At 41.7% G+C, this 128107-nt stretch overlaps 1 protein-coding gene across 5 annotated transcripts; it reads right to left on the bottom strand.

Annotated features, from left to right (window-relative positions):
* Window positions 1-32715: 32715 nt before the first annotated feature.
* ZDHHC9 (zinc finger DHHC-type palmitoyltransferase 9) lies at window positions 32716-103109 on the bottom strand. Of its 5 annotated transcripts, XM_063431871.1 has the most exons (11): window positions 79012-79720; window positions 78668-78706; window positions 77099-77390; window positions 70616-70776; window positions 55453-55611; window positions 43620-43757; window positions 43469-43515; window positions 41728-41832; window positions 40240-40343; window positions 37496-37583; window positions 32716-35877 (listed from the first exon to the last, which is right to left on the bottom strand). In XM_063431871.1, the coding sequence occupies exons 3-11, from the start codon at window positions 77263-77265 to the stop codon at window positions 35740-35742; spliced, it is 1107 nt and encodes a 368-aa protein (XP_063287941.1). In that variant the 5' UTR covers window positions 77266-77390; window positions 78668-78706; window positions 79012-79720; the 3' UTR covers window positions 32716-35739. The 5 variants fall into 5 exon arrangements, with proteins under 5 accessions (XP_063287941.1, XP_063287940.1, XP_063287943.1 ...); XM_063431870.1 differs by lacking the exons at window positions 78668-78706; window positions 79012-79720 and adding an exon at window positions 102877-103109; XM_063431873.1 differs by lacking the exons at window positions 78668-78706; window positions 79012-79720 and adding an exon at window positions 88937-88960.
* Between the last annotated feature and the right edge of the window lie 24998 nt (window positions 103110-128107).

Here is a 128107-nt window from a genome sequence, read left to right as displayed (position 1 = left end):
CCACTAGAAGTGTCACTAGGCAGTAATACATTGCTGAGTCTGCAGGGACATGCTGTAGACACCAGGACTACTACATTAAGCTGTAGTGGTTCTGGTGACTATAGAATCCCTTTAAGGCTAGCATTGCTGAACTGAAAGAATAGCTCACCGGAATTTTTCCAGTTTGGCTATTTTCACCTTAAATTAGAATTTTGCTTTGAATTCTCATTTTAATAAAAAAGTATTACTATTTTTGACAAAATGAGGACTTAGTTTCCATACATAAGTGGAGTGTGTACGTAAATATGAATTAATTATGTAACATTAGCTTAGAAATATGTTATAATCCCTTCAACCTTTAATTCCAATATTCAATCTATAAAACATTTATCTTTTAAAACAAGTTCTATATCCATTTTTTTTCTGCTGTCATTGACAGAGTTATTTAGTAAAGTGGGAACTGTGGTAAATTCAAAGTGAATTTTAAATTTAAAGTAAAATTAGACGAAATGGAAACATAGCTGACTTGGAGATTTTTTTTTTTCCATTTCAACTGTTTTAGTGTTACATTTTTAATTTCATTGTAATACATTCCTGACATTTCTCACATTAAGGAATAACCCTGATAGTATTATTGTGAAATAAAATATTTGCATCTTGTTGTGGGGTAAAATGTGATAATCTTTGGGGTAAAAGAGCATGCTTGTACCGAAAAGAAGTAGAGCCACATTGTAAGATGAACAAAGATCAACAAAATGGTGGCTGAACTGGATCGGTTGTTGGTTGAGCCAGATCACAGATTTCGCAGAGCAGTCTCAGCATCTAGTTAAACATCAGCCAATTCCTTAAATAAGAATTATTAAACTGGTACTTTAGCTTCTGGAGGTGGCATGAGAAAGACATTAATATATTTGCTTTAATACTTGGTTTGCCTTTTTTTACAACAGTGTATCTTTAACTGAAGATATGAGATTAGCCATAATAGTATGTAGCCTTTAACTGTTTTTCATTTCAGACGTTCTCAGAAGCTTATATAAATATATCTATTTTTATATATAGTCATTTTGAAGCTGTTTCATGAAACAAATAAAATACGAATAAAAAAAATAGACGAAGTCTCGTTGTATTTTTTTAGTTTACACTAACAAACATTTCCATTTAAAAATCTCCCAACTCCGCTATATTGCCAGCTCATTTACTTTGGCCTTTGGAAAGCATTGATCTGGTTTACTCAACCTCAGGTTGGACTGAATGTACCACAGTCATGGTATTGTTAATACGCTGGCTCACATTGCCTCTTGGTCACTATGTTTAGGGTTATTCACTGTTCGAATTTAGAGGGAATTAAAAATTTAGTTATGAAATAATCAAATTGAAAGCACAGTTTGACCTTGAATTTTAAATTTGCTTTGAATTCACTCTGAATCCTCACTCTAGAGAATAACCCTGATAATGACCTTATTTGGGCTGCAAGGCCGCCATAAGGGCATGACAACCATGATGGTTGTCATGGGCCTAGTGGTCCTGGGGGGCCCGGACTGCTTTTCGATATATATATATAAATACAAAAAGAGAAGTCCTGCGCTAAAGCAGCAAGGACTACAACACACATCAGCCCCAATATGTAGTAAAAACCAAAGAAAAGAAAATGTTACTTGCGCTTTTTCCTTAATCCCTATGTATATTTAGACAAATGGAGGTCATTTAGTTGCTCCAATGGCCATTGGAGGGATGCCCGCCTGCCAACGTCAAGGCAGACCCCCCTAAGCGGGTCCTAACACTGACCCTTCAGCCTGCTTCCTTGAGCTTCTGGCAAAGATATCTCTAATGAGACAGAAAGGGGTATTTTTTATATACACCCCTTTACTTATTAACCCTTAATAGGGAACACATGGGATGGGTAGCAGCATTGTAACCAGGCTGTGTGATACAAAGTAAATACAAATACAAAAAGAGAAGTCCTGCGCTAAAGCAGCAAGGACTACAACACACATCAGCCCCAATATGTAGTAAAAACCAAAGAAAAGAAAATGTTACTTGCGCTTTTTCCTTAATCCCTATGTATATTTAGACAAATGGAGGTCATTTAGTTGCTCCAATGGCCATTGGAGGGATGCCCGCCTGCCAACGTCAAGGCAGACCCCCCTAAGCGGGTCCTAACACTGACCCTTCAGCCTGCTTCCTTGAGCTTCTGGCAAAGATATCTCTAATGAGACAGAAAGGGGTATTTTTTATATACACCCCTTTACTTATTAACCCTTAATAGGGAACACATGGGATGGGTAGCAGCATTGTAACCAGGCTGTGTGATACAAAGTAAATACAAATACAAAAAGAGAAGTCCTGCGCTAAAGCAGCAAGGACTACAACACACATCAGCCCCAATATGTAGTAAAAACCAAAGAAAAGAAAATGTTACTTGCGCTTTTTCCTTAATCCCTATGTATATTTAGACAAATGGAGGTCATTTAGTTGCTCCAATGGCCATTGGAGGGATGCCCGCCTGCCAACGTCAAGGCAGACCCCCCTAAGCGGGTCCTAACACTGACCCTTCAGCCTGCTTCCTTGAGCTTCTGGCAAAGATATCTCTAATGAGACAGAAAGGGGTATTTTTTATATACACCCCTTTACTTATTAACCCTTAATAGGGAACACATGGGATGGGTAGCAGCATTGTAACCAGGCTGTGTGATACAAAGTAAATACAAATACAAAAAGAGAAGTCCTGCGCTAAAGCAGCAAGGACTACAACACACATCAGCCCCAATATGTAGTAAAAACCAAAGAAAAGAAAATGTTACTTGCGCTTTTTCCTTAATCCCTATGTATATTTAGACAAATGGAGGTCATTTAGTTGCTCCAATGGCCATTGGAGGGATGCCCGCCTGCCAACGTCAAGGCAGACCCCCCTAAGCGGGTCCTAACACTGACCCTTCAGCCTGCTTCCTTGAGCTTCTGGCAAAGATATCTCTAATGAGACAGAAAGGGGTATTTTTTATATACACCCCTTTACTTATTAACCCTTAATAGGGAACACATGGGATGGGTAGCAGCATTGTAACCAGGCTGTGTGATACAAAGTAAATACAAATACAAAAAGAGAAGTCCTGCGCTAAAGCAGCAAGGACTACAACACACATCAGCCCCAATATGTAGTAAAAACCAAAGAAAAGAAAATGTTACTTGTGCTTTTTCCTTAATCCCTATGTATATTTAGACAAATGGAGGTCATTTAGTTGCTCCAATGGCCATTGGAGGGATGCCCGCCTGCCAACGTCAAGGCAGACCCCCCTAAGCGGGTCCTAACACTGACCCTTCAGCCTGCTTCCTTGAGCTTCTGGCAAAGATATCTCTAATGAGACAGAAAGGGGTATTTTTTATATACACCCCTTTACTTATTAACCCTTAATAGGGAACACATGGGATGGGTAGCAGCATTGTAACCAGGCTGTGTGATACAAAGTAAATACAAATACAAAAAGAGAAGTCCTGCGCTAAAGCAGCAAGGACTACAACACACATCAGCCCCAATATGTAGTAAAAACCAAAGAAAAGAAAATGTTACTTGCGCTTTTTCCTTAATCCCTATGTATATTTAGACAAATGGAGGTCATTTAGTTGCTCCAATAGCCATTGGAGGGATGCCCGCCTGCCAACGTCAAGGCAGACCCCCCTAAGCGGGTCCTAACACTGACCCTTCAGCCTGCTTCCTTGAGCTTCTGGCAAAGATATCTCTAATGAGACAGAAAGGGGTATTTTTTATATACACCCCTTTACTTATTAACCCTTAATAGGGAACACATGGGATGGGTAGCAGCATTGTAACCAGGCTGTGTGATACAAAGTAAATACAAATACAAAAAGAGAAGTCCTGCGCTAAAGCAGCAAGGACTACAACACACATCAGCCCCAATATGTAGTAAAAACCAAAGAAAAGAAAATGTTACTTGCGCTTTTTCCTTAATCCCTATGTATATTTAGACAAATGGAGGTCATTTAGTTGCTCCAATGGCCATTGGAGGGATGCCCGCCTGCCAACGTCAAGGCAGACCCCCCTAAGCGGGTCCTAACACTGACCCTTCAGCCTGCTTCCTTGAGCTTCTGGCAAAGATATCTCTAATGAGACAGAAAGGGGTATTTTTTATATACACCCCTTTACTTATTAACCCTTAATAGGGAACACATGGGATGGGTAGCAGCATTGTAACCAGGCTGTGTGATACAAAGTAAATACAAATACAAAAAGAGAAGTCCTGCGCTAAAGCAGCAAGGACTACAACACACATCAGCCCCAATATGTAGTAAAAACCAAAGAAAAGAAAATGTTACTTGCGCTTTTTCCTTAATCCCTATGTATATTTAGACAAATGGAGGTCATTTAGTTGCTCCAATGGCCATTGGAGGGATGCCCGCCTGCCAACGTCAAGGCAGACCCCCCCTAAGCGGGTCCTAACACTGACCCTTCAGCCTGCTTCCTTGAGCTTCTGGCAAAGATATCTCTAATGAGGCAGAAAGGGGTATTTTTTAAATACACCCCTTTACTTATTAACCCTTAATAGGGAACACATGGGATGGGTAGCAGCATTGTAACCAGGCTGTGTGATACAAAGTAAATACAAATACAAAAAGAGAAGTCCTGCGCTAAAGCAGCAAGGACTACAACACACATCAGCCCCAATATGTAGTAAAAACCAAAGAAAAGAAAATGTTACTTGCGCTTTTTCCTTAATCCCTATGTATATTTAGACAAATGGAGGTCATTTAGTTGCTCCAATGGCCATTGGAGGGATGCCCGCCTGCCAACGTCAAGGCAGACCCCCCTAAGCGGGTCCTAACACTGACCCTTCAGCCTGCTTCCTTGAGCTTCTGGCAAAGATATCTCTAATGAGACAGAAAGGGGTATTTTTTATATACACCCCTTTACTTATTAACCCTTAATAGGGAACACATGGGATGGGTAGCAGCATTGTAACCAGGCTGTGTGATACAAAGTAAATACAAATACAAAAAGAGAAGTCCTGCGCTAAAGCAGCAAGGACTACAACACACATCAGCCCCAATATGTAGTAAAAACCAAAGAAAAGAAAATGTTACTTGCGCTTTTTCCTTAATCCCTATGTATATTTAGACAAATGGAGGTCATTTAGTTGCTCCAATGGCCATTGGAGGGATGCCCGCCTGCCAACGTCAAGGCAGACCCCCCCTAAGCGGGTCCTAACACTGACCCTTCAGCCTGCTTCCTTGAGCTTCTGGCAAAGATATCTCTAATGAGACAGAAAGGGGTATTTTTTATATACACCCCTTTACTTATTAACCCTTAATAGGGAACACATGGGATGGGTAGCAGCATTGTAACCAGGCTGTGTGATACAAAGTAAATACAAATACAAAAAGAGAAGTCCTGCGCTAAAGCAGCAAGGACTACAACACACATCAGCCCCAATATGTAGTAAAAACCAAAGAAAAGAAAATGTTACTTGCGCTTTTTCCTTAATCCCTATGTATATTTAGACAAATGGAGGTCATTTAGTTGCTCCAATGGCCATTGGAGGGATGCCCGCCTGCCAACGTCAAGGCAGACCCCCCCTAAGCGGGTCCTAACACTGACCCTTCAGCCTGCTTCCTTGAGCTTCTGGCAAAGATATCTCTAATGAGACAGAAAGGGGTATTTTTTATATACACCCCTTTACTTATTAACCCTTAATAGGGAACACATGGGATGGGTAGCAGCATTGTAACCAGGCTGTGTGATACAAAGTAAATACAAATACAAAAAGAGAAGTCCTGCGCTAAAGCAGCAAGGACTACAACACACATCAGCCCCAATATGTAGTAAAAACCAAAGAAAAGAAAATGTTACTTGCGCTTTTTCCTTAATCCCTATGTATATTTAGACAAATGGAGGTCATTTAGTTGCTCCAATGGCCATTGGAGGGATGCCCGCCTGCCAACGTCAAGGCAGACCCCCCTAAGCGGGTCCTAACACTGACCCTTCAGCCTGCTTCCTTGAGCTTCTGGCAAAGATATCTCTAATGAGACAGAAAGGGGTATTTTTTATATACACCCCTTTACTTATTAACCCTTAATAGGGAACACATGGGATGGGTAGCAGCATTGTAACCAGGCTGTGTGATACAAAGTAAATACAAATACAAAAAGAGAAGTCCTGCGCTAAAGCAGCAAGGACTACAACACACATCAGCCCCAATATGTAGTAAAAACCAAAGAAAAGAAAATGTTACTTGCGCTTTTTCCTTAATCCCTATGTATATTTAGACAAATGGAGGTCATTTAGTTGCTCCAATGGCCATTGGAGGGATGCCCGCCTGCCAACGTCAAGGCAGACCCCCCCTAAGCGGGTCCTAACACTGACCCTTCAGCCTGCTTCCTTGAGCTTCTGGCAAAGATATCTCTAATGAGACAGAAAGGGGTATTTTTTATATACACCCCTTTACTTATTAACCCTTAATAGGGAACACATGGGATGGGTAGCAGCATTGTAACCAGGCTGTGTGATACAAAGTAAATACAAATACAAAAAGAGAAGTCCTGCGCTAAAGCAGCAAGGACTACAACACACATCAGCCCCAATATGTAGTAAAAACCAAAGAAAAGAAAATGTTACTTGCGCTTTTTCCTTAATCCCTATGTATATTTAGACAAATGGAGGTCATTTAGTTGCTCCAATGGCCATTGGAGGGATGCCCGCCTGCCAACGTCAAGGCAGACCCCCCTAAGCGGGTCCTAACACTGACCCTTCAGCCTGCTTCCTTGAGCTTCTGGCAAAGATATCTCTAATGAGACAGAAAGGGGTATTTTTTATATACACCCCTTTACTTATTAACCCTTAATAGGGAACACATGGGATGGGTAGCAGCATTGTAACCAGGCTGTGTGATACAAAGTAAATACAAATACAAAAAGAGAAGTCCTGCGCTAAAGCAGCAAGGACTACAACACACATCAGCCCCAATATGTAGTAAAAACCAAAGAAAAGAAAATGTTACTTGCGCTGTTTCCTTAATCACTATGTATATTTAGACAAATGGAGGTCATTTAGTTGCTCCAATGGCCATTGGAGGGATGCCCGCCTGCCAACGTCAAGGCAGACCCCCCCTAAGCGGGTCCTAACACTGACCCTTCAGCCTGCTTCCTTGAGCTTCTGGCAAAGATATCTCTAATGAGACAGAAAGGGGTATTTTTTATATACACCCCTTTACTTATTAACCCTTAATAGGGAACACATGGGGTGGGTAGCAGCATTGTAACCAGGCTGTGTGATACAAAGTAAATACAAATACAAAAAGAGAAGTCCTGCGCTAAAGCAGCAAGGACTACAACACACATCAGCCCCAATATGTAGTAAAAACCAAAGAAAAGAAAATGTTACTTGCGCTTTTTCCTTAATCCCTATGTATATTTAGACAAATGGAGGTCATTTAGTTGCTCCAATGGCCATTGGAGGGATGCCCGCCTGCCAACGTCAAGGCAGACCCCCCTAAGCGGGTCCTAACACTGACCCTTCAGCCTGCTTCCTTGAGCTTCTGGCAAAGATATCTCTAATGAGACAGAAAGGGGTATTTTTTATATACACCCCTTTACTTATTAACCCTTAATAGGGAACACATGGGATGGGTAGCAGCATTGTAACCAGGCTGTGTGATACAAAGTAAATACAAATACAAAAAGAGAAGTCCTGCGCTAAAGCAGCAAGGACTACAACACACATCAGCCCCAATATGTAGTAAAAACCAAAGAAAAGAAAATGTTACTTGCGCTTTTTCCTTAATCCCTATGTATATTTAGACAAATGGAGGTCATTTAGTTGCTCCAATGGCCATTGGAGGGATGCCCGCCTGCCAACGTCAAGGCAGACCCCCCTAAGTGGGTCCTAACACTGACCCTTCAGCCTGCTTCCTTGAGCTTCTGGCAAAGATATCTCTAATGAGACAGAAAGGGGTATTTTTTATATACACCCCTTTACTTATTAACCCTTAATAGGGAACACATGGGATGGGTAGCAGCATTGTAACCAGGCTGTGTGATACAAAGTAAATACAAATACAAAAAGAGAAGTCCTGCGCTAAAGCAGCAAGGACTACAACACACATCAGCCCCAATATGTAGTAAAAACCAAAGAAAAGAAAATGTTACTTGCGCTTTTTCCTTAATCCCTATGTATATTTAGACAAATGGAGGTCATTTAGTTGCTCCAATGGCCATTGGAGGGATGCCCGCCTGCCAACGTCAAGGCAGACCCCCCTAAGCGGGTCCTAACACTGACCCTTCAGCCTGCTTCCTTGAGCTTCTGGCAAAGATATCTCTAATGAGACAGAAAGGGGTATTTTTTATATACACCCCTTTACTTATTAACCCTTAATAGGGAACACATGGGATGGGTAGCAGCATTGTAACCAGGCTGTGTGATACAAAGTAAATACAAATACAAAAAGAGAAGTCCTGCGCTAAAGCAGCAAGGACTACAACACACATCAGCCCCAATATGTAGTAAAAACCAAAGAAAAGAAAATGTTACTTGCGCTTTTTCCTTAATCCCTATGTATATTTAGACAAATGGAGGTCATTTAGTTGCTCCAATGGCCATTGGAGGGATGCCCGCCTGCCAACGTCAAGGCAGACCCCCCTAAGCGGGTCCTAACACTGACCCTTCAGCCTGCTTCCTTGAGCTTCTGGCAAAGATATCTCTAATGAGACAGAAAGGGGTATTTTTTATATACACCCCTTTACTTATTAACCCTTAATAGGGAACACATGGGATGGGTAGCAGCATTGTAACCAGGCTGTGTGATACAAAGTAAATACAAATACAAAAAGAGAAGTCCTGCGCTAAAGCAGCAAGGACTACAACACACATCAGCCCCAATATGTAGTAAAAACCAAAGAAAAGAAAATGTTACTTGCGCTTTTTCCTTAATCCCTATGTATATTTAGACAAATGGAGGTCATTTAGTTGCTCCAATGTTCATTGGAGGGATGCCCGCCTGCCAACGTCAAGGCAGACCCCCCTAAGCGGGTCCTAACACTGACCCTTCAGCCTGCTTCCTTGAGCTTCTGGCAAAGATATCTCTAATGAGACAGAAAGGGGTATTTTTTATATACACCCCTTTACTTATTAACCCTTAATAGGGAACACATGGGATGGGTAGCAGCATTGTAACCAGGCTGTGTGATACAAAGTAAATACAAATACAAAAAGAGAAGTCCTGCGCTAAAGCAGCAAGGACTACAACACACATCAGCCCCAATATGTAGTAAAAACCAAAGAAAAGAAAATGTTACTTGCGCTTTTTCCTTAATCCCTATGTATATTTAGACAAATGGAGGTCATTTAGTTGCTCCAATGGCCATTGGAGGGATGCCCGCCTGCCAACGTCAAGGCAGACCCTCCCTAAGCGGGTCCTAACACTGACCCTTCAGCCTGCTTCCTTGAGCTTCTGGCAAAGATATCTCTAATGAGACAGAAAGGGGTATTTTTTATATACACCCCTTTACTTATTAACCCTTAATAGGGAACACATGGGATGGGTAGCAGCATTGTAACCAGGCTGTGTGATACAAAGTAAATACAAATACAAAAAGAGAAGTCCTGCGCTAAAGCAGCAAGGACTACAACACACATCAGCCCCACATCAGCCCCAATATGTAGTAAAAACCAAAGAAAAGAAAATGTTACTTGCGCTTTTTCCTTAATCCCTATGTATATTTAGACAAATGGAGGTCATTTCTCGATATATATATATGTATACCTGCGGGCCCCGGCTACCTGGTTGTTCCAGAGGGGGCCCGCAGCACACTCTCGTTGCTGTCAGAATGTTGCCACGGGTTACCATGGCAATGCTCCGTGCGGCCCGCAGGCCCGCAAGAGTTAGAGACAGGAGCTGCTGAGAAGGGAAGTCAGTGTGTGCTGCGGGCCCACTCTGCAGAGTCCAACGGCTGGCTGCAAACACCAGGCCATCGGACCACCATGGAATGCGATCTCCCCCCTCCCTGGCAAAGTAAGAAGCAGGGAGGGGGGAGTAAAATAAAATGTTATAAAATATTTAAATATTTAAAAAGAAATGTGTTCAAAAAATGATACACACAAACACTACATCCCCTGCACAAACACACACTCTGCATGCACTATACACACCACATCTAATACACACAAACACTACATCCACTACACAAACACACACTTTGCATGCACTATACACACCACATCTAATACACACAAACACTACATCCACTACACAAACACACACTCTGCATGCACTATACACACCACATCTAATACACACAAACACTACATCCACTACACAAACACACACTCTGCATGCACTATACACACCACATCTAATACAAACAAACACTACATCCACTACACAAACACACACTCTGCATGCACTATACACACCGCATCTAATACACACAAACACTACATCCACTACACAAACACACACAGCATCTAATATACACCTCATACATTACACAACGTCTACGGGTAGGAAATGATCTAATGGAATTTATTGGCGGTAACATGTGTATGTATAAGGCTGCCATAGACTGGAATTTTGTCCATTAAATTAAATAAAAACAGATCATAAAAGTGATTGGCAATGGTTTCCAATTACGTACTTGCCCAAATTAGTATTTTTTTGTTCTAATGAATGAAATATTGATACAGCTGAGACTGACACAATCTGACTTAGAGCTTTCATTGACTTTGCATTGTGTTAAATTTTATAGATATTGTACTTTTAATACTTTTTGATGTGCAATTTTTTAAAAGAAATATTGCTAACCAGTAAATTCAATGTAAAAAGAAAGTATCAGTCCCCAGCCATTATGTATATTATAGCATTTATCAATTACGTTTATTGCAAGATGCATTTAAAAAGACCTGATCAATTACATACTCTCCCCCCATTAACAAAACATTTAATGATTTTTTTCCTAACATTAAATTTATTTTCTAACTCATCTCCGCATTCTTCTCTCTCCATTTTTTTTTCATATGTCTTTGTTTATTGAAGTTTCTTACAGCATACATTAATATACAGTATACACTGCACATAACAAAAATATGTGGAATTGTAACACAACATGCGCAGTTGCAAGAATAGTAGCATTACAGGAACCAGAACATTGGCATCCAAATTATACATTATGAATAGCATAGTTATCCAAGTTATACAATACCATTGGTAAATCATTCCATAATACTGTACAATGGAGGAATAAAATTGGAACCGAAACTTCTGGCTTAACAACCATGAATACAGTACATCCTACCCAACTCAACTCCCTTTAAGATTAATGAAGTTGGGATGTTATATCTACATTCTTGGGAGACATTTGTATCTGTAACCCCTAATGTGTTGTGCATGGTGATGTGTGCTAGAATTGTACTATGACAACAGCATTGGGGTGTTTAACTCATCGGTTATTGATACTTCCACCACGGATGGTGTGTTGTGGTTTGAAGGATGCTAAGCACCTTGTTTACTATCAGCTTTGGGGGGAGGGGGGGTTAAGTTGCGACATGTCCGAGTTATAGTTGGACGTTTTCATTTAATTCAACTGCACACTAATGACGGTGCAGATTAACCTTGTAGGGGTGGGGGGAGTGAAAGGTATGCCCAAATCATTTGAGTTGTACCATAGATCCTAATAAATTGAATAAAGCAAACAATTATTGCCCCATAGTTCTCCCTTGTTTGGTAACCGGATTAGTGCACACATGTTGAAGGTCGTAGGAGTGAGAAACAAAGTTAAAATAGTAGTAAACATTTTAGTTAAATCCCCCAAAGAAGCAAGTTAGAGTGCCTCACAGCCTTCCCAACATTTCCATAACCTGCTGTGGGCTGCTTCTTTTCCCTTTCAGTCTAAATGCCATTTGCTCATAATTGTAGCTAGTGTCCACCCTTTTCCAAACCTCCTGAGCTGTAGGTGCAATTGCCTCTTTCCAGTGGCTCGCTATACTGGTTTTTGCCACCAAAAGAACATGGATAACCACAGTCTGTTGGAGGAAGTCCAGATTTCTGGGGCTATATGTAATAAAAAGTGGTAGTCTGACCTTTGTCAGATTATTAATAGCCTTTTGTATTTTAGGCCAAAAATCTTTTAAGATATGACATTCCCAGAAAATGTGTGTGAACGTTCCAGTTGCTTGATGACATCTACAGCAAGTTGGAGAAGTTGTGTACATTTTTGATAGATGTGAAGGAACCCAGTACCACCAGAATTTTACAATATGCTTCCCAGTGTGTTAGGTTGTTGGATGCAGCCTTTGTTATCTGAATCGCCTGTAACCACATAGGTATTAGGATTGAGGTGCCCAGGTCTGCTTCCCACTGGACCATATATGGCAGTTTGGTCATAGCTTCCGCGTTTGTTAGAGCATTATAACATAGGGACAACAATTTAATGGGTGTTTTTTTGCCTATGCAGCATTGGCCAAAGGGTGTTAGGTGGAAGTCATCTCCAATGATTATGTGGAGGTTCAATAGCATATGCTTGACTCGTAGATATGAAAATATTTCCCTCAGGGGAAGGGATAGTTCTGTATGTAAAGCTTGGAATGGTTTAATCTTTGACTCGTGAAATAATAAACCCACAGTGGTAGCTCCACCCTCTATCCATCTGGTCAGTGGACTATCTTGGGAAAGTGATGTGAGAGATTGTATAGGAGCCTTGGGGGCCAAACTGCTCGGACACATCAAACCCTGCGACCATTGTTTTTATTTATTCAATAATAATTTGATGGTATTAAACACAGAGCCATTGCTCTCACACGTTGTGGACGATGTCCACAGCAAGTGGTGGAGTTTATAGGGTTTGATACATGCCTCTTCAATGGGGAGACACACAGGCACACCAGCCTGTGTTAATACTGATATGCCAAATGCCAGAATCAAAGCTTTGTAGAATAGTTTAATGTTTGGGATGCCCAGGACACCCTTGGTTGGGTGCAACCAGGATAGGCGATTAGCAACTCTTTTTCTTTTTCAGATGTGGGCGTTGAAAGTGGATTGTATCTTGTGTAGTATTTTATTGTACACTGATATAGGAAGTGTACAAAAGAGGTACAGTACGTGAGGTAAAGACATCATTTTGATCGTATAAATTTGCGACCTAGCCAGGAGACATCTACATCCTTCCATTTATCTATCTGGTCCTTAAGTTTGTACATGAGTGGAATGTGATTGTTCCTCGTTAAGTGTTGGTGGGATTTTGTGAGGTTTATCTCAAGGTATTTTAGGGAGGACTTCCTCCAGTCAAATGGGTAACTGCCTTTTAGGCTGTGCAGTGTGGCATGTGGAATACCTATTGGTAGTGCTTTAGTTTTTGTTACGTTGTTTTTGTAAAATGAAACCCGACCGTATCTGTCCAGTAGTGATATGAAGTGTGGGATAGATTTATCAGGATGTGTGAGAAACAGCAGAATGTCATCCGTGAACAGCGTGATACCCTGTTCACCTATTGGAGTAAGTAGACCTGTTATTTCCTTATGGGCTTTAATTTGACGGATCAAGGGTTCAAGGCAAAGGATAAACATTTAGGGGGAAAGCGGGCAGCCTTGGCACGTGCCATTAGTAATTTCAAAGATTTGGATAAGAACCCTTAGTTGAAGACCTTTGCAGTGGGGGACAGGTAGAGTGACAGTATGCTTTTGAGAAATGCATGTGAGAATCCTGTAATGGATCGCCTGGCACCCCGACTGGGTACCTCTGTTGAAGGATGCTCCTAGCCCTTACAGAGGGCTCCAAGCGCTCCGCAGACACCACAACCACCGCAGACCCCACGAACCGCCGCAGCTTGGTTGGGGTCTCGCCGTCTCCTTTCCACCCTGGACCTCCGACAAGGCTCCAGGTTCCAGTGGATGATCCTCTCCTCCAAGAGAGTGAAGCAGGAGCAAGCTCTTACAAGAGCTTAGAAGTGATTATCCAAGGGAGCATGCAGAGCATAGCAATCCCTTGTAGTGATATAGCAATTCCCCCAATAAGAGACAGGACTCTAGATTGAGGGTGAAGAAGAACTGACTGTGCTGGCACACCCAGCCTGGTTTTTATTACGGTCTGGTACATACAGTGACCGCCCACAGGGAGGTTTAAAATAACCAATCAGACAACAGTTACATCCCACAGATTCCCTCCCCTCAGATAAACAGTTAACATAATTAACACACACACATTTTTATGCATTTTCATAACTTTAAAACTATAAATTCAATCTTCATAAAAGATTCTTCTTTTACATATTTGAACTCAGCACACTTCAAACATAAACACTTCCAAAAATCATACCAATCCCTCCAGTGGATCAAAAGTTAGCTGGAGGTCCCTTTATGACCGACCGCAAGCACATTTTCCTGCCCAAAACAGTTCCATAGATTTGGGCTGTACGGTCGGTCAATTTCATGCAGAAAAACAACCAAGTCCCATCTTCGAACGGGACTTAGTCTCTGCAGCTAAAAGTTCCGTATGGGAGAAGGTAAGGGTCAGCGGTGTTTGTGTATTTGCGCATCCGATTTTAGTTCCACAGAATCTTTAGCATACACCGCTGACCGCGTTCAAATGAACAAAGATGGCTGCCGCCACGTGTTCGACTGTCGAATGGCGGCCACACAGCGCTCGGCAATTAACCTGCAGTAACCTCACAGCTTGGGAGGTAAATTGCCTGCACACTTTAACTTCTGGGAGGTCCGCCTGTGTGGTACTTGGTTCAGTAAGCCCCATTTACTGAACCAAGAGGGAGAAAGCCAGGAACAAGTTATTTTACAGGTCTGGGGACATAGTCTTCAAGGGGCATTGTTCACCAAAGTCATCATATGTCCCCAGACGGTTCTTAAAGGGCCATACACACCAAATAAAAGTTAATACGTTTTCAGGGGCACAATCTTCCAGGGGCCATAGTCATGAGGAAGGAGGCTGGCAAACAGGCTTCTCCACAATCCAGGGAAGCAGGGCAATTTCTCATTTAACCCCTTAAGGACCAAACTTCTGGAATAAAAGGGAATCATGACGTGTCACACACGTCATGTGTCCTTAAGGGGTTAAAGGGCCAGTTACAAATAGCAATTTGTAACAGGCACATTCAAGCAAACAAACCGGTGTGATATTAGCCTTACACGCTAATATGGAACTGTTTTGGGCAGGAAATTGTGCTTGCGGTCGGTCATAAAGGGACCTCCAGCTAACTTTTGATCCACTGGAGGGATTTGGCTGATTTTTGGAAGTGTTTATGTTTGATGTATGCAGAGTCTAAATATGTAATTTTTATTGATTGAATGTATAGTTTTAATAATCAATAATAGTCAATCAATAATAGTCAATAATAGTCAATCAATAATAGTAGTTACAGTGTCTTGTCTCGTTATTGGAGGGAACTGCTATATCACACTGGGGATTGCTATGCTCTCAGGGCCGGCCTTAGGGGTGTGCGAGCTGTGTGGCCGCACAGGGCGCCATGGAGCAGGGGACGCCCTGCGGCCGCACAGCTCACACGGGCCGGCCGGGATTTAAAAAAAAAATTAAAAAATTGAGTCGGGGCTTACTGTGAGGTGGGGGCGGGGCTTACTGTGCGGCGGGGGCGGAGCTAAAATGCCATGTAACTGCTCCAGGGGAAGCAGGAAAGAGTCCCTGCTTCACCCAACAACCAGAATCCAGGACCTGCACTGCCTGTCTGCCTCCACAAGGAACAGAGGTAACTATGTGATTGTCTGCTTGTGTGTGTGACTGTGTGTGTGTCTGTGTGTGTGACTGTGTGTGTGTGACTGTGTCTGTGTGTGTGACTGTGTGTTTGACTCTCTGTGTGTTTTACTCTGTGTGTGTGACTATCTGCCTGTGTGTGTGTGACTGTCTGTGTGTGTGTGACTGTCTGCCTGTGTGTATGTGACTGTCTGCCTGTGTGTGTGTGACTGTCTGTGTGTGTGTGACTGTCTGCCTGTGTGTGACTGTCTGTCTGTGTGTGTGTGTGACTGTTTGCCTGTGTGTGTGTGTGTGTGTGTGTGTGTGTGACTGTCTGCCTGTGTGTGAATGTCTCTGTGTGTGTGACTGTCTGTGTGTGGCTGTCTGCCTGTGTGTGTGTGACTGTGTGTTTGACTCGCTGTGTGTGTGACTGTCTGTGTGTGGCTGTCTGCCTGTGTGTGTGACTGTGTGTGTATTTGACTGTCTGCCTTTGTGTGTGACTGTGTGTGTATTTGACTTTCTGTGTGTGTGACTGTCTGTGTGTGTGTGTGTGACTGTGTGAGGCTGTCTGCCTGTGTGTGTGGCTGTCTGCCTGTGTGTGTGTGTGACTGTCTGCCTGTGTGTGTGTGTGTGTGACTGTCTGTGTGTGACTGTCTGCGTGTGTGTGTGTGTGTGTGTGTGTGTGTGTGTGTGTGTGACTGTTTGCCTATGTGTGTGTGTGTGTGTGACTGTCTGCGTGTGTGTGTGTGTGTGTGTGTGTGTGTGACTGTCTGCCAGTGTGTGTGTGTGTGTGTGTCTGTCTGTGTGTGTGGCTGTCTGCCTGTGTGTGTGGCTGTCTGCCAGTGTGTGTTTGACTGTATGTGTGTGACTGTCTGTGTGTGTGTGTGTGGCTGTCTTCCTGTGTGTTTGTGTGTGGCTGTCTGTGTGTGTGTGACTGCCTGCCTGTGTGTGTGGCTGTCTGCCTGTGTGTGTGTATGACTGCCTATGTGTGACTGTCTGGGCAGACTAGATGGGCCGAATGGTTCTTATCTGCCGTCACATTCTATGTCTGTGTGTGTGAGTTTGTGTGTGGCTGTCTGTGTATGACTGCCTGCGTGTGTTTGTGTGTGTGTGTGTGTGTATGGCTGTCTGCCTGTGTGTGACAGGGTGTGTGGGAAGGGGGAAGGAGTGGGGGAGGGGGCGGACGGGAAGGGGGGGCGCTGTGAAGATTTTTCGCACAGGGCGCCCAAATGCCTAAGGCCGGCCCTGTATACTCTGCATATTCCCCTGAGCTTTAAAGGACCACTCTAGTGCCAGGAAAACATACTCGTTTTCCTGGCACTAGAGTGCCCTGAGGGTGCCCCCACCCTCAGGGACCCACTCCCGCCGGGCTCTGGGGGCAGGAAGTTTGTCAAACTTTTGGGTAGTCATTTTTTGTTACTTTTCTCTTACATTGTACTTTACATTGTACTTTAGGCATGGATTTCCTGTTATGTGTTACTGACAAAGAACACCCCAATGTGTGTTCAGTAACATCTCCCGAGTACAACAGTGCCCCAAATGTACAGGCTTTATGGGTTTTTGCAAACTTACAGGGGTGAAATGTAGGGCTTTTCCCTTTTCAATGTTTGCAAATTGAAATTTGCCAGATTGGTTTGCTGGGGCTATGATGCCTTTGAGACCGTATAGCAGCCCAAGAAGGAAAATTAACCCCATAGTGGCATACCATTTGTAAAAGTAAACAACCCACGGTATTCAAAATGGGGTATGTCCAGTCTTTTGTAGCAGCCACTTAGCCACAAACGCTGGCCAAAGTTCGCATTCATATTTGTTTTTGACATTTTTTTAGACAAAAACTGCACTTTTACTGGTGATTTAATCGTTGTGATAAGTTTTACTGTTTTAAACATTCATATTTGTGTTCAGCGAAGTCTCCCGAGTATAACAATTCGCACAGGTTTTATATCGTCTTGGAAAGTTAAAGCGTCTATATAGGGCTTGCCCGATTCAGTTTGCAGGATTGGTTTGCTGGGTCTGTGTTGCCTTTTGAGACCATATGGGATGTTAAATAACCCCATCACGGCATACCATTTTCAAATGTAGACAACCCAAGGTAATCAAAATGAGGTATGTACATTTATGTATTTTTATTTGTTTATATTAATTAATTTATATTAATTAATTTATATTATATATAATACGTGTGTGTATATATGCATATATATATACACATATACAGTTGCAAGAAAAAGTATGTGAACCCTTTGGAATGATATGGATTTCTGCACAAATTGGTCATAAAATGTGATCGGATCATCATCTAAATCACAACAATAGACAATCACAGTCTGCTTAAACTAATAACACACAAAGAATGAAATGTTGCCATGTTTTTATTGAACACACAATGTACAAATTCACAGTGCAGGTGGAAAAAGTATGTGAACCCCTAGACTAATGACATCTCCAAGAGCTAATTGGAGTGAGATGTCAGCCAACTGGAGTCCAATCAATGAGATGAGATTGGAGGTGTTGGTTACAGCTGCCCTGCCCTATAAAAAACACACACCAGTTCTGGGTTTGCTTTTCCAAGAAGCATTGCCTGTTGTGAATGATGCCTCACACAAAAGAGCTCTCAGAAGACCTACGATTAAGAATTGTTGACTTGCATAAAGCTGGAAAGGGTTATAAAAGTATCTCCAAAAGCCTTGCTGTTCATCAGTCCACGGTAAGACAAATTGTCTATAAATGAAAGTTCAGCACTGCTGCTACTCTCCCTAGGAGTGGCCGTCCTGTAAAGATGACTGCAAGAGCACAGCGCAGACTGCTCAATGAGGTGAAGAAGAATCCTAGAGTGTCAGCTAAAGACTTACAAAAGTCACTGGCAAATGCTAACATCCCTGTTAGCGAATCTACAATACGTAAAACACTAAACAAGAATGGATTTCATGGGAGGATACCACAGAGGAAGCCACTGCTGCCCAAACAAAACATTGCTGCACGTTTACAGTTTGTCAGGATCGGGACAGGGATCCAACACGCAGAGTACAAACAGTAGAAAGGTACGTATACCTGGCCTTAGAATGGCCGGACTAACGTACAGAGAATAACAGAGAATGGTCAGAGACAAGCCGAGGTCGAGGGAGCGAGAAGACAGGTAAGCGAGAGACAAGCCGGGTCAGAGGGATAACAGAGATAAGCAGAATAGTACAACAAGCCGGGTCAGAACCAAAGAGAATACTAGAATACAAGAGCACTGAGTGACTAGACAAGCTAGAACCACGACAGGGCAATGAGCTGACGAGAGAAGCAAGCTTAAATACCCTGAGTCCGGAGAGTAGACACGCCTCCGATGGGTGCTGATTAGATAAAGCCAATAGAGTGACAGGTCGCTCGGGATAGCGTCAAGACGTCACATATCGAGCGTCATGTTAGAAAAGGAAGCGGATCCCTTGCGGCCAGCGTTAGAATGACTGGATGGACCGCGAGGAACGGAAGAAATGGCCTGTCTAGACGGATAAACGACTAAGTCTCTACCCTTCTCAAAGGTAGAGACCTCAGGTACCCTGACACAGTTTGCACAAGAGCACCTGGATGTTCCACAGCAGTACTGGCAAAATATTCTGTGGTCAGATGAAACCAAAGTTGAGTTGTTTGGAAGAAACACACAACACTATGTGTGGCGAAAAAGAGGCACAGCACACCAACATCAAAACCTCATCCCAACTGTGAAGTATGGTGGTGGGTTATCATGGTTTGGGGCGTCTTTGCTGCGTCAGGGCCTGGATGGATTGGTATCATCGAAGGAAAAATTAATTCCCAAGTTTATCAAGACATTTTGCAGGAGAACTTAAGGCCATCTGTCTACCAGCTGAAGCTCAACAAAAGATGGGTGTTGCAACAGGACAATGACCCAAAGCATAGAAATAAATCAACAAAAGAATGGCTTAAACAGAAGAAAATACGCATTCTGAAGTGGCCCAGTCAAAGTCCTGACCTCAACCCTATTGAGATGCTGTGGCATGACCTCAAGAAAGCGATTCACACCAGACATCCCAAGAATATTGCTGAACTGAAACAGTTCTGTAAAGAGGAATGGTCAAGAATTACTCCTGACCGTTGTGCACGTCTGATCTGCAACTACAGGAAACGTTTGTTTGAAGTTATTGCTGCCAAAGGAGGTTCAACTAGTTATTAAATCCAAGGGTTCACATACTTTTTCCACCTGCACTGGGAATGTTTACATGGTGTGTTCAATAAAAACATGGCAACATTTAATTCTTTGTGTGTTATTAGTTTAAGCAGACTGTGATTGTCTATTGTTGTGACTTAAATGATGATCAGATCACATTTTATGACCAATTTGTGCAGAAATCAATATCATTCCAAAGGGTTCACATACTTTTTCTTGCAACTCTATACACACACACATGCGCATATATATAAATATATGCACACAGATATAATACGGGTGTACTTATGTTTGTTATCCTGATGAAAGTTCCTGGTAGGAACCGAAACGTCGATATTTTGGAGTAAAAATAAGCTTTATTTAAAAATCCTGGGAGTGCTGATTTTTTTCTGTTCTGCATGTCTAGTGCAATCTAGCACCGGGTTCTATATTTTTGTAAGTAGGAGTGCAAGGCTTTTGGTTTATATATATATATATATATATATATATATATATATATATATATATATATATATATATATATATACAAGTACACATATACATATAATAAATGTGTATGTATACACACACACTTTTCCTATATATGTATAAGATATTATAATTAAAGCATTTTATAATATATTTTACATATAAAATGCATATATATGATTTCATTATAAGTGTATTTTGAGACATATGTGAAATCATATATATGCATTATATATATATATATATATATATATATATATATATAGTAGAACGAATCGGTCGGTAAGAGAGGAGTTAAAGGATTCCCTACTCTGGTGCATTCATCTATGTTCAGGGAAGTTTCCCCGAACAAAGACATGTGCACCAAAGCAGGGAATCCCCACAACGGCTCGCACTTGCGCCTGGTCGTATGTGCGAGCCATCATAAAACAGGTAGGTTGCTAAATGTGCACCACCTGAATATGTATAATATATATTTTTATTTTTATTTTTTACTTTTTAGCAGCCTGGGGGACTGCCTGACAGCTCAGACAGTCCCCCTGCTGGCAGCTCCTATAGTCCTATTGCGACGATGTGATCATGGTGATTACATGGTCCTGGAGGGCCGCGGTGGCCGGAGCTGCTGCAGGGGGACTGCTGGGGTCTCCAGCAGGCCCCCCCAACCATGATCGCTGTGGATCGCCGGTCCAGGTAAATCCAGGGCTCCTATTTGCCGCGGACGTAGATTAGTCCGCGGTCCTTAACAACCGTTTTTTGTCGAACGTACCTAGTACGTCCATGGGCATAAAGGGGATATACATAGATATATATAATTTCATTCTAAGTGTATTTTGATATAAATATATATATATATTAATAACAAAACACAGAATATAATTACATATATATAATTTTTTCAAAATTATTTTTACAGTTTATTTTGAATTAATTATTTTTTATAATATATAGTTATTATATATGTAAAAATCCATAGGCCTGAATTTGTGGGAGGAGTTTTCCCTATATAAACTCTACCCCCCTGTTAACTTATGCCGTTTCCTGTATGAGTGGCCCCACTTAGCACTCAAATTTACCGCAGACGTATGATATTTTTTTGTCGGATGTACCTCATACGTCTCTGGTCAGGAAGGGGTTAAACTCATTGAACAGTTTTGTAAGAAATGTGGTTAATTTAGCCTCCATTTGAATATCAAAGTAGTTAGAAAACCCGTCTGGTCCCGGGGTCTTATGATTCGGTATGGATAGAATAGCTGTGTGTATGTCTTCTTCGATGAAGGGACTGTCAAGGACGTCCGCTTGCTGTTGGGTTAGGAGCGGTAACTCTATGTCGTCAAGGAATTGGATTATGTCATCATGGGATGGCTGGTAAAGGGATGGATCTCATTGTAAGTTGTATAGATTTGTGTAGTAAATAGCAAGTTCATATACTATATCTATAGGATTGAACAGTTTAACATTCTGGTTCAACATTATGTATGGGATCTTAGTTTGTAGGTATCTATTCTTGAGCTTAGAGCCTAACAGTCTTCCTGCTTTATTGCCTTGTGTGTAGTGTTTTAATTTGAGGGCCCTCAATTGCTTCTCCAATATTCCTGTCTCTAGAGCTTTTAATTTATGTTGGATATTGATAATCTGTTTTGTGAGGCATTTCGACGGGTTAATTTTATTTTGGTAGTCTACCGTCTGTAAGTCATTTTGCAACTTTTCTTCTGCAGCTCTCGCTTCCTTTTTGAGTCTGGAGCCTACTTGGATAAGTTTCCCCCTTATAACCGCTTTGTGCGCAAGCCAAATGAGGTGGGTAGGACTATCGTCTGACTCATTAGTGCGGAAATTGCTTCCAAAATTTCTGTTTTCATGGTGCCTTTGTCAAGAAAGGCTACATTTAGCCTTCATTTCCCCCTGCCTCTCACTGAGTAGAACGCTCTAAACTTTGTTGTTACAGGGGCGATTGGACCAAGTATGTAGGCCTATAGAGACGTCTTTTACATTAGGGAAAGTACTTTTGTCCACCAAGCACATTTCTATCCTGGAATAGGTTGAGTGCACCAGAGAATAAAACGTATAGTCTCTCTCTGCCGGGCAAAGGCTCCGCCAGGAGTCATAAAGGTCATAAGTGTGCATTAGATGGGATAAAGATTTGCTCTGCGAGAGTGAGAGCTTGGTAGGATGTTTAGCATCTTCTCTTTTCATGTCCAACATGGGATCTAAAGGGCATATTTCACTACTTTAATTTTTTTCATTGCCTTACGTAAAAATGGTATTTGAACATCATTAGGTGCATAGAGCTAGTCAATAGTGACTTTGTATTCATTGAGGGTCCCTGTTAGTATTAAAACTCTCACTGACTCATCTTTGAATAGGTCGAGCATTTGGAATACCCAGTCAGAGTGGAAAAATATGGATAAACCTTTTGATTTGTCTGGTGATTGAGCGTGGAATGCTTGGGTGTAATTTTTGAGTTTCCTGGAAGCAGATTATTGTTGCTTTGGATTTAGTCATCTCTCGGGCAGCTTGTCTCCATTTATAGGGGCAATTAAGCCCTCTCACATTGAGAGATAGGCATTTAAACGTGTTCTCTGCCATAAGTGTAACTGACAGAACCACAGAATTGATTAAGGAAATAAGGTATGTGGGTAGAATGCAAATATTCGTCATGTGCACGTTGATTCTGGGGCTTAGGCATATCATGGAGTGTTGGGGGAGAACTAAAAACCATGGGGCAAGGGGAAAGACAACTATCATGGAGGACAAATTGACTGGTAAAATGTAAACACAGTACATGACTGGTAAAATGTATATACAGTATTCTTGCTCTGAAAGCAAGAGCAAAGACCGAAATGGGGGCGATGAAAATCCTCGCTCCTAGGGTCGGTCATGGGAATAACCACCACCTGGGATTGCCCTGTATTCTTTGTACTACTTGTATGGCCAGGATCACCTGATACCTCAAAACTTATTACGAAACTCTAAACGTAAAACGTTATACCTGTACTCAATGTTTTTTCTACCGATATCAACTGGTTTTAACTTAAAGGACCACTATAGTGCCCGGAAAACAAACTTGTGGTACAGAGATTGGTGAAGGCGAGATCAAGAGTATTTCCCGCTGTATGGGTTGCTAAATCAGATCATTGCATAAGGCCAAAGGAGGAGGTTACAGAGAGCAGACGAGATGTATCAGTGCAGTTGGGGTTGTTGATTGGGATATTGAAATCCCCCAAGTATAAGGGAATGAGTGCTAGATGAGAGGAAGTGGGGAAGCCAGGAAGAAAAGTGCTCAATGAAAAGCCTAGGATGACTGGGGTGGAGGGGTGAGGGGGCGGTAGATGATAGCAATTCTTAAAGGAGTGGTTTTAAATAGGCGGACATTGTGAACTTCAAAATATGCTGGAGATTTTAAAAGACGTATTTACGGCATTATCACAATAGTATCTTTTGTCACGTTCTGTGTGTGCTTTTTTTTTTTCCTGTTCTTCAGTAGAGGTACAGGGTGGGCTAAAATTGAGAGGATTTTTTATTTTAACAGGTAAGTAACTTATGTGTTAGTAGTTCAGTTCTGTTGTTGCATGTACATAGTATAACGGAGTATTGGAAGTTTCATCATGGGTGATTTTACGATGAAACAACAAGTAAAAATAGTGGAATTTTATTTTCAAAACTGAGACATCTGTTTGGCGAGTGGATAATTGTAAGAAATTCTCAGATTAATTGGCCACCACATTAGCCAGACCTTTATCCTCCTTTTACTTCTTTTGGGGATATCTGAAGGAGAGGGTGTATGTGAACAAACCTTGTACACTTTAGCAGCTCAAGGAAAATATCCGTGCAGAAATTCGAGCTCATGAACTTCAAACATTAACAACTGTTCTGAACAATGCAATCGACAGAGCTCGACTTAAGGAGGCAGCTAATGGATCTCTTTTAAAAAAAGTTGTCATCTTCCCTACCTATTCAAACCAATCTGCAATAGTTAAAGGACCACTCTAGTGCCAGGAAAGCATACTCGTTTTCCTGGCACTAGAGTGCCCTGAGGGTGCCCCCACCCTCAGGGTCCCACTCCCGCCCAGCTCTGGAAAGGGGAAAAGGGGTAAAACTTAAATTTTTCCAGCGCTGGGCGGGGAGCTCTCCTCCTCCTCCTCCTCCTCCTCCTCTCCGTCGGCTGAATGCGCACGCGCGGCAAGAGCTGTGCGCGCATTCAGCCGGTCGCATAGGAAACTATTTATAATGCTTTCCTATGGACGCTTGCGTGCTCTCACTGTGATTTTCACAGTGAGAATCACGCAAGCGCCTCTAGCGGCTGTCAATGAAACTGCTATGTTTAAAAAAAAAAAAAAAAAAAAAAAATGGGTTAACCCTAGCTGGACCTGGCACCCAGACCACTTCATTAAGCTGTAGTGGTCTGGGTGCCTAGAGTGGTCCTTTAATAATTCATTGTATGTAATACCATTGAAATTGGTTCATCAAGTTATTGACTACTCAAACCCAACTCTGAATTTTGGCCCACCCTGCATATATTGATACCTGAAATATTATTTAGTGAATTAATCTTGCTCAGACTACAATTTTGGCAATAGCTGCAAGTGGATATATTTATACTGTATACTCCTTTGAATTCCACACACTACAGAGAAGAACTTTGAAAGAATGACAAAGAAAATTAAGAATTCACAAGCATCAACAAAACGTAGTGACAAGGCAACCCTTACTTACTTAAGAGTTTTATTAAATTGTACTTGGCAATAAATCAGCATACGTCAAAAGTTAAACTTGGCGTGTTTCTTTGGTACTTGAGATTTGACCAAGGACATTGTTACATTTTGAGTAAGAAGAGAAATGTCCAACCTCTGAAATCAGAGGTGACATAAAAAATATCTGGGCTCTATGGTGAATAGTGAAAATGCCAACATAATAGACCAGAGTTATCGGATTTACACGCAATTCCAAGTACTTTACTTGGTTTTAAAAGGATTAACCTTTAAGGGGACACAATAGTCACAAAAAAACTTTAGCTTAATGAAGCAGTTTTGGTGTATAGATCATGCCCCTGCATTCAGTGCCACTAAGGCGTTAAATCACTTTTATTTCTGTTTACGCAGTCCTAACCACACCTACCCTGGCTGTGACTGACACAGCCTGCATGGAAACAAAATGGTTTCACTTTAGATCAAATGTAACTTTCTTTAACAGTTTCCAACTCCTGCTTAATAAATTAAACGTCAGTTACATACAGGACGTTCCTGTAGGGTCTAGCAAGCTATTAACAGAGCAGGGGATATAAAATTCTAAATTAAACCGAATTTGTTATAAAGGAAGTGTAAACATTAGATGATTCTTTACAGGACGTGTTTAAGGCTGTTCAAGTCACATGCAGGGAAGCGTGCCTAGGGCTGTATAAACAAAGTGATTTAACTCCTAAATGGCAGAGGATTGAGCAGTGATACTGCAGGAACATGATCTATACACCATAACTGCCTTATTAAGCTAAAGTTTTTTGGGTGATTATAGTGTCCCTTTAATGAAAAACACATTATGTCCCGTGAAATTACCTCGAAATTAATAGAAAACTAATAAAATGTTACATGTAGTTCTGCCTTTGTGTGTAATTTTTAATGCAATCAGTAAATATTACATTTCAGTTTATCTCCTGGCTAACTCATGCTCAAATGGGGCAGGTATCTTGAAAACCTCTTTGAGGTTTTACCAATCAAAACATTTTGATGTAATGTTAAAGTCCCAACATCTGAAAAATTATGTTTGGACTGCATCCAGCCATTCAAACAGAGGTATAAGGTGCTTTCAACCAAAGCCTTAAAGGAGCACTATAGGGTCATTAGGCCCTCCACCCCCACCCTCAGGGCCCCCCTCCTGCTGGGCTGAAGGGGTTAAAACTCCTTCAGCCACTTACCTTTCTCCAGCGCGGGCTCCCTCTGTGCTGGGGAACTCTCCACCCCCTGCCTAAGTCAGATCCGAATGTGCAGCGTGGCAAGAGCCGCACACGCATTCAAACTGCCCATAGGAAAGCATTACTCAATGCTTTACTATGGACATCCAACATCTTCTCACTGTGATTTTCACAGTGAGAATCGCCTCTAGCGGCTGTCAATGAGACAGCCACTAGAGGCTGGATTAACCCTTAGTGAAACATATCAGTTCTCTGAAACTGCTGTTTTCAGCTGCAGGGTTAAAACTAGAGGAACCTGGCACCCAGACCACTTCATTGAGCTGAAGTGGTCTGGGTGCCTATAGTGGTCCTTCAAAAGATTTAAAAATGTATGTTCCCACAGAGCATGCATAAACCATGAGATGCACTGATATGAGGTACTAACATAAGAGGTATACATTGCAATATTTCACACAGACACTATATTACATGTAAACTTTATTTACAATAATGATAAACAATCATGTCAGTTTTCCTTTAAATGGACAGTTGTTGCGTACTGGTGTTCAAACTCACAACACATAAAATTATTAGCTATTTATTAAACCTAAATTGTTGATTGGTTTACTTTTAGATTCCTTTTACAGTCCTTTTTTTGTGCTGAGTGACATACAAACTGTATAAATCGTGAATAATAAAGCAATTAATGTTATTGTTTGTGTTGATTTCTAAAACAAAACAAAAAACCTAAACCAATAGAAAAGAAGTTATCCCCACAAAAAAAAAAAAAAATATATATATATATATATATATAAATAATATAAAATAAAATAAAATAAAAAACACAACAGTCAGAGAATGTCTTAAACACATTAAGATTCCTTCATTATGAAATTAAAAATAATGGGTAAATAATTTCAAATAATACAAAATAAAATTGAGGAAAATATTTCACAAAAGAAAAGTGCATATATATATATATATATATATATATATATACACACACACATTTGTTAAATAAAAATTTTAAATTTTTTGCAGGTTACAGCAATTTGGTCAGTAGCACATAGGGGAATATGATCCACATATAAGCCAAGAGAAGGTGAGTGTTATGGAATATATTATTTTATTAACAAAACAATAAAAAATAAACAATTAAAAGCCAATATATAGATGAGCACTACACGTTTTTGATCTTCTTCCACACTAATTCATGCACTAATGTTAGACTATCTCACACAAACGGTTAATTAACCATTTTGATGTAATTAATTCATTTTCAAAGACTTTATTACAATCAAACAGAATCTCCAAGGTGTTTTTGTGGCAGTAAAGGTTTTACTATTATTAACCTCTTTAGACTTCGCACCCATTAAGATATGGCTAAACTCCAATTTTATCTTCCTGCTTTTGTTGCATGCAGACATTAACACGGCTAGTCACTAAACAGGGTTATTCACTTAAAGGGACTATAGTTACCAAAACAACTTTAGCTTAATGAAGCAGGTGTACATTTCATGTCCCTGCAGTCTCCCTGCTCAATTCTCTGCCATTTAGGAGTTAAATCAATGGAGTCCTAGGCACACCTTCCTGCATGTCACTTACAGAGCTTTCCTAAATACGTCCTGTAAAAAGTCATCTAATGTTTGCACTTCCTTTATTGCAAATTCTGTTTAATTTACAATTTCTTTAGAACTTCTGCTTGGCTAATAGCTTGCTAGACCCTGGAGGAGCCCTGTGTATGTGATTAAAGTTTAATTATTTTGGTGACTGTAGTGTCCCTTTAAGTGAGCACTGTCAGTAATTTAAAGCATATTTCCTATTTAAGACTAAAACAGCCAAACTGGAAATATTCTCCAAGTCATCGATGCTTCCCGTTTGACTTCTTTGGCCTTAACTTTGAAATTCACATTGAATTTCCAATAATTGTCACTTTAGTAAGTAACCCTGCCTAGTGTGAATTGATGGGAATGTTAAGTGAATTCAAAGTAAATTAAAAATTTTAGGCCAAAATGAAAACATTGACAACTTAAAATTTCTTCGAACCTGATTGAAAATTTAAAATTCACATTGGATTTATTTCAATTAACACTTTAATGAATAAATCTGAAATATTATAATAAAACATATAAAACATTGATTCAAGCATCCATTGTAGTTTATTTAAAGGGACACTATAGTCACCAAAATGACTTTAGCTTAATGAAGCAGTTATTGTGTATAGATCATGCCTCTGAAGTTCCACTGATCAATTCACTGCCATTTAGGAGTTAAATCACTTTTGTTTCTGTTTATGCAGCCCTAGACATACCTCCAATGGCTGTGACTGACACAGCGTGCATGAAAACAAAATTCTTTCATTTTAAATCAGATGGAGCTTAATTTAAAAGTTTTTATCTGTTCTGTAATTTGAACTTCTGATTACATACCAGAAGCTACTGCAAGGTTTTGCAAGCTATTAACAGAGCAGGAGATAAGAAATTCTGAATTAAACATAATTAGCAATGAAGGAAGTTTAAACATTATATGTCTCTTTACAGGAAGTGTTTAGGAACTCTGTGTACGTCACATGCAGGGAGGTGTGCCTAGGACTCCATTAACAAAGTGATTTAACTCCTAAATGGCAGAATTAAGCAGTGAGACTGCAGAAGCATGAATGATACACAACACTTTATTAGTTGTTTTAGTGACTCTAGTGTACCTTTAACATGATCCATTTGATCTTCACCCCTTTGGAAAACACCTTCCTTTCTAAAACGATACCCACAACTCCTCACAACTCAGCACCTCCCCAAAATGTGGTAACTATCAAGGGAAGACCAAAGCTAAAAGATTGTGCATGTGACAAAAGCAGGAAAGACTGCATATATTTCAATAGTTTTAGCAAACAGGAGCAGGGCGCTTCAATTCCTTCTGCATGTGCATTATGCTAACGTCAGCTTGTCTGTAACTATTTAGTACAATGCTGCAAAATCTGGCGTCCTTCTATAAAAAATAAATAATAAAAGTAAACAATAACAAATGCATCCGTTTTTGGACAATTTTTTGCTTTAAGAGTCTAATGGAGTGAGGCCTTGCATTTTTATTTTTGATGTGTGCATGTTACAATGTTGCAGGTGTTTAATTGTAAGTATGTATATATTATTTGTTATGACATTAAATAGATATATTTTAAGTCTAGACAAAAGTCCCACTGCGAATACAAAATAAATTTTAAACACACAATCTGAAAGAATTCTTTGACACAAACATATTTATCCTGAGAATACGCTGGTATTGTGCATGCAATAAAAATTGGTAAATAAAAAAAGATAAAGTTTAAGTTATTTTTCAATAAACACAAAATGCATAACTTAGCAATCCATCATTAATAGGTAGGTGGATGTCATCCAATTGCTCATTTTCATTTCTGAAATTTACAAAGGATTTTAGGAGAAATCTGATACACAAGTTATCACAACTTTGCCTTTGTTACATGTCACATGCGCAGAGCCTTAAAAGGGAACTGTCACTTTGCTAGATTTGTAATAATTTGTTTATGAATCCATATATTTTATTAACGTATTTGTGAAAAATAAAATGAATGGTAGAAAACTACACCTGTTTACCCTACAGCTGGACACCTCCATTTTATCTCCCTGTAAATCACTGTTTTAAAGGGACACTTAATGTACTGGTTCTTGTGTCTATAGTCTGTCCCTGCAGGTTCAGCAATGTAAATATTGTCCTTTCAGACAAAAGGCATGCTTTACATTGCTGCCTAGTAACACCTCTAACGGCTGTCACTGTGACTAAAGGGACTTCCTGGGTTAGGTCCAGCAATCTTTGCAGGACCTATGTTCAGTGTCTTCAGGTCCTGCATGGAGAAGCTGAACGCACGCCACAGTAATGCATTGATTAAAATGCGGATTGGCACAGTGCAGGGTTTTGTCGTGCATGCGCAATAGTCTCTTGATGCTTTACTACGGGAAAGCATTGGATTGGCTGCGATCCTCAAGATTGATAATCAGAGCCATGGAGGGGAGGCCTGCCTTGGAGAGACCAGCGCAGCTCTAGAAAAAAAAAGTATGTAAAACAAAATGTTTACTACATTTTGGGGAAAGGGGGAGATAGGTAGTCAAGCACTATAGTGTTAGGGATACAGGTTTGTCTTCCTAACACTAATGGGTTCCTTTAAACTACGCAATTTCCACCTGGCAGTTAGCAAATCATACGGAGAAGAGAACACATTTAACAAGGTTTCTATTTCTCTGCTGCATTGGCAAAGTTTGCCCTGGCTTTGGCTTATCTGAATGGGATTATAATCTGATTCCATCATTATTTGATCTAAATATTAAAAAACTAAACCCAGAGCATTTCATGAGAAAAGGTTAATACACATTATAAGTGATTTTGAATGCTCTATTCATTTTCAGAGAAGTGACAGCTCCTTTCTATGTTATGATTCTTCCTCCTTTGATATGCACGAACCCTGAATTTAGCACTGCAAGTGACAGGAAACCTTTTAACTTTTGTCACAATATGCACAATTTTAGATTTCAAAAAAATATCTAAACCTAATATATTATTATCTCATAGCTGGCATCATGTCTCCTCTCTACAAGTACTGGGGAAAAACCAAAACACCTCACTTTTTAAGTCAGGTCCACTCTCTTACTGTCCGCTCTTCCAGTCAGGTCCTCTGCATGCGGTCTCTACAGAACACAATATGGCTGCCCCTTCACTGACCTGACGAGTTGTGTGTACCCAGTATATTGCATTCAAAGCAGAGGCACCAATGCAATTCAGTGCACACATAGCATCATATTACAGTAAACAACAGACAAACTGCTAACAGAAATGCTAAAGGCACAGACAGCTTCGTACGATAATAGTAACAGATGCACTGGAGAATAAGTAAGATTGCAGCTATAGGTAAGGAAAGAATCTCATTCGCTTTTCTCAACTTCATTAACATTACCGCATTCTAGAAACAGACAATGCATGATACAACACATGAACAAACATAACAAAACATAAACTTTAGGATTTTTGTGTCATTACATATTATCAGAAATTACTTTTTTTGCACATTTTTTTTTCACATAACATAGGTAATAACAGTTATTAGTTTAGGAATTAATTCACATCCATAATGTGTTGCTTTGTGCCAATTCTGGGTTATGTCTTTGCATGCACTGAAGTGAATGTCCATTCTACATATTCCCCGAAAAGCAATCAGATTGTATTCATTTATTCAAATGGATAGAGAAAAAAAGAGTGGAGAAAAAAATATGCTAATTTAGTTTATAATATAAGACCTAGCATGAGGTGTGTAATTGACTATCCTTTATCTCTAAATTTGGCAGAATTCTTACCTGGTGCGAAGCACAAAGAAACAATTTAATGTTGAAGAATAAAACACAGGTCAGGGGAATGAATATAAAATTAAAAAGTATGTTAAAAGTGTGTGGGGATTCTATTTCAAGTGTTACACCACACTTGAGAATTTCTATCAGTCAGTCCCCGGGAGATCTACTACCCTTTCATCTCCACTACTTTCAGGGGAAGAAAGTAGGGGTCCACTGAAATAAAAAAAAAAGTGGCTCACCCAGAAAGAAGGCAGTCCTGTGCAAGACAAAAAAATGGGGTCACCTGGAAAGGGAATAAACCAGATGTTCAGGAGAGAACTATAAGCCACTCAACCCAGAGTAGACATCTTTTAACTTGGCAACCAGCTGACAGACGTAGAGTCTCCATATGAAAGATGGAGATTTCTCGATATCAGTGTATATCACTATGCTATTATTATATATTCAGATCGCTATCTACTATAATAGTTTAATTACAAATTGCAATGCAGAAACTTTTAACAAAGTGTGCCACTTACAAAAAGAAAAAGAAATCTGTACATCAATAGGTATGTAGTCTTATACAGGTTGAAAAAAGCAGCATAGATAACAGATGTAATCTAAATGGAAAGAACAGTCTTCCATGTCACATTTACCATTGTTATGACATTACACCAACACCGACAGGGTTATTCACTAGAGTGAGAATTCAAAATTATATTTTAAAATGAAGGCCAAAGTAACTGGACTGGAAACAGTCAATTTCAAATATTTTTTACAGTTTGGTTATATTGGCCTTAAATTTTAACTCCTCTTTCAATTCTCACTTTAGTGAAAAAAAACCCTACCAGATATTCCCAGGTTCTCCTTCGAACTCGATCTCTGCCAAAAGCATAAGTTGATGACTTTGCTAGAAAGAAAAAGTTAACATAAAAGGCATTTTTTTATTTCAGAGACCCATCAATCTCCTGGTCAACTGGTAACACCATAGAATTACCATAAATATGCACCATGTGATGGAAGAGCCACTGCATCCGTGTTTTAGATCAGGATTTATATCCATCCACCAACCATCGAGATCCAAAGATCTCCATCATGCATGATGTAGAAGCTCAGCAGAGGAAGTAGAAGCACAAGAGGATAAATCAGCTAAGTCATAGCAGCAAGAATGCACACAAAAGGTTGTTATACATCAATTAACACGCTTGTTTATTGGAAAAAAAAGTGTAAAAGAACACCCATTACTGCCTGCTTTAAGTGCTTCTTCAAAATTACGATTCTCAATATTCTTTCACAAAGCTTCGGAGATAAAGAACACAATTAAAGTACCCACTGTTTATGGTGCAGCTTATTGAAGACAATCTGGGAGATACAGACAGAAATGTAAAATAAGAACAAACGTCCTGTAATAATTTTATTCTGATTGCACGTATGTATTTGTTAGTGAAACAAAGATGGGACAAAACAAACCATTGTATTCTAAAGCACCCAAGAAAACGACAAAGACAAGCTTGACTTCACACCGAGTACAACTTAGATACAACCTCATTTATGGCTCGAATTGCTTTTCACCCCGTGAAATGGCTTTTGCTGCAACGATATTTTGATTTAAAATCAAACGAGAATCATGCCAAATAGTGATGCTTGCTACTTGCTACAGATGGATATGCTAATGCACAGGATTGATAGTCTTACAAAGCCCTTATCCATTCAGTTCATGAGTTTAATAGACAGGGGTGTATAATCTGGGAAGCACATGATGCAGCTCATGACATACTGTCATGTCAGACCCCTTGGATGTGGGGGAAAAAACCTGAATTATAAAGAGTGCTCCAAAAATACTCCACATCAACTCATGGAAATAAATACCTGAGACAAAGAACAAAAAAAGCACCCTGTCAAGATGTTTAAACAGGAATCGAAATCTTGCAGAACAAAGCAGTCCCTTGTTTAACTTGACCCCTCTATATGATAGATATATTACACTCTTTTTTCCTTTTTGCCACAGATATGTGAAAATATGCTTGTCTGCATTTATTTTTTTTCTGAATATAGCAAGCAAATAGATGATGCCACATCAACAGGAAGAATATAAAAAATACTGATAGTTCATCAACAGTATTTATTAATGTCTATTGACCCAAATAATATGCTTAAGATATACTCAATGTATCACACAAGACACACCTTTGAACGGTAATTTCTCATTACTGGGAGAGCAAAAGGTGTACGGTGATTTTAGTTAAACTATGGAAATCCATGTAGCCTGGTGTCGGTGGCAGTTAGACATTAAATATGCCAGACAGCACTGTGCTATATTTTATCTTTTCTTTGCCAAGCAACAAAAAAAATATATATAAGGATTCTCTTTACGGAGTCAACGAAGGTTCCACCACCTAGATTTTTGTCATCACTCTATAAGTGAACTAGATGTGTCAACAAAATTAATCTCACTACTGTGCAGAGTAAGGGATATTCCATCATCGTGGCAATGGAGGCTTCAACACATTCATATAAAAGCATCTCAGTTAGCCTTTTTGATGAATGACTTCCATGTTCATGTACTAGCCAAATGGGTTTTGCATAAATAGTTTAAGAATATCAACCATTTGGCATGTTGCAATAAAATCAGGTCTTCTGCATCTCAGGATTTTAATCCAGGTCTTTGGAACACTATACTACCTCTTGCATAACATCGAAAACCAAACCTACGCTTCAGCATTATAATGCCACAATGGTCACTCTTTAATGATATAGAATAGAGCTCTATATCTAAAGGTTGAGTAGGGTCCACTATCCAGGGAGAATTCTGAAAGGCCAAAATCTGCCCCCCCAAAAAATCAAAAAACAAACAAAAAAAAAAAAAAAAAACCTATGTAGGTTCAGTCCAGTGAACCACATCTATAATAAGATCTAAAGTAAGAAAAAAAGTTTTTTTCCCCAAATTATAATTTATTATAAAAAATTGCACTGGTTATTTCGCTTCTGGAAGACCATCTTTTATGATTAGCACTACAAGAAAGATGTATCTCTAACCCAGAATTATGTACGCATTATATACGTTATAGTTTTGTTAATCAACAATTATTTTTCTAAATCATGGCTAAATTGTTGTACAATCAGCACAAATTTAGCTATGCCCTTGGTGTATGTAAATCTAAATAAAATTGATGTTTATCTAAAATAAAACAAATATTAAATAACATATAAAAACCACTGTATGAACAATTAATAAATTATTTTAAATTTTAAACTCATTTTAACACTTTGGAGCATTATAATACAACAGATCATCAGCAGCAAGATTGTTTCTGCAATTCAGAAGAGGTCCAAAAAAGCCTCTTAGACGCATCAATAGGAGATAAAAAATATTGGGACACATACTGGCCTCTACATAGCCTATTTCTACCTATAGATATGTCACTTCTGCAAGACCACTAACTCTAAATATTGAGGACAAACCTTATAAAACAAGGGAACATGGAAATGAGAGTACACCACATGACAAACATTTTTGGAACCTTCCCCTCATATTGAACATAAGTAAAGAAAAGAGGAGGGTTGGTGCTTCTTTTGTATATAACGTAGGAAAGCCAAATTTTCTGGTTTAGCTGTTTTGGAACATTTTCACATTATATTCCTTTTCAACACCTTTCTCTGAATTTAGCAAAGCTTTGAGAACCAGGGTTTTTGTCCAACCAATCTCTTGGAAATAGGCTTGGCTAGCAAAAAAGCAATGCATATTTTCAATTAAGGTGACAATTATATGACACAATGTTACCACTATAGATCAAGCAGCTCGCTAGCCGTAAGACCTATATTGTCCTCCGGTGAAACAAACGCACAAGCTCTGCCTGCTTGCTCCGATACACAGTGTCTACTTTCTCTTATTCCTTTGAGAGGAAGGATCAGGTGCAGCTTGAAGAACCAGCTCCAATGAGGCGAAATTGCAACTTTTAGTCACGTTAATTTCTTTCTTCAATTAAATGATTTCAGGTATGTCATTGGCATATTCAACTAGCACCTCAAGTCTGTTTAAATAAGCACTTTTTTCCAAGCTGATAAAGAGGGTTCTCCATCTTGCAAAAACATTACCTTCATAATTAACACAAGCAAATACTAAAGAAAATGGCATATAGGGTCATCTGTCACTTTCCTCTTGCTCTTCTCTTTTGTTAGATTTGCCTTTTTCATTAATTGAAAAAAAAATTGATGCAGCTACTTTTCCACATTTTTTGTTTCGCTGGCATCTTTGGGAATCTGAATGGACATTTCAAGAGCGTTGGGTTGTGGCTTCTCCTGTGGGAGTTGGGAATTTTCAGTTGACTCGGTGGACATCAGCGGAGCAGCAGCAACCTTAAAAATAAATAAAATATATGTTCATGTCATTTGCTCCATGTGATATATAGAACTTTTAAACCCTCTGAAAACACAACAAACAAATGTCAGGTGTAGTAAGTTTTCTAAAAAATTATATTATTATTATTATTATTAATAATATTGGCAGTACCTCGTTTTGCATACATCAGCATTTGGGGATTGGGCAATATGAATTTAATCACAAGCATCAGCCATTCTATTTTAAATCTACAGGGTGAGTGAAAATTCCTATAAGTCTTTAAATTTACTGTTTGACTTTGCTATACATCCATCCTGCTCCAAACGTTGCAGGTGTCAGAAACTGGTTGGATCCAACAGCAGAGAATCAGTCAACTCCACCAATAATACAATACTGTATGAAACAAGATATAGGAAGGCTGAGTCAGAGTTAGCTATTAATGGATCACTATAGGGCCAGGAAAACAAACTTGTTTTCCTGGCACTATGTAGTCCTTAGGTCCCCCCCACCCTCATGACCCCCCTCTCCCGCTGGGTTTTAACCCCTTCAGCCACTTACCTTTCTCCAGCGCAGGGCTCCCTCGGCGCTGGGGAGCTCTCCACCTCCTGCCGACGTCAGCGCCAAATGCGCATGCGCTTCAAATGCTGCGCGCATTCAAACCGCCCATAGGAAAGCATTACTCAATGCTTTCCTATGGACGTCAGGGTCTTCTCACTGTGATTTTCACAGTGAGAATCACGAAAGGGGCCTCTAGTGAGACCGCCACTAGAGGCTGGATTAACCCTCAGTGTAAATATAGCAGTTTCTTTGCAGGGTTAAAACTAGAGGGACCTGGCACCTAGACCACTTCATTGAGCTGAAGTGGTCTGGGTGCCTATAGTGGTCCTTTAAGTCTTTGGACTGCCGGGCTTAATGAAAATAAAGACCTTTGAGAGGTAACTGTAATGAAAAAAATATTCATAGGATAGCTGTGTTCTGGGGAAGGTACAAAACATTGAGGAGTCAAACCAGGTCAAGGATAACAGAAGTCAGTAGCAGCAAGAAATAAGTTGGGTCAAACATTGAATCAACAGGTAAATATAAGGAGCTAGAGGGCAAAAATCAACAAAAAGGTTACGATACTCTAATAAATGGCTTTTAATAGTGCACAGGGGTATCCAAAAAGTAGATCCCCAGATGTTTTAAAACTACATCTTCCATGATGCGTAGTCATTCTAAAAGCACTCTAAAGGCATGCAAAGCATCATGGGGATTGTAGTTCTACAACATCTGGGGAATTAACTCCTTGGCACCCCTTTTTAGTAGTCACGACTTTTAACTAACCCTAAATATGTTCACACACACAAACACATAACGATGTCACCATAAATATCCTAAATTGTTAAACTCAAACATAAGAACATACTATCTGAGTATGCAAGCTGTGAAAAAAATAGTTTAAAAAAAAAAAATCTATGGTAGCGATAATAGGCTGTATGCAATGGGTGCTGGTTAACTACAGTGGATATGGTGCATAGAGCCTTCCTTTAATTCAGCTTAATAAAATGTTACACGCACACAGTCTCATTTTTATTTTCCATTGATCCACCAAGGAGGGGGAGGCAACCGCAGCAAACCATTTGGCATGGTACATACCGGATCCTGCTGTGTAGTGCAATTTTCTTGTTCAGATTGTCCTGAATGTCCAGCTTGTTCTTGTAGTATCCCTCTTCTATCAAGCATGCTGCAATGAAGCAAAACATTCATTTCTCCAGAACGGCTTTTTGGATAGCAGAGATCCCATTACCATTAACATCCTTTGTAATACCTTTACATTTTTAACCCAATCTGTAATGCATGATTTCAAAAAAAAAGTTGTGAAAAAACTTACCATCAATTTGCTGCTATTAAATGAGAACGTAAAAAGTAAAGTTATAGCAAGGGTTTCTAGTGTTTGAGAGAATATTATATATTGCAAATTGTGTTTTACACTAAATGAGCATATTACACTTCCTGTGTCTTATATTAATTTCTAGGTCAAATGCGTTAGCATAAAAATAATAAAGTATGTTACTAATTGTAAAAAGGATGTGTACCAGGATTAGGAAAACTGCTTTAGTGAAGAACAATTTTTTCGTTTTAGTGAAAATTTTCAGATCACCTGAACCAAAATATTGGTTTAGAGGACAGAAGTTGTGTTGGGGAGCATTAAATGGGATTAAAGGGTCACGTCTCCCTCTGTAGGTAAAAAACAAATACTCTGATTTTTTTTTTTCTAATGCAATTACTGTTAAGCTTAGCATAGCAAGTTTTATTTGAAATGCATAACACAGGTAAGTCCACAAGCAAAACAAGCTCAAAATATGTTGTGTTAAGACTTCGTTTTTATTACCCAGAAAGCACCCTGTGCACTGTACTATTTTATTGCAGCATTTTGGGGTCAATTTATTATAATTTTTTTTCCTTTACTGGATAATAAATGCTAAGTTTAAATCAAGATGCTACAGTTTCATTTTGCTCATGGACACAGATATGGTACACGCTCCTTCTGCTTTGATTGAATTCCTCCGCTGGAGCCTAGAGACACGTGAAATCACTTCCAACATGTGTGGCAAGGTGAACGAAAATCTAGCTTAAGACCATCTAACCTACTGTGTAAGGACACATTTACTGAGGAGAACGTCTGCATAGTAACATTTAAAATGGCAAGGGCAAAATAGATTGAAACAAAGGACAAGGTAACATTTCAGAAGGAACAGGGATCATATTAATGTGGGTGATGATATAATTACAAATTAGCTCAATTGCAGGGTGAGAATAGGAGCTATCACTCAGTGATTTAGCTTGCGTGTGCAAAAATATCTAAGACACTGTACAAAGACATTTAGAAGCTTTTTACCCCATGAAGTGGCAGGGCCACCATCCCATCTGTGACAGTCCTGCATATTAGATATAACAAATGGGGCTTATTTTTTTTTTTATCTGCTTACCCGCTGGTGATTTAGGACCATTTTTATAATAATGCACATACCGTATATACTCGAGTATAAGCAGAGTTTTTCAGCACATTTTTTGTGCTGAAAAACCCCAACTCGGCTTATACTCGAGTCAATTGTCTGTATTATGGCAATGTGCATTGCCATAATACAGACTGGGGGCTGTGGGGGCTGCAGAGAGATGTTACTTACCTTTCCTGCAGCTCCTGTCAGCTCTCTCCTCCTCCACCGGTCTGTTCAGCTCTTCTGTCAGCTCACAGTGTAAATCTCGCGAGAGCCGCGGCTCTCGCGAGATTTACACTGTGAGCTGACAGAAGAGCTGAACAGACCGGTGGAGGAGGAGAGAGCTGACAGGAGCTGCAGGAAAGGTAAGTAACATCTCTCTGCAGCCCCCACAGCCCCCTCCTACACAGTGCCCATCCACTGGACCACCAGGGAAGGAGAGCCCCCCTCCCTGGCCAGCTAGCAAGCAGGGAGGGGGGACGAAAAAATGTATATATGTTAATAAAAAAATAAAAATAATAAAAAAAATGTAATGAAACAAAAAAAAATTTAAATAATAATAAAAAAATAAAAAATGCCCACCCCCCACCAAGGCTCTGCATCACACTCTGCATTACACACACACATACACACACACTGCACTCATACACACACACTGCATTCATACACACACACTGCACTCATACACACAGCATTCTCATACACACACACACTGCATTCTCATACACACACACACTGCATTCTCATACACACACACACTGCATTCTCATACACACACACACTGCATTCTCATACACACACACACTGCATTCTCATACACACACACTGCATTCTCATACACACACACTGCATTCTCATACACACACACTGCATTCTCATACACACACACTGCATTCTCATACAATTAATATAATTTTTTAAGGATCTAATTTTATTTAGAAATTTACCAGCAGCTGCTGCATTTCCCACCCTAGTCTTATACTCGAGTCAATAAGTTTTCCCAGTTTTTTGGGGTAAAATTAGGGGCCTAGGCTTATATTCGGGTCGGCTTATACTCTAGTATATACGGTATTTTAATTTGTATTTGAACTTCCCACATATACTGCAATGTTACACTAAAAAGTCTTGTCGAGTATGATGGTTTTCACAATTTTGAGAGTAAAATGCTATCCATATATTGTGCTAGCAAGGCAAAGATTTAATTTGATTTTTTAATCGACAATTTTTCATTATATTGGCATTTTTAACAATGCTATCATGCTGTCAATCATGCTGCAGGCAAGATTTGCAGCTAGAACGATTGTGCGTTCAATCAAAGAAAAAGACAAAAAAAGAACCAAAAATATCAATCAGTGTGAATTACGTAAACTACCAGAAAAGGCAACAAAAAATGGACAGTACCTCGGTTGCACAGGCCCACATAAAACTTCACAGCAGTTCTTCGCTAGATTACCATGACTGTATGGGTTTTGAACTCGGTTTTTGCCGGTCCAAGAGCCTTTTATCTGGAAAGAGATTATTAAACCGTTGCAGAAACTGAATCATGAAAATACTGCATGTTCTTGATAGCTAGCAAATGTAGATCATTGATTCTAGTCGATGTTTACAGCCCCACTGTAATGCGTGTTGCACACCACAATACCTATTATGGGGGTTGGATCCCAGGATTTGATACCCCCCATGTATCCCTTTTTTGAGTGACAGTTCCTATTTTGGGCCCAAGTCCATCTGCCACTCTTTTCTATCCTAATGTCCCTCTTTTCTAGGAGTTCCATATTGTTGTATATGTGTTTGAGTGTATAACAGTAACAATGATGTGTCTTAGAAATCACTATGTAAAAAAAAAGGATACATTGTTATTGTTCTAAATTACATTTAGAACTAGTAAGTCACCTGTAATTTCTCAGAAAGCTTCTTTCAACACCCCAATCTGATGTCATGGCAGGTGCGTGCGGTCCAATCAAAGGCTTCTCATACAGAAGCCTTTCATTGGACCATTTAGTGACTCAGAATGCATGCACATGCTCTGGGAAAGGGAGGTGGGAGGGCTCTAGTGAGGAAAGGGAGGGGAACAAATCCCCTTTACGTCTATTGCTAGCGTGCACTGACAACAGACGTTAAATATACACAGTATTGACATTGGAAGCACAGTTGTGCTGGGGATGCAACTTTCCACCGGTACAAAATTGATAATTACTCTGGATGTTATATGTTATTAGCTGTAAGACTGCACATCTAAACTCCTACCACCACGACCGCTTCATATAGCAGAAGTTGTCATAATGGTTGGAGTAACCCTTTAACCATTAATGACCAATGACAAACCATGTAATAAAATAACTTAAAGACTCATTGTTGCCGTCCTCTCCAGCGACAGGCGGGCGCTAATGCGCGGCAAGTGTTGCGCATGCATTAGACCTCCCATAGGAAAGCATTAAAGCAATGTTTTCCTATGGGGAAAAAAAAAATAAAAAATCGGACGCTGGATGTCATCATGCAAAGTGTGAGGACGTCCAGCATCAGATATCAGACCAAAGGACGGTTTCGATTCAGGAAGCGATTCTGGGAGACAGCCACTGGGGGCAGACTTAGAGCTGCAATGTGTTACATTGCAGCACTAAGTGCAAAAGGGACACTGCACCCAGACTACTTCAATTAGCTGAAGTGGTCTGGGTGCCCCAAGTGTCCCTTTAAACATGTTTTGAAATACTGACTAAAATTATCAGTCACATCCACAGCTGAGGAATGGCGGTATAAAAAAAATAAAAAAAAAATAAAAAAAAAAATAAGAGAAACTTACATAAACATGATTCTGGTGTATTTTGTGTCCTACTATATTAGAACCACTGGTAAAATACTGTAAGGGAAATGGGAGATTAATGTACTCACATCTTCATTTGTTGTTTGGTTCAAGGAAACCAAGAACGTGTGGAAGCCAGTAAGACCCACAACGGACCAGAGTGTGAAGAAACAGATAAACACTTCTAGAACAGTGAAGAATCTGTTAAGGAGTAATACGTCATTTTACGCCCAGAACACACCCAAAGCAATGCTGGCACACACTTCAAGTACAGCAAAATAATGTATCCTTGCAAAATGCAGTAGAGCAATAAAGAGTATTGTGAGTGGCATCCACAAGTGTAAAAGAATGTGTTTTGACAAGGTTTGGATCTAGAATTGAATAAATATTTTCCAACAATACCAATTAGAAAAAAAAATTTTAAGCACGATAACCATCCTATTTGCCAAAACCAATTAAAAAGATGCTTTGGGCATCACACAGATAATTACAAATATATAAACTTAACATGTACAATACAGCTACGAAGCGTCTGTTCATCTCCTATTCATTTTTAACAAGTGAACAAAAAGCTATTTGCTGTTCTGCCCATGTTTAAAGGACCACTCTAGGCACCCAGACCACTTCAGCCTGCTATGTTTATAAATGGGTTAATCAAGCCCTCAAATCCTCTAGTGGCTGTCTCACTGACAGCCGCTAGAGGCGCTTGTGTGATTCTCACTGTGAAAATCACAGTGAGAGCATGCGTCCATAGGAAAGCATTGATAATGCTTTCCTATGAGACCGGCTGAATGCGCGCGCAGCTCTTGCCGCGCGTGCGCATTCAGCCGAATGGGAGGAGAGGAGGAGGGTCGGAGGAGGAGAGCTCCCTGCCCGGCGCTGGAGAAAGGTAAGTTTTAACCCCTTTCCTCTCCCCAGAGCCAGGCGGGAGGGGGACCCTGAGGGTGGGGGCACCCTCAGGGCACTATAGTGGTCCTTTAAGTGTGTCCGATCCATTTATAAGGGGGATGTTTGAGCATGCAAGCAGGTCAATTGAAACTCTTCTTCCATCAATATGAATTTATATATTTTTTTTCTAAACAAACTGTGAGATTGCTATTATATGTTTGACTGATCAGAAAACACACATAAAATAAAGTATAGAGAAAGAGGAAGAATGTTGGAAAATGACAGAAAGACCTTTCCATTTCATTTATAATTTTCATCCGTCATTTGAGGCTCTGCTACTATATTAGTGCAGACATTGTCTTCCACGTGAAGTGGCTCTGCCATGTTTTGGATCCCACGGTTGAGAGCCAGTAGATCCATTTTTCAGTTCTCACTGATGCTTCTGGACCATTTTTTGACCATGGAACCAATTTCACGTATTTTTGATGGATTGTCTGTTCCACCGGGTTTTCTACCTAGGCGCCACAATCTTTAATTATCCAAGATGGCAACACTCAGAAATAGAATACTCTGCTTATAGTTGGACATGCACAAACACGCGCAACTAAACTAAAAGGAGCAGCGATACGCCTCTATAGGACACGACGCAGTGCTGGAGAGAGGCGAGTACACAGATTCTGGGCAGATAAAGTAGGAAAAAGACTTGGAGCTTGACTAAAGTTCCACACTTTGTATACGTTGGTCTTTTGTAGAACTAGCAGGCTGACAAAGTAGTACCTACTTTTCCTTATGTATATTTTGGAGAGAAAAAAAAAGTGGTATTTGAGACAAGACCTACAGATAGTAAGAAAGCTTATTAACGTTCAAAGTGTTCTTATACAGCACTAGAGTGAGTGGAAACAGATCTAATAATGACAAAGTAGAGGGTGCAAAAGGATATGTTCCTGGACTCTCTTTTATTGTGTTCAGAAAGCCAACTTGCAAAGTATCTGAAAAAGAGCATAAAGCAATATGAAAAATTAGACTTTGAAAATGCTTGACGTGGGAGCTGTAGCCCCAATATTCAGTACTTAAAATTGGTAAGTAAACTCACTCAGGGCAACGTAGACAATGTTGAAGGCAAAGATGTAAATGGTCAGTAGGGACAAGGACAGTATGAAGAGGTAGAAGTACCGGTAATTCCTCTTTCCTACGCAATTTCCAACCCACGGACAATGATGGTCAAAGCGCTCTGTGAATAAATGGCACAAGATTTTAGTAACTGTCATGGACACCAGTAAAAGGACATGTCTACATTTGGTGCTTAAAAAAAATAAAATAAAAACATTAATCAAGCTATATACCACCTAACATCAACGATAGCCTACTAATAGATATCACCTAGCTCTAGTGAGCTAAGTGTGTGTAAGGTCACTCAAAACTGAGAGAATCGCCGAGTGCTCTCAGCCACTAAATGTGGTCCTGCACAGCTGGGCTTCGTTCGAACACGGGAGCTTCTGGCAGCAGGTCGGTATGATGGGCACCTTGCAGGACCAAAGTAAGTTGCCATACTATTCTTAACCCCTTAAGGACCAAACTTCTGGAATAAAAGGGAATCATGACATGTCACACATGTCATGTGTCCTTAAGGGGTTAAATAGTGTGCTACCAAATCTAGAAAGACATCAGGGCCGTCCTGGCAGCAGGCTGTAGTGGTTATCATGCTAGGATTCCTTTAAAAGAACACTATAGTGTAAGGAATACAAAAATGTCCTGTTTAGTTTACCAGCCCCCTCAGAATGGAGATAAAAATAATTTTGCTCGCCTATTATCCCTCACTGTGCTGGTCTCGCAGCTCCAACCCCACTTCCACAGTCAAGATCATTAACGGACCACTATAGGCAATGAAGTGGCCTGGGTGCCAGGTCCCTCTAGTTTTAACCCTTCAGGAAAACTGCTATGGTTCACTGAGGGTTAATCTAGCCTCTAGTAGCTCTCACTGACAGCCGCTAGAGGCGCTTCCGCGATTCTCACTGGATGTCCATAGGAAAACATTGAGTGATGCTTTCCTATGGGCGGTTTGAATGCACACGCAGCTCTTGCCACGCATGCGCATTCGGAGCTGATGTCGGCAGAGGGAGGAGAGTTCCCCAGCGCCGAGGGAGCCCAGGCCTGGAGAAAGGTAAGTGGCTGAAGGGGTTTTAACCCCTTCAACCCAGCGGGAGGGGGGCCTTGAGGGTGGGGGGGGGACCTAATGACCCTATAGTGCCAGGAAAACGAGTTAGTTTTCCTGGCACTATAGTCAGGGCCGGTGCTAGGATTTTTAGTCACACAGGCGAAGATGCATTTTGGCGCCCCCAACCCTCATTTAAAAAAAAAAAAAAATGCATCTTCACCTGTGTGTCTTTCCTCCCAAGCCACAGGCATCATTTTTCAGTCACACAGTCAAAGTCATACAGGTACACTGTCATACAAAGACAGCAATAATCATACAGAGACATACAGACACATACAGTCAGAGACATACAAGCAGAGACATACATGCATACAAAGACATACATGCATACAGAGGCATACCGTCATACAGACGCATACATACATACAGACAGGCATACAGAAACATACATACAAAGACATTCAGGCACATACATACAGACATACATGCATAAAGAAACATACATACAGAGACATACAGGCATGCAGACACATACATACAGGCATACAAAGACATACACACATACAGATACATGCATGCATACAGAGACATAACGACATACAGACACATACATATAGACAGGCATACAGACACATACATACAGAGGCATACCGTCATACAGAGGCATACATATAGACAGGCATACAGACACATACATACATACATACAGACAGAGGCATACCGTCATACAGAGGCATACCGTCATACAGACACATACATACATACAGAAACATGCATACACACACATACGTAGATACAGAGACATAAAGGCATACAGTTACATACATGCATACAGAGACATATATACAGACATTCAGAGACAAACATACATCCAGTTACATACATGCATGCATACAGAGACATACAGAAACATACGTACAAGACATACAGGCATACAGACACATACATACAGAGGCATACCGTCATACAGAGGCATACATATAGACAGGCATACAGACACATACATACATACATACAGAGGCATACCGTCATACAGAGGCATACCGTCATACAGACACATACATACATACAGAAACATGCATACAAAGACATACAGGCATACAGAGACACACAGACACACACATACGTAGATACAGAGACATAAAGGCATACAGTTACATACATGCATACAGAGACATATATACAGACATTCAGAGACAAACATACATCCAGTTACATACATGCATGCATACAGAGACATACAGAAACATACGTACAAGACATACAGGCATACGGACACATACATACATATAGAGGCATACCGTCATACAGATACATACATACAGACAGGCATACAGAAAAATACATACTCACACACACACACACTGACAGACACACATACTCACATGCGCACACACACACTGACATACTCACACACACCGACAGACACTCACTCACACACAAACTCATAGACACACTGACAGACACACATACTGACAGACACACACACACACACACTGACAGACACACACACACACACACACTGACAGACACACACACACACACACACTGACAGACACACACACACTCACAGACACATATACACACTCACACACACCGACAGACACACTCACTCACACTCACTCACACAGTAATTCATAAAGTAATTAATAATAAATTAAATTTAAATTTCCCACCCAGCCTCCCTACCTGGAGTGCTGGCGTGGGTCTCTCATTGGTGGTCCAGTGAGGCTGCTGGGAGGCGTGCGGCTGAAGTTGATTAGGAGGCGGCGAGGGAGCTCTCTGATCTCTCTGACCGGCTCCCTCGCAGGCTGTTTTCTGATGCCGCGGGAGCCGGAATATGACGTCATATTCCGGCTACCGTGGCATCAGCAAAAGGCGCGCGAGGGAGCCGGTCAGAGAGATCAGAGAGCTCCCTCGCCGCCTCCTAATGAACTTCAGCCGCACGCCTCCCAGCAGCTCCGGGGCTCCAGGAGGTGACCAGGCAGGAGGGAGCACTTCCCTCCTGCCGGTCACTGGAATTTTGCGCCCCCAGAGCCGGTGCGCCCTAAGGCGGCCGCCTGTTGGACGCGCCGGCCCTGACTATAGTGCTCCTTTAATCTTGATGATGGCTAATTCCCATTAGGATAGCATTAGGAGACTATTGCACATGCACTGCAAAACACCACACTGCGCCAGTGAGCATCTCCTCAAAGTTAAGCCTTAAATCAATTATTCTCTATGAGGAATGTTCAGCGTCTCCATGCAGAGTTGTGCAGCACCTCTAGTGGCCGGCTGAGTGACTGCACCTAGAGGTGATATTAGGCAGCAATGTAAACACAGCCTTTACCCTGAAAAGGCAGCGTTTATATTGAAAAGCCTGCAGGGACAAGTTATAGATACTAGAACCACTACATTGAGCTGTAGTTGTTCTGGTGACTGTACTGTCCTTTTAAACAATGATAGACAGACTTGAAAGTACTTACATACATACATACATATATAAACACACACCTTCTTCATGGAATATCTTAAAGTTAAACATTTGCTTCTTGTAACGGACACTTTCCGTTGACGGATGCTCCTAGCGCTTCCTGAGGACTCCAAGCACTGCAGCAGACACCACAACCACCGCAGACTCCACAACCGCCGTAGCTTAACTGGAGTCTCGACGTCTTCCTTCCACCCTGTATGAACCTCCAGCATCCAGGACCGTGTGGGAAAGACCTCTCCTCCAAGGAGAGCGTAACAGGAGCAAGCTCTCAATAGAGCTAAGTGATTAAAGCTCAAGGGAGTATGCAGCGCATAGCAATCCCCAGTGTGAATATAGCTGTCCCCTCCAATCACGAGACAAGACTACGTGTTGAGGGTCAAGAAGAACTCTGGTTTAATGACACACACTCTGCTTTTATGCAGTGCTCCCCTGCAAGGGAGACGCCCACAGGCAATTATACATTAACCAACCAGATAACGGTTACATCGCACAGATTCCCTCCCCTCTGCTTGGGAGATAATGGAGTTTCTTACTGTATCTACTCAATTATCTCCAAGCTGAAAAATCATACTTTTTATAATTTTTTATAACTCCCTGATTTTACATCACATACGAATATTTCTCTGATCAGCATAACTTGGGGAGCAACATATGTAAAAATCACATGAATCCGTCCAGGGGTTAAAAAGTTAGGTTGAGGTTCCTTTATTATCACTTGCAAGCATGGCTTTTCCTTCCCAGACTAGTTCCCACTGGTCTGGCAGTGTCCCTGGGAAAACGCCCTGCTGGAGAACAATGGAGCTGGGGGAGGGGAAGAGCCTCACCTTCCCAGGGATTCAAAGGTGAAGAAAAAGTGTCCAAAAAGTTTCCATGTGTCCATACACGGTTTTTAAAAGGGCCAGCACCATACAATAAAAGTCCATAAGCCCAAATACAGTGCTTAAAGAGCAATACATCCCAGGGCCATAGTCGCAGGGCAGGAGGCTAGCAATCAGTCCTCTCCAATGCCCAGTGGCAAATGGCAGTTTGTCACACTTCTCTTAATTTAAAATATAAAATATAAACCAATGTGTGATTTGATGATGTATCACATTATCTGTCCTACTCGCTTTGCTAAGTGAAGAAAATAGTGATTTCTTTTGTAGCAATGTTGAGTACAATAAACATCATATCATTTTACATTGATTAGTTATGTTACACAGAAATCAATTCAGCTCTGAGAGATACCATAAAACGTGTTACATCCATAACATAGTCACACCACGTGCTAAACTGTTCAATGGACTTAGAGACATTTATATAATATTAATAATTTGCACCTTAGAGGCTTGCAATCAATATTTACTCTAACCTGTTTGCAAATATAGTTCTATTCATAGATAGAAGATATACCACAGCTGCTGAAAACTCTGAATACCAATGTAAAGAAGTCAATTCACTTAGTGGAAAAGCACCTGTTCTTGTTTATCATTAATATGGTTAATATTAATAAAATATCACTGCACTCACCGGAGGGGTAACATCTTGCCAGATCTGAAATGGTGGAACAGGTTTTGGAGATATAATTTGTAGGTCAGTAGGTGGTGTTTGGACCTTGGCATACCAGCTTGGCACATATCCTCAAGACAGTGGTTTATACCAGAAGATACCACACTAATCTAACCTTACTATATGTTGTGCTATTTTGTTATGTGCTGTCTATTCCGAGTGGCTCCATAGATTTTTTTTTCCAAACTGTTGTCTGGTGAGTACTTTTATGTTATACTTAACATAAGTAACATGCGCCCTTCAGGCTCTCACTAGCGGTAATGTTTGACTGGATTTCTGGTATTTCACAGATTATACACAGTATATACAGTTATTGGATTTATTAATCTCCCTAGCAAGCAGGAGCGATCTTCATTCAATAATTCTCAACAAATGACATAACTTCATAGCTGGAAAAAGGTTGAAGTATTGTATTATTTGTCCTAAAAGCTTGAATCCCCTGGTTAATTCCTGACCATTTACAGTTTAGGAAATAACTCTAGATTACGTCTAAATTTACATGACCTAAAGTGGGGAATTGCATATACATTCCTAGTGTATAATATTTTGGGCTGCATGAAATAAGCATCAATGCCACATTTATCCTACTTTAACAGCAAACATGTTAAGAGTTATCTGAAAAATAGGACAAATGGTACAAGAGTTCTAAAAGCTGAGGTTATTTCCCATGATGCTGAGTAATGCAGAATAAAAGATCCCACAGATAAGGTTATTCACTAACAAAAGAGATGCTTGGAAATAACTGCAAAATATTAGGCATAAATGGCAGAGAATTACCGTATATACTCGAGTATAAGCCGACCCAAATATAAGCCGAGGCCCCTAATTTTACCCAAAAAAACTGGGAAAACTTATTGACTCGAGTATAAGACTAGGGTGAGAAATGCAGCAGCTACTGGTAAATTTCTAAATAAAATTAGATCCTAAAAAAAATATATTAATTGAATATTTATTTACAGTGTGTGTATAATGAATGCAGTGTGTGTGTGTGCAGCGTGAGTGTATGAGTGCAGCGTGAGTGTATGAGTGCAGCGTGAGTGTGTGAATGCAGCGTGAGTGTGTGAATGCAGCGTGAGTGTGTGAATGCAGCGTGTGTGTGTGAATGCAGCGTGTGTATGTGAATGCAGCGTGTGTATGTGAATGCAGCGTGTGTATGTGAATGCAGCGTGTGTATGTGAATGCAGCGTGTGTATGTGAATGCAGCGTGTGTATATGAATGCAGCGTGTGTGTATGTGAATGCAGCGTGTGTATATGAATGCAGCGTGTGTATATGAATGCAGCGTGTGTGTATGAGTGCAGTGTGTGTGTGTGTGTGTGTGTGTGTGTGTGTGGCAGAGCCTTGGTGGGGGATGGGCAATTTTTTTTAAATTATTATTTATTATTATTTTTATTTATTTAATTTAATTATTATTTTTGTATTATTATTTAATTATACATTTTTTTTTATTATTACTAACTTGTGTAAGTCCTGATGTGAATTGGAAAACAAAAATAGCTACTTGTGCCAGGAGCACACATATTCTAAACTCCCTACTGGGATTGTCTCTAAAACAAGTCGTTGAGGAGCCAACTCGTAAAGAGGCCATACTAGATTTAGTGTTAACAAATGGAGATTTGGTATCAGATATTACTGTAGGTGAAAGTTTAGGATCCAGTGATCATCAGTCAGTGTGGTTTAATATAAGAACAGTGACTGAGTCACACCACACAAAAACAAAAGTTTTAGACTTTAGAAAAACAGACTTTTCTAAAATTAGAATATGTGTAAAGGAGTCATTATCAGACTGGAGCAATTTAAATGGAGTCCAAAAGAAATGGGATTATTTAAAAGTTGCACTACTGAAGGCAACAGAAAATTGCATTAGGCTTGTCAGTAAAAGCAAAAAATTCAAGAAACCACTGTGGTACTCCGCAGATGTGGCCAAAATAGTAAAAAAACAAAAAGTTAGCATTTAGTAATTATAAAAAAACCCAGAGTGAGGAAGACAGAATGACCTATAAGATTAGGCAGAAAGAGGCTAAACAAGTTATAAGAGCTTCCAAATCACACACAGAAGAGAAAATAGCACAGTCAGTAAAAAAGGGGGACAAAACTTTTTTTAGATATATAAATGAGAAAAGAAAAGTAAAACAAGGATTAGTCAGATTAAAAACAAAAGAAGGAAGGTATGTAGATGAGGATAAAGGTCTAGCTGACTGCCTCAATGAATATTTTTGTTCGGTATTTACAGATGAAAATGAAGGAAAGGGACCTCAGTTAAGAAAAAGGATAAATGAGTCATTTATTACACGTGGGTTTACAGAGGAAGAGGTTCTATTTCAACTGTCAAAAGTAAAGACAAATAAGTCAATGGGACCTGATGTAATACACCCAAAGCTATTAAAAGAGCTTAGTGGTGTTCTAGCAAAACCATTAACAGATTTATTTAACCAATCATTGATAACAGAAGTAGTCCCAGAAGATTGGAAGTTAGCGAATGTTGTGCCCATTCACAAGAAAGGTAATAGGGAGGAGTCGGGCAACTATAGGCCAGTAAGCCTTACTTCAGTAGTGGGGAAAGTGATGGAAACCATGTTAAAGGATAGGATTGTTGAACATCTAAAAACACATGGATTTCAAGATCAGAGACAACATGGGTTTACTTCAGGGAGATCATGCCAAACTAATCTTATTGATTTTTTTGATTGAGTAACTAAAATTATAGATCAGGGTGGTGCAGTAGACATTGCTTACCTAGATTTCAGTAAGGCTTTTCACACTGTTGCACATAGAAGGCTTATCAATAAACTACAATCTTTGAGTTTGGATTCCAATATTGTTGAATGGGTAAGGCAGTGGCTGAGTGACAGGCAACAGAGGGTTGTAGTCAATGGAGTATATTCGAAGCTTGGGCTTGTCACCAGTGGGGTACCTCAGGGATCTGTACTTGGACCCATTCTCTTTAATATTTTTATTAGTGATATTGCAGAAGGTCTTGATGGTAAGGTGTGTCTTTTTGCGGATGATACTAAGATATGTAACAGGGTTGATGTTCCAGGAGGGATAAGCCAAATGGAAAATGATTTAGGTAAACTAGAAAAATGGTCAGAGTTGTGGCAACTGACATTTAATGTGGATAAGTGCAAGATAATGCATCTTGGACGTAAAAACCCAAGGGCAGAGTACAGAATATTTGATAGAGTCCTAACCTCAACATCTGAGGAAAGGGATTTAGGGGTGATTATTTCTGATGACTTAAAGGTAGGCAGACAATGTAATAGAGCAGCAGGAAATGCTAGCAGAATGCTTGGTTGTATAGGGAGAGGTATTAGCAGTAGAAAGAGGGAAGTGCTCATGCCATTGTACAGAACACTGGTGAGACCTCACTTGGAGTACTGTACACAGTACTGGAGACCCTATCTTCAGAAGGATATTGATACCTTAGAGAGAGTTCAAAGAAGGGCTACTAAACTGGTTCATGGATTGCAGGATAAAACTTACCAGGAAAGGTTAAAGGATCTTAACATGTATAGCTTGGAGGAAAGACGAGACAGGGGGGATATGATAGAAACATTTAAATACATAAAGGGAATCAACACAGTAAAGGAGGAGACTATATTTAAAAGAAGAAAAACTACCACAACAAGAGGACATAGTCTTAAATTAGAGGGACAAAGGTTTAAAAATAATATCAGGAAGTATTACTTTACTGAGAGGGTAGTGGATGCATGGAATAGCCTTCCTGCTGAAGTGGTAGAGGTTAACACAGTAAAGGAGTTTAAGCATGCGTGGGATAGGCATAAGGCTATCCTAACTATAAGATAAGCCCAGGGACTAATGAAAGTATTTAGAAAACTGGGCAGACTAGATGGGCCGAATGGTTCTTATCTGCCGTCACATTCTATGTTTCTAATGATTTTTCTTTTCGTCCCCCCGACCTGCTTGATACATGGCAGGGAGGGGGGCTCCTTCCCTGGTGGTCCAGTGGGGGGAGAGGGGGGCTGGCAGAGCTGTAACTTACCTGTCCTGCAGGACAGGTAAGTTACAGCTCTGCCAGCCCCCCTCTCCCACAGTCTGTATTATGGCAATGCAAATTGCCATAATACAGACTATTGACTCGAGTATAAGCCGAGTTGGGGTTTTTTAGCACAAAAAATGTGCTAAAAAACTCGGCTTATACTCGAGTATATACGGTAAATACAGTTGCAGAATTTTTACAATTCAGTAATACTGGCTTCAAATTTTATATTTTTCAAGCAATAATGACAACTGGATTGTTCGTCACCCTAGGAAATCAAATATAATATTATATTTATATATTTTTTTATATTTATATTAGATATTGTAGCTGTATTAGTCCAGTGATGCAAATGTACAATAACAGATGAAATACATCCAGTTATAATCAAAATTATTCAACCCGCATTGCAAATCAAATTTATTGTCAAAATGTACAGACTTTCAGCTGTTTGCAATGAACAAATCAAACAGAAGCAATTGAAATATCTGAACACGATGCACAATGGATGTTTGCCTTCTCCAGTCTCAAAATTACTCAACCACCTTAATGGACCACTATAGTGCCAGGAAAACACTCGTTTTCCTGGCACTACAGGGTCTCTAGGTCCCCCCCACCCTCTGGGTCCCCCTCCCGCCGGCTCTCGGGGGTGGAAGGGGTTAATCCTTTACCTTTTCCCCCCGCTGGGCTCCCTCGGTGCAGGGATCTCTCCTCCTCCTTTTCGGCGTCATCGGCTGAATGCGCGGCAAGAGCCACGCACGCATTCAGCCAGTCTGGCATTAAGCTGAAGTGGTCTGGGTGCCTATAGTGGTCCTTTAATAGAATCCCTCACAACGGTACAAATATGCAAAACAGGTGTTGTCTCAAGCACATCTGATGCAACTAATCAAGGGCTTCATTAGTTGCACCAGGTGTGCTTGAAATACCTGAACTGACTAAGAGTTTGTTGAGTGTCACATTTGACTGCATGTTAGAAATAAGTCAAAAGAATGGTCCACAAAATTGAGAAGAGAAGAGAAGAGATGATCACCCTTCACACACAAGAAACAGGATATAAAAAGATAGCGAAGGCACTGAATGTTCCTAAAGACACCATTGGAAGCATAATTGGCAAGTTCAAAGTTGAAGAAACAACAAGGAAGTGTAGTTATACTACATGGACAGAGCATGTAGTATCAAGGGCTGCAACTAGATTTCTGAAAAAGGAGGTTGTGAAAACCATCGATGGACGATGGACGCAAGATGGATTCATTGAAGTGTCAGGAAATCCTAGGAGAAAACGTCATGCTATCTGTGAGGAAGCTGAAGCTTTGGCAACAAGACAATGATCCCAAGCATACCTCAAATTCCACCTAGGGTTGGTTGCAGAATAAGTACTGGAAAATTATACAGTGGCCATCACATTCAAATGACTTAAGCCCCATAGAAAATCTCTGGTGGGATGTGAAAAAGGTGGTTGCAGCACGCAAACCCAAGAATATTACTAAAACAGGAGACCATTGCCTGTCAGAAGCTGGTGTCAGGTTATGCATCACACTTGCAGCAAGTCACAACAGCAAAAGGGTGCTGTACCAAGATGCTTGTCATGAAGGGGTTGAATCATTTTGAAACTGGAGAAGTCATTTTAAATTGCATTCTCAGTTGAATATAGAGAAACGACTTGAAGCAAGTGCTGTGTTGAGCTCTTTCAATTGCTTTTGTTTGATTTGTTCATTGCACACAGCTGAAAGTCTGTAGATTTTTATCAAACTTTATTTTCAATGAGGGTTGAATAACTTTAATTACAACTGTATCTTGTAATACCTTTTTTATTGGACTAACATAATGTTGGAATGATAAGCATTTGGGAGAACCATCCCTTCTAGACTTTCCGAGCAATGACAACACATAGAATTCAACCTTGAGTTGTGACAATGGGGTTAAAGCGACAAAAGTGCAGTTAATACATTGGTCTGACAGAAAATAGACAACATTCTCACCGGGGGGTCATAAATATTTTGTGTAAGGACAGAGTGAGAGGTAGAGTGAGAAAACAAAAAAATCAGGGTTTGTTACTAGAAGAGTAGAGTTAAAGGAAGAAAGAAAATAATGTATGTACTCACATCAAAGAATCCATAATATGCAGGTATATCTCAAATAATCTATATTAAAGGTTAGGGTGAATGTAAAAGGGTTATACGGAATAAGTCCTGTAGCGATGCTTTCGAGGGAGAGGTTAGCCATCTTCTCTGACTAGTGTGTGTAACAAGGAAGAGGAGAGGCTTATTTAAAATTAATGTGGGACCTGGCGATGGAGAATCAAGAATCAGGCACCATAATTTCTCCAATCCATTGAAGTGGGTATGGTGCCTTCAGTGTCATTCATTCACTTGCTAGGAACTGATCAGGGAATATTTGGTTAAAATAGCTAAACAAACATGTTCTAATTAGACGATTGGCAATTTTGGCTATAAATGTGCAAATCTACAGTCAAGTCCAAACAATTTACAGTTGAGTAAATATATCTGTAAATCTATGGTGGAATTGAAATATGAATTTGCAGAATTTACATTAAAATTACAGAATTGGAATGATTACCCAGCTAAATGATATTACCATATTGTTGGTTTTAAATAAAACTTGGATAATTCACTTTTATAGAATAAACCCCTATGCAGTAAGACAAGAAGGCAGAACATCTCACTGTACCACTGAAATCAATAGAGGCCATGTGGATTGACCCTATTATTACACCCGCCATCCATGACTCACCCACGCAATTATCGCAGATACTGCAGTGCGAAGCCCGAGGAGGACGGAAGATTTTGCATGTGTAGCAATATTTCAACTTCACAATCTGATTGTTGATTTGGACATTTTTTATACGGGGTGGCGGACGCTGACCCTGTGGCACATTTCCATTGGCCGCCTCTGAAAAAACACAAAAAAATAAAAAATATTAAGAAATATTATTAAAACCAACAACTATAGTTTAACTATTTTACATCCATAGGAAGGGGTTTTAGAACTACGCTTGCATCATGGTAAATGTATTTTCAAGCTCAGCCTTCACACTGAACGGCTAACAATTAAAAGGGATTGTTACTATATTGTTAGTTGATTCAATATTATCGTACATCACTTGATTGTACATATTTTTTGCATTTATCAGTAGCAGACAGCAACCAATGACAAAGGAGTTAAACACGTGCATATGCCGCTCTTTTATATGAGTTTAGAAAGTTTGGGGGTTTATCCAGGAATTGCAGAAATAATTCAATTTAAAGGAACAACAAAGGGTGAGGAATACAAACATATATTCTTGGCCATATAGTGTTAAACCACCATCTAGCCTTCCTGGCCCCCATTTGCCCCCTAAATATAGCAAAATCTTACTTTTATTCCAGTCTGCTGTTGCTGCTGGCTATGACCCTGATCTGCCTGCTTGGCTGACATCATCAGAAGTGATTCTCTCAGCCAATTACAATGCTTTCACATAGGAAAGCACTGGGTTGGCTAAGACTTTTAAGAAGGCTGATTAGGGGCAGAGACAGCACAAGTCAAACACAGCCCTGATAAATCAGCATCTCCACATAGAGAAGCATTGAACCAATGCATCTCTATGAGGAAAATTCAGTGTCTTGATGCAGAGGGTGGAGACACTGAATGGCAGTACTGCATAGTGTGGAGCACTGCCCCAGGAAGCACCTCTAGTAGCCACCCGAGGAAAGGCCACTGGAGCTATCCCTAAGCAGTAATGTAAACAATGCCTTTTCTCTGAAAAAACTGTGTTTACTGCAAAAAGGCTAAAGGGAATTATATACTCACCAGAACAAATATAATAAGCTGCAGTTGTTCTGGTGACTATAGTGTCCCTTTAAAATGTTTGTCCAAAACAGCAAAACAGGATAAGTTCTCCAAATCAACCTTTGTTTCAGTTCAGCTACTTTGACCTAAAATTTGAATTTAAGTTTAAATTCACTTTGGGTTCTTTGCAATTCATGCTTTAGTTAATAACAATGTTTATGTTTATTTAGTCTGAGTTTGTTTACTGCTCCTGTATACAACATCCTTGTCATTTTTTCCAGGCTGGTCTAATTTTTCCCATCTTGATTGTCAAACCACCTCATCTCACTCTTACCTAAACATCTTTTTGTATGAATGTATCAAAGTGGTGCATAAATTGTGATTAAAGATAGACATATGTCCGCATAAAATATATATACTTTTTTTGTTGTAGGTTTGCTGACAAAACAAAATGACAAGGGTTCTTAGGACCCAAATTAATGACACTGGAGCCAATGCCCCCCTCCTTCTAGGTGCACAATCAGTGGGGCCCTGTTACTAAGCAGTGATCACTGGAACCACCTCGTAGCCAGGTGGCAACATTTTGCATCTATTACATGGGTAAGGGACCTAAGGCACGTGTACTATGCAAAGCACTTGGGTTGCCTTTCCCTGGTACATGAGATGGCTTGACCCAGATGGACCAGCTGTGGAAATCAAAGGACCTTCCCAGTCAGTCTGGAGCATCCCATCGCGCAAAAGAATCTGTGGCCTGCACGTCCTGCAGTAACCTTTCCTCGTGCTCTGACTCTTCTCCATGATTCAAAGCATTGCTGCAGGCTACTATGGTAATGCTCTGTCTTGATGAAAAAGCGTTAGCCCATATAAACAGATGCACAATACAACAAACAGCTCACATACACACACACAATGACACAAACAGTCCAGATACACACACACACACACACACAACACTTCAGCACCCAGTAGACACAAACAAATACTGAAATCAAACCACATACACAACACAGACGGACTACACACATACACAACAAAACAGTTCACATACACACAATACCACAGAGTCTTCATAAATACACATAACACTACAGACACCCAGACACTCATAAATAGTACAAACAGAAAACACACATACATATCACAAAACGCAGCCTGAAAATACACAGACAGAACAAAAAAAGCATACACAACACACAGCTCACAAATATACCCACATGGACACAACAGACAGCTCACACACAAATACGCAAAACCATGCACAGTCTACATATCCACACACACACACACACACACACACACTTCACAAACCAGCCACCGCACCAATACGCAACACAAAAAAATTCCTGAGCATACATAAACATAACTTTAAAAATACAGGGCCAACACCCTAAGAAACAAATAAGTTCTCAGTCAAAGAGAAAACTCTGACCAAAAAGCTGAGGAAGGGTTACAGGGGTAGTATAGGGCTTAACCCTCTATGTATAGAAATTCAAAAAAAAAAAAGGAAGTGAGGAAAGTTCCCCGTGAAAAACGGAGCTCTAATCTCACGACCGCTACCCCCAATTTACAATGTCAAAGCAGTTAAAACTAAAAATAACAAAAACTTTAATAGAACACACATAATATCACACTAACACACCTAGTGTATTACCCCCAAAAAATGTGAGGGTTTAGGAAAAAATAATAAAAAGTGAAACAATGCGACTGCAGTAGTACAGTGGCAGGACAGTACGGCAAAAAGCCTTATGGGGTAGGGGCAGCAACAGCCTTCACATAAATGCAGTTAGTTACTAGAGCATTGAGACAAAATTGCAATAGTGAGGAAACATAGTTGCTGACAAAGACCTCCCACAAGGCTACAGCCTATTTATAACTCGTTCGTACCGAGAAGCAAGGAAAGAGAACATTGAATTCTCCTAGTCCAAGCTATTCTTGGTTTCCCTATACCTTTCGATGATCCTAAGGAGTATATGCTTAATTGTAGCCAGTAAAAAAGTCCCTGGTCTATCTGGTGCCATCAAAGGAAAATAAATCGAAAGGATAGCGAGATAAAAAATAGAGGAAAAGAAAGTATGAAAGTGGCTGAGTCTAAACAGAGCTAAACAGAAGGCTAAATCGCCATAAATGCTCCTAACCCAAAATCATAATAGTCACTCTATTAAATCTCGAAGACTGCAGGGTTTCCTGCAAGCTGTCCAGGCACTCGACAAAAGTTCTATCCAAATACAGGATCGTTTCAAGTAACAGTGAATCAGGCTGCCCAACGCGCGTTTCGGCGGTCTAACCGCCTTTCTCAAGGGCAAATCGTGCATACTGAGCCTCTCCTTGCCTCCCTTAAATACCCAGGAGTCCCTACCTGTTCAGAAGGGGCGGGGGTCCATAAGTGGCCGCCAGCCGAATGAGCTTGATTACGGCTTATGGTATGCGCATGTCCGTACTTGATTCCAGGCGCATGCGCAAGGACTTTAATTTATTTCCTTGTAAGTATTCATCCAGGCATGCGCCTGGACTTAGTCTCCGGACCTCCGATTATTCCACTACGCCAATGCGTCCTCGTCCGAATGCCAGCGCATGCGCAGGGACTTAGTTTTCAGTATGCGCATGCGCGCGGACATAGTCGTCGAGCGGAACGATCGGTCCCCTAGAGAAGGCTGATCCGCTTCTAATAGAGAGCGGGTCAGCCCCGTACGAGGGGATACTTTTAGTAGTCTTACAAGGACTTAAGTCCTAAAGGGAATTAACTTCAGTATATATAAAAAAGGGCTGACAACATAGGTATGATTCCTCAATCAGAACTCTGTCGGCCAAATCATATCTGCTATTGGGCATCAATAGTCTCTGTCGTAATAAGACAGATAGCCTCATCAGTCATCCCGAAAATCAATTATGAAAGGGGATATGTAAGGTAGGGTATTACTCCTGGTATTGTCTATTATAGGCGCTCAGATAGAGGAGGGGAGGCAGAGTATATGGTCAGTAGTAAATTAAGTGTCAGTGAGAAGAAAAAAATAGTTCAATCAAAAGTTATACATTAGATTAATATGTACAGTAAAAGAGTGGTGTATACAAAAGGAAAGGCATGGTTCACAGGAGGACCTGCGCAATTGGTCCCTATCCGAAGATAGGTAATGAGACAAAATACTTATCAAATAAATGGGGCAAAGGAAAAGCCCTCATTGAGGCCACCAGGTTGGAGTGTCTTTAACCTATATATCCATTTGGATTCTCTCTGCCTAAGGATTCTGTCAAAATCCCCACGTCTCTGATTCCTCTTAACCAGTTCGAGGCCACAGAATCTGAGGTTATTTGAGTCACCATGGTGGTGTTCCTTTAAATGTCTAGATACAGGTGTTTCTAGGCGGTTCCTTGGGGACCTTACATGCTCCAAGATTCTTTCTTTGAAGGCCCTGAAGGTCTTGCCCACATACCTCTGTCCGCAGGAACATGATAGAAGGTACACTAATCCCTTGGTATTACAATTAAAGAAATCTTTAATCTTTATAGAGTCTTCCCCTGTGCTGTCACTTATAATTTTTGAGCCTTTGGAGATGTATCTGCAGGCGACACACCTACCGCAGCCATATGAGCCGCAAGGTGGGGTGCCTAACCAGGTGGCTCTTGGTTGTACTGGGGTAGAAAAGTGACTTGGTACCAACATATCACGGATGTTACGTCCCCGTCTGGCCGTAATGTCAATATGGGGGCCAAGGACGTGTTTAAGATGGGCATCATTTAGCAGTAGAGGCCAAAATCTGTCCAAAGACCTCCTAACCTCGGGCCAGCCTGCGTCATATGTTGCAATCATACGAATTTTGCAAGCTTCCGTAGTTGTATCTTTGTCGGATTGGTCACAAAGAAGTGTACTTCTCTGGGTCCCTAGTGCCCTTTTGTACGCCCTCTTCAAGCAGCGGTTCGGGTAGCCCTTTGCTTTGAAATGGGCTCTGAGTTGTTGTGCTTTGAGTTTGAAATCCAAAGTATCGCTGCAATTCCTGCGGAGGCGGAGGTATTGACCCGTGGGGATACCTTCTTTAAGTGGTCTCGGATGATAGCTACTCCAGTGGAGAAGCGAGTTTGTAGCCGTTGGTTTTTTATATAATGTAGATTGGAATGTGCCTCCCTCGTCTATGGTGATGGTCACATCTAGAAAATTAATAGAGCGTCCCCCAAATTCGGATGTGAATCGCAGGTTCTCTTCATTCTGGTTAAGAAGAGATACCAGATCAGAGAATTCCTGGGGGGTACCTTGCCAGACGATTAGGACATCGTCAATATAACGACCCCACCATAGAATCTTGGGTAAATATTCTGCCAAATTCTCAGATGTAACTATCCAGTGTTCCCACCACCCCAGGTGAAGGTTCGCATACGATGGAGCACACGCCGTGCCCATAGCGGTACCCCTCACCTGGTGGTAGAACTTGGAATTGAACAGGAAATAGTTATGTGACAGAATAAAACCCAGTAGGCGTAAAACAAAGGTTGTATGAGAATCATCTTTACGTGATCTCTGATTGAGAAAAAATCCTACATGTTCAATCCCCCTCTCATGAGGGATGGAGGAGTAGAGGGATTCTACATCCAGGCTACAGAGATTCGCTGTAGGTGGAAATTTGAGCTCTGATAGTCTGTTTAGGGCTTGTTTTGTGTCCCTAATATATGAGGGGAGGGCCTCCACAAAGGGTCTTAGAATCTTATCAACGTACAAGCTACCATTCTGTGTGAGATTATCCACACCTGAGACGATTGGACGTCCCGGGGGTTGCTCTTTGTTCTTGTGAACCTTAGGCAGGCAGTAGAAGGTTGCTATCTTGGGGTGACGATTGAGGATGAAGTCATATTCGTCCCCCGACAGCAACCCTCTACTGCGGCCGTCGTCCAGAATTTCTTTATATTTCTGGAGATAGTCGTTAGTGGGGTCAAATTTGATATTTTTGTAGGTCCCAAAGTCACCCAACACCCGTTCTACCATTTCAACATATTTGTTGACGTCCATTATCACGACATTACCCCCCTTGTCCGCTGGTTTGACAATGATATCACTATCGTCTTGGAGTGATTTCAAGGCCCGCTGCTCCTTTTTATGGAGGTTGTCATTTGATCGAATGGAGAGGGATCTAAAATTGATTTTTTCAATCTCGTTCCTTGCTGCTTCAAGAAAAAGTTCTATATTCCTGAAGCCAGCAAAACTCGGTGTGTATCTACTCTTGGGTTTTAGGTCGGTATATTTGTGGGTGATAGTTGGGTCGTTCTCATCCAGGAGAGAGAGGAGGGTAGTCAGGCACTGATAGTCTTTGGTCGTGAATCCAAGATCTCTAGCCTTTTTCTCATTCTGAATTGAATGGAATTTGTGTAATGCCAGTTTGCGAATAAAAAGGTGGAGATCTTTGATCCAACTGAATCTGTCAAAAGGTGGGGTCGGTACGAATGATAGTCCCCTTCCAAGAACCCTAAGTTGGTCTTGGTTCAATATACGAGAAGACAGATTCATGACTTGTGACTCAGTTACTGTTTTTCGGGTGGCATCTAGTACCTTCTCCTTCGCCCCCCTCCCCTTGGGTACCTGGTTTGGTATCTTGTACGTTGACTTGGGAATTCTTCCTGGTTGCCCATGGCTAAAAAATTAACCCCTTTCTTAAGGATCCCCCTTGGATTGGGAGCCATTGTGGAGGTGGACGGTTGTGGTTGGGACTCAGCTGGAGTTGTTTGACTACCTGAGTCTGTATCAGAGGAGTCGTAGTCAGATGTTAAGGCATTATCTGAGGTGCGTCTAATTCTTCGATTAAATGATTTATAGATGTTCCCAGTTTCATAGTCATTTAGATCCCTCAAAAATTTGTCATGTTTCCTAAATTTTACTATGTCCTGGTATTTATCCAGGTTTTGTTTTAGCCTGGATTCCATGAATGCAAAATTAGGATCACTTTGAAATTGTTTAATCGTGCTGATCTCCTCATCAAGACTAGCATTCACTGTCTTGAGTTTGTCTTGCTCAAATTTACAAATGATATTCATAAAAGTTTTAGAACAAGTTCCAGCTGCACACTCCCACTCCTTCATTAGCTCAGTATTCTCAGAATGAGATGAGGGAGTATTTCTCACCCTAAGACCCCTCGGTATCATTTCTCTCTTTATGTAATTTTCAAGAGAGGAGACCTCCCAACAGGTCCGAATCTGACTCTTGTATAGACTTTGGAGTTTGTTGAAAGATTTATTGATATCCGGGGTCATAGCATTAGGGTCTAGTTTAGTGTTTGAAAAGACATTGTCTGCATCCTTGCACCAGATGCTACTGTCCAGTTTGTTGGATAAAAAACCTGCCATAATTTCCTCTTTAAATAAGTGTAACCACTCAAGTAACCCAGGTATTGAAACCAGAAAAATATAAACAAATAAGTTCTCAGTCAAAGAGAAAACTCTGACCAAAAAGCTGAGGAAGGGTTACAGGGGTAGTATAGGGCTTAACCCTCTATGTATAGAAATTCAAAAAAAAAAAAGGAAGTGAGGAAAGTTCCCCGTGAAAAACGGAGCTCTAATCTCACGACCGCTACCCCCAATTTACAATGTCAAAGCAGTTAAAACTAAAAATAACAAAAACTTTAATAGAACACACATAATATCACACTAACACACCTAGTGTATTACCCCCAAAAAATGTGAGGGTTTAGGAAAAAATAATAAAAAGTGAAACAATGCGACTGCAGTAGTACAGTGGCAGGACAGTACGGCAAAAAGCCTTATGGGGTAGGGGCAGCAACAGCCTTCACATAAATGCAGTTAGTTACTAGAGCATTGAGACAAAATTGCAATAGTGAGGAAACATAGTTGCTGACAAAGACCTCCCACAAGGCTACAGCCTATTTATAACTCGTTCGTACCGAGAAGCAAGGAAAGAGAACATTGAATTCTCCTAGTCCAAGCTATTCTTGGTTTCCCTATACCTTTCGATGATCCTAAGGAGTATATGCTTAATTGTAGCCAGTAAAAAAGTCCCTGGTCTATCTGGTGCCATCAAAGGAAAATAAATCGAAAGGATAGCGAGATAAAAAATAGAGGAAAAGAAAGTATGAAAGTGGCTGAGTCTAAACAGAGCTAAACAGAAGGCTAAATCGCCATAAATGCTCCTAACCCAAAATCATAATAGTCACTCTATTAAATCTCGAAGACTGCAGGGTTTCCTGCAAGCTGTCCAGGCACTCGACAAAAGTTCTATCCAAATACAGGATCGTTTCAAGTAACAGTGAATCAGGCTGCCCAACGCGCGTTTCGGCGGTCTAACCGCCTTTCTCAAGGGCAAATCGTGCATACTGAGCCTCTCCTTGCCTCCCTTAAATACCCAGGAGTCCCTACCTGTTCAGAAGGGGCGGGGGTCCATAAGTGGCCGCCAGCCGAATGAGCTTGATTACGGCTTATGGTATGCGCATGTCCGTACTTGATTCCAGGCGCATGCGCAAGGACTTTAATTTATTTCCTTGTAAGTATTCATCCAGGCATGCGCCTGGACTTAGTCTCCGGACCTCCGATTATTCCACTACGCCAATGCGTCCTCGTCCGAATGCCAGCGCACCCTAAGAAACTTCAAATGTTTGACTTTGGCACATGACATGAGTTTCACACATGAGGTTCCAATTACCATGGCTTAAATATAACACAACGTTCACCAAATCTCGGAACAAAGAAGGTTACAATAAATATCCTAGGTATGGTAGGAATAGCCTTATGTTACGAATTAGAAATCCCCTTACAATGTATTCAAAACAATATTGGAATATTAACGCGTAAACTGATCACATCCCTAGATATAAATACATAAATATGATGACATAATAATAAACTGTTTTATTTTATTTTTTTAAATAATTCAATCTCTGGGTTCTGGAGACATTAAAAGAAACCTGGAGACCAAAGGTTGAGTGGTTTAAAAATGTCTCCAGAATCCAGATTGCATTATTTCCCCATAATCCATGCTTCACTATTCTGCATTATTTAGTTTACATTATATTTTCACGTTGGGGTATTAAGGAAGTGTAGGGAATTAATGGCTAGTATTAGGGTACTGTAGGGATTAACGTACACTGGAGGATGTTTTTGTGTAGTGGAGTGTAGGGTTTAACCTGTTTTGGAATGTTTATGTGATAGTGTAGGGTCTCATTGTAATGTAGGGGGTCAGTGTGTAGTGTAGCATGTTAGGCCAGTGTAGGGGTAAATGGGAGAACTTTATTATAAGAGCAGCACAGGGACATTCATGTCCCAGTACTGTCTGAGATCAGTGGGAGTTACATATTGGTAAAAATAATTTCAGGAAGTATTACTTTACTGAGAAGGTAGTGGATGCATGGAATAGGCTTCCAGCTGAAGTGGTAGAGGTTAACACAGTGAAGGAGTTTAAGCATGCGTGGGATAGGCATAAGGCTATCCTAGCTTTAAGATAAGGCCAGGGACTAATGAAAGTATTTAGAAAATTGGGCAGACTAGATGGGCTGAATGGTTCTTATCTGCCGTCACATTCTATGTTTCTATGTTTCTATTGGTATGTTGGCTGTTTCAGCTGCTACAGTGGAACTCCCACTAATCTCAGGAAGACCGGGACACGGGACATGTATTAGGATCTCCAGATGCACAAAGGTGATTTGTGTAATATTACCCATTCGTTTAAGGGAATAAGTCATTCCTGACATCACCATCTGTGCAGTATGAGATCACTAGTCACTGCTTAGTGATTAACACCCACCAGATGATTCTGGGATTTAATGGCACTCTTGTCCTCCATCATGCAATACATGTCAAGAGGGAGTGTGGTGCACAGATCATCTGCCGCCCTGCAAATCTTTAACTTGTATCCTTAATATATGCAACAGTGGGAGGGGATCAAATAACCTGAATACATGGACACGTTCATCAAATTGTTAAGTCCATGTGTCAATTTGCTTTCACAATCACAATAAAAGCATTTTCAAGATCCCCTTCACGCTCAATAAATCAATAAATTTGAACTGTAACCAAATTGCAGCATGGAGGGGGTCTGAGAAACCTCTAGCACTCTAAGTACTGTAGATCTTGACCATCATGCTGCCTGTGCATTGTGTGAGTTGTAGTCTGCGAGTTCTGGTGCGCAGGTCGCCTATCCCTTCCTTTGTTTCAGAATATTTTCCCAGATTTTTTTTTTTTTTTTTTTAATTAAACCTTATCAAATTACCAAGCATAATCTCAGTGTAGTCATTTAACTCCATTTATAGAGAATTCAAATAACATTACTCACATTCACTGTTAATAAAAAGGGTGATTGATTGACACAAGTTCTAATTACAGCACGATCACAAAAATGTGTGTTTTATAGAGACAGTTACAAACATGATGAACTCCTACTTTGAAAGCGTTAATTCAGCAAGACAGAGATATGTCAATTACAAGGATTTGTGCCTCTTCAATATCTTTTTCTGGACAAGGAAAAGAAAGCACTTGCTCTTGTTTAACTTGTTCTACATCATACCAGCTAAATATAGACACTTGGTCATTGAAAACATACACCCCTATTATTAAGTCAGGTTGAACAATGCAGAACAGAGGTTGGTAGTAACGCAGTCATAGTGTGAATCAGAAAGATCTGCAGGTTTATATCATAGAAACAGTAAGATACAATGCAATCAGCAAACAAACGGATAGAGGAGTTCTAAATTTGCATCTAAAGCAGGAGAACCTGTTGGGATTCACCTCTGGAAATTCCCATAAATATCCCAAAAGGATTTTTAATTTCACAACAGTGTAAAAATTAGGGCGGGTTGGAGAAAAATTTAATTTCCGATGTTCCCAAAGGTCATTCGGGAGGAAATTTTGCCACTTAAGGGAATTTTTTGAGGAAATTCTAAAATCTGCAACGATACATTTATTTCTAAGAGACTTTGTTCTCAATCCTGAAAATGTACCTGTCTTGCCCCAAACCACTCACACTCCTTTAAACAAGCATGTAATCTCATCTATACATTGTGCTAGGTGTTTTTCTAGCAAATGCATAGCTTTGGAGAAAAAAAATAAAACTATTTAAAAATAGGGTTTTCTCCCACTTCTCAGTCAAATCGTTAGCATAGACTCTGTGTTGACAATTTGACCGACAAGGGAGAGCACCAACAGGAGGTCTTTTTGCTCTCCAAATCATAGAAACCACTGTGCATGTGCTGAGTTTGCTATGGAAACTCACCAGCCAACTCGGCTAGTGCTGGCTAGGGAGTATAGAAATGGAGGAACGGATATCACTTAGCTAAGATGCCAGCATACTGGCAGCAAAGCCAGCTTGTCTACGTCACTGAGGAGGCCTCAAAGCATATCAAATCGCAGAAAAAAAGCAGGAGCAGCCGAGGACAGACCAGAGGTGGGTGGTACACAACAAATAACACCCTTGAAGTTTAGAAGAATGGAGATGAGTTTATCACAATATTTTACATTGAATACATCATGTATCTTTGCGATATATGATTTAATCAGTGTACGTGGGGATGATTTAAAGGAAGATGATTTTTTTTCCTTATCAGGTACCCTTTAAGTTTTAGTTTGATGAAGATTTATAAATTCAAACAGGAGTTATGAAAAGTAGACCAAAACAGCAATGTTAAAACTCTTCCGTTTTAGCCTACATTTTGCTAATCAGTTGTCACCACGCAAAGTTTAGTGAATATATCCCTATTGGTTAAACTTACAAAGAGGTCAGCTCTATTGTTTTATGGAGCCTTATTTTTAAGTGGTTTCATTCCAGGTCCTCGTGGACCATAGGCCTGCAAGGTTTTTATAGTATTAATTACTATGGAGCTTAGAGTTAATAGGTTGGGAACAATAAGGAGAAATCTTAATACTTTGGCAGGATAATAGCCCTAAAAGGCTGAATTCTACACAAGCCTGAGCTAAACAGCAATTAAAATAATTCTAGAACATTGGTCCCTTTTGCCGAATATTACATTTGTGTTCTAATGAAGCTGGTAGTACCAGAAGTATAGTTAACATTACAGAGCTTCTGAGTCGATAAAACAGTAAATAACAGATATGAATAGACCCTGTTGGGTGATGGGAATTCAGAGACGGCTATACTTGTTGGTATTCCAAATATTTGTGAACTGCACTATCTATAAGGCTCTGTTAAACTTGATGATTTTGAAACATCACGGGGACGAAAATTACCCATAACAATACTCTATAATCCCTGTAAAGACACGCATTAAAGATTAATCTGAATAATATAAATGTCATAAAAGAAAAAATGCTCCTATCGAACAGAGGGAAGCTACCGTACTTACAATTGAAAGGAATTGAAGAACAGTTTCAATGGAATCCTACACATTTATTGTATAAAATAGGTAATCAAATCATAAAATTAGGAAAGATAAATAATCACACTATAACAATAAGGACAATATACAACATTAGAAAACACACACACACAATAGCACAATTACAAAAGACAAAACAAAAAGTAAAAATCAAATACAGGAAGCACATGTAGGGAAACCAGAGTAAGAAAGACTAGCAGTTCGGTAATATGGTCAAAGGTCTTGTAGTCCAGTGAAATAGCCCTAAGACAAAAATTCAGCCATCCCTGTGTGGCACATTAAAGGACTAGCTTGCACAACTGAACTTCCTCATTGACTGTGACAACATCTTCAAGATAGCGCTAATTGTTTATTTCCAGGACTGACTTTTAAGAATATTGCTTTGTTAGTCTCCAAAAGACCATCTGTCTTATCGAGGGTCTGTGGGGGGAGTAGATGACACTCTGTCTGACTAGAGAACACTGTAATAATTCATTTTTTTACTGGGTCAGGTCCACAGGCTATGACCATGAGATCATCCAAACATTCCCAGACTCTTGATGACTTTTACAATACATCCCATTCAAAGTTTGCTTACTTATCTAACAAAGTTTGTGAAACATTATCAAGTGACCAAATGTAAGTTTAGACTAGTATAACTATAAGGGCAAGTTAAGGTCTATGTCATTATAACATAAAAATATTATAACCTATTCAACGTAAAAAATAAAAAAAACATTATCTAAAAAATATTAGATATTTAGGCGATCAAAATAAACAGAATAGATATGAAACACTCTGCTATCATGAGTGCCTAAATACATGAAAAAACAAAACCCTGAAGTGTGCTAAAAATTTTAAAGTATAAACCATGTACAGTCAGTAATGGGATAGTTGCACCAGAATCTTGTAGGAAGCCTTGTATATTAATACTGCTTGTTAGAAGTAATGTCCTTTACAATCCCAGAAAAAAAACTATTTTAGGAGATATGGCTAAAAAGCACAAACAAGACATATGCTTCCATACATAGTGTATTATACATTTATTATATAAAATGGACAAACAATTCTGTACTCACAGTACTTGGTATTTATATAATAAACTCTCCTGAGTCTAATCGATAGGCCGGTAAAGGAATATGAACTACAGAACCTCAGAGCAGCCAAATTTGAAAGGTTGGTGATCGTTTTGCTCGTGCGCGTTATATGAGTATGCACTCACTTCCTCAGGGAACGTGAACGATCACCGGTAAGGCCTGATGGAGATTATATATAGAGCCTATCTTAAAGAGGCACAGTACGATAGTCCTTGTTTGTGGTCTAAATGAGATGGATATTATCTTGTCCGCTATTTACAAAGTATCTACCGTAAGAACTAGCTATTTTGCTACCGTGGAACCATAAGGTAAATACATTGTTACTATTAAGCAATAAGCGTAATAATTATTACAATTACTTTATACTTCTTTGTGAATGCTCCTTCTGTGAGTATTCTATATTGGGGGGTGGGAGATGTTTGACCACCGTTTGTCCATTTTATATAATAAAGGTATTATACACTATAGAAACCTACGTATTTCCAGTTTTTGCATTTTAATCATTTCAACTAAACTATATAATTCCAAAATGTTTCTTAACTTATTTGCAATAATTAGGACCCTATTGAAATATTAGTGCAATAAGTAGGTCATTAATTAGGTAAATTCCCTTGTGGAGAGCTTTAAAAACTCAACCCAGTTTGCAAAAAAGTGTTAATTTAGGAGTTAATGGCATGTCACTGTAGGTTTATTTTCTACAAGTGTTGATTTAAAGAGTAATCAGGGCTTTTGTAAATCTCCTTAGTAACACTTCCTGGATATCAACCAAATATCGGGAGGGCTTCCTGCGTCACTCACTTTGAACTATTGTTCAAAGCAGAAGTGATTGCTTCACATAAAGAAGCATTGGTTTAATGCTTCACTGTGAGGAACAGTGTTGGTGTGTCCTAATGTTTCTCTGTGAGTAGATAGAATCTGGAATAAAAGGGAGTTTAATTTTAAACATTGCAATGCTTAATGGAATGATGTCATCGAAAGTGTTTAAAACTCGATTTGCCACTTCCCAGAATTTTTTTAATTAGCTTTATGTATCCTATTGTTTAATAAATGTATGTACTTGTAAGGGATGAAAAATTAATTAATGTTTAGAAATCTTCACTCCCTCATTATCATTATTATAAACTGTCTTTTGCAACTGATAATCAGCACAGAGAAAGCATACAGAGATTATATTTCTCCTCCTCATTTGCCTTGCCATGTATGAATTGGATTACGATGCCATTTACAAAATGTTTAGTATAAATGTAAAAAGTAAAGGAAGCATCTCATTTTCTAGGCCCTTGCGGGGATATTCATATTGATACAAACCGTGCAACAAGCATCTATCGGCATAACAAAGCTGCTTTGGCTAATAGTGGAAAACAGATTTTAAGTATATAAACAATGGTTATTTTGATCTGTGGTATATGACATAGGTTTACAAACTATGATAACAATTTAACATAAATAATTTCTGAGTCATTGAAATTCCCATATGCAGATACTACTTGGTTAAGAGGCTATATTTAAAAAGCATTCTAAACATGATTTCCGTGTGATGTTCTTTCTGAGGGCAGGCCAAATAGGAAGTGATCATAAAAAAAAAAAAAAAAAAAGAAATTTAAAAATAACCTCTGTTTAAAAAAAAAAAAAAAACAGAAACAAAACCTCAAAATCAATATCACAAGAAATTCCCAGCAGAGAGAGAGCTCACCCTCCTCCTGTATGCCAAATCCAGTCGATTCCCTTATCATGACTCACCTATTTCCATTTCTATGAAGGCTGCTTCATCTGCCAACGCACGAGGAATAACTCCTGGGTCACTGAAACTTGTCCGTAGCAGAGTAGCCATGGAAAACAGGAAGAGAACTGCAGCGAAAAACGGGATTGCTGGAGAGAGGTGCACAGCCAGATAACGACACCTACAAATGAAAAATATGTACATTTAAAAAAAATAAAATTAAACAGGTACAGTATAAATGCCTAATATTCCACATGTTAAAGGATTACTAGAATCCTTTTATTGACAAAATTTCTTTAGCATTATTATGCCCTATTGACCTTGTCCATCCCCACTTTTTTTATATATAAAAAAACTATATATATTAAATAGATTAAAACTTAACTCCTGCAAATGAGGTCCCCTTCGCTTTGTTTCCATTTCCCATCTGTCGTCAAGCTGCACCATCACTGAGCCAATCAAGTGTTCCTCATTGAGAATCATTTGACTGGATTGTATCACTGGCTTGCAGCGCATGTGCGGGCTCTGGGCCGGTGAGGTGAGGGAGGACAGAGGGAGGAACGGAGAACAAAGGGAGGGCTTTAAATTATATATAAAAATAAAAACTAAACTATAATATGCCAATGTTGGAAACTGAAAGAGGTGGGGAGCCCAGGAGGGGAAACTAAAGTTTGCGATCCTGCAAGGGAGAATCTCTTTATATCTGTGACCAGCGTGCAGTACACCCTGATGACAGACTTTACTTTTGCACAAAACTGATATTAGAAAGCCCGGAACAGAGTTCCAGGCTGCCCAAGTTACGTGTGCTTGGGTTCAACCAGCTCCTGGCCAATAAGTGCAGATTACTCTGTATGTAAGCAGAAACGCTGCACAACAGACTCCTTCCACCATGACCACGTCTACAAGCATTAATGGTCACGGTGGTTGTAGTAACCCTCCAACTCCCAAAACAAACAAGTACATGAAAATACAACTGGCTCATATTTTTTTTTTTTTTACTCTAAATTAAAAAAAAAAAAAAAAAATGTTTCATCCTATCCCTCATAAACTCTGTTGATAAAGTTTCGATATCACTTGTTAATGAACCCCAACCTTAATCATACCTCTCAATATTTAAAATGGCAAAATAGGGAAACCTGTGAGCTAGCTGGGGAGCTTAAACAACACTGCAAGCACCACAATCACTACACCCCACATTGTAAATAATCAATCTGTTTTTGATTGGTGTTTGCTGGTGCCACTTCCTACTTTGGTTATAGTGCTTGGTGTGTTCCTTTGAGTCATAACCTTTGAATAGCCATTTATGTCAATGAATATGTGATTTTAAGAATGGAATGTTATTTGCACAAACACTCAAGATAGTAGAAGGACACAGCATTGCCAGTATTAAAGTAAAGTATTCTCTCACACACACACACCAACAATTCTAAAAAGACACGTCAGGGAAGAAAACGGGGACAGAGGGAAGATGACCCTACAGAAGGTCTCTAGGACAGCCTGAATCTGGCATGAGTACACATGACCACTAATGACCTGCAGGGCCGGCGCTACCATAAGGCGGCACCGGCCCGGGGGGGCGCAATCTTTGGGTGACCGGCAGGAGGAGAGCACCCTGCATAGTGCTCCCGTCCTGCCGGTCATTGCGTGTAGAGTGGCCGAGCCGCGGTTTACCCGGTCTGACAGGAGATGCAACAAACTGCTTCCTGTCAGACCGGGACAGGAAATAGCATCCTCTACCGCGTACCGCCCGCTCAACCACGCTACATGGAGAGAGAAGAAGGGGGCACAATGAAAGGTAGGAGGGGAGTGGAGGACACAAGTTACAGGGTGGGGAGAAGAGTTACAGGAGGGGGGACACAAGAAAAGTTACAGGGTGGGGAGAAGAGTTACAGGAGGGGGGACACAAGAAAAGTTACAGGGTGGGGAGAAAAGTTGCAGGAGGGGGGACACAATAAAAGTAACAGGGGTGGGGAGATAAGTTACAGGAGGGGGGACACAATAAAAGTTGCAGGGGTGGGGAGAAAAGTTGAAGGAGGGGGACACAATAAAAGTAACAGGGGTGGGGAGATAAGTTACAGGAGGGGGGACACAATAAAAGTTGCAGGGGTGGGGAGAAAAGTTGAAGGAGGGGGACACAATAAAAGTAACAGGGGTGGGGAGATAAGTTACAGGAGGGGGGACACAATAAAAGTTGCAGGGGTGGGGAGAAAAGTTGAAGGAGGGGGACACAATAAAAGTAACAGGGGTGGGGAGATGAGTTACAGGAGGGGGGACACAATAAAAGTTACAGGGGTGAGGAGATAAGTTACAGGAGGGGGGGCACAATAAAAGTTACAGGGGGGAGAGAAGAGTTACAGGAGGGGGGACACAATAAAAGTTACAGGGGTGGGGAGAAGAGTTACAGGTGGGGGGACACAATACAAGTTACGGGGGGAGAGAAGAGTTACAAGAGGGGGGGACAAGAGTTACTGGGGGCGACGAAGAGTTACAGGAGGGGGGACAATAAAAGTTACAGGGGACGACGAAGAGTTACAGGTGGGGGGACAAGAAGAGATACAGGAGGGGAGGGACAAGAAGAGTTACAGTAGGGGAGGGGGACTAGAAGAGTTACAGGAGGGGAGGTGGGCAATAAGAATTACAGGAGGAAATGGAGGGGCAATAAGAGTTACAGGAGGGGAGGGCGGTACAATAAGAGTTACAAGAGGGAGGGGGCAATAAAAGGTACAGGAGGGGATGTGGATAATAAAAGGTTCAGGGGAGGCAATAAAAGGTGGGGGACATTTAAAGGTACAGGAGGGGAGGGGGACATTGAAAGACACAGGAATGCTGGGGGGCACAAAAAAAGTCACAGAGGCTGAATGCACACGGGGGCAAAGATATACACAGAGGGGCTGAGGGAGGACACATAGACAGACAGAAGGGTTGTGGGGAGAAAGAGACATACAAAGGGACTTTGGGGGAGAAAAAGCCACACAAAGGAGCTGGGGAGAAGAAAGAGAGACAAAGGGGCTGGAGTAAGTAAAAAATACACAAATGGGTTGTAAGAGAAACACGAGGAGATAAAACACAGCAAAGCGGGTGTAAGACACATAAAGGAGAAAAAGGGAGTAAGATATTCAAATGATAGGATATAAAACACTGAAGGGGGTAAGAAATTCAAAAGGGGTGGGTTACATGACACACAGGTGAAGATGCATTTTTTGGGGGGGAGGAGGGGCGGCAAAACGCATCTTCGCCTGTGTAGTCAAAAATCCTTGCACCGGCCCTGATGACCTGCTGACGAGGGGACCTAGTTTTGGGTTTGTAACAGCCTGACATTGGGTGTATACTCACAGTTAGACAAGTGATATATGTTTTTACATCTTGACACATTGTACCTCAATCACAAAACAAAGAATCAGTTAAATAAAAAAAATAAAAAAAAGAGAACACTAATTTTACTTGTAAAAAAATTCTATCATACAGTACAAGGCACTCTCCAAATGTCGTTAATGGTCTAATGTTTCCATGTAGCAAAAAGGAGTCTGCTCTCCTGGTGCCTACACTGTGCCAGTGATGGAGAGCAACTGCAGATAACGGCTCCAGAACAAGGGGCTGACCAAGGGGCTGACATGCCTCAAAATATACTTGCAAGGTAGAAGATCCAGGACACTCAGAAACTTTTTTTTTTTTTTTTGTGCAGTCTTTATTATTTCCCCTATACAGACAGCAAAAAAAAAAAAAAAAATGTTCTGAGTGCTCGGATCTTCTTCTACTTTGTTAGTAATCTAATGGGCTCCTACTTAAAGTAAAAGCAATAAAATCTTATTTAGTGTTCAGCACTGGTACATACAAATATTGTTGCGTGTGATTTGACAGACAGCCAAACAAATTAGTTCTGACCCATTTAACAAATAACTAATTAAGTATCTAGCACATTGCACATGATAATTAAGCAATGTATGTCTGCTTTAAATATGCATTTTAAAGGGTCAATATATATAATTATTCGCAGACAATAAATGAAATGTAATAGAAACATGTGCTGTCTAAACATAAATACACTATATATATATATATATATATATATATATATATATTACATTTTGGTGGATATGTTTTACCCTCAAGAAGTTAATAATTTGTTATTTTAGGATTGAATTAAACAGATTTCAGTAGTTAACCCCTTAAGGACACATGACGTGTGACATGTCATGATTCCCTTTTATTCCAGAGGTTTGGTCCTTAAGGGGTTAAGAGGGTCAATAATGCATTAGTTTATTAGACTCACTAGACATTTGAAACTTTGACACCAAGACCAAAAAGGCGAGCTTGAAGATAGAACTTATGTGCTCATAAAAAGCGGATAGATCACAGACATACAGAGTTATATTTACAAGGTGTGAATAAGCACAGTTATGGGTTCTAGTACCAGTGTTATAAAATGTAGTTCTTACTTGAAGGGTTACTCAAAACTAGGGATCGACCGATCATCGGTCTGGCCGATATTATCAGCCGATATTCTGTATTTTCAGCAGTATTGGTATCGGGCAATAAAGATGCCGATAATGCAGACCAGGTCCGCCATCAGGGTCCAGGGGGGCCCGCGGTGGTCCTTGGGGGGGCCCAGCACACTCTTACTTACCTTCCCAGCAGCTCCCTTGAGCTCCCCTGTCTAACTCTTGTGAGTCCCGCGGCGGTCAGAGCTTTGCCACCGGTTACCATGGCAACGCTCCGCGCAGCACACAGGCCACGAGAATTAGGCAGGGGAGCTGCTGGGAAGGTAAGCAAGTGTGTTGGGTCCCCTGGGGAATGCCACATCCCCCCCTACCTGGCCAGGTAATAAGCAGGGAGAGGGGAACTAAAAAAGAGAAAACAAAAAAAACAAAAATGTACAAAAATTAAAATGCCCACCATACACACATTACATACCTACACAAATACATACACTCTGCATTCATTATATACAGACACACTACACAAACACACACTGCATCCACTATACACACACACACTCTGCATTTATTATATACACTACACAACACACATACTGCATTCACTATACACACAGTACACAAGCACGCGCACACACACACACACACACACAAACTGCATTCACTATGCACACTACACAAACACACACACTGCATCGACTACACAAACATACACTGCATCCACTAATAAAATACTCTCACTGCATCCACTACACACACACATATATGCTTGAAAACAAACAATTCTGACTGGCAAAATGTATATTTTGTGCATTTACCTTAAAAAAAATAAAAAAAGAGTTGCAAAAAAATAAAATAAGCATGTTCAGTTAACAGTAGATTTGTGTAGAAATAGTTTATTTTTTTGAAAATGGTAAATGTACAGAATATATCGGTATAAGAAAGTTATCGGCTATCGGCCTGAAAGTTCACAGATTATCGGTATTGGCTCTAAAAAAAAATCAATATCGGTCAATCCCCAACAGAACACAAACACTGACAGACACACTGGCATACAAACACTCACCGACAGGCCCACACACACACACACACATCATTGCCAGATATAGACTCTTACTGATTTGACACACACACAGTCGCACACATTCACTGAGAGATCCACACATTCATGAGACATCTTCACATTCTCTCTCAATTTTTTTTTTTTTATCCAACCAGCCTACCTTTGGGAGAGCTGGAGTGGATCCTGTCCCTGGGGTCCAATGTGGCTGCTTTTACTGCCATTTGTGCGGCCGGGTGTGTGCGCAATGGAGACAGCGAGGGAGTAGTAATCTTCTTCTGTTCCCTTGCAGGCCGTCTAGTCATGCCTGGGCAGGAGAAATGTCATATTCTGGCTCCCAGCATCACAGCAGGGTGCGTGATGGAGCAGAGCAAGAAGATCACAACCCCCTTGCCACCTCCACTGCACACATCTCGGGGGGGGCCCAATGTGGCCAGTCGGTGAAAGCCGCAGAACACCAGGGGGACAGAGAGTATTTTGGAGGGGGGGGGGCAAAATCCTGGGTAATGCCCCCCAAAGGCAAATGCCTTATTTGCCTTGGGAAGAATACAGCACTGCCCCCCGCCCCCTCCTTATTTTCATACCCCACTTTCTGCCTCTCCATATACCAATTCTTTACTGCCACCTGAAGGAGTTCCAATGCCCCTGACATTAAAACATTGGGCAAATCCTTAATTCTTAATTGAATAAAAACACTGGGGATTACATAAAAAAATAAAAAAATAAAGAGGCAGAGCTCTAAAAGTAGTGCAAACTCCATGGAAACCAGTGGATTCTTCAATATTATTCCACTAGTTTCCATGGTGATTGTTCCACTTTTTGAACTTTGCCCTACTTTTCTATTACAAAATAAGCACCAGATACTTGTGACATGGCAATTTGCCTACAGTGGAAATTGTAACCTTACCATAGTTATTTTATTTTTAAAGATTTTCCAGAATTACCAAAAATATATATTTTAAATAAAAAAAAAAAAAAAACAGCAGAAATTTGTAAAATCAGGAACTTACTCAAACGCAAAGAAGAGAGAACACGTGCCGAGAATGAGAATTAATGTCAGATAGAAGATGCCTTTCTGCCTAGCCATCATTACTCGGCCATCGCAGCAGAAGGTGTTCTTCCCAGGTAGCTTCTCCCATTTTCGGGTGACCTTCTTCCGCACCATCATGACCGACATGATTCCACTCCTGATGTTCTAACTTCTCTGGTGAATTCAGTCCACAAACACTTCCAGTTATGCTATCCAATGTTCACCCTCCGTAGCCCTGCTTTGCAAGGCATCATAATTAGGCCAAAGAAGACCTACACACAAGACAAAGGCAATAAATTTAATATTTTTGAGGTTAACCAGCTGTAACACTAAAAGTAAGAATTGCAAAATTCTTTAAAAAAAAAAAGGCACCATCACTCTACTGCTTTAGAATGCTGTCACCATTGGCATGCAATGTGTTAAAGCAAAAGCCAAAGTACCTTAGAACCGTTTCAAATGATTTAGGAAATAAACATAATGATGCATTCAGATTTTATTTAAATAAAAAACATACTAAATGCTAATAACAATATTAACATAATAGAATCCTAAATATGCCTGGTTCTTAGAGGAACACTCCAGTCACCATAACAACTTTATCTAAATTAAGTTGTTATGGTGCTAGGAGGCCCAAAGGCACACTCTTACCTAAAGGGGTTAAATCATTCTCTAATGGTTTAACCCCAGAGTGTGCCTCCATGGATGATCTGTCTGTCCCCCAAGTGGCATCCAGGTTTGGAATCTCAGTTTCCAGAAGTGTGGAGTCCCCCAAGTGGCATCCAGGTTTGGAATCTCAGTTTCCAGAAGTGTGGAGTGCCACCAGGCAGGGGCACCACTGAGTAGGTTAGAGCAGTCAGTGGTAACAGTGCACCAGAGTGCCTCCTAGTACCATAACAAAGTCATGTAGATGAAGTTGTTATGGTGAACGGAGTGTCCCTTTAATCACGATGAAGTGATGTAGGGGCAAGTTGCTGCTCCTGTAGCATTGCAAATAGAACAGTGCAGAAAAAGCATGGTTTACACTTTGCAATTTCCATTCCTTCTGGTGGCTATCAGACAGACAGCCACTAGGGGCTTTGGATTAACATATATTCAATTGTGTATTTGACGTTGAGAATTGGAATGTAAAGTATGCTGGTACAGGTCGTTTATATATAAGCATCTGATTGGTACATTGTGGCATCTGCCACACATGCTTTGCGTGTCTGCAATGCTTCTCAATGAGAAGCATCAAAATGTATCGCTTCAAAGATGATTGGGCTGCAGATAAGCATCAGTATTGGCAATGGAATAAAAGTAAGTTTAATTGCTTTACTAATTAAAAAAAAAAATAATAATAAGGAATACATATATTATACTTATTTATTGATTTATATTGTCTTTTTAATCTATAAAACCATTTGTTAAATACTATAGTATAGGGGATAGGTTGACTTATTTATAATGATAGAATAAAACATGATCCCTCACACAATGCACTGAGATGAAGGAATTTATGACGTTCTTTTACACAGTTCTGAATTTTCTGGATAGTTATTTTTATACATACACTCTCTAATTTGACATTCTGCTGTAGTCCCTTCAAAGGCTGAATGGGTATAAAAAAAAAAAAATAGGTCAAAGACAACTTGTAACCACAGAAATAAAGAATTCATTCTTTGAATTCTGACATTTGTTGGAGGAAGCCAGACTGCAGCTCATATTTCTCAAGTTTCATAGATTTATTTTGTGATGACTTCGTCCTTCTTGAAACCATGTGAAATGTCAAAAGTGAATGCTCGGTAACATGTTTAAAACTTCAGTATCTCTTGCTTGCACACAAAGTAAATAAAACAATCGGTTCAGTATGCTACTTAATATCTAACTCCTGGCTGATGACGGTTGCTTTCCTACCTTCAACAAAGCCTTTAATTTCCTTTTTGATCACCAGTCTTCGTCTACAGACCTGCCAATGATTATTGCTCAATTCCAAAGTTACTTTCAAAGTCTGCCAATAATCAGCAACTCTCTTTGGTAGGAAAAAATAAGTCAGTGATTTTGCTAACCTTTGCTCTGTGGAAGCAGTCTAACATGGATACCATAAAACAGTACAACTAAGAGTGTGTGCCCTGTGTGTACGTGGCGCCACAGCACACAGTTTGGGAACCGCTGGTATAGATCATGTCCCTGCAATCCAACTGCTCAACCCTCTGCCATTTAGGAGTTAAATCACTTTTGTTTTTGTTTATGCAACCCTAGCCACACCTCCCCTAGCTGTGACTGACACAGCATGCATTAAAAAATGTTTAATATTCAAATCAGATGTTCACTTTCTTGTTCTTAATTTTATCTCCAGCTCTGTAAATGGAACTTTAATCACACACAGGAGGCTCCTGCAAGGTCTAGCAGGCGATAATAATTCTAAATTAAACAGAATACGCAATAAAGGAAGTGTAAACATTAGCTCATACTTTACAGGAAGTACTTAGGAGGGCTGTGCAAGTTACATGCTGGGGGTGTGAACAGTGTACATTAAACTAAGCAAATTATTGAGCCATGTGACTGCAGGGAGATGATCAATACACCAAAACTGCTTAATTAAGTTAAAGTTGTTATGGTGACTATAGTGTCCCTTTAAAAAACTATTTTTAGAGGACTGTGTGGAAACATATTGGAGATATTTAGGGTAGTAATTGGGTGGACAGTGCACAGTGCTGAGAGTGTGGATAGGTATGTGAAATGTATCTATTACGAAACAGTCACATATTCCTCTCATTGTTTCCAAACTAATGGCATATAGTGGGAACTGAAAGGGGGTGATATTCACAGGGAGCAATCTCTCTTTAGGAATGTCACGCTTTGTTACGTTGCAAAAATGTGTTGATTCTTAGAGAATGCTACAAAAATGTAAATGCTGCTCACTTTTAATATCATATTACCCAATGACTGACAAATTCTGATTAGTTACAAATATTCAATCATACAAATTTAAATGCTTTGCTATTCTCCCTGATGATCACTTCTTTACAACCAATAAATAGTTTTCTGAATCCAAATGTGGGGATGGTGACTGTGTCTCAACTAGACATCATGTTGAGAGCTTTGAAGATGTTTGTGCTATATTAGCCACGATTCTCACCCACTCAAAGGTTAGCCACCACAGCTATAACTAAAGATCAAAAATTGGGGAACAAATAGATTTAAATATCTTGCATCTCGTGCCGCAGGGCTCAGTCTTTTTTATATGTCCTATAGAAATCAGATTTCAATGATCTATTTCCCAGAATGAGCTGGCTCACATGTTGAGTTATTGTTCACATAAAAAAAAGCCAGGAAAAAAGTGATAAACAGTGATTAGAATCATTTCCCTTTTAAATATGTATCAAAGGTCTGTCTGCCACTGTTCTTAGACCAAAAGGGAAATCTGAAAAGAAGCGTCTGTGGGCGCTACTGTCCCTGACACGCTCTTAAACAGATTATGTGTTATGAACACCAAGGCTTTGCTTCTTTTAGAATAATTTTGAGCAGAATAGATTACTACGTATATCGGGTTGACAGCAGTGACAACTGATAAACACAGAAGATACACACAAACAGTTTTTTTTATTTATTAAAAATTTCCAGTCTGGGGGCCCGAATCTCAGGCATGAAAAAGGACAGCCACAGTCTGGCCGAGCTTAGTTTGAATTACAAATCAAGCAACAGCCGCTGCCACTAATCTCAGCCAGCACTAGGACATGTATGTCCCAGTGCTGCCCTTATAGTAACTACACTAAACACTAACCCCTACAAAACCAAAAACACAATGACAGTACTGAAAACCTAAAAAATAGCATGTAAAATAAAAAAGATACATAACACTGAAGCATGGGAAAATAATGCCAACTTGAGGTTCTGGAGGCATTTATAAAATCACTTGACCTCCAGTCATGTGTTTAAGTATAATGTCTCCCATAATTTATGATCTTATGTTGGAGTAGTGGAAAATTTATATTTTTGGTTCTGCCCAAGAAGAAGGCTCCCAGATGGCATGCATGTGATCTGTTCATTATGATGGAATGTCTGCATTTTCTTTTTAAATCATTATATGAACTTCCAACATGGCCAGTGTGTTTTGATTTTTTTTTTTATTCTTTATTTAAATAGGAGTTGGCAACACAACATATAATATATTTTCAGCTAATAAAAGAGAATATCATAAGACTACTGCCAACAAACTTGATACAGCACACAAATGCAAAACAGAAATAAAAGATACCTAACAAGAGAAACCAAATGAGAGATCACTAAACTAATGAAAAGTCATCCATTAAAGGCACAAAAAAAGAAAAGAGAAGACTAAAAACAGTGTTTTGATCTTAGTATCAACAAATAATATGAAAATAAATGAGTTGTACTCCTCACAAAGCAAGACCATTTAAGATTCTATATTTGGCACCTTTAAAGGAACACTCAAGGACCAAGAACACAAGCATGTATTCCTGACCCTATAGAGTTAAAACCACAATTTAGCCCCCCTGCCCTCCTAAATATAGTAAAACGTTACCTTTATTCCAGTCTGCTGCTGGTTCTGCCCGTCATCTGCCTGCTTGGCTGACATCATCAGAAGCTACTCCAGAGAGCCGATGCTTTAATTGTTGTTGTGCCTGGATTGTTTCTTTAAATAATCTATGAGTGCCCCTCCCGAGATGAGGCTCTGGATCTGCCAGTGTGCAGAGGGTAGAGACACTGAATGGCAGTCACATTGTGCAGCACTGCCCCAGGAAGCACCTCTAGTAGCCATCTGAGGTGCCCCTCCCGAGATAAGGCTCTGGATCCGCCAGTGTGCAGAGGGTAGAGACACTGAATGGCAGTCACATTGTGCAGCACTGCCCCAGGAAGCACCTCTAGTAGCCATCTGAGGAGTGGCCACTTGAGATATCCCTAGGCTGTAATGCAAACACTGATTTTTCTCTGAAAAGACAGTGTTTACAACAAAAAGCCTGAAGGGATGATTATACTCACCAGAACAAATACAATAAGCTGTAGTTGTCCTGGTGACTATAGTGTCCCTTTAAGCTTAAAATTAGTTAAATAAAATTGCACTTGTTTACCAGTTTAGTGAATACATTAATGGGTGACTGACATAGAAAGCCTTAAGGGTACATCTTTTCCATATGGTTTTATACAAGATTAGCTTTAAAATGATAATACTAAAGTGTGTCAAGCTTAAACATAAAAATGGGCACAATTCTGCTACAGAATGTAAAGGAAGCTGTTCTGTTACACATTGTTACTGGAGGAGCCATTAACTATGGCTTTACTGTAAACTGGATCATTGAGTGAAATTGGCAAGCAGCTGCAGTGCGATCTTTTAAGGTACTTGTTCCATTCCCCATCCTCATTGTTGTCATCTGTCTCCAATTCAACCAGACCTCAAATGAATCTCGAAATCTATCATTATACCTAAGAATAGATCTGAGAAATGCATTTCGCATGGAACTTCTTGTAATTAGAGCTGGAAAAAAATCTGCTCACTCTTACAAGGAAAGGAAAAAGAGGAGAATGGATAATCGTAAAAGCAATATATCACATCTCAGAATCAATAGAATCTAACAATACTAACTTTGGCACATAACCTAGAAGAGTATCAGTAAGACCAAAATGTCTCCATTTAATTTTCTCTTTAGTATGTGCTCAAAATGTAGAATGAGTGAATCAAAGAGCTCCACTATCAAACAAACAAACAAACAAACACCTTGACGGTAATGTGCATGGGTACCACAGGGTTCTTCAAATAGATGTGCCTAATATTAGGTGTTTTTGAAGAAACAATAATCATGACTCTCTCTGCACACAACTATCACCAGCAGAAACAAAATTGGCTTTTAACCAAGTTTTTATGTTTTAGTTATTTTCAAGTAAAACGTAAATGGTAATTTTCTCCGGGTGCACACCCTAATGCAGGGATAGGCAATCTTTAGCACTCCAGGTGTTGTGTTCAGCATTTACCATAATGCTCATATAGCCATAATGCTGCCAAAGCATTCTTACAGCCAAAATGCTGCCAAAGCTTCAAGGGAGATATGGTCCACAACATCTTGAACACTCTAGGTTGCCTATCTTGCTTGCCCTAATGCAATGCGCTGTTCTCGAATAGAAATACAACTGATGGTAATGCGTGATGGGTATCATAGAGTTCTTCTACACCAGTCAGCAGAAACACATGTTTGTTCCTCTTAGGTTATTTTCATATGTTAGGAAGTGTGAGAAGCCCTTAACACTTTGCCAGCTAACTTGTCAACAAACTTGTGCAAAAATTAGTTTTGGACAGTTTACTTGAATCCAATGTGTTTTAATCCACACCGAGACAAATTGATTGTCCAAGGATTTACCTGTGGAGTTTTATTCATCGAATTGCCCACGTGTTAATTCATTTTTGAGCAAGTCTACTTGACAACTGAGCATCCTAGAATTCAAGTTTACATTATTTAGTTTATTATTATTTTTTTTTTTTTAAATATGGTTTAGGTCCATGCTACCCACAAATAACTGCACTCTAAATGTGAAATTACTCATTTAATTCTGCCTTCACTTAATTAGGATTGATCATTTGGTTAGATGTAGGTTTCCAGTGTTGAATGAAACAAAACCCCAGTTACCTGATATATTTGAATGTGTTTCTACGTGTTAGTTATATTTCCACTGCATGTTTACATTGTGGGCGTTTTATGAATCACTGAGGCATTCTAAGCTCTGAATCCCTATGTTTAGTCTAAGCACAGACTTCATAACCACATAATCCAGAAGTAAACAAAAAAAAAATCCTTGCATCCTGCATTTCCTTCTGTAGATTAGTGCCCCCACTAATTGTGGAACTCACAGACTCGAAATGTTTAAGGCGCCTTAAGGTTGCCTTCCCTCTGTGGGAGGTCAGGATCCTCAGTATGTTGATGGTACTCCGAGCAGCAATCAGGATCCAGGTAATGGGTATAAAGAATTTATTAACTCCAAATGCGTTAAAAAGATATAAAAACAAATAGGTCACTGGTCCTACGCGTTTCGTTTCAAAGAAACTTCCTCAGGGACCATAGTAAAAACAATTACAAATAAAACACTCTCAGTAACAATCCAGTGACCTATTATTTGTTTTTATATCTTTTTAAACACATTTGGAGTTAGATTCTTTACATTTGATTGTTACTGAGAGTGTTTTATTTGTAATTGTATCAATGCATCTCTATGAGGGAAAATTCAGCGTCGCCATGCAGAGCGTGGGGACGCTGAATGGCAAAGCTGCCTACTGTGCAGCACTGAGCCGGGAAGCACCTCCAGTGGCCATCTGAGGAGTGGCCACTTGGATGTGTCCCTAGGGGCAATGTAAACACTGAATTTTCTCATAAGAAAATGCCTGCATATAATGATCATACTTACCAGAACAACTACATTAAGTTGTAGTTGTTCTGGTTACTATAGTGTCCCTTTAACTAACCTATATTTAAACCAGTTGATGACATTTGCATCTCTTACAACCCAATTTCCTGATTTCTCACTCTTAGCTTGGTAGATGTAATCCAAATAACCATTATTTTGAAGGTTAGAAAACCCAAGAGAAAATATGAATCGCGATGAATGTGGTTTATTCGCATATCCAGATAGAAAATAAGAATATTTTCTATCTGGATATGCGAATAAACTGCATTCATCGTGATTCATATTTTCTCTTGGGTTTTCTAACCTTCAAGATGTATTGACCCCTTGCAGGTTCATTTAAAATTGTGTATTTAGCCAGCAGGTTGTGTGCACGAAGCAACATTATTTATCATAAACAATAAGTGTGTTTGGCACACTGGACAGTAAGCTGTAGAAAGTTTACACAGTTATAGAAAGAAGTGCAGTTGGATCCAGTTTTCTTAGTCTCCATAATAATGGACTCTGTTGGAGTTTGCGGTTTTGTTTGTAATCTACTGCCTGTTTTCACAAGCAATGATTATACCCTGCATTTATCTGAATGTTGTGAACGTCCTTGTGGAAAAGCCCTATAAAACCAGACCGCTGTTGAAAATAAAAGATTAGGTGCTCACAGACGTCAGGCATTGTATTATGGGTTATAGTGTGACTGTCTGATCATGCATGAAGATATTTTAAGAATTTTAATCTGATGATGGTGAATCGGATTTGATTCCTTCTAGAATGTTACCCTAGAAATGTCGTTCAACCCGCTACCTTTTAAAAATGTGGAACAGTGAGCTATGAGCGCAACAAAAGTTCTATGAGCTATGAAAAATGGTTCTAAACTAGGCAAAACAAGTGAAGAGTTGATCTTCATTCACGTGTAAGCCACTTAGTACTTTTTCAATAACGCAGTGATGAGATTACACATTCATAGTTTCAGGATAATGCAGTATAATAAACTATACACGTTATGGAATTTACTGAGATGGTTTATAGGGCACTCATACATGTTATATGGCACTCTTATAACATTTACTTACATTTAAAATATTTTATTGGTTACAAGAATAAATAGTTTCTCTAGCATGAGTTAACATGTCATATATAATGATTCTTATGGCGGGATAGTTGCTTTTGGGTCCAGGGGTCTTATCCTTTTTTCCCCCACAGTGTTGTCTCTCTTCTGAGACCCACAGTCTTCCATGGCGAGTATCAGTCTGCAGACTTTGCACCTTGTGCCCCCATAAAAGTACTATTGCACTAAGCAACCAGAAAATGTCTCCTGAACACTTGCAACCAGTCACATAGCAGTCTCACCCCATTGGCAATAATGAGCAAGTGAAACACCTAATGTGGATTATCTAAGGAAGATCCCAAGGATCATCCATACACCTTGTTTTGTACTAAAAAGACTAAAATAGAATAGTAGCAACACCTCTGGGCAGATGAAGTTGCCAGAATCCAGAGAACTATTGCTGCAAGAAGATGTCAGGGCCAAACAAACTTTTTTGTTATGCTAGATATCATAGCACTTTTATATATATATTCAGCTTTTTCAGGTTACCAGAGTTCAACAGTATGCCACAGTATTTGTTCCTCAGTTGAAAATCTCTCTAACAGCATGAGAACAAACACTTAATAGCAGTAAGAAGGGTAAAAGGGTGTAACGGTCTCTGTATTACATCAATTATTATATCAACCAGAGAAACAAAAAAATAACTCCTATACATTGCATGGCATTCTGGTAGTCTAGGAGAACTGTATATGGCAAGTCAAAAAAAAATAAACTGCTTTGTGAAATTATAATATGGAGATATTAAATCATAAATATGTGGATTTACTCATTGGTAGAAAGATTTGTTGGTAGAGAGAGTGGTTTATAAATATTGTTTTGGTTTTACTACTTGAAGCTGTGGAGGGATGAGCATTAGTGAACAAGTGGCAAGATTTTCCAAAGATATGGCACAAAAAGGGAAAACATGTTTTGGTCTCAATATGTCATATTAGCAATGGAGCCTACTGATGACATCTCTTGGTCACTGAGGATAGGGAAGAATTTAACCTATACGGAATTAAACTGAGAACGGTTAAAGAGAGTAGGAAGCACCTCTAGTGGCTGTCTAAAAAGGCAGTGTTTACGTTGCTGAGCCTTCGGGGACGAGCTATAGACACCTCAACCACTATTTTAAAGCTATAGTATTTCTGTTGACTACAGTGTCCCATTAACTTTCTTCTGTATGTTGTGCTAGGTTTGTGACATTAGTTATGTAGAGCATAAATAAGGTCAAGCTCAATAATTTAGCAGTGGCATAGCGAGGGGGGCAGAGTGAGGCAGTTGCCCATGGGTCTGATGTGGCACCATAGGGCTGGCTGGATCAGCTGTCCCTGTGCTGGCATCAGAAACAGTGGTGAAATCACCAGAGTAGCAACAGTTGTGACTGCGAATGGTTCTGCCTGGAGGAGCCCAGGGTCAAAGGAGGAGCCCTGCCTGCATGAGTTGCTAGGGAGTTCAACATATCTTAATTCCAGTTCTGCACCCCATCATTACAGAAAAGGAGCTTTTAGTCTGCACTTCCAGCGAGTGCAGTTCACAACCGATGCTTCTTCGCAGTCCCATGTTCTTAATGACTCAGAGTGCTGCCCCCGGGTTAACATGGCAGAGATCTGAGTCATTGACTGTGCTGCGAACAAGTTCTGACTGATCTGCACTGGATGGTGGTTCCAATACAGCATCAACTTATCAGACCACCAGGGATTCTACCATATCCGGGGCCACCAGGGATTCTATCTTTCTGCCCAAATGTAAGGAGGAAGACAATTTCTTTTATACTTGAATAACATGTGATGGGGCTTCTCTCCAACACACATATCTTACATTGTGCATACTGAATTACATGGTTAACTAGCGGGATATATTCACTAAAATGTGAATTATAGTGATTTCGCTGTGATACTAAAATTCAGTTATTTTTATTTTAGCTACTTGTCAACCTGATAAATGAGTAGGTCTCTAATCCTTTCCTCAGACTGAGATAAAGAAGAATAAAATACAATTCTCAAATTTGGCTTTATTTTGGAGTATGGCGACAAATATTTTAGAGTGGCATTAATCAGTAATATTGGTTAATCTGTACTGTGCCTTTAACCCCTTAAGGACACATGACATGTGTGACATGTCAGGATTCCCTTTTATGCCAGAAGTTTGGTCCTTAAGGGGTTAAATTGCTGTTTACAATGGAGGTGTTCTAGGTATCACATAACTCTGTTGGCTGCAACGTATGCACACAATAGCATTCAGATCACTGCCAGCACCTGCCATATACACCTCCCTGCTACAAGTGCAGCCAGGCAATTTCGTGCAAACACAAAGTCAAATTGACAATGTTTGTTCTTTTATGTAAATTGAATACTTTTAGGAATGTTCTTTGCAATTCAATTTAAAGAGGCCTAAAGGGTTTTAAATGTATAGAAATTATATACACATATTTATTATCTCTACGAGAAGTAGTGGTTAAGAGACACAAAGTTCTGCTTTTGTTGTGTTCCCTCCATCTCGTTTTTCAGTCAAATTAATTATACAGCATTTCTCATTTAGTGTGTTCACAATTGAAAGGCAGAATCCAGGGCAAAAGGTACAGTGGCACTAAGTGCATCACTGGTAAATGAACCTGTGTCACCAAACATGTTCTGCCATCAGATGGGCATCCATAGATAACTGGTGGAGGTACTCGGGTTGTGCAGAATTTGCTTATTAATAGTGCAGCTATTTATTGGGGATATTTCTCTGTAGCCTCCAGAAGTTTGAGAAAACATGGGACACAATTTTCAAATCAGGACTTTTCCAGATCCAGGAAGATTGGGGAGTTAACGTGAGTAAATTTGGCCTTTACAAGGGTTGTGTCTGCCCTTGATTTATTTACATTTTAGATACAAACTCATCTCAATGAAGTAGTCTGGGTGTATCGGTCCTGTCATACTAACACTGCAATGTAAGAAATTGCTGTTTTGTAGAAACTGCAATGTTTACATTGCAGAGTTAAATAGACCTCTATTGGCTGGCTTACTAAAAGCCAGTAGAGGCATTCCCTCTCCAGAAACTCTGTCCTGGAATCAAATTCTGCTGATAGCAGCATTTGATTGGAGGAGCATGGCAATTGGCTCAATGTCTCATTGCAATAGACTGAATGAGAACGCAGATCATGCCAGGTGGATGCAGCGGAGGAGTATCAGCTCTGGAAAGAAGGGGAGTCATTATTCTTTAACTTACATTTTTTTTAATGCAAAAGGTGGACCAAAGTGGGTGGATAGAAGGGAACTAAGGCATAAATAGCTGTACTGGCAGCATAGCTGACTTGGAGAATATATCCTGCTTAGCCATTTTATCTTGTTGCTCACCGGCGCTTACCTGTCCAAGGGCACCCATGACTCCTGGAGACAGATCGCTGAGGGCCCTGGTAACTGCTGCTCCCGAGGCTCACTCTTCTGCCTGACTCCGTTGTCCTGCAAAGGTGGCCCTGCTGCAAGATGGTGGCTTCAACATGGACGCCCGTGCATCATGCGAGGTAATGGGTGAGGGCAGGGTTTGAAGAAGTAGAGGGGAGAGAATACTGCGCAGCCAATATGGTACCAAGTCCCAGTGCTTCTTTTATAGCTTCTGGGGGGCTCCGTCTGCAAGTGGTGGGGGCTGGTCACTGGACCAAATCTGCCTATAAACACCCAAGCACTGCTCATGGTTGTGCAAGTGCTTTGCCTCAGTTCCCTGGTTTCCTGATACAGTTATTACTTGTTCCTGTTATTCCAGTTCCTGTTTTGTGAACTTCCAAGTTTCTGAACGTTGGCTTTGATTCTTGCCTAACCTCCAACCTTTGATCTTTGGCTTTTCAGCTCCGGTTTGCGGATTTGCCAGATGGTCCTAACATTGCTTTACCTGACTTGTCTCCTGCCTGCCTCTTTCTAGATTCCTTGCTTCTTTAGTAATTAAAGGCCTCCATGCCCTCACATCTCTCTGGTTTCTGTATCACTCACTGGCACTTAGGAAGGTCGTGTTTGTAAGGAGTTGCCATTCCACTAAGAGTTCCTCTCCAAATAAAACAACCGGTAGGTTGTCACATATTTTCACATTAGATAAGAAATTCGCTTTCAAGTCTCACGTTAGTGAATAACCCTGTAAGAGAACCTCAAAAATTCCAGAAATGTAAGTACAGAAGATGGGTAGAGTGGGAATATGTGATGCAGGTTCCAAACTGTGATGCATATCACAACTTTTGAACGTCAAATGAATCACGCTCATTACTGCTTCTGCAATATTTTAGATATGTAACATTCTATTCAACCTGAAATTGCTATTCTCAATAAAGCGTACGTAATGCCTAAATGAAAGACTGCTACATAAAAGATATCAAGGAGAGAAGTTCACACATTATGTAACGGTTACATATTTATATTACTTTAATAATCCCTGTGTTTCAAAGCATTGGTTCCCAAACCATATCGAAAAGTACAGCAAAAGTCCAGGCTTTGTCATTATCCCCACGGCGGGAACATAACAGGCAAATGTTCAAATACTGGACAGTTGGTGTGGATTGAGGACTGGGTTGGAAACCATTATGAAAACAGGCATTGAGAGGTGCGGAGTGAAAAAAAAAGATACATTGAAATATATTGCATTATTCTAATAAACTGCTTGGGGTTTAAGCCAATAAGAATACAATTAGAATTTAAATCATGGTAAGCTGGCAGAGAATAAACCTAAGAAATGTTTATTGTCCCCTGTCTGCTGTAAAATGCAGACTTTCTGATGCAATAAAAGAAAAGAAAAAAAATGTCAGTTAATTCCCTACGTTTACAAATACTGTATATTTGGTTTTCACTAACCTTTCTCTGTAAAAGATCAACTTATGATTAAGCACTGCACCCACCTTAAATATAAAATGCTTTTAAATTTCCATTTTAAAAACGGTTGAATTTGGCAACCGTAGCCAAATATATTTTCCTGGGATGATAAGTATCTGTAATATCAGAAGTGCTTTCACAGCAGCTAGATCCATTTAACTGATTATTTTGCTAATATTTCCTACTACCTGTTCTAGCACAAAATATTATTACTAATGTGCCCTGGTGGAAACAAACTTCCATTTCTTTTATGATCTTCTGCCACTCGTATTACAATTAAGTAGCCATTTGCTGTATTCATTAAATCAGAACCCAGGAAATAAGGGACAGTACACGCAGATGTGGGGAAGAATTGCTACAGCCATTATACATGCTACTAACATTATTCACGATTTGTAGAAAGTCAACATTCATGTGTTCTTAAAGGGATACCACCTAAACTGAAGGAAAGACAGATACTGTACTATTCTAAAGGTTATACGGTTATCGGCTGCTAATAATTTCAAATGGTTTATTTGGTATTAAAATATAAATTTTAGAATGCCAAGTTATGTATACTATTGTAAATTTGGCATATTGTTTTGAAAATCTTTCAGTAAAAAAAAAAAACATTCATGGATTCTAAAATGCATTTACAACAGTAAAATACTAAAAATGTTTCCTCAACTAAAAACTGGCTTGCCAACTGTACTCATCTCCAACACAGCAGATGTTGGGCTTTCATCAACCCGAAATTCAGTTGTAGATTAAAGCATCCAATTAAAGGGTCACTCCAGACCCCCTAAAGCACTTTGGCGTGCTGAAAAGCTTTATGTGTGAAGAGTGTGTCTTCTTTTTTTCCACATTTTTATAAATTGACCTTGTTACACCCCCTTGGCTTATAAGCAGACAACCAGCCCTGTTACATCCTGGTTGTTAAAGAAACAGTACAGGGTCATGAACATAAAGAAAACATGTATTCCTGATCCTATAGCATTAAAAACACATGTAGGGCCCCTGTGCCCCTTCATCCCTTAAATAAGTATACTCTTTTTTCAAGTGAGTGAGTCCATCAGCGCTGGCCCCATCCCTGATCCGCCTCTTTGGCTGAGATCATCAATTCTGATGATGCCAGCCAATCACAATGCTTTCCCATAGGAATCAATTCTGATGATCTCAGCCAAGGAGGCAGGTTGGGAGCAGGGTTAAACGTCACCCTAGCCAATCAGCATCTTCTCATGGAGATGCATTGATTCGGTGTTCAGTGTGACACTGTGCAGCACTGCCCCATGAAGCACCTGTAGTGGTCGTCTTAGTAGTTCCTAGAAACCAATGTAAACACTGCCTTTTCTCTGAACAAACAGTGTTTACGTGCAAAAAGCCTGCAGGCCTGACTATACTCACCAGAACTACAACATTAAGCTGTAATTGTTCTGGTGACTATAGTGTCCCTGAGCTCAATGGAGCTAAACTCTAGAGACAATAATTGCCCAGAGCACGTGCTTTGCAAAGACTTCCCATTCAGCTGCATTGGGAAATCTGTGATTGGACAGCTACTGGAAATTCTGGGCAAAGGCAGCAGACAAGAGATCTGCAAGCTGTTATTAGATTTACCCCCCAATGACAAAATGCATAATCAAATGCATACACGTTTTCATTGGTGGGTATATATATATATATATATATACTAAACAGCAATTGTTATTTATTTTGCATTTGGGCATTGGAGTGTTCCTTTAAGTTAATGAAGATTCAGATCTACTGTAGAACAGTAAAAAATATATAGGAATATTTTATTTATTTTTTAAAACACAACATAAGCTATTTTGTCACTGATCTAACCCTATGCGCACTTGATGAAAAGACTCCATAGTTTGCCATCACTACTCAAGAAACACAAGTAAGTGGTGTCAATACTCCTTATAAGAGCTCTCATTGATAAGAACACGAGACATTTCAATACAAGAACCAGTGAGTAAAGATATGATATTAAGCATGAAATGACTGTAAATCTGCAGCCCTCCATGCTAATTCTCTGACAGTGAGCATTTACAGATCATCTCATATCCAAGGAAACCGTCTATTTACCTCGCCATGCGTGCTGCATGTCAATGCTTATGTCCTTATACCACCTTGGTTTTATGATCACCATTAACCTCTGCCTTTATAACTCAATTAAAACAAGGACTTACAAGAATGTTTCATGCTTTAGAGATTTAAACAACAAAACACAGATTATAAAATACAGATTTTATACAAAGGAGTTTGGCTGTGGGTTTATACAAAAGGTATAGTGGTTTCCAAAGCAGTGCAAGCCACAAAAAAACGTTTTGGTCCTCGCAGGGACCTTCCTCAAGATTGAATATATATATATATATATATATATATATATATATATACACACACACAAAACTTTGTATCTCTTTATAGGTCTGCTTATATTGTATTGTTTTTTTTTTTTCCCCAAATGGTACAGCTCTGTGGAATATTTAGTGCTTTATTAATGCCAGTAAATATATGCACGCACACAGAGACATACACAGACATACACAGACACCTCCCCCTCACCACCCCACTATGCTCTGTACCATTACTCGACAGAGAACAGAATGTAATTTATCTCTGCTATTTCTGTCTTTTTTTGAAAAAAAAAAAATATAGTTTTGACTGTGTGACCTACAGCTGGCTGTGAGGATACTGCAATAAAGGCATTCCTGTAAATCTAAGGCTGTTTATTTGTTATTTGGGGGAACAGTGCATTTTACAAATAAAAGACACAAACAGAAAATATGTAACACTTATGGAGGTAAAACAAGCAAATTGCAAAGGTCTGAAAGCCAACCTGTAAGCGAGGACAAAAAGACAAAAGCTTTTTTTGTAGCACTGTCTCTTCCCTCGTACAAATCTCCATCCCACATAAAAAAAATAAAAAAAATAATAATAATATATATATATTTAAACTATTTCCCATATCAGCTCGCAAAAATTTTTTAATATTTTCCAGTACATAAAAGAGACACTAGACCTTCTGCTCTCAGAAAAATTTCCAGTGGGAAAAACCAACAGCATCACGACAATTGTAGCTCATATGTGAAAGCTTAGCGATCAGACTGTAATAGAACACCTAACAACACTTTAGCTGTTACCATATAATAATTATTATATAGAATGTGGGGGGGGGGGGGGGGGGGGAGGGAAGAAAACTACTATAAGCCGAGCATCGGGACTTTTCAGGAAATAACACACACAATAATGTCATGCTATGGGACTTTATCTAGAGTATTTCCATTAGAACTGCTGAGCAAAACCCCTGGTGATAAAATCCACTGGGTAATAAGCCACAAACAGACATGATTGGTTGTAGCGATTACAGTAAATAGAATGTGTGAATTCCCTAGAGATCACAGAAGAGGAGTAGTAATTGTATTTAGTGTGCACTGTGTTGCTAATGAAATTAATTCCCATACTGGAGCTGTCGCGTCCCAATTAAACACACACTAAACTTCATATTTTAGCAAATTAAATCTGAATGGCAAAACTGATGCTAAAATAGCAGATTTAAAAAAAAAAAAAAAAAACTTACGCTACAGTCACAGCTCGGCTACGTTAGTCTAAATTATGCAGTTGTAGTGAATTGAAATTCAATTTGCTAAATTTGCTACGATTTACAGATTGGTGAATAACTGACAGCATAAACATGGTAGGTAGTTTTTAAATGCGTGGTAGGTAGTTTGTCGGTAGGTAGGTAGCTTGTAAGTTGGGCAGAGCCCTTTTCAGCTACTGTTTCTATATGTAATACATGTTTTGTTGAAATTAAATATTTGTCTAGCGTCCTATTGTACAGACTATGTCGGTGCTATATAAATAATTGTCATTTTCATTTTAGACCAACAGTCTGATAAAACAAAACAAATAGCCTTGGGTTCACATCTACAAACCTCAAGAGATCAAGGACTGGACTCGAATGTCACTAGGGGCTTTGGGAAAATTCAATTCTCACACAAAAAAAAAATAAAAAATGTATCTTTAGAAAAAGAATGCATATTTTGATTTCTCATAACGTCAGTGATCGGCTTTGAGATGCATTTAGTAGCGTATCATCTGTCAAAGCTCTCAGAAAAACAACTCAATCTAGTCAATTAGGGCTATTTATACAAAGAAATGATGGGACATAATTTTCAAAAGTATTATAATCACCATAGAAACCAATGGAAAGTTACTGCTAATTGCTCCAGTTATAAAAATCTTCTTCTGAACTGAGATGTTTTTACTTATTTATTCACCTTTCCTCACCCATTTAACAACTTATCACATATTCTTATTAGTAACATTTATTATACAAAGTTACCTGTGTCACAAATGCCAATGATAAAGCAATGGCATCACATCTTTCTTGTTGACATAAAGGCCACAAAAGTGTGAAGTCTGTAGAAATATCTTATTGCAGATCACACTGAAGCCTCTGCCTGTTATGCAGCAATGTACAACTTCCCAGAACTAATCTGCTGTTACCTGGGTATAAATACAGGGATTACGTTAAAGGTATACTCTTGACACCAGTGGTGTATTTAGGATCTGTGCTGCCCTAGTCATGACGGAACTCGGGCACCCCCTAATTTACATTTGCCCCACCCCTTCCTGTCAATGTCACACCTCTTCCTGTTAAAGACTAACACACACTGACTGACAGACACACAGATTTGACAGAATCTGACACACACACACACACACACAATCACTGACTCACTCACAGACACACACACTGACAGGCACACACAATCACTCAGATCCAAACACACATTCACTGACAGACACACACAGTCACACAGGCTCCCTTACAGACACACACACACACACACACACACACTAACAGCCAGTCAGACACACACAAAAACATCCCCCCCCCCCCCCCCCAACACTCACAGATTATTTATTTTAATTTAATTCCACCCAGCCTTCCTAACTTTGGGAGAGCTGGGTGGAATTTTTTCCCTGGGGTCGAGTGGTGCTGCTAGCCGGGCTGTTTGGGCAGGGTGGGAAGCAGGCGTGCAGGCAGCTGAGCTCCAGACGGGCGGCGGGGGACCGCTGATTTGTGAGCTCTCCTTGCTCAGGTCCCTCGCGTGTAGCAGAGTGATGCTGGGAGTCAGAATGTGACGTCATATTCCAGCTCCCGGCATCACTCAGCGGCGCGCGAGGGAGCTAAGCATCGAGAGCTCACAAATCAGTGCTCCCTCGCCGCCGGCCTGCAACTCAGCTACCTGTCTGCCCCAAGGCTAACAAGGTATTTGCCAGGGCATTTGGAGTCGAAAAGTCCCTGGAAAGTGCCACCTAGGCAAATGCCCTGTTTGCCTCGCGTTATATACAGCACTCCTTGGCACCCACACACGTGCTACACCAGATTGAGACGAAACTGTTCAGACGTGAGACTATATACAGAGCAGGCAGAGTTCCTCACTAGGAAATTTGTAGAAAAGGGTTATAAGAAAGATCAATTACAAGCTGAGGTGCAAAAGATTAAAAGTGTCAACAGGGGTGACCTCCTGGTGGATAGGAATAAAAGATTATTGAATAAAAAGAACCCCTTTGAGTTCTCGTTTAACACACAGTACAACTCGAAAGCATTCCACATCAATAAAATCTTTAGAAAACACTGGTCCATTTTACAACAGGACGAATTTTTGAGATGTCAATTACCAGACATCCCCAAAATGATTTATAGAAAAGGGAGAAATTTTTCAACCCACTTGACACCTAGTCTATTCAAACCTCCTAACAAAAATAGGGAGGAAAAGAACAGTAGAAAGGGTTTTTATACATGCGGAAAATGCAAAGCTTGTAGATTTATGCCCAGTCATATCTCAGGCTTTAAGAGTACAACAACGGGAGAGGAATTCAGGATTAAGGGGCATACCACATGCCTATCCACCAATGTAGTTTATCTACTTAGCTGTGGTTGCGGAGCCCAGTATGTGGGGAGAACAGGACGCAAGGCTAAAATACGTTTTTTAGAACATCTAAATAACATAAAGAAGGGGGTCAGGAACCATTCAGTCCCCACACATTGCAATGTATGCCCAGCTTTTAAGACCCATAATTTATCCTGGGTGGTTATCGAACGGGTGAATTTGGATGTAAGGGGAGGGGACATTATGATGAAACTCAGACAGAGGGAGGGATTCTGGATTCATAAGCTGCAAACACTTCAGCCCTTAGGGCTGAATGTGGATTTTGATTTAGTTTGCTTTTTATAACTCTCTTTTATAACTCTCTTTTTTAACATAGATGTCCTATTTTTATTTTTATTTTTATTTTTATTTTATTTCTATTTTTCATTTATTTTTATTTTTATTTTTATTTTTAATTTTATTTTTATTTTTATTTTTATTCATTTTTAACAGGCTTATTTTTTGTAGTCCAGAATCCCTCTCTCTGGTTTCTCCACCGTGCACTTATTCCAGTCATTGTACCCTATTTTTACTTCTGCTTTTTGTCTCTTTGTGTATTCAATTCTTGGATTGTGATGCTCCATTGGATTTAGTCTTGGATATTTTTACATCCAAGAGATACTCCCCAAAAATAGAGTGTGAACAAGGAATGTTAAGAAGAAAGTATAGAATCATTATATGTGAAGAAAAAATCTTGATATTAATATGTGTTCAACATTGGTACCACTTTAAGATCACAAAAACGCTAAGAGTGTCTTACTCCTTAAGAATATATTCTAGAAGATAACTAGAGTCTTAGTATATACTTTTTTATTGGCTCAAAATGATAATGATGTGAACAAATTTCTAATACTATGTATTTATCCAATTTCATTTTATGATGACTGCTTCGTGAGGGTGAGATGGAACGCACGTGCGTTCCAGTGAGACGCATTGCGTCGTAAAGTCGATGACTTCCGCCCAGCCGAGATGAAGGTGGATATTTCCGGGTTGGTGGAACGCACGTGCGTTCCACAGAGACGCTCCGGAACTCCATATATGGGAAAACATCACGGACCAAAACACAACAGATGATTTACAGCTGATTTCGATCCGAATCAACGGCGGGAAGACTTATAAATGGAGGACAAAGCACCCAGAAGATTTGAAGCACTTCATCACTCCTGAGGAAGTCTGCGAAGTCAGACGAAACGCGTAGAGTTATTTGGACTTTGATTTTATTTTATTTGCTTTTATATTTGTCTATCTGGCTGAGATCTCTACAAGGATTTCGTTTCCTGCATTGTCTGGACGACAGATTTGTATTGATGGGCCTTTTTACAACTTTTATGCTGTAAGTGTAACCATTAAAACCAATTTATACTTTTTCAAAACAGCGTTACACTATGTCATCTTTTATCTCTTGCATGTAATACCCATTCCTTCTACAAACGAGGGGTCCAAGAGAATCCACATCATTCTGATGAGCTTGAAAAAAACCTCAATCTTGTGAGTGTGACATATAAATAAGGGGCACTTTATTGCATCAACGTTAATCCCCTATGAGCGTATTTTCTTTTGCATTTTTAGGTATAGGTATTTCTTGCTTTGCAACTCAGCTACCTGTCTGCCCCAAGGCTAACAAGGTATTTGCCAGGGCATTTGGAGTCGAAAAGTCCCTGGAAAGTGCCACCTAGGCAAATGCCCTGTTTGCCTCGCGTTATATACAGCACTCCTTGGCACCCACACACGTGCTCAAAAATACTACTGTTCATGAAGTCATGACTTAAAGGGACGCTGTGGGCACCAAAATAACTTCAACACATTTGGTAGGCTTTGGACTCATTAATATGGTGAGGCTTTTTTTTGCCTCCTTAGCAACGCCCCACACTCAAACAAAAAAATAAACTTCCTCATCAAACGTATGCACAAACAAAGCTCAGTCACCCACTGACAACACTGAGTGATCTGAACTGTTTACAGTTTTTCTGCAGCCAGGTTGTGAATTAAAATGTGCTCACTTAGTGCTGCTGATGGGCTGAGACTATGTGCACACATTTGATAAGGAAGTCTGTCTGGCATTAGGGGGCGTGGCTAAGGAGGCAGGCTTACGGTTCAGCATTCTGTCAAACGTTTATTTATTTTTGTGCAAAAACAATAAAGTTTTGAGCATGCAAAAAAATACAGCAATGAGGCCTACACCTATCAAATGCATTACAGTTGTGCCTGGAGTATCCCTTTGCATTCTAAGAGTTATGTAGTTTAGTTATTTGCTTGGTACAATACAAAAGCTGACAAGTGAACTACAACATCCAGAAACCATTGCTGTACCAACAAAGCCTTGCTTATGGCATAGGCTCAGAATTGCTGTGAAAAGCTAAGGAGGCATTATGATTGGCTAAGTCACATATTGGTCTAGGACGGTGAATGCTCACTGCAAAAGCTATAAAGCCTGGAAAATTGTAGCAAACACATGAATATAATCCGAGTATGTTTTTTATTGTTTTGCATTACTATTTAACGTATTATCTGTATAAATAGAATGGGCAAACTTTGACTTGGAGGGTTGTTCCTTTCATACAAAGCCATCTAAAAATGGTAGGTAACCAATGCCAATAAGCATGCCCTGTCAGACAAAAAAAATATATGTAGCCTACATTAGCTAGAAACATTGCTTTTCTGTAATACAATAAAGATTATAAACTAAGAAATTAGCTGTACGAGCTTGTAATCTTATCTAAACTGATATAGATTATGTACATATTAATAATTATCTTTGGTGAACTTTTCATGTACTACAATGACTTTTTTTGTGTCAGGTGTCCGGGTCCAAATACCAAAGTCTATATAGGCTGGTCAGGCATTTTGTCATTAACCTATACTGCACACAAGTGGCATTTGTGAAGTGTTGTATTGAGGTTATTTATAAAGTGCAATTGTGGGGAAAACACTAAAAGTTGAGCAATCACCATGGAGACCATGGAACCTTCCTTCCGATTGCTAGTTTTTGAGTCAGTAACCACTCAATAGCAATACTTTTATTCCAGTTAAAACTGTATTCACTATTACATATATTTATCAAAGGGTAATGCATGTGTAAATAGATGTATGCAACACCCAACAACTCATATTTACAACAGTACACAGTTTCTAAGCTGTATAAAACCAACTGACTTGCAGTACTTTTCAATCAGTAGTTTCAATAACGTCCAGATTCTACCATATGGCAGATTACCAACCTCAGTGTATATTAAAAATATATTAAAAGTCCAACAAGTGCACAAACTTACCCTTAAGGGTGCTAAGGTACAGGTAAATATACTTCACATATACAGTATTCCTGTATTAGTGTATAAGACAAAAGGCAATGAACTGGAGTACCCCTAAAGGCACAGGAACATACTACAGTTGCTCTAATTGCATATAGGAAGGAGCAAGCTACAATGCCATAATACAGAAAAGAGACTACTCTACTGATATTATTATTATTATTATTATTATTATTAATATAGCACCAACTAATTCCGCAGCACTTTACAATATTATGAAAGAGGGGGACATTTACAATAAATGAGACAATTACACAGTGACACAGGAACAATAGGTAGACGAGGGCCCTGCTCAAACTAGCTTACAGATATGACAACTCCTTCTGCCAGCACATATAACTGTAGCCCTCCCAGGAAAACTAGACATGCACAATCCTCTACTATAATATGATGCATAATTTATTACCCTGTATATATTGAAGAAGATTGGCCAATCTACCGGAAACAGAGCAGCTTCTTGTCAGAGTTCACTATCTGCCCTCCGGAAGGCCTCCCTGCACCCATTCTTTACCCTGGAGATGCCCTCACTGCACCCATTCTTTACCTTGCAGATGCCTTCCCTGCACCAAATCTGTATCCTGCTAATGCCCTCCCAGCAACCATCCTGGACCCTACTGATGCTCTCCCTGCTCCCATTCTGTACCCTGCAGATGCCCTCCCAGCACCCATTCTGTACCCTGCAGATGCCCTCCCAGCACCCATTCTGTGCCCTGCAGATGCCCTCCCAGCACCCATTCTGTGCCCTGCAGATGCCCTCCCAGCACCCATTCTGTGCCCTGCAGATGCCCTCCCAGCACCCATTCTGTGCCCTGCAGATGCCCTCCCAGCACCCATTCTGTGCCCTGCAGATGCCCTCCCTGCACCCACTCTGTACCCTGCAGATGCCCTTCCTGAACCCATTCTGTACCCTGCAGATGCCCTCCCTGCACCCACTCTGTACCCTGCAGATTGTTCCTGCAAGGCATGGAACTCAACATGCAGAGTGAGATTCACTGTATCATGCTGGAGCTGTTAAAGGTCACAAGTCCATGAAATGAGGGAGCACTGTGTGGATCAAAAAATAAATTAAATATAACAATATTAAATAAATTGAGAAGAGATATCCCACCTCTTTCCAGTTCCTTTGTCACACCTAACAGCACTACATACAGTTACCTTTAGTAACAACTATAAGTGGGTTAACACGTTGCTTGTATTTGGCCTCATTATTTTCCCTCATTACACACTAATAGGTTATACTGGGTCCCCCATCCCCAACCAGGCAGGCTCCCCAAATCTAGCAAGGCACACTCCCTCATCCCCAGCCAGGCCGGCTACTCAAAATCCAGCAAATCAGGGTTTCCAATCTAAGGCATGATGCTCCATCCTCAGCCAGAAATCCCCCCCCCCCTCCTCAGCCAGAGCTCACCCCTCTCCCCTCCCCCTCCCCAGCAAGGCAGGAAGCTTGCTATACAACTAGTAAACCCAGAAAGATAGACTTCCTGATCCCCAGTCAGAGAGGCAGGCTAGTCTATTACCAGACTCCCCAGCTAGGCAAGCTACTCTGTACCCTGCAAGACAAGATATTCTCATACTCTGCCAGTATTGATACCCCATCCACTGCCAGGCATTATATCTCCAATTCCCAACAAAGCAAGATTCCAGTCAGAAATAATGCCACAATCCCCTCCTAGGCGTGATACACCCATCACCAGCCTGAGGGCTCACCCATCTATGGTCAGGAAGGCTAACCCCATCTACAGACAGTGTCCTCTGCCAAGCATGATACCAAATATCTAAGCATACCTAGCCAGGCACGAAACCCCATACCCAGAAGGGGGTGATACCCCATGCCCAGCCAAGCTGGTTCCCTTATATCCAGCCAAGAGTGATACCCCAATTCCTTGCCAGACAATGATACTCCATGATTTTCCCATCGCCAGCCAAGCAGGCTCCCCAACTTCCAGCCAGGCAGGCTCCTATCCCCAAGACAGGCTGGCTCCCCTAACCCCCAGCCAGGCTGGCTCCCTTACTTCCCAGTCAGGCCGGGTCCCCTACCCTCCAGCCAGGCCGGGTCCCCTAGCCCCCCAGCCAGTCAGGCTCCCCTAGCCCCCCAGCCAGTCAGGCTCCCCTAGCCCCACAGCCAGTCAGGCTCCCCTAGCCCCACAGCCAGTCAGGCTCCCCTAGCCCCACAGCCAGTCAGGCTCCCCTAGCCCCACAGCCAGTCAGGCTCCCCTAGCCCCACAGCCAGTCAGGCTCCCCTAGCCCCACAGCCAGTCAGGCTCCCCTAGCCCCACAGCCAGTCAGGCTCCCCTAGCCCCACAGCCAGTCAGGCTCCCCTAGCCCCACAGCCAGTCAGGCTCCCCTAGCCCCACAGCCAGTCAGGCTCCCCTAGCCCCACAGCCAGTCAGGCTCCCCTAGCCCCCTAGCCAGTCAGGCTCCCCTAGCCCCCTAGCCAGCCAGTCAGGCTCCCCTACCCCCCTAGCCAGCCAGTCAGGCTCCCCTACCCCCCTAGCCAGCCAGTCAGGCTCCCCTACCCCCCTAGCCAGTCAGGCTCCCCTACCCCCCTAGCCAGTCAGGCTCCCCTACCCCCCTAGCCAGTCAGGCTCCCCTACCCCCCTAGCCAGTCAGGCTCCCCTACCCCCCTAGCCAGTCAGGCTCCCCTACCCCCCTAGCCAGTCAGGCTCCCCTACCCCCCTAGCCAGTCAGGCTCCCCTACCCCCCTAGCCAGTCAGGCTCCCCTACCCCCCTAGCCAGTCAGGCTCCCCTACCCCCCTAGCCAGTCAGGCTCCCCTACCCCCCTAGCCAGTCAGGCTCCCCTACCCCCCTAGCCAGTCAGGCTCCCCTACCCCCCTAGCCAGTCAGGCTCCCCTACCCCCCTAGCCAGTCAGGCTCCCCTACCCCCCTAGCCAGTCAGGCTCCCTATCACCAGCCATGCAGGCACCCCTATTCCAAATCAGACAAGACCCCCATGGTCTGACCTTTACACAGCATTCTAGCTAAGAATAAAGGTCTGCACTGGGTGATAAAATCCCCTATTGTCTGCATGGGATCAGGCCCTATAAATGCACACACTGGATTCCGGAGATCGCTTCCCCACCCCAAGCTCAACATCAGCCCCTTCCCCAGTCACAGCCCACCCTCCCCAATTCTGGCCCAATACACACCCATTCCCCTTGGAATCTTATGGTCTGTGGAATTTGTATCAATACACATGCTGGATACATTCGGATTCCATTTACCTTCCGATCCTGCCCGGCCGGTCCAGGGGTGTGATCTCCGGCTCCCTCTGCATCCAAGGTGGCAATCCCTCCCCAGAGCTTGTAAAACCCCCCCTAAGATCCTCAGATGGACAGATCCTTCATTCAGCTGATGGGGACATGCTCTCCATTGTCCCTGTCCCTTTTTTCCTCTCCTTGTGCTCAGGGGAATCTCGGCTTCTTTAATTTCACGCCTTTCACGTCAAAAGCTGAAGAGAGCCGTCACTCCAATAGGCCCACCCTAGTCATAAGACCAGCCCCTACACTCCTGTCCTACATTCTGATTAGTCTAGATTTGTGCCAGTCGCCCTTCCCTTATTTTTCTGCTGGGTCCTAATGCCTCCCAGATTCCCTGACAGCAGCACCATCCAGCCAGTCTGCTATCACGTGAAGTATATTCAGAATAAGCTGCATGCTTGCACCCTGGGCCAGAACCAATGGGTGACTGCTGGATATGGGGATAAAAATCACTTTCAGGGCTGAGACCTATAACCGCAAGAGCACCATAACTACCTCAAATCTGTCCACTGGTCTCCCATTGTATGACCTGAGGACACATCAATCTACCAAATGGTTAAACCAGATGTTATCACAGAGGTAGATCCTCATCTTTTGCAGGACTGTATCTCCTTTGATGGGGAAGATCAGAGAAAACTTGTAATAAAAAAAAGAAAGAAATTGGGGTCGTCTACATTTTGGACACCCATGGGTTAAAGCTTCAATATCTCAAATACTTTCTTAGAAGTATATACGCTAAAATATTATTATTACTGTAGTCATTATTTAGTGTTTTTTTTTTTTTATAATGCTAATAATAAAATGAATCAAATGCCCTCATTTCTTTTTTTTTTTTTTTTGTGACAAAAAAAAAGTTGGTGTAAGGAAGACCCACTATTCTGTACTGCTTATATACACGTAATAGTTTCCTGTCTGTAACATTACTTTATATGTGATGTTTGGGTTAATTAATATATTGTATCAATTGGTAACTTTGCGAAGTTACACTCCAGGCAAAAAAACAACAAATGCAAAAGATAAACATGCAGACAGGAATTGTTTTCCAATTTAGTAAGCACATATTTGCAAACGAACAGAGACATTCTATATTTTAAAATGTATATTTTTAATGCATTTGGTTAAGGCATTACCTAAAAAAAAATATGTATTTACTATTTTTAAACACTATCTAAATCAGGGGTCCTCAAACTCCCCCCCCCCCCCCCCCCCCCCGATGTTGCTGAACTACAACTCCCATGATTCTTTGAATTACATAGATAGCCAGAGAATCATGGGAGTTGTAGTTCAGCAACATGGGGGGGGGGGGGCGGAGTTTGAGGACCCCTGATCTAAATCCATAGCTTCTGCAGTTTATGGCCATCCACCTATTCTCTTTTCAACCACTTTGAATTCTCAACAAATAATATCTCTTTTTGGTTTAGGCGTCAGCTATGAGTGGTTTATGTCAACATACCTACCTGGTCCTTAAAAGAATACTGTCAGGTTGCTGTCAGGTGTCCAGGTCTTCTCTACCTGCGAGCTGGCCTTTGCCTGACCCTCGGTTAGGAGCATGCTCATACCTGATTGATGATCAAACTGCTTTTCCAAGTGATACAGGCTGACCTATTCACAATAAAAACACAAGTTCAGGAAAAGCAATGTTATTTTCTGTTTGGAAAATGTGGGTCAAAAGGAGATGGGCAGGGTTACTGACAGCATTCCATTCCCTACTAGTCTAATGACCTTAGTACTCTATAGAGGTACTAATGGTTAATAAACATAATATTTCATGTCAGCACAGGAGCTACTTGGACAAGATTGTTATTACAGCAAATAATATAATTGGTTTCTTCTTACGGGTTCAAATCACTTTGTTTTTGTTCTGGTCCCTGCCAAAAGTCTGAGGAATAGCCAAAGGATAATGGGATTCACATGGAGCTTAGTTCGATATTAGTGAAGATTTAACACCCAATAAATACATGAAAGAGGGAGCAGTCTAGGAAGGAATTCAATAGCAAACTGCAAAATCATCAACAAGAGAAACAGAAAACAAATTGTCATAACTCCTCTGGTGTAAATGAAAGAAGATAGCCTGGAGGAGATAGTTTGGGGCATCCGTGAAGATTTTGGTAAAACATTGTGTTTCATCTATATAAAAGCACTACTTTCAGTCCAGAACAGGCACCTATGTCACGGCTAGTAATGTGGTCCAGCACGCAGAAACTATGTAAACATATACATAAGTAAGAAAAGGAAAATAACAGGATAGAGCGTAAACCGGACCTTAGAATGGCCGGACTAATACGCTAGAGACAGAGAATGGTCAAAGGGAAAGCCGAGGTCAAGGAAGCCAGAAAATACTCAATACCGATTAAACAAGCCAAGTCAGGGAAACCAGAGATCAGAATAACCAGGGAAACAGCAAGGATCAGGATACCAGGAAATCAGAAACACGAAAATAGCACTCTCAGGAAACCAGGAAACTGAAACCACGACAGGGCAAAGTTTTGGGAAAAGCTAGGGGTTTAAATACCCCTCTCTAGGCTATGATTGGTCAGAGGGCGACCTCTGACCCCAAAACGTGCGTGTGCGTTGACGTCGTGACGTCACGCACACGTTGGTATAACTCTCGGGGGCGGGGCTATCGTTAGACGCGACCACGTGGTCGGCGCCATATTGGATTCGGGCGAGATGCCCGGAAGAACTGAGTGCGCGGTCCCCGGCTCGCCGACGAGCAGGTAAGCTCGTGTAGTCGGTACGGTCGTGCCGGTCGGGCACGGCCGTGAGGCTCGGCGGGCCGGTGACCGCAACAACCTATAAGTGGAGAGCTGAATTATGGAAGAGGTAAACTTTCCCCACGTGGCTTAATGATGACCGTGATAGGTAATATATGTAAAAGAGAATACAAATACAATATAGTGCAGATGGTACGTAAACAACAATGAGATAAAACGGTGGTGATATAGGAGCACTCACATTCAAGGGAGCCTGTGTATAACTACTGGCTCTTATTAGAGCTCGTATGCTTTTAAGGCAGCATCACACCCTCAATCCACAGTATGGATTATCTCAAAGAGAAAAAACATAAAAAGAGAGGGACCAATGTGCAGTCTGTTTAAAGTGATATAAAAGGTGAAATAGGTAAATTGCTCACCTTTTTCAGAGCCTTGTAATCCCGGCTCTGACGTATAATGGCTTGGTGCCAATTTGTGAGTGGATGGCACTACCCTAATTTAGATTCAATAGGCTCCTGAGGACTTCTTAAAATGTATTTAACATTTATTTATTTGTAACATCTCCAAGGATAGAGAAACCAACATCAGACCAATAACTCAATCTTCCCATACACACAACACGCGACTGGAAACACCAAATCGAACGGGGAAACCCCGTATCTCACATAACTTTAGAACTCACATGCCACGCGGAGTGCACTACTCTAATCTCCCTTTTTCTTCTCTACCTACCATTCTGGTTTCTCTTCCAAAAAAGTACCTGACACAGAAATTACCAAGCACACACTAGCCTGAGGGAAACAGGAACACACCTATGTGATGACATACCCTAAACCTGGGATCAAGGTATTTATGCCTAGCCGTACACAATGCAATAAACACTTGTTTCTATAAAGACCCCAAAGTATTCCTACAGAAAAGGCAACTATATCCCACACATAACGGCAAATTGATATTAAACAATATGTCAGAATACTGTTAATCTATATTTAAAGAAACTCAAGATGAGACTGTACATAGCGGCTACAAATGTCTTTACTGAAGGCCTGCGAGCCTAACCTTTCTGTTCTCTTATATATCAATCAAAAACAAAATTCACAAAAAAAAAAAAAAAAGAGCAACAAGGTAATCAAACAATGCTCCAAAGAATGTTATTTTGTATTTAAATAGATTGACATTGGACTTGTATTGTGTCTTTACAAAATAATCTCATGAAGGCCTGCGAGCCTGACTCTAATGTTAACCTCTTTTCAATAAAAAAAGATTTATAAAAAAAATATATATATTTTTAATTTATTTGTACAATAATAACATGTTGCATATAGTAAAATAAAAAATATATAGATAAAAGAGTCCTATAATTGCCGAAACGCGTTTCACTCCTGTAGAGCATCCTCAGTCATCTGGGCTTGCAAGCTTTAATACAGAGCCAGTATTTATACACAGGCTACCTTAAATGTGAGTGTTCCTATTTCACCACCGTTTTATCTCATTGTTGTTCACGTACCATCTGCACTATATTTCATTTTTTTCATATTCATATATATATATATATCTCAACAGTAATAACATATTCTTACAAATTACAGAAAGCATAATAGATACATTTCACAATGATATAAGGATCTAAGTTGAACTGGCTGATGTTGAAGTTATTTGCCAGTATACATTAAGTGCACATTGGGGAGATGAATTGTGGATTTTGACTTCTGAAAGAACCAAGATAATCCACTAAAGGATGACACAGACTGTGGTTGGAAGGCATTCTGGGAAACGTTATACAGTTGTGTCATTTTTTGGAACTGCAGTGATCTGAAATTGACGAAGCGATGTTGTGTGACAGCAGAACATTACATCTGCTGCAGGCTGTTCAACTGAAGAGGGTATTGAAAGTAGGTGCTACAAGGCAAGCTAAGAAAAATCAACATACTAAAACAAGGCCTGCATATATTTATTTTAACCATTTGTGTGCTCAAGGTGTAATCCTCAATGCTCTGAAAGTCGATTATTCACTACATTTCAAATTGGAGGTAAAAATAGCTGTAAGTGAGACACTTGCTTTTGCTATAAAAGTGGTACCCTCTATTAATTCCCTATAAGAAAAAGTGTAACTCAGGTTAGAGTTCACCCTTGTGAGATCTGAGCGTTCCGAACTCGCGAGAGGAACCCGGCGGAGTTGCTGTCTAGAGCTCCCCAGGTCCTCTACTGCCTCCCTCCCTGGCTGTGGGCTGGTAAGGCACCTAGCGCGGGCCGCAGAGATTAGGGTGTACCCAGGCGTACCCGGCACACCCATGCGTACGCCTATGATTAGTTGACTTACTCATAACGATTTATGCTACAAAGAAGAACAATACATCCTATTTACCCAGACTGATTTCTGACATATTACTGGGAGTATTATTGCTGAGGAGCACTGTTATACACTGGGAGACACCAACGATCCAGAGCTCTTGTAAAAGAGGGACAGAGAGATTTGAAATACAGAACTGACATAAGGAAAGACATGGTGGATCTGATGATTGCTTTATGTAATAGGCACAGTACAGTACACACTGACAGTTGTTGCATTGATATAATATAGGCAAAGTACAGTACACACTGATAGTTACTGCATTGATAAAATATAGGCACAGTACACACTGATAGTTACTGCATTGATATAATTTAGGCACAGCACAGTACACACTGATGGTTTCTGCATTGATATAATATAGGCACAGTACACACTGATAGTTACTGCATTGATATAATTTAGGCACAGTACACACTGATGGTTTCTGCATTGATATAATATAGGCACCGTACAGTATACACTGATGGTTTCTGCATTGATATAATATAGGCACAGTACACACTGATAGTTACTGCATTGATATAATATAGGCACAGCACAGTACACACTGATAGTTACTGCATTGATATAATATAGGCACCGTACAGTATACACTGATGGTTTCTGCATTGATATAATATAGGCACAGTACACACTGATAGTTGCTGCAATCAGGGTTGGATTAACATAGGGGCTGATGGAACTGTATCTCCAGGTCCATGCCCATTGCTTAAAAACAAAAAACTCTTTACATGTGGATATAGGGAGACAAAACTTGTGTGGACTGGCTGACAATGAAATTAGTTAAAGGGACACTATAGACACCAGAACAACTACAGCCTAATGTAGTTGTTCTGGTGAGTATAATCATTGCCTTCAGGCATTTTTATGAGAATAATCATTGCCTGCAGAGAAAAGGCAGTGTTTACATTGCCCCTAGGGACACCTCCAAGTGGACACTCAGATGGCCACTGGAGGTGCTTCCTGGCTCAGTGCTGCACAGTAGGCGGCTCTGTCGTTTAGCGTCTCAATGTTCTGCATGGGGACGCTTAATTTTCCTCATAGAAATGCACCTTGATTCAATGCATCTCTATGAGGAGGTGCTAAATGGCCAAAATTGAGTTTGGACCAGCCCCCTTGCAGATTTCAGCCAATCCAATGCTTTCCCCATGGGAAAGCATTGGATTAAAGTATTGGATTGGCTAAAAATCCGCAATTCTGATGATGTCACCAAGGGGGTGGAGCTAGTGCCGGCGGACCTGCGTAGTGCTGGAAATAAGGTGACTTTCAATTTCTTTTAAGAGGGCTGTGGAGAGGAGGGGGGGTGGAAGTCACCTAAATGGTGGGTTGAACACTATAGGGTCAGCACTATACATGTTTGTGTTCCTGACCCTATAGTGTTTCTTTAACCCCTTAAGGATTGGACTGTTTTTGCGATGTTGTACATTTGCGACCAGGCCTCTTTTTGCACTTTTGTGGTGTTTGTGTTTAGCTGTAATTTTCCGCTCTCTCATTTACTGTTCCCATACAAATTATAGATTGTTTTTTTTCAGGACAAAAAGGGGCTTTCTTTACATACCATTATTTATATAATCTCATGTAAATTAATTTAAAAAAAATAAAAAAATATGATGAAAAATTGAAAAAAAAAAAAATTACTTTTACTTGAAAAAAAATTTAGTTTAAAAATACCCAGTGTTTATATGCTTTTTTTGCTTTTCTTTGCAAGTTATAGGGCTATAGGTAAAAGTAGAATATTGCGGTTTCAAAACATACATTTATAAAATTTATCAACAGTGACATTGTAACATGATTATCTGTCATAAATCTCTGAATAACACCCCACATGTACATATTTTTTTTAAAGTAGACAATCCAGTGTATTCAATATGGGGTATGTCCAGTCTTTTTTAGTAGCCACTTAGTCGAAAACACTGGCCAAAGTTAGCAATCATATTTGTTTGTGTGTGAAAAAAGTAAAAAACTAAATTGAACGCTAATTTTGGCCAGTGTTTGTGACTATGTGGCTACTAAAAAAGACTGGACATACCCCATTTGCAATACTTTGGGTTGTCTTATTTTGCAAATGGTTTGCCATCATGGGGGTAATTCTCATTCCTGGGCTACCATACGATCTCAAAGGCAACGTAACCAACCTGGCCTTTTTCAATGTAAAAATATTTGACCCATATATTTGACCCTGTAACTTTCAAAAACGCTATAAAACCTGTACATGGGGGGTACTGTTATACTCGGGAGACTTTGCTGAACACAAATATTAGTGTTTCAAAACAGGAAAACGTATCACAACAATTATATCATCAGTAAAAGTGCTGTTTGTGTGTGAAAAATGCAAAAAAAGTCACTTTCACTGACAATATCATCGCTGTGATATGTTTTACTGTTTTGAATCACTAATATTTGTGTTCAGCGAAGTCTCCCGAGTAAAACAGTACCCCCCATGTACAGGTTTTAGGGTGTCATAGAAAGTTACAGGGTACAATATAGTGCTAGCAAATTAAATTCTCTGGAATTTTGGCCTGGGTTGGCAGGCAGGTCACTCAAATTGCAAAATTACTTAATTATGTAAAAATATTGCATAAATACGCACGTAGAATTTAAATATATATGCATATTTATATATTTGAAGTCTACGTGTATATTTATATAATTATTTATGTAATTTTGTATATGGACATACCGTATATACTCGAGTATAAGCCGACCCGAATATAAGCCGAGGCCCCTAATTTTTTTTTTTTTTTGACATTCTTTATTTATAGTATTTTTCAAAGTAAGGAGGGAGACAGAAAAAAGAAAAGGGAGGGAGGGGGGGGAAGCAAGGTATACTTTACAGAATACAGTACATTTATAGACATCTTGATAGGCTATCTAAAGTCATAAGCGATTACCGCTATACCTATACGGTTAATACCTAGCCAGCCTGAACTGTTTGAGTGGCTATGCCAAGTACATCAGCTAAATCTGTAATATCGGAACGCTGGACATCGAGCCTGCCTGTACATTTCTTGAGGGGGCGGAATCCCGCCAAGTAGCGAGCAAATGACACGGAAAGCGGGTCGATCTGGGGTAGTAGAGGAGTGTGTACCCAGTTCTGGGTCGGGAGGTGGAGGTCACCCGTCCTGGGAGAATACCTGGCTCGTAGTGAGGGCTGGGCTCTAGTCACTGAAAACCGTGTCTTGGGACTGGCTCAGGGAAGGGGGGGGGAGGGAGGGGGGGGGAAGGGGGCGGGAGGGGGGGGAAGGAGAGAGGGGGTAAGGCTGAGTCCAGGGCTATCCCCTGGGGGTGCGGAACACAACTGCAAGTTCAATCGCCTATGTTATATTAATGGCAGAGTAGGCCGGTCAGGCCTGTCCACGGGCTATGTAGGACGTCCATGGAAACCACAGGAGTGCACATTTGTCCGAGCGATCCTGCAGGGAAGCGGTCAACATTTCCATGTTATGTATGTCTTCTACCTTATCCACCCATTGTCTATATGTTGGCACTGTCTGGCTTTTCCAGAGCAGGGGAATGAGACTTTTCGCGGCAGAGAGCAGGTGTATCGTGAGCGTTTTCCGATACCTTTGAACCGACATGGCTGTGTGGTGCAAAAGCATTGGTAGCGGTTGCAGTGGGAGGTCCGGGTCTGCAATTTCGGTGATCTTAGAGTGTATCAGCCGCCAGAACGGGACAATGCGGGGGCAATTCCACCAGATGTGGAGGGTAGTGCCCGGGGCAGAGCCACATCTCCAGCATTCGCCAGAGGAAGTGCCACTCATACGTTGAAGCATGTCTGGGGTTCTGTACCATTGCGTGAGCAGTTTATAGCTCATTTCCTGATACTTAGAACTAATAGAGCACTTGTGGGTTAGGAGGAAGATTTTGTCCCACTCCTGGGCTGTCAGGTGCGTCCCTGTCTCCCTTTCCCATTTTGCCGTGTATCCTAGAAGGCTTTCGTTACCCAGAGCTTGTAGCATAGTGTAAAGATGCGATACGGCATGATCTAGGTGTTTCCTGTCTGTGCATAGGCGCTCGAAGTCCGTCAATGGTCTGTGTATGTGATCTAAATCCTGGAGGCTCATGTAATAGGTCCTCACCTGGTGATAACGGAACCTATCCAGTGTAGTCGGTCTCTGTGCCGTCGCCACGTCAGTCAGCGGTTTAAGGGCTCTGTCTCCCGTCCATTGTCGAAGATAGATCCAGTCCGTCTGTGTGAAATTTCGAAAAGCCGCGGGGGGGAGACCTCCTGCTAGTTGTGGGTTATAGGTTAGAGGCGTAAGTGGGTTCGGGGATGTAGTGAGTCGGTGTGCGAAACGCAGTGTGCACCAAACCTTAAGGGTAGCGTCGATAAGTGGGTTGTGCGTCCGGAGTTCCGCGAACGGCTGGGATCGTCCCCCCGGCCTGGTGCACCTCCATGGGTACCCATCGTTTGGCCCCAGGGTGTGCATGCCAGTCCACAACCCGTTGTAGATGTGTAGCGCGGTAGTATTGCTGCATGGAGGGCAGCCCAGCACCCCCCGCCGATTTTGGCCTCTCTAATGTGGCTCTACGGATGCGGGAAGCGGAGCGATTCCAGATGAAGTTGCGTATTTCCCTCGTAAGAGTGCGGAAAAACGCTTGGGGGATCGCGACAGGTAGGGCCGCGAAAAGGTACAACAGTCTAGGGAGGACGTTCATTTTAAGTGCCTGGATGCGGCCAAACCAGGTGAGATATTGTGGTGTCCAGCGCAGAAGGTCCTTTTGAATGGTCGTTAGGAGGGGTGGAAAGTTAGCTGTGTACAATTGGGTCAGATCGCGTGTTAGCCAAGTGCCTAGGTATTTTAATTTGGTGGGTTGCCAGGAAAAGGAGAACAGGCTTTTCAGGCGGTCGGCGAAACCGGGGTCATTAAGCAGTGGCATGGCTTCCGATTTATCAAGGTTGAGTTTAAGGTTGGAAACTTGACGGTACTCACGAAACGCTTGAAGAAGGTTAGGAATGGAGATCAGAGGTTGTTCAATAAAAAACAGCATATCATCCGCGTAGGCGGCCAGTTTGTGTTCCTCTGCTCCCAGCGACACCCCTGTAATGCCCCCATCCTGTCTGACCGCCTCCAGGAATGGTTCAAGAGAGAGGGCAAACAGGAGGGGGGACAGGGGGCATCCCTGGCGAGTGCCGTTACTGATGGGGAATGGTTGTGTGAGGGTCCCGTTGACTCGGATTCGCGCTGTCGGTGTCGTGTATAGTGCCGACACCCAGGTGCACATTTGGGGGCCGAATCGAAAGTGTCGGAGGGTAGACGCGAGGTATGTCCAGTCTACTCGATCGAACGCCTTTTCGGCGTCCGTCGAAAGTAGGACAGCCTCTCTCCGCTCAGCTGTAACCGAGTGTATTATATTGAGTGCTCGTATCGTGTCGTCCCTGGCCTCCCTCCCTGCGATGAATCCTACCTGGTCTGGATGGACCAGGTCAGGGAGAAGTGGGGAGATCCGTCGAGCTAGGGTCTTGGCAAAAAGTTTTAGGTCGCAATTCAACAATGATATTGGTCGGTAACTCGAGCAGTTAGTCGGATCCTTCCCTGCTTTGGGGATTACCGTGATAGTGGCAGCTAAGGTATCAGTGGGGAATTGCCCACCTTCACGAATCGAATTCAGCCCCAGCAATAGTTTTGGCAGGAGGGTGTCACTGTACGCGCGGAGGTACGCAATCGGTAGCCCGTCAGGGCCGGGGGCCCTATGTGGCTTCATAAGTTTCAATGTGCCTTTGAGTTCCTCAAGTGTTATGGGTTGCTCTAGGGCGTCTGATTGATCTAGGGTGAGTGTCTTGGAGATGTGTTTGGTGAGGTAGTCCGCGACTCTCTTCTGATGTGTGTGGGTGTCCGTCCCTGGCGTGGGGTGCGATCGGTTGTACAGGTCTCTGTAGTATGTCTGAAAGGCGTCAAGTATCCCGTCCGGTCGTCTCGTGCTATGTCGGTCGTGTGTGTTAATTTTGTGAATGTGGTGTGCCCTCCTCTTTGCCTGTAGCATCTTCGCCAGAAGCCTACCGCTTTTATTGGAATGTTCATAGAAATATCTGACTGACTTCGTAATAGTGTGTAATAGTCCCTGGGAAAGGTGATCTCTAAGCTCTCTCCGTGCAGCTGTCAGTCGTAGGTAGTCGTCGTCGTCTAACGTTTGTTTATGTTTGGCTTCCAGGTCTGACACTTTAGTCGTGAGGTCTGTGAGGTGTCTGCGCCTGTCTTTTTTGCGCTGTGTACAGAGGGCGATGTAATGACCCCGTATAACACATTTATGTGCCTCCCAGACCGTCAGGGGGGGGGTGTCAGGTCCCTCGTTCGTGTCAAAGTACTGTGAGAGCGTTTGAAGCGTGGATGTACGGACGGCAACGTCGTTCAGTAAGGATACATTGAGTTTCCATTGTCTGTCCCTAGGTTTGTGGAGGGGCGAGCTCGTGCGAACCTTAACCGGTGCATGGTCAGAGTGGGTCGTGAGTCCGATATGGGCATCGTGGAGTAGTGAGAGGAATTCCTGAGGCATGAATATATAGTCGATACGACTGTAGTTGCGGTGGACATGGGAGAAGTGAGTATAGTCGCGACCATCAGGATGTGCGGTCCTCCAACAGTCCACAAGGCCCAGGCCGTTCAACGCCCTAGCAGCGGTTCTAAGGCAGTGGGGGGGGATTGTGCTGGACCCGCGAGACGTGTCTCGGAGCGGGTCAAGGGGCATATTTAGATCGCCCGCGACCACCAAAAGGCCCTCCCTGAATTTACCAAGTTTTGTCAGAGTGCGGGAAAGGAAAGTGTGTTGTCCACGGTTGGGGCTATATATGCAGGCAAACGTGTATTTGTGGTCAGCAATAGTTCCCTTAACGAAAAGGAAGCGGCCCTCGGGATCAGGGAGAGTTTCCGTGTGGCTAAAAGGTACAGAATTCGCAATGAGTATCGCTACACCTGCTCTCTTAGACGACTGGTGGTTGGCATAGTAAGCCAGATTGTAACGATTATTTTCAAGTTTGGGCGCGTCAGGGCCCCTAAAATGCGTCTCCTGCAGGAAAGCCACAGACACTCTCTCCGACCACAGACGGCGCAGCAGGTGGGAGCGCTTCTCTGGTTGGTTGAGGCCCCCGGTGTTATTGGACCAAAAAGTGAGCAAGTCTGGTGTAAATTCCGTCCGCACCCCCGTGGGGAGAACCCCGGGGGGAGGGGGATCCATAGGTGGGGGGGGGGGGGGGAGGGAAGGATCAAAAAGGTAGGGGGGGTAAAGGCAACTAATGAACCTAGACCGGTAGGTGGTGTTCAGGAGACAATAAAGGTCTAAAGGGTCTCGCCGAACCCCGGTCTTATGTACAGGGAGAGTTCAGTTGCGGGAGGTGCGGAGAAGTCCGCTAACGGAGGCTGTCGCGGTAAAGTGTGGGTGGTCAGCGCTCGTCACCCTCGGCACCCAACCCGCTATCCGCGGTTAGGTGTCAGGGATTTCACAGGTCGGGGGGGGGGGGGGGGGGGGGGACGAGTCCTGGGATGCTATGGTGGGCGGGCCAGGAGGTGCCGCCGGCTGGAGGGGGCACAACTATGGCGCAGTCATGAAGGTGGGAGGTGGGGGGGGGGGGGGGGGGTCGTCCACTGCCTGGTGGAGGTGAAACACAGCATACACCAAAAAAGCAATTAAATCATCAAACATTTACAGTCCAAAGTATGATAGAGATCTAAGCTTAACCCAAGGAAGGTCTCTGGGTTGACGTTGGGGGTGTGGAGGGGATCTGTGTGAGCGGCTTGGAAAAACATTGCAGAAACATAGTAATAATCGAAATCCGAGACAAGACTGCAAGCTGACATTGGTGGTTTAAGTTATGTTCATAAGTATGCTAAGGGCATCCTGTGGGTAATTTAGTAATCACATCGCCTCTTGTATTGCACTTGCGGGTGCGGTCCAAACCGCTCCATTCGGACCCCACCCAGAGGTTAAACATGTGTTTAGGGAGTGCCGGGAACATGGGTGTCACCACTTACACAAGCCACGGCGTCTCAGCGTGGCACGTGGACCTGGAGTACCAATGGCTACTCGATGGGGGCATAACCAGAATACCCCAAGTTAAGTGTAGAATGTCAGCGTGCAGCCTCACCACATTTAACAAATAAAAAACAAATCGTTGCATAAAACAAATACGTTTACCAATCGCCTTCTAGAGAGCGTTAACATGTGAACCATCTAAACCTCAGCGTTGTCCTAAGTAGCCTGGGCCCTTGCAAGGTCCGATTCTGCCCGTACGGGCAACACGCAGAATGCGGGTAAGTCTGCGCAGGGCACACAACATGAACTGTATATTCCGCACTAGGGGGGTCGGGGTCGAAACATAGAGGCCTTCACAGTGGCTACGACTGTTAATGGGAGCGGGATATAGAGTGCGGTAGTAGCGTGCGGGGGGGGGGAAAAGCAACCGCACAGGTCTGGCGGTGCACTAAAGGTAGCGAGGGCATTGTATGAGGAGCAGTAGGTGACTAGGCTGCCTGTTTCCTAATAAAAAATTTTTGTGGAATCCTAACTAGCAAAGTAAGGAACTGGGAACATGTAAATGCAATTGTAAATACAATAAAGAGAAAAATATTTTACTGTTACCGGGAGCAGGAACCATCACCCGTAAGGGTGTTTAACGTACAGGTTGCAGATATAAGTTCATGCCCACGGAGTTCAGGAATGCACGGCCCAGTCCCCCACCCCACAATGGCAGAAGTAAAGCGGTTAGCTGTGTGCGGCCTGCCAAGCAAGGGGGGGGGGGACGAGTCCTGGGATGCTATGGTGGGCGGGCCAGGAGGTGCCGCCGGCTGGAGGGGGCACAACTATGGCGCAGTCATGAAGGTGGGAGGTGGGGGGGGGGGGGGGGGTCGTCCACTGCCTGGTGGAGGTGAAACACAGCATACACCAAAAAAGCAATTAAATCATCAAACATTTACAGTCCAAAGTATGATAGAGATCTAAGCTTAACCCAAGGAAGGTCTCTGGGTTGACGTTGGGGGTGTGGAGGGGATCTGTGTGAGCGGCTTGGAAAAACATTGCAGAAACATAGTAATAATCGAAATCCGAGACAAGACTGCAAGCTGACATTGGTGGTTTAAGTTATGTTCATAAGTATGCTAAGGGCATCCTGTGGGTAATTTAGTAATCACATCGCCTCTTGTATTGCACTTGCGGGTGCGGTCCAAACCGCTCCATTCGGACCCCACCCAGAGGTTAAACATGTGTTTAGGGAGTGCCGGGAACATGGGTGTCACCACTTACACAAGCCACGGCGTCTCAGCGTGGCACGTGGACCTGGAGTACCAATGGCTACTCGATGGGGGCATAACCAGAATACCCCAAGTTAAGTGTAGAATGTCAGCGTGCAGCCTCACCACATTTAACAAATAAAAAACAAATCGTTGCATAAAACAAATACGTTTACCAATCGCCTTCTAGAGAGCGTTAACATGTGAACCATCTAAACCTCAGCGTTGTCCTAAGTAGCCTGGGCCCTTGCAAGGTCCGATTCTGCCCGTACGGGCAACACGCAGAATGCGGGTAAGTCTGCGCAGGGCACACAACATGAACTGTATATTCCGCACTAGGGGGGTCGGGGTCGAAACATAGAGGCCTTCACAGTGGCTACGACTGTTAATGGGAGCGGGATATAGAGTGCGGTAGTAGCGTGCGGGGGGGGGGAAAAGCAACCGCACAGGTCTGGCGGTGCACTAAAGGTAGCGAGGGCATTGTATGAGGAGCAGTAGGTGACTAGGCTGCCTGTTTCCTAATAAAAAAATTTTGTGGAATCCTAACTAGCAAAGTAAGGAACTGGGAACATGTAAATGCAATTGTAAATACAATAAAGAGAAAAATATTTTACTGTTACCGGGAGCAGGAACCATCACCCGTAAGGGTGTTTAACGTACAGGTTGCAGATATAAGTTCATGCCCACGGAGTTCAGGAATGCACGGCCCAGTCCCCCACCCCACAATGGCAGAAGTAAAGCGGTTAGCTGTGTGCGGCCTGCCAAGCAAGCAGCACCCCATCCCCTGTGAGTCCCCAAGGCCCGTGTTGCTAGGTGACATTCTCGTCCTCGGCCCGGACACCGGCGGCCTAGGCCTGTGGATCATGTCCCCCCTTATGTCGCGGAGTGGAGTCGTTAGGTGCCGGCAGGAAACAAAAGTCCTCATCTGTTAAGCGGGAAAATGTGTGAAGTAGTGGGCCATGGTCTGTGAGGCATGGGTTCAGTAGGAAAGCGGTAAGGCCTCATTCTTCCGGGCTCTCTGGGCCGCCACGGCGTTGCGGGGGGGGTGCAGCATGGCCCCCTGTGAGGTTCTCTGCTGCCGGGTAAGGTCCAGTGGGGCGAGCGGGCGGGAACTCGAGAATCCAGTTCGGGATATGTACATGTGGCAGTCCAGCAGACTGTAGAAATCGGGGCACATCATTAGGCCAGCGTAGCGTGTGCCAGCGGTTCTCGGTCCTAGCTTGTAGGCTGAACGGGAAGCCCCATTTGTAGGGAATCCGTTTTTCGAGCAACATGTTCGTCAGGGGTTTCAGCGCCCGACGGGCATCCAGCGTGAGAGTCGACAGGTCCTGGAACAGCCAAATCTGGGTGCCCATGTAGGTGATCGTGCGCTGGGCCCTGGCCGCCCTCATTATGGCTTCTTTCTGCGGGAACGAGGAAAGGCAACAGATAACGTCTCTGGGCAGGCCATCTCTCCTGGGGCCTCGTAGAGCTCTGTGGGCACGTTCCAGTGGAATGTCGGCCGGTGAGTCGTCGCCTAGCAATTGCCTGAAAAGGCCAAGCAATAGATCGCGGGGAGACTCGTCATCCGCCTCAGGGAGGCCTCTCACCCGTATATTGTTACGGCGGCCTCTGTTATCCAGGTCCTCGACCTGTCTACGCATTTCAAGCAGGATATTCCCCTGACGTGTCATCGCTAGGTCCGTGGCTTGTTGGTGGTGCGTCGAGTGGAGGCGGTGTTCCTCCAGGTCGGTCACCCTCTGTTCCAGGACTGTTAAGTCCCTACGCACCCCAGCAATCTCCTCTCGGATGATGGTGCGCAGTTCAGTGATCATGGCAGCTTTATCACTCCTCGTAAGCATGTTCGCCGAGATGAGAGCTAAATCCCTGGACATCTGGGTAAAGGCATCCGCATCTGGTGTTCTCTCCGCGGAACCGGTCGTGCTGCTGGCGCTTGGGGAAGGAGGGGAGGTAGGCGCCATCTTGTCTGCGCCTCGTGTGCCTCCAAGTTGTTGTGGGGTGGACATAAACTCGTCCATAGGACCCAAACGCAGGTTCGTGTGGGGTGTGGGAGGGTGGCGAGGGGTGTTCCGTCTGGGTTTCCCCATGTGGGTCGCGGGTTTTGCTCTGTAATCGGGCTTATGCGGGTTGGGGCCTGGGAGCGAGTGCAGCGTGCGACTTACTCCATGAGCGGTCAAGCCACGCCCCCCGAGGCCCCTAATTTTACCCCAAAAAACTGGGAAAAAATTATTGACTCGAGTATAAGACTAGGGTGAGAAATGCAGCAGCTACTGGTAAATTTCTAAATAAAATTAGATCCTAAAAAAAATATATTAATTGAATATTTATTTACAGTGTGTGTATAATGAATGCAGTGTGTGTGTGTATGAATGCAGCGTGTGTATGAGTGCAGCGTGTGTATGAATGCAGTGTGAGTGTATGAATGCAGTGTGAGTATGAGTGCAGCGTGTGTGTATGAGTGCAGCGTGAGTGTATGAATGCAGTGTGAGTGTATGAATGCAGTGTGAGTGTATGAATGCAGTGTGTGTATGAGTGCAGCGTGTGTATGAGTGCAGCGTGTGTATGAGTGCAGCGTGTGTATGAGTGCAGTGTGTGTGTGTGTGTGTGTGTGTGTTGCAGAGCCTTGGTGGGGGGTGGGCAATTTATTTTTTATTTTTTTATTATTTTAAATTTTTTAAATTATTATTTATTATTATTTATATTTATTTAATTTAATTATTATTTTTGTATTATTTAATTATTATTATTTTTTTATTATTACTAAAAAAAATTTCGGCTCCCCTCCCTGCTTGCTAGCTGGCCAGGGAGGGGGGCTCTCACTCCCTGGTGGTCCAGCATTGGTAGTTCAGTGGGGGGGAGAGGGGGGCTGGCAGAGCTGTAACTTACCTTTCCTGCAGCTCCTGTCAGCTTCCTCCTCCTCCGCGCGGTCTGTGCAGCTCCCTCTGTCAGCTCACACTGTAAGTCTCGCGAGAGCCGCGGCTCTCGCGAGACTTACACTGGGAGCTGACCGAGGTGCTGAACGGACGGCGCGGAGGAGGAGGAAGCTGACAGGAGCTGCAGGACAGGTAAGTTACAGCTCTGCCAGCCCCCCTCTCCCCGGTCTGTATTATGGCAATGTAAATTGCCATAATACAGACTATTGACTCGAGTATAAGCCGAGTTGGGGTTTTTTAGCACAAAAAATGTGCTAAAAAACTCGGCTTATACTCGAGTATATACGGTATGTATATTTCGTATTATTTTTATTTATTTATATACATAGATATATATACAATTTCATTCTAAGTGTATTTTGATATAAATATATATATATTACTATCAAAATACAGTTAGAATAAAATTTCATATAGCTATATATATTATATTGTTATTATTATTTTTACATGTTTTTATTTAATTTAAATTACTTATTATTTGTATTTTATAATAATATTTATATCCAATATATATAGTTATTATATATATTATATATATATATATATACGTGTATAATTTAATTATGTGTATTTTTAAATTAATATATGTACATATTAATATAAAAATACACTTAGTATGACATTATATATATGATAAATAGACATATATTATATATATAATATATGTCTATATATCATATATATATATATAGAAAGGCGTAGCCTGTAATTGTGCGAGCGGTTACCCGGCTATATAAGCTCAGGCCCCCTCCTAATCAGAACTGGTATCGCTGGGTTCATGCAGAACCTTTAACTTACGGTTCAACTTACCTGGACATCGCTCCCACGTGGTCTTGCTTCCGACCAAGTGCTACCTGCCTCCTACTGACCGTTTTCGGTGCCCTCCAGTCGGCGTCCTTACCCGCTGTCAGGTCCTCCTACTTCATATTGCCAGACTGACTATGGCTCCAACTCCTATCCTGCTCAGCCACCATCGCGGCGTACCAGCGCCAGATTATACTTACCTGCTCCAGTGTTCCGTTTCCAGGGTCCCAGAACCCAGAACCGTGAGTCGCCCATTCACACCACACTCAGCCAGACGCCTGGCGCCCGTTCATGCACTCAGACTCATTCACCCAACTTTAATTCATACTTACCTTGTCGTTCCGTGCTCTGTTCCGGACCTCACTCCACGCATGCGCATTCACCACTCTGGCACTTACCCTCCAACGCTGGTCGGCAATCCGGTCATTCGTCAAACGAACAAGTTCATTCTAATCATACTTACCACACATGCGGCTGCTCACAACGACCCCTGGTGGCGAAAAATATTATGACATGAAAATGTTTTTTTTTTTTTCCTCCTCCTCTTCTTTTCCCTACCTTAATTATTTAAACTATATATAGTACCTTATATGATCATTGCTGTTGGGTCACCATCGGTACCCCAATATATATTCACGTTAAGGCGTAATTATACCCTACTAATATGCTAACGGTAATATTAAAATTCAACACGACTATTATTCTTTTTCCACGTTACTAAACTTACTAATATTATTTATCCCCTATACTAGGGTTTTTCCTAACATTACTTCTGCTCGCGGTCGCACTTGACTATCTCAGTTCCTATACCCATTTAAGAAATATTCTGGTTCTCTTCAATCAGAAATAAATAAATAAATAAAACCTTTTTAGGCGTTATTCTCACGCAACCCTACGTAAATCACTTACTCCCTCACCCTTCCCCTCTCAGGTATCGCAAATTTCTAAAACAATCCACTAACCTACTCTAGCAGACTCCAGCTTATCCCATAACGTTTGGCCTATTCCGTCCTTTATATGTTCTGAATATATGAGTAACCACTACCTCCTGTACTCGCTCTCATTTCATTCCAGGGCCCCTGACACCTTTTCAACTCTTCCCCAGAACCTCGGGGACTCATCGGACTCCCACTCCTAGTCCATTACAGCTATTTCAAGAAATCACCTCATCCCCTGTGTTATATATCACTAAGATGGTATAGAGGATAACTCTAGCTTTAGCCTCAGATAACCCCCCCGAACTAGCATTAAAGTACTACTCATGACAGCACCACTGTTATCAATCCATCAGGTGAGATTACTCACACTAAAATAAAAAAAATTAAAAAAAATTATATTGGTAACCCCAATCAAGCCAACCCAGACGTAACCAGCTATTCTAATTTTTCAGATTCTCAAGTATACTCTATTCTCCGTAGTGAACCCTTACGTTTCACTAGTAGGTACGTCATCGTTTGACACTTACTCCCTATATCCCAAAATAAGTAGGTAATGGTAATGAATAGCGTATTGCCCCTAGCCTATCATAAGTTAAACTACTCCTGTGAGGCCAACATCCATCCTCATCGGAGGTATACCCTCGGTCCAACGCATAGCTAGAGCCTCACTACAACCGCTGCCGGTTACCAGTTAGGGCCTCACCAGTCACACCCAATTACATTGTCTTGTTACAGTCACTGAGAGGCCAACAATCCTGCCACGTCATTCAAGTGGCCCCCATCCACTCGGCCCTCCTCATAGATAGAGCCTCTCTCGCCACTTGGCACTAGCAGGGCTTCACCTTCCTTGCAGGACAGATAATTTTTCGCCTCTGGCCTAGCTAGTACCAGTTGACACAGGCACCTTTACTCACGATTAAGGCCATATCTTTACTCTGCTTTCATCTAGTATGTCTCAAATTCCCAACCAAGAAGAAGAACTAGCTATACTCAAAACCCCAACTAGGCCTACCACCCCGGCCGGCCCAAGCACCCCTACCGAGAACTTAGAACCAGCCAGTCCGTACTCTCCCCGGTCATGGACTATCCCCAAGCTCGCAGCCAAATTACGTCGCATGGGAGTCCCATTTCCAGCTACAGCCTGCTAGGCCGGACTACATAACATTTTCATTGCCAACACATGCACCCCCAAGCCAGGAGTGGTCCTGCATTCCGAGAATTATACTGAGATCGAGGGCCTAACGTCATCTCTCCTGGCCTCTATCAACACTATCAGCATTAGGCTGGACAAGTTGGTATCCCCCAGACATCGTCAGTCACCTCACCCATACCAACCTCCACTTCGGCTCCCCTTCACCACGGTAATGACACCCCCATAAACCCAAGCCAAACACATCCACTTACATCATCACGCCTGCACACTTTGTAACCCCGACCATACGTAAAGATATTCTTGAAGGCAAGGACATAAACCTAGTATCATTGCTTATCACTTCTCAGGATGTATTAGAGAACAAGGCCTATTGCTACGGTGATCTTTCGGTTGTGCTAAAAGCCAGAGACCCTAGACTCAACTGAAAGCTCACCATACCCGAGTTTGTTCTTGCCTTCGGATTCTATCATAACGTAGGGAGCAGTTGGATTTGTATATGCACAAGTTGTTGGACCTAGGGCACAAGTATGGCGGCTTATCCTTTTATGATTATCACAAATTTTTTTTGTCTAGACAGCGGCACCCCTTACTCAGTTTATCACCATAACAACTGGAGTAAGCTGGACACAGAACTTTTCTGCTGTCATTTCACCAGCCAAAAGCCTCAATCTTGTGTCTTGTGCGCCTCCATCTCACACTCCACCAACTTGTGCCTAGTCGATCCAAGCCTTCCTACCATTAGTGGTGCTTCCTTTGGTTCCTCCATGGCAGAACACAGAGGATTGAAAGACAGGTTGGGCAGACCCATAGTATACCTTGGGAATGCTCAAATCTGCAACAACTTTAAATCTGGAAGTTGTGGATTTAGCTCGTGCAGACTGCTGCACATCTGCTCAATTTGTTTCAGGGCACACACCAAAACTATGTGTCCAAATCGTCGGTTCCCAAAACAATGACTGACCAAAGTTAGCTTCGACAACCTGGCATTTTACCTCCAGGCATACCTTTCCCATCACCTAGTTGTCTTCCTGATCCAAGGCTTCACCGACGGTTTCTACACTAGCCTCGTTACACTCCACACAGGGATTCATGAATGTCCCAACCTACAATCAGCCCTCCTTGACCCTGTCACCACAGATTTGTTACTCATGAAAGAGTTACCAACGGGTTTATCTTGGGGCCCTTTCTATAATCCTCAGGGCCGGCGCCACCTGTAAGGCGACCTAGGCAGCCGCCTAGGGCGCAACTTACCAGGGGGCGCCGGATCCCTGTCCCCGGTGCGCCTCCTCATGCTGCGCCGCCTGAGCGCTTTAGCAAGCCCCAGGCGGCGCAGCACTGCTGTGCAGAGCGCTCCCTCCTGCCGGTCTCCATGTAGCGTGGCCGGGCAGCGCGGAACGGGGACAGGAACCTTTGTTTCCTGTACCCGGCCGCCGGCGGAATGACAGGAAGTGCTCACTCAGTGAGCATTTCCTGTCATTCCGCCGGCGGCCGGGTACAGGAAGCAATGGTTCCTGTCCCGCGTTCCGCGCCGCCCGGCCACGCTACATGGGCAGGAGGGGAGGGTAAGGACCACTAAGGGGGGGGGGGGGTGTTAAGGACTACTAAGGGGGGGGGGTGTTAAGGACCACTAAGGGAGGGAGGGAGGGTTTAAGGACCACTAAGGGAGGGGGGGAGGGTATAAGGACCACTAAGGGAGGGGGGGTATAAGGACCACTAAGGGAGGGGGGGAGGGTATAAGGACCACTAAGGGGGGGGTATAAGGACCACTAAGGGGGGGGGGGTATAAGGACCACTAAGGGAGGGGGGGTATAAGGACCACTAAGGGAGGGGGGGAGGGTATAAGGACCACTAAGGGAGGGGGGGTATAAGGACCACTAAGGGAGGGGGGGTATAAGGACCACTAAGGGAGGGGGGGTATAAGGACCACTAGGGGAGGGGGGTATAAGGACCACTGGGGGAGGGTATAAGGACCACTAAGGGAGGGAGGGGGTATAAGGACCACTAAGGGAGGGGGGAGGGTATAAGGACCACTAAGGGAGGGGGGGAGGGTATAAGGACCACTAAGGGAGGGGGGGAGGGTATAAGGACCACTAAGGGAGGGGGGGTATAAGGACCACTAAGGGGGGGGTATAAGGACCACTAAGGGAGGGGGGTATAAGGACCACTAAGGGAGGGGGGGGTATAAGGACCACTAAGGGAGGGGGGTATAAGGACCACTAAGGGAGGGAGGGGGTATAAGGACCACTAAGGGAGGGGGGAGGGTATAAGGACCACTAAGGGAGGGGGGGAGGGTATAAGGACCACTAAGGGAGGGGGGGAGGGTATAAGGACCACTAAGGGAGGGGGGTATAAGGACCACTAAGGGGGGGGGTATAAGGACCACTAAGGGAGGGGGGTATAAGGACCACTAAGGGAGGGGGGGTATAAGGACCACTAAGGGAGGGGGGGAGGGTATAAGGACCACTAAGGGAGGGGGGGTATAAGGACCACTAAGGGAGGGGGGGTATAAGGACCACTAAGGGAGGGGGGGTATAAGGACCACTAGGGGAGGGGGGTATAAGGACCACTGGGGGAGGGTATAAGGACCACTAAGGGAGGGAGGGGGTATAAGGACCACTAAGGGAGGGGGGAGGGTATAAGGACCACTAAGGGAGGGGGGGAGGGTATAAGGACCACTAAGGGAGGGGGGGAGGGTATAAGGACCACTAAGGGAGGGGGGGTATAAGGACCACTAAGGGGGGGGGTATAAGGACCACTAAGGGAGGGGGGTATAAGGACCACTAAGGGAGGGGGGGGTATAAGGACCACTAAGGGAGGGGGGTATAAGGACCACTAAGGGAGGGGGGTATAAGGACCACTAAGGGAGGGGGGGTATAAGGACCACTAGGGGAGGGGGGGGTATAAGGACCACTAGGGGGGGGTATACGGACCACTAGGGGAGGGGGGGTATAAGGACCACTAGGGGAGGGATGGGGGGGTATAAGGACCACTAGGGGAGGGATGGTTGGGATAAGGACCACTATGGGAGGGGGGGGGATAAGGAGCACTATGGGAGGAGGGGGATAAGGAGCACTATGGGAGGGGGGGGGATAAGGAGCACTATGGGAGGGGGGGATAAGGAGCACTATAGGAGGGAGGGGGGGATAAGGACCCTATCCTACCCCACAAACCCTCTCTTTTACACTACACACATACACAATGCATCCCCCCCACACACACAGAAACAAACAATGCATTCCTACTCACACACAGACACACCCGAAACACACAGTTCATCCCTTACGTTCTCTTACATAATTAATGCACCCCTTACAGACACACACTGCATTCAATTACATACACAGAAACAAACCTTGCACCCCTTACACACACACACACACACACACCCAGAAACATACAATGCATTCCTTACAAGCAAAAACACACTACATCCCCTATAAACACACTACATCCCTTACACAAATTGCACACATAAAACATCCCCAACTCACGGATGGGCCATGTAGGTGGATTTATGGGTAGGCATTGTAGGCGTATGCCCCCTGGGGGCCCAGACCTTGAGCTGTGTAAGGGGCCCTAAAAATGGAGCTGCTTCCTGTTCGTTAATTGTTGTGAGCACTGTTAAAAACAGTCTCTAGAGAGCCTCTTCTACACCAGACCTGTGGAGCCAGACTGAGCCCATCATCAGCCTCTTGTCCTCATCTGGTGGTAAGTAGGCAATCCAATATATTATTAGTGGCACTAATCTCTAATTTACCTCACATTAAATGGATACTATAGTCACCAGAAGCACTACAGCATAATGTAGTGGTTCTGGTGTCTATAGCCTGTGCCTGTAGGCTTTCTAATGTAAACACACTGTCTTTTCAGATAAGACACTTTGTGAAGACTGGCGTTGGCCCATATGGCAGAGCATATGGGCGGGGCATTGTGATGTCACATGGTGGGCTGGACATATGGGGGGGCGGCAAAATTTTTTTGCCTAGGGCGGCAAAAATCCTTGCACCGGCCCTGATAATCCTCCATTTCCCAGCTGGCGTACCAACCCAATAGGTATAGCCACTGGAAAGTTCAACAATAAAAAAGGCTTATTTAGTCCGCTCCACATTCTTTAGCTACCCCCAGCATTAATTAATCCCCTCTGGAAAGTTCCCCCTGCTATATACCACAGTGGATGATGCCATTCAGGCCATTCTAAGGGCAGGGGTAGGAGCTTGGTTAGAAAAAATTATATTTCTAACGCTTTCTAGCTCCTACCCATTTACCCAGCCCTGTGACATGTGCATGGTATAAGGTGGGAGAACATATATTATTTTGCGACTCAGTTAACTTTTGGAGCCAAAAGCAGTCCGAAACTGTTTGATATATGTGCCGACACACTATTTTGGCTACTTCTAAACATCACTCATTGCCCCTCAGTTCTACATTATTTTGATGACTTTCTTTCCATAGAACTACCTCAGTCCTGTCCAGTCAGTCTCCAGAAGACCCTGGCCCTACTTGCAGCACTGGGGGTACCACTGTCCCAAGAAAACACGATAGGCCCGACTACCATATCTTACCTTCCTGGGTATTCACCTAGACACTGTCACTTTACAGGCTAGTTACCAGGGGAGAAGGTGCGGCAAATCAGAGTTGGTGGAATATTTTCTGGCCAGGAACATGTGTACCAGGTCAGACCTACAATCCTTACTGGGCACGTTAAACTTCGCCATGAAAATAATTCCACAAGGCCGGACATTCATCTCTGGATTGTTGTGCTTCTCCCTCTGCTCAATACTGACACCAGCTCCTCATCACTAGATGCCCACGCCATGGCAGATCTACACAGGTGGCTGCGGTTCCTATCTCATTGGAATGGGAAAGCCATGTTCCTTACACCCCTAACTGATTCCTCCCCGGTCATATGGACTGATGCCGCAGCTCACACAGGGTTTGCACCCATCTTTGGCTTTGACTGGTTTAGAGATTCCTGGACAGTAGAGAGCCTTGGTTTGCCTGCATTCAACACTACATCTGCCCTATTCACAATCTATATGATAGTTGCAGCCTCCAGAGTATGGGGGCACCTATGGC

Source organism: Pelobates fuscus, chromosome 9 (genome assembly GCF_036172605.1).
Source record: "Pelobates fuscus isolate aPelFus1 chromosome 9, aPelFus1.pri, whole genome shotgun sequence".
In the NCBI taxonomy this organism is placed as follows: domain Eukaryota; kingdom Metazoa; phylum Chordata; class Amphibia; order Anura; family Pelobatidae; genus Pelobates; species Pelobates fuscus.
Note: the sequence above shows the minus strand (reverse complement) of the source record. Positions and strands in the feature narration are given on the sequence as shown.

Excerpts from the sequence above, each read along its gene's own strand:
- ZDHHC9 (XM_063431870.1), bottom strand. The coding sequence starts at position 77,265 with ATGTCGGTCATGATGGTGCGGAAGAAGGTCACCCGAAAATGGGAGAAG. Across the intron at positions 41,833-43,468 it reads CAATAAAAGAGAGTCCAGGA|ACTGTTCTAGAAGTGTTTAT; the intron begins ACATATCCTTTT and ends AACAGATTCTTC. Across the intron at positions 35,878-37,495 it reads GCACTACACAGCAGGATCCG|GTTGCTGCTGCTCCGCTGAT; the intron begins GTATGTACCATG and ends TTTATTTTTAAG.